The following is a 144179-nucleotide window of genomic DNA, read 5'->3' as shown; positions in this document are numbered from 1 at the left end:
CTTTCACAGGCTCATATCCAGCCCTCAAACACAGGAGTGTTTAGGAGACATTTCAGATTCAACCATGGCAGTGCATTAGCTGAATTTTTAAATCTTAAGTAAGAACTAGGTTTATGGATTTTCAACTTTAATAAATTTAGCGCTGAATTTTTAAGCACAATTAAATTTCTGAATACTCTTTTCTTATATGCTTTTAGGACAAAAATATTCATATTTAGTAATCACCACCTCCACTCCTTTAATATTTACTCAATAGCATTAAAAAATAAAATTTTTAAAGAGGCTTCTACATATAAAAAGGAAAACGCCATTGGAAAAAAAATGGCTTTATGAGAAAATTAAATACAAACCATCAAAAAAAACAACAAGACATACTTATCCTCATTCATGGCTAAAAAATGGGGAATTTCAAAAACATGATTCCAAGCCGTGTGAGTCAGTATGGGCTGAGAGATAAGCTCTGGCATTTCTACATGAGAATGTAAGCTAGAACTGCATTTTGGGGAGACAATTTGCCAAAACTATCATATTTTAAAATTTATATATCCTTGGACTTGGTATTTCTATTTCTAGGAATTTATCATGTACACATATTTGAACATTTTCACAAAGGCATTTCTCCAAAAATATCAAGGTGGCACTGCTTTTATTATAAACATTGAAAACAATCTAAAGTCTGTCAATAGAGGCAGATTTTTAAAAAATGAAAGAAAAGAAAACAATTAATCCATGCAATGACTTACCACACAGCCATTAGAAAGGGCAACATAGTTCTTTTTGTGTTGATACAAAAATCTTAAATTATGTTAGTTACTAAAAAACAAAAGTAGTGTTGGGTGGATAGCTTAGTGGAAGAGTGCTTGCCTAGCATGTGCAAGACACTGGCTTTGATCCCAGCAACACAGTAAATAAATAAATACATATATAAATAAATTATACTTTATGTTATCCTCCCAATGCACACTAGAAGGAAAAAGATATATGTTTGTATGTATGTGTATATGTGTGTGTCAACGCTTGGAAAAATTGTGGAAGAATATAAACATACAGATGACTTGATAACTATAAGGATGATAGATTCATTTTCCTGGGCTGCTATATTGCCCAATATTGTGACAGTGTCTCCAGAAAGAGATCCAGTCTCTACCTAAACATCTCTAGTACCACAAACTCATGGGCTTAAAGAAATAGAAATTTATTCTCACAGAGTGCTGGAGTCCAGAAATGAGAAATCAAGGTGTTGGCCAAGTTGATTCCCTCTGAGGACTTTGAGGAAGAATCTTCCATGTCTCTCTTCTAGCTTCTGATAGCAGCTGCCACTTGTGGTGTTCCTAGGCTGGTGGATGCTTCTCTCCCATCTCCACTTCCATCTCACAAGGCATTCTGTCTTCGCCTCTGTGTGTTCAGATGGCCACCTGCTTGTAAGTACAACAGCCATACTGAGTTAGAGGCCAACTTAGAGGCCAGTAGGACTTCATCTTAACTAATACAGTCACATTCTGAGGTACTTGGGATCACAACATATCTTTTTGGGGACATAAAATTCAATCCATACAAAAAGGGTATGGCCATCCTAAGCCTGCAGAAAAAAAAAAAAGAAAGAAAAGTAAAAGAAATCAAAACTAAAAATTAGTCAAGGAGAAAAGACTTCTAATTAAGTAATCCAAGCATGATTAAATGTTATTTACAGTCTTGCTCCCTTTGAATATAAACATTTGGAGAACAAATGCCATGTTATATAAACTGTGTGTCCAAATCTCAACTTTGGGCATTCAATTCATTTTTATGATATTTCTCTCCTCCACTTCAAGACTTCCTTTTAATTTACAATAGTATGAAGATAAAGCACAATTTCCTTGAAACAATATTTTTATTTTGTGGAGTCACATATTTGAAAGGATCTTTTGAGATGGTTGAGTATATTGCTCAATATTGTGACAGTGTCTCCAGAAAGATCCAGTCTCTACCTGAACATCTCTAGGAATGAAAAATCCACCACTCCCTGAAGCAGACTTTCTATTGGAGGATGGTACAGATGTTTGGAAAGGGACACTGAGTCAGGTCCTGCCTCCCCAAAATTATCACTAATAAATCTTTTTTTTTTTTGGGGGGGGGGTACCGGGATTGAACTCAGGGGCACTGAAACATTGAGACACATCCCCAGCCCTATTTTGTATTTTATTTAGAGACAAGGTCTCATTGACATGCTTAGTGCCTCGCTGTTGCTGAGGCTGGCTTTAGACTCCTGATCCCCCTCCCTTAGCCTCCCGAGCCGCTGTGATTATAAGCGTGTGCCATCATGCCTGGCTTCACTAATAAATCTTCGATTGGTCTTCTGGGCTTTGTAAAATTACATAGATGTGTTACATGTTATATTTATTCATGCACATATATAATGCATATATCTTTGTGTATTACATGAATATATTTTTTTAACATTATAAGTAGTCAAATATTTGGGGATAGATACCTTGAGGTTTCTGTTCTATGTCTTAGTGACAATTATAAGTCAGATTTTTTGTTAGAGATAATATCAAAAATCAATATTGCTGGAGGAATAAGCAAATAAAAGAAAGGTAGTGAGGCCAGCAGAAGTCAAAATGAAAGTATTGGTTGTGAAAATCATTAAGCAACAATGATGATTTATCTTTAAAAAAAATACATTCTCATTGACATTGATCCTTGCAAACATGTTTGTCATCAGTAATGCACATCATGTAATTTGACTGACATTTTTAGTAAGAAAATGCCAATATAAATTTAACTTTTCTTTTCCTTTTGGAGTTTCAAGACTCATTTCTAGAATGTTCTAAAAGTAGTATCTATATTGGGAAGAGTGCTACAAACAAGGCAGTGTATTTAAAATATATAAGGAAGAACTGAAAGCCTTGAAAACAAGAAAGGAATATTTTGTGGGAATTTTGCCCAAAATATTGTTTAGAAAACTTCTGCTCCAGGCAGCTCGAACAAAGACACGGATTCTGTGTCAAAAAGGGTTCCATAAAATGGTGACAAATTGTTCCATTCACAGTTACTCTGCCAGATTTTGCCACACAGTATGAGAGACATTAATAAATATATGTCAGCCTGTCATTCTTCACAAAACACTCCCTTTACCCAAACAAATAGGCTCCTTTGAGACTACAATGGACATCTTTGTCTAGGAAACACTCAATTTGTAGATACATGCTGTTTTCTTCAAGCACCAGTTTATACAAAATTCTTTATACCTGGTCAAAGAAAAAACAAGAGATCCCTCTTTGGAATATGAAACATTCTAGGATTCTCAGAAGAACTGCTAGACAGTGTAGTTATGAATCACTTGGACTTCAAGGGCTGTCAGATAATCAAACGGAATGTGTTATAAAGACGAAGTTGTAACAGGACAAACTGTACTTAGTGTCTAAGCAATTGGCCACCCAGTTGTGCAGTAAGTTGGTACAAAAAAGTAAAGGTCAAAGTTTACCTCATTTCCTCCTTTCAGGTTATAAAGGAGAATATATCTTGATTACCTCTATAGTTTAAAGAAGACTTCCCCCGATAATTCAGCATAGAAAAAATTCATAGCAGGAATAAAAATATATTGCTTAAAATTCCACTTTTACACTAATATCCATGACTGACTTATGATTAAGAACTAATCAATGGACAACTGGTGGGTCCATCAGTGTTTAATCACTGTGAAAAAGCAATACTGGGTCAAGGACTTCTTCTCCTGTGCTTAAATGGGATTTTCTTACCAGGAAACAACTGACTAGGTTCCTGGGAATGAGCAGTTTCATGTCAAAGATTCGTTTACTCAGCATTAGAAAAAGGTGTTATTATTTAGCCCTTTCTAGAAGTCATGTTTAAAAATGGCTTGTTGGCTACTTCTCTGTTTTCATGATGATTTTTGCGAAGTTACTCATAGGTGTCCATTTAGAACTTCATAATCCCAGAGAAAACACAAAATTAATAAAGATCCCAAATCTTAATGAACAAAGTGAAATTATGTATAATCAGGACATCAATTAAATTCAACTTTGAGTTGGGCCTCTGTTCATCAATGTGTCCCACTTAGTCCCCTGCAAAAGGTCACTAACAGAAGATTGCTTATCTGCAGATATCTACTCATATATTGCCAAAACCAGTATCTCCCACCACAATTAAGTGGAAAATATTATTACAACCTGCCCTCCCCAATGTTCACTAGTGATTGTATGGTAAAGTTTTGTTCCATCAAATTGAACACTCTGTTATTCTACTGAAAAACACTTTCTAAATATTGTCTCTCTTTGGATTGTACCCAGCCAGAATTGGTTTGGGACTGGGTTTTGCAAAATCAGGGGTTTTACCCAACAATGGCTAATTTGGGTTTTGGTTTGGGCGCCGTGGCCTATAAGAACATGGAGGCACTCCACTTTCCAAGTTTTCTTAACTGACTGGTGACGCATCCTGAAACAAGAATCCTTGTTTTTCTTTTCAATAATTTCCACCCCTTCTGGCAGGGTGGCCTGTGAAAGCCTAGTTAAAACATGTTATTTCAATGCTACCCAACAATGAGTCAAACTAACCTTTTGTCTTTACAACTTCAGATTGTCATAAACCCTGGTTAGTGCACTCGGGTGAGGGGCAGCCTCTGAATCTGCAAAAGAAATGGGACTTTCCTCCACTGTTCTCCTTCTTCTTCTCCCATGTTTCTGTTCCTTCCTTTCTTTCCCAACTGAGAAACATTGCCATCTCCCTTTTACACATCGTGGAAGTCCACCTTAGAAATGCTTTGCATCCTATTTATTCCCTCACATACTTAGGATTCACGCCAAATTTATACTGATGTGTACCATTATTCATTGACTCTAATACCATCTTGACTGCAAGGAGCATCATTTTGTTTACCACTAAGAAGATTAAAATCTATGTGTGCTGTCAAATGTATGACATATTCTAATTTAAGATGTTTAAATGTAAAGAATGACTGGAGGAATAACTTAGTGGTAGAGTATTTGCCTTACATGTGAAGCCCTAGGTTTGTTCCCCAGCTACATACACGGGCACACACACAAAATAGTAAAAAAAAAAAAAAAGATATAGAATTGATGAACATTGAAAATTGGAAGCAAAAATAAAAGATAACACAGAAGAATTAATAAAACCACTGGATTTTCCCCATTTTTATGTACAAATTGTCTATCTCTTCCTTTACTTGATTTATTCATTTCTAAAATATATTTGATGCCTATTATGGGAAGGTCCTATAATATACAGGAGACGCCTCTGTGCTGGAGGAACTTGAATTTGAGGAATGATTCCAAAACTAAAGAATTACAACAGCTTGACTGTCACTCTAACAGGCAGAAGTTCAGAATTCCATGGGAGCAGAGTGGAAGGTGACCTAACTCAGTCCCATAGGGGTTATGGAAAGCTGTCCAGAAGGGCACTGTCTACAGACCAAGATCTTGGAAGCAAATAAATAGAGTTAGCCCTTCATGGAGACAAGGCCAATGAGGAAAGGAGGGACAGATAGTCCAGGTAAAAGAAACAGCAGGCAGTAAGAGAAATTCTAATGCTGTGCTCTGACAAATGCAAAGATTTCCATAGTATGGGCATGGGAAAGGCAGTAGAATGAGTCAGCCATAACTTTCATATGTTCATATATGAAAACACAGCTATGTCATGTACAACCACAAGAATGGGAAGTTATACTCCACGTATGTATTATTATCAAAGCACTATTATTATACTCCATGTATATCATTAAAGCACTATTATTAGCTATGTAAATAGTGCTGTTTACTGTGTCTAAATGTGCCAGCAGATAAACCTTCCTGTTTTCCTCTCCTTAGACCATTAGTACATCAGAGATACTTGGCCCTGCTCCCCTCCCCTCTCCCCCTGGATGCCTCCCTCAGAGCCCCCTTCACCCTTGTTTCTGAGTATATGTTTCACTTGACCCAACCTAGGGCTGCCATACTTGGAATTCTCTTTGCCATTTCTAGGGATTTGTCTTGGATCCTGATTACTCCTGTGTTTGCTGGAGCACATCCTTCCAGAAACATCCTAAGGAATTGTGACAGACGTAAGTTTTCTGAATATTTCTATTTTACTCTCACTTTGATTAGGTTCCAGTATGGCTCAATTTAGCCAAACTAGAGTAGGTTTGGCTTGGTATAAAACTCTATATTAGAATAATCATTTCATAATTTTGAGAATTTTTTTAAATTTTCTAACATTTGGTATTAATGCTGAGAAGTGTGATTCCATTTATGTTTTTCATTTTAACATTATTTCTTGGTTTCCCTCTCTGAAAATGTTTTGGATCTTTTCAGTGTTCATGGCTTCTAAAGTTACACTCTGATGAGTTTTGTGTGAATCTTTTTCATTCATTGTACTAGGTACTCAATTTTATATTTTATTTCTAGTAGCCAACCATGTTTTGCTAAACATTTCTTAATACTTTGAAATTTTCTACCTCTAGCACCTCTTTTGGAAACTCCCACTAATCCAGTATTAGGCTCCTCAGACTGATCTTTTATGATTTGTATCTTATTCAAATTTTCTATCTTTTCCACTCTGGGTGCAGTTCTATAATTTATCATGTAACTACTCATTCTTTATCAGCAGAATAGCACTATCATATTTTTAATTTCTAGAAAGTCTATTTATTTTGCAGAGTAATTTGTTATTGCTTATAGATTTCAGTTTTTCAAATCTTCCCAGGAATATGAAATTTTAATATTTATAGAATCCCTGTATCATCTCCATTTTCTTCTAGTTCCTTATTTTTCACCTTGTCTATTTTGATATCTCTTCCCTATATTGAGAGTTTCTCTAAACTTTCTGGTGATCCTAGTTTGTCCAATCATATGTAAGAGTGGAACTCTGAGCCACAAGTGGTGGTCTGTGCCTCTAATCCCAGCTACTCAGGAGACTGAGGCAGGAGGATCTCAAGTTCAAGGCAAGCCTAAACAACTTTGTGAGACCCTGTCTCAAAATAAAATGTTAAAAAGTTATCTGGGGACATAGGATGTAGCTTAGAGGGAGAAAGCTTACCTAACACATGCAAGGCTCTGGATTCAATCTCTAGAACCTGGATGTGCATTTGGCTGGCTTACCTTCTGGTAGATTTTATAGTCTTTCTTTTTTAATATTTGTTTTACTTTCCAATGGATCTTTATTTTATTTATTTATATGTAATGCTGAGAATCAAACCCAGGGCCTCACACATGCTAGGCAAGTGCTCTACCACTGAGCTACAACTCCAACCCAATCTTGTAGTCTTATAGGTAGCTGGCCTTTCTGTCAAGAGTTCCCCAACTATTAGTATGTAGAGTTTTTTTCTTTTTCTTCTGGATGATTTTGGGGTTATTAGAGAAGAAATCTTATCTCTTGTCCTGGGGGCATCTTCCTAGATGTGATATTCTGTGCATGAGAAGGGAAAAGTGAACTGGGGATAGGGAGAGTAGCAACCTATTCTACAGTTTCTTTTTCTTTCTTTCTTACTTTTTCTTCTTCTTCTTCTTCTTCTTCTTCTTCTTCTTCTTCTTCTTCTTCTCTCTCTCTCTCTCTCTCTCTCTCTCTCTCTCTCTCTCTCTCTCTCTCTCTCTTTGTGTGTGTGTGTGTTGGGGAGAGGTTGGTACAAGGGTTAGGACCTGCTGCATGCTAGTCAAGTACCTAGACTTGTGATCCTCCAACCTCAGCCTCCAGATTAGCTAGGATTACTGGCATGTACTACCATGTCCAGCTGCTCTAAGAGTTTCCAATAAGTGTGGACTTCTATTAGTTCCCTTGTGTTAAGATCAGCCCTACTTCTCCTTCTACTATGCCTAGTATTTCTGAGTCACTAGCCACTCATTCAACTTCCCCACTTAATATAAGTTACATTCTCCTGTGATATTGATGGGGAAAATGGGAGGCACTGTGGACATTCATCTTCTACTTATGGTGGATATTGAAGGAGTAGTAGGACTGGGTATCAGTAGTCCATTCCTTAGGGAAAGGGTCTACATATGTAACCTTGCCATCTACCCCCTGGTTCAGTCTCAGGCCTCACCCCTTCAGCCCACCACCCCAGCTTCATCTGTGCTTTGTGGAGTAATGTGCTTCTACTATGATTACTGTTCTCCCTATACATGCACAATGTCTCGGGCCTCTGACCTAATGAAGCAATGTCTACACCTGTACCCATGTTCCATGGCTCAGTGATTCCTTTAAATAGCCTACTGGCTGAAGGCCCTCTTCTCTTCTCTTTGTCTTGCTGAGTATAGACTTTTATTCACTTAGTAACAATTTAGTGGGGGCTTAGGAAAGGCAGAGGGAAATATGTAAATTCAGTCTTCCCTCTTCACCTGAATACTCTATTTGCAGTTTTGACTTATAATGTCTTAGCTCAAATAATTCCTTTGGCTCATACATGGAACAAACATAATTTATGAACCTAAATTTAAAAACATGATGTGGCCAGTATGAGATGCACAAAGTCAAAACATTTGGAATACAAGCTACCCTGCAAATTCAGGAGTTATGGCCATTGTTCCCAGATAGCACTTGCTTTCTGCCTGTGTCTATTTTTATATTTGTGGTCTTAATCAAATTTTCTAAAGTAATGGGACAAAGTAGAAGTGATTTGTCAGAAAAACTTGACCACATGCAGCTCACACCCCATCCTAACTTACTCTCTCAGTTCTCCCAAAGTGTTTTCACCAATACTTCAAAGGATTTATTTTAGACAGATTTTTAATCTAGATGAGGGCCAATTTTCCTACTCCTAGCTCAAAATAACATGTTGTTTTCACTTTTTCATATTTGTAATGGCACAATCAACCCAATAACTAAGGTTTAAGACTCTTCACTTTCTGCTAAGCTTAGAAAGTTAGATTCAGAGCTCACTTTTTTTTTTCTCAACTGTTTGAATTTCTCCTTTTTCCTTGTGACTATCTTGATAAATGAATTCTAAATGGGCAAGTATTTGGAAAGCTTGTCAAGCAACATTGTTTTCAAATTTATTTATTTATTTATTTATTTTTTTGCAGTACTGAGGATTGAGCCCACAGCTTCACACATGAGCACTCTCTCTACCTTTAGCAACAACCCCAGAAGCCCTCTTTTAATTTGAGAGTCTTGATAAGTTTCTGAGGCTGGCCTCAAACTGGAGATTCTTCTGCCTCAGCCTCTGAAGTAGCTGGGATTACCGGTATGCACCATCAGATCTGGCTGAAAAATTTAAATAAATACATATGCATACTCCTTGAGGCAGGTTTTAATTAAAATATCTTGATAAAAATTTCCATGAATGATAAGAACTGAGGATATGAAAAGGCCTGAGGTATAAGTGATAAAGAGGTCAGCATGTTACTAGCAAGGATTTGGCTGCTATCAAAGACAAGAAGTGGCCAGGTGTGGTGGCACATACCTGAAGTCTCAGTGGCTTGGGAGGCTGAGACAGGAGGATCGGGAGTTCAGTGCCAGCCTCAGCAATGGCGAGGTGCTAAGCAACTTAGGAAAGGCAGGGGGTAAATACGTAGATTTTCTTCTTTCTCTAAATAAAAAATATAAAACAGAGCTGGACATGTGACTCAGTGGAATACTGCCCCTGAGTTCAATCCCAAGTACAAAAAGAAAAAGGAAAAAAAGACAAGAAGTATACTCCAGAGGCTGAGACAGGAGATGGCAAGGTTGAGGCAAGTGTGGGCAACTTAGCAAGACCTAGTCTCAAAAGGAGAAATAAAAAGCATAAGAGATGTAGATCAGTATGAGAGAATCATCCATACCACCCTTCCCCACAAAAAGGTGGGGGTATGGAGGGGCTGGGGAAGTAACTCAGAGATAAAGTACTTGCCTAGCATGTGTAAGCTCCTGAATCCATTCCCCAGTACTTAAAAAAAAAAAAAAAGACTTTTATAGCGTGTAGAGACATTGCTCCTGGGGCCATGATGAGCAAAACAACACAAGATTAAATCAAGCACAAGAGAAAATTTTGAGATGCGATGAATGCAAGATGTAGTAGGCTGCTACTGGCATAATACGGCACACTGTTTTACAGTAAGCTGTTTTTTTTTTAAATAAGTAGAAAGAGCACACTATAAAATAATAATGAAAAATATAGTATTGTAAAATCATAAACCATTGCCAAGTACTGCAGATGGCATATAATTGTAGGTGCTGTACTTTCATATTGGCAAGGCAGTAGGTTTGTTAGTCCAGCATTGCCACAGATACTAAGGCATTACCAGCTGACAGGAATTTTTCAGCTCCACATAATCTTATGGGAAACCATTGTATTTGTGGTCCATTGTTTACCAAAATGTTGTAATGTGACACATGGTTGTAATTAAAGGGATTTCTATTATTCAAATATATGTCAAAATGAATATATATGCATTTTAACATACGTTGAAATATATAATATAAATTTTAAAAACATAGGTCTATTAAATATATGCACCTATGTGTGTCACATTTGTAAAGTAAATACCATTCATTTTTTGTGCCATCAGAAAAGACTACTTCAGACGCAAAAATTTTGTTGACATGGGTTTCATGTGGGAATTAGAGTGAACCGATCAGGGAAGAATGTTGAGTTTGACGTGCAAAACAGAGATGGTAGGCAAGGAAGAGCAAACTGAACCATGAACTGAAAAAACAAAAAAATCATCATCAGAAAACAGAGCCCAAGCTAGTAGTGGCTGGGAGAACTGTAAATCATCTACCCTGGAGAATCATCAGAGAGACAGGAAGGCACTCAAGGTTCCACTACAAGTTCAGAGTGTATCACCTGACGTCTGGGTTAGTTTTATGCAGTGTCTCTGAGCCTTAAAGAATGCAAGCAAACCCTGTAGCTCACTAACAGAGGCTGAATTCTATAGCATTATACGCTCTCAATGAAGACCATACAGAAAGAATTTAGCCTAAGTAAGGACACAGTTAAATGCCTCAGGAATTCCCTTTGCTGAAAGTCTTATAGAGTAAGTTGAATCACCTCTTGCTGCAGGAAGAAGTATTCTATAAGCATTATAAGTGTTAGAAGGAACACTGGGTTAGAGGACCCTGCATTCTTAAGGATTCTGAGAGGTGGTGATTCTAGAAGATACACAGACCCTGCCCATTTAAATTTTTCCCAAATGTAACTACAGTTAAGCTGATCTAAAATATATTGCCTCAAAGCTCTCTTAGCAAAGCTCAGCAATACCACATGCTAGTCCTTATTCCTGTTCAAGCCAGTGATGGGGAAATGGATGTCTTGCAAAACCTATTCCAGTATTTCCTGTAGGATAAACTCTGTTGTTCTCTAAAAACACTGAAAAGAGAAGTGTACAGAATCAGAGGTACACAAGCTTTCAAACAGGTTGGAAGAGTAGGACCTGCCTCTCACACTGAGGACAGGACTGAGTTTCTTCTCTGTGAAGAGGGTCTGCATGATGAGTTGTAATTTGTGTTTATAATGCTTCCTCATAAGCAGCCCTTGGGGATTTGCATTTTAATTCAGGAAGCAGTCTTTATTTTAGGGATAAATCAGTAAAACAGGTCCACACCAACCTGTCATTTTCCTCTTCTATTTTGAAGCTCTCCGTAAGGGAGTTAACTTCTCCCAAAAAAGCATTTAGAAAATTCCTGGTTAGGCCACTTTGCTTGTTTTGTGAATGGCGTTTGTGGTCAGCTATAACATATATAGCATGCTTGCTTCTTACTGCTGCCTTTTTATGCATGTTTTTGTTATTTTGGAATTTTTATGGAAGTGATTAAGTATTATTTGGTTTCAAGCTGGTGTAGAAACTATGGAGATGGAGAAAATACTCTGCAACCAAACTCCAAACACACATACACGTGCAATCATAAACACACACACATGCATTCAACATTCCTCAAATGTGTCCAGATCTTTTCTTTTTGATCCAGCCTGCTTGTTTTCTTGCCACCCCCACCTTTCTCTCAAGAGAGAGTATACAGGGAGGGAAATGAAAGTAAATATGATTTCCATTTCATTTTAGGCTTGCTTTCTAATAGAGGCAGCATTGTTTGCATGTCCAAGCTTCCTGCATTGACTCAGACTTCAATGTTGTAGAAAAATTTTCCAGACTTATTCAGAATGGTAGAAAGACTTTTGTAGGGTAACACCTTCCCAGCCACCATTAATGGGTACAGTTTGAGATAGCAAGTTGTACTGCTTTGTAACTATGATAGGAATGTTCTTCCCTACCCCAGCCCATCTCCCAAAAACATAAAACAGGAGAGAAAGTAAGCCCTGGTGTTTAGACCAAAAATTTCTAATGCACTGATAGTATTTAGTAAGTTCCAAACTACATCCCAAAGAAAGGCAATGTTTTTTTTACTGTATTAAATCAGTTTAATATATAGTACAATATAAAAAAATAATATTTTTTTTGGGGGGGGGCGCTAAGGAAGAATAGAGTTACTTTAGGTAGAGGGGAGTGAAGGGAGGGGAGGTGATATGGGGATAGGAAGGATAGTAGAATGAAACAGACTTTATTACCTTATGCACATCTATGACTTCATGACCAATGTAATTCTATGACATGTACAATCATTCTATGACATGTACAAATGAGAAATTATACCCCATTTATGTATAGTATATGTATGCATTCTACTGTCATGTATAACTACTTAAAACAAAAAAAATAAAATAAAATGTTTTTGTTACTAGAAAATTCGACTTTTATTTACCATATGGGAGATGGAAATATGAAATATAAAATTTAGTATTTGTACCAGAATAAATTTTTATGAGGAATTCTAAAACTCTTAGAAGAGTAATGTGTCCACTCTATATTCCATACCAACTTATAGATTTTAGCAAGAAAAATAATCTATTTCATTTAAACATTTTCACCCTAGGGGTTATAGGTCAGTGGATGTGCCTGGGGCCCTGGGTTCAATCCCCCCCCACACACATACACACATGCATAAACATACACAAAGGCCCCCTTTATGTACTTTCTAAAAGGTTTAATTAAAATATCTGGCTTTGTTGTTATGTAATCCAGTAGTTGGGTTATGCATAGTATCTATAACTGAAAGGAGATTATACATGGATATATTTTAAAATATTCCATGTCTTTATGTTATTCTAATAATTAGTCTTTATTAAAGGCATATTCCAAAACTTTTCTTAGCTCTCCATATTACTTAGTTGCTAGGAGACAAACTCATTATGTACTATTATTATTCAACAAGTCATAATCTACTCCCAATTTCACAATGCCAGTTGATTTGGGGGCTGCATTCATTCTAATTGTAGACAAACTGCATAATCAGTGAAAATAACAACACCTTTTTCTACCTGATGTTCATTTGCAATTTGGAGTCAGATTAAAAAACATGAACTATACTAAGCACCCTAAAAATGTAAGATAATTTTTAACTCAGAGAATTGTCAAAATATTTGCAATTTAGAATTATTTACTGGGACCGGGGATGGAGCAGTGGTACAGCAATTGCCTAATATGTATGAGGCCCTGGATTCCATTTCCAACACTGAAAACAAAACAAAACCCACCTTATCTGTGATTTACAAAAATCAACTGAAAGCTACTATGTGATGTGTTTAATTCTCATTTTCAAAACAAAAATGTGTGACATCAGCTCTTTCAATATTTTATATGATATTTCCATCAGGGTTGGTTTTTATCTCTTTTATCGTGATATACAGGACAGGATATTTTTTTCCATATATTTTCAGGACAGGTATTTTTAGAAGAATGCCTGGCATTCTTCTAATGTGTCATGAAATTAGGCTTTTTGGATTAAAGATTAATTGTCTGCTACAGGCTGGGTGAGGTGGCTCCACCTGTACCAGACACTAGGCCAGCTGTACTCAAGTATAATGCACTCTTTTATAGACTAAAAACCTAAATTTTCTGTTGAGGAGTATGAAATGTTAGCCTCCCTTGCTATAAATAAATTATCCTATGATTTTGTGTTCTTACTTGTATTTGTGTGTTTTTTTCATTGTTGTTGCTGTTGCAGTGCTAGGAATGGAACCCAGGACCTGGTACATGCCAGGCAAGAGCTCTACCACTGAGCTACATCATCAGCTCTTTTATTTTTTTATTTTGAGACAAGGTCTTGCTAAGTTGCCAAGGCTGGCCTCAAACTTCCAGTTCTCACTCAGCCTCCCAAGTAGCTGGGGTTACACATGAGCACCTCTGGGCTACCCCTGGTGTTTGGTGTTTGTGTTTTTCAGAATGAGCATCTTCTGTTATATTTTAAGAAGATCCATTGAGTAAAGTAAGAAATGTCTCTACTCAGTTCTTTGGTGAACATTATATTTTTACTCTTAAAAATCCTTGAATTTTTGTTGAGTTCAGACTTATCTGGCAACTCAGTCTGGAGACTATTCAATAAAAATGAGTAAGATGAATTTTTCAAAATGATTATTTCAGCCTCAAATGTTTTACAATTCAAAGGGTAAGCTTTCTACTTGATTTATATCAGGGTTTACTTTTTCTGTAAACAGCACCTTCTTGCCTGCCCTACCTCTATTCCCTCACATTTTTCTCCTTGCCTGGATTGAAGGTTTTATCTCTTTCTACGAGTTTTGTTCAACGCTGCTGTGACCAGTGGGCATTCCTCAGCTAAGGAGAACCAGATGGCCATGAAGGAGCACTAATGTTTCCTTCACATCTCTTCTGGGCAATCCTTTCTCACAGAGCGTAAGTTTGCTAGCTTAATACCACTCTGAGATGGACAACAGTCCAAATAATGTGGCAGGCTTAATAATTATTTCTTTGTGTCACAAGAAATCAATTTGTTTAGGAAAAGAAAGCCCTAAAGATTAAGATGAGGTCTAAGTCACACCATATATTACAAATAGCAAAAAATAATTTTCCAAAACAATGAAAGTATTTAAAATATATATATGTATGTATGTATATATATATATATATATATTATAGAAATATAACATTATAGAATTATAATGCAAAGTGATTTGCATTATAATCCTTAGAGATAATCGGAGATGCACATTTACATATATACATTCACATTGTGTGTGTATATCTATATGCAATTACAGAAACAAAGAGTAAAAGCCAAGCATCTCTGATAATGGAGAAATTATGGATAATTTAAATGCATAATACCTATATCCTTCTTCCTTTTTAAAATATTTAAGAGGTCATGATTAACAAAGTAGTTGAAAGATCACAGGGTAGGGTAATAAGAAGTAGAAGATTTTATTTGATTCTTAGCAACTTTACTAGCAATCCGCATGTACTTGAAGGAGTTCCTCGACTTCTTTAAGATCCAATCTTATCATCTGTAAGACAGAGACAATTATAATGATCTGTTAACTTGCAAGGTAGATATGAGGGTCAAGTTAGAATATTTTTTAAGTTTATTTAACTATGAAGTTGCATGCAAATACTTCAAAATCAATATCATCTTCATCAAGATCCAAGTTGTTTCCAAGTTCTGTCTCATTCCTGTTTCTGTTCTCAATGGGAGGTCCTACTAATGGTTAAGCAAAGACAAAGAGAACCCACTCCCCCCAAAATCAGCAGAGCCAACCCAATATAGACTTGCCTTTGGAAACGTGTCCTGACTACCAAGGATGCCCCTGAAAGATCGCCTTAGAACTTTGTAGATTGATTTCCCAACATTCTAAAGCCTGGAAAAAGAAAGACTCTGGAACCTCTCATCAGACAAGCACATGACAGCATATAAGCCTCTATCTAAGTCTCAAAAGCCAAAGAGACTTTGGACCTATTTGTTCTTCTCATCCTACCCTCCATCCCCTTGAGAAACAGACAAGAATGAGATGAGGTTATTTCACAAACCATCTGACTTCAAAGTGAAGTTAGTAACCCAGGTAAATAAGCACTTGGGGAGCATGAGGAAACTAAGGGGGCCCTGGAATATGCATTCTGACAAGACTTAACACTGGAGAGAGTAACTAACATGACTCAATTGATCCTTTATCCCAGGACACTCTCCCCAGGCACACACAGATGTCTGGAAAGGGGAATTGGGAGCCAAACTCTCTCAGTCATGGGAGCATTACTGTGTGAAGTTCTCTGACACAAATCAGAAATCCCAGGGAATGGGTTTGCAAATTGTTATCTCCAGCACCCTCCTTGTGACCCAGCAGCAACTTGCACATGGAAAATGATGCAAAAAGGAAGAAAGGCAGGCAATCAGTTCATGCAAAACTTAATGAAAGTGTGATCTTCATCTTTTTTATTATGGAGATATTCAAATATAAAGAAAATAGAGAGAATTATATATTAAATACACATATACCAATTACTCTGCTTCATCAATCTTGTTTTGTTTATGTCCCTTTAATTTGGGGCATGGGTGGGTTATTTTAAGAAAAGTTCAATATTTCATATCATTTCACCCATAAATACTTCACTATACATCTCCAATTCATAAAAAAATGTATACTCACACATTTCAGATTTAACAATTCTTTCTTAATAACTTTCAAAATTGCAATTTCTGTCTCAAAATATCTTTTATCAATTGGTTAGAATCAGAATTTATGAGACTCACAAAGTCACAATTTTTTTGTCATTTAAATCTTCATAAATATTTTCTAATCTCTCCCAGTCCACCCTACTGCACTTTATTAATGCCATCTGTAGATGGGCCACATTTTGAACTTGGCTGAAAGCTGGTGGTGTCCTCTACCTGTGCATTTCTTATAAACTGGTAGATAAGGGATTTGATAAGACCCAATGTAATTAAAGTTAACTCCATTGTTGGCTAGGTAGTTCCCACTGTATCTCATAGAAATTGTCTTTTAAAAAGCACCAAATAGCAGAAATAAATTTAGCCTGTCTATACGGCTCAGTGGTGCAGAACTTGTTTAGCATGTGTAAAGCCCCCAGCAATGGAAAAAGAAAAGGAGAATACTGAAGGTCTATATTCTAAACCGACTAGAAATTAGACCTTGAAATTGAATGATATGAACAGCATATACCCTCTCATTCTGTCTGAAGATCTCCAGCTGTCCTATTGACAACAGACTATGGGAAGTATGAGAGCAAACACACTTAGAGGTGATTTAAGGAATCCACGTGAGACAGTGATGGCTTGGCCCAGGTGCAGAGTGAAGGTTCTGAGAAACATCAAACAAAAAACAGTAATACACAAAAGTGCTCTGAGGTGGGTTTTTGTTGTTGTTGTTGTTTTGTTGTTTGCTTTTTAGTTTGTTTTGTTTTGTTTTGTATTTTTGGTTGGTTGGTTGGTTGGTTTTACCATCAGTACTCACCTGTTCTATAGTCAGGTGTTTTGTGCCTGTTATACTCATTACTAGATAATGGATTCGAGTCCCAAAAGTTTAAGAATTCTTTTTACAAACCAGACAGGATGGCACACTCCTGTAACCCTGGTGACTCTCTGAGGCAATAGGATGGCAAGTTCAAGTCAAGCCTGGGCAAGTTAGTGAGCCCCTCTCTCAAAATCAAAAATAGAAAAGGCTGGGGATATGGTTTAGTGGTAGAGCACCCTGAGTCTATCCCCAGTACCACATACACACACACACACACACACACACAAAGAAATTATAAGAAAATCTTAAAATGAAAAGAATATGAATGTCTCTTTTTATTTCTGCAGTTAATAACAATGGTTACCATACAACCTAGTATATGCCAGAGATTTGTTATTTTATATCCATCAGTAATCCATTAGTAAATAACTTAATCTCAAAATGAACCAGGAGCACAAACATCATTTTCCATTTTCCAATAAGAAATTTAGGTTACAGAGAAGTTAAGTACTCTAAATAAAATTAAAATTATACAAATAATTAAGAACAGAGCCAGGATGCTAATTTAGATATTCCAATCTCAGTCCCAGGCTCCAACGTGAATTATGAAAAGCCATCATTCTATTTGGGTCTCTAGTCTTTTTGGTCCAAGTCTTTAAACAATATATTCCCACAGATTTCATTGTAGATTTTTCATTTGTAAGTATTTGACTAATTATTGACTTGACCTATTTTATTGTCCAGCAATGTTGTGGAAAAAGGATTTCCAATGGTGAACATACTAGGAAGGAAAGAGACTAGAGCAGATCTCATAGTCAGCATGGGGGACAGCCGGCACTGCTGCCCACAAGAGCCAATGTGTGCTCATCTTTTCCAAATACCACATTTTGCACTGCCCCATGGTAGCTCAAAAAAATGATCCACAGGGAGAGTTTTTATCACACAGAAACCAACACAGTAAATCAGGGCTTTTAAATTCAGAGATCTAATTGCTAGCCTACTGTTGCCTACACCTGAAAGAGAGAGAGAGAGAGAGAGAGAGAGAGAGAGAGACTGGAGACTACACTATCAATGTGCTAGGTGTGGTTAATATCTAACACTAGTTTTTAAAAACTGCCTAATGTTCACTATAAACCATAATAACAGAAAGTGTCTACTTGTCAGAAACATGTATCTTAAAGTTGATGATTACACATATCCTGATTGACCTCAGCAAAATGCCTCTAGTACTTACACATTTTCAGAGGCAATTTTAAGAGTTCTATGCTCTGATTTTCCCTCATCCCAAACTGACACCTAGCATTTTTTTTCAATGTTGGGCTGGAACCCAGGCCTCATGAATGCCAGGCAAGTACTCTACCACTGAGTCCCACCCCAGCTACACATCCCATTCTCAGGTGATATTTCTCCAATAAATGCAACAGTAGTAAGCTCAGTTCATCCACAGAAGATCAAGGCAACTGCAGTGTAGCAGCAGGCTGATGAGTTGGTCTCAGAAGCTTGGGCTCCTCTACCAACAGTGGCTAGTCTTGTAGTTTCCTCCCCTAGACCAGCCTAAGAGAAGGTCCTTTCATTAGTGGAGGCTGAGAGGATAATCAGTCTGAATATTAATTAGAGTGGCTGATTGCTTTGTCACTGGAGAAGAAAATCAGAATAGCTTCACTTAGATGGATTGGATATCTGAGAGCCGAATAGAAATCATTTAAGGGAATCTGGGTCCCATGATCCTGTAATCCCAGCTTCTCAGGAGGCTGAGACCGGAGGATTGCAAAACGGAGGCCTACCTCAGTAACTTAGTGAGATGCTCAACAACTTAGTGGGACTCAAAAAAAAAGGGGGGGGGGATGGTCATTGGTTATTATAATTTTTTTTCTTATCTTCCACAAGTATTCTACTAAAACCAGCAACATGTAGCTAGAAAACACATATGCACTTGCTCTCTGCTACTACCCACCTCTACTGCCACCTAAATTCTCTTAAATCCTTTCTCAGGGAAACTTCTCCCTCAGCCACATTTCATTGCTGTGCCAAGCTGCAACGTACAGCTTCCCATTTTCTCTTTTTTGTTACCAACCATTGCCCACTCAGGCCAGACTCAGGTCAGAGTCAAGACAGAACTTTTTCCCTTATGGTCAAAGTCTGCCATTAAGCTACATTCCCAGTCATTTTATTTTTATGTATGTATCTTGAGACAGAGTCACCGGAGACAGCCAGGAAAGGGTGCTGAGGTTGCAATCAAAATAAGAAAAGTGCCTCTAAATGAAGTCATTGGCACAAGGAGAAGATAACAGGAACCAAAGTGGGACAAAAAAAGACTGGATCCTGGAAAGCAGAAACTCATACTGTAGCAGCAACAGGAACAAGTAAGTGGAATGTGGTCAACACACAACCTACGCAGTATTGAGTCGATGCCTCCTGCAGCCTTTTCACCTCTTGGTATAGTTCTGAGGGTCAGTGTAGCCTGGAGCCAGACTACAGGGGTCTGGAGCGTAGCCCTACCATTTACTGGTTCTGTGACCCTCTTCCACTTCCTCTGTTCCCTCATCTGTAAAACTGAGATAATAGGATTTAGCTCACAAAATTTTTATGAGATAAAATAAATTAATATCTTTAAAGTTCTTAGAAAATTATCTATAAATAGACATAAAAGTAAAATAATACACACCCATGTACACTTGCCTAACATGCACAAGGCCCAAGGTTCTGTCCCAGCACTAACAAAGAAAAAAGAAAAAAAAGGAAAGAAAAAGGAACTTAATGATGTGATTGGAGTCACCTTTCACTTATCCTCTCCCTTCTTTCAGGAGTAATCACCATTTTTGAATTTGTGATTTATCACCACCATTTTTTTTAATTCAGTCAATTTTGTAGCACTGGTGATCAAACCCAAGGCTTCTGGCACACCAGACAAGCATTCTGTCATTAAGCTACATCCCCAGTCATTTTATTTTTATTTATGTATTTTGAGACAGGGTCAATAGGATGCCCAGGCTGGCTTCGAACTTGTGATCCCTCCACGTCAGTCTTCCTAATAGCTGGGATTCCAGGCGTGCACCACAGCACCTGGCTACATCATGCTGTATGTTTTATGCAATTTGTTTTGCTTACTCAATCCATCCAGGATGATACAAGCAACTCTCCGCCTCCCATGCACATCGTTCCTATTATTGTGAGAATATTCCCATAGATGCATGCACCATAATTTATTTGTCTGTTTTTCTGTTAATAAGTTGCTTTTTTTTTTCTCTCCTAAGCACTTGAACATATTTCTTAGCAAATGAGGGGGAGCTCTCATAAGATTGTTTTAGCAACAACAAGTGCTGGCGAGGATGTGGGGAAAAGGGTACACTTGTACATTGCTGGTGGGACTGCAAATTGGTGCAGCCAATTTGGAAAGCAGTATGGAGATTTCTTGGAAAGCTGGGAATGGAGCCACCATTTGACCCAGCTATTCCCCTTCTTGGTCTATTCCCTAAAGACCTAAAAAGAGCATGCTACAGGGACACTGCTACATCGATGTTCATAGCAGCACAATTCACAATAGCAAGACTGTGGAACCAACCTAGATGCCCTTCAATAGATGAATGGATAAAAAAAAATGTGGCATTTATACACAATGGAGTATTACTCTGCATTAAAAAATGACAAAATCATAGAATTTACAGGGAAATGGATGGCATTAGAGCAGATTATGCTAAGTGAAGCTAGCCAATCCCTAAAAAACAAATGCCAAATGTCTTCTTTGATACAAGGAGAGTAACTAAGAACAGAGTAGGGTCGAAGAGCATGAGAAGAAGATTAACATTAAACAGGGATGAGAGGTGGGAGGGAAAGGGAGAGAGAAGGGAAATTGCATGGAAATGGAAGGAGACCCTCAGAGTTATACAAAAGTACATACAAGAGGAAGTGAGGGGAAAGGGAAAAATAATACAAGGGGGACAAATGAATGTCAGTAGAGGGGGCAGAGAGAGAAGAGGGGAGGGGAGGGGAGGGGAGGGGAGGGGAGGGGGGAGGGGGGAGGATAGGAAAGGCAGCAGAACACAGCAGACACTAGTATGGCAATATGTAAATCAATGGATGTGTAACTGATGTGATTCTGCAATCTGTATATGGGGTAAAAATGGGAGCTCATAACCCACTTGAATCAAAGTGTGAAATATGATATATCAAGAACTATGTAATGTTTTTGAACAACCAACAATAAAAAATAAAAAATAAATAAATAAATAAATAAACTAAATAATTGAGAGATATCCCCCATTCAGGGATAGAAAAAACTCAATATTTTTAAAATGTAAGTTCTTTCTAAATTGACCTATAAAGTCGATGTAATTCCATCAAAAATGCTAGCACGTTTCCTAGCAGATAGTGACAAATTGATTCTCAAGTGTATCAGGAGAGGAGAAGACTCAGAGAAGTCAATATGATATTGAAGAAGAATAACAAAGTTGGGGGAATGACAGTACCAGACTTCACAACCTACTATCAAGGTTCAGTAATCAGGAGAATGTGGTGTTAGTGAAAGAACAGATAAATTATTCAAGACTCATGATTTTTAGTATTTTTAAGGCAGTGAAACTATTGTTTGTTGTTATAATGGTGGATGTATGTCATTGTACATGTGTCAAAATTTGTAAAGTATACAGTGCTAAAGTAAACCACATATTAAATATGGACATTGGTTGATAAAAAAAAAAAAGATTGTTTTAGAAGTGAAATTTCTGACTTTTAGGGTAAGCATATTTTCAAATCTACTTCTTACTTTCAAAATATTTTTAAGATGTTTGGACAAATTCACATTATCTTCAGGACTGTACTATGTCGTAACTACTCCATAAAGCCTACCAAGACACATTCATTTTGTACTTCTGATAACAACACTTTAGCAATATTCCTTGGGTCACAAAGCTAGTGAAGAGTGGAGCTGGGATTCATATATAGACGCACAGTATCCAGAGTTATACAACATAGAAAATATAATAAAACTTAGAGATATTCTGACCCAAAAGTATTACAATACACATAACAAAGATTTCATTGACACTGACAAGACTTAATATAAACTATAATAACCTTATCTCAACTACTGAGACCTGCAAAACTTTATTTCAAAATCAGGCACATTCTGAGGTTTCGGGAGGACAACAATTTGGGGGGAGACATCATTCAGACCACTCCATGATCTCTTTCTCCTCCAAAGACAGGAGTAGAATCCACTTTTTTTTCATGACAAGCCTTCAATTGTTAGATAAAATCTTTAATATTCACACATATCCCTTCTCCACCCCACCTTCCGGGCCTAAGACCACTCTTGTCCTGACTATATATGCTCTTTGCAGTGAGGCCCCATCATCAGAGCTCTTAGATGATCTTGTTGCCTAGAGTGTCCCATCCCTGTCCCAGTGACTTTGCTCTGGACACCTTTCCACTTGCCAGTATCTTTTTCCTGAAATAATATCCATAACAAAATTATTTTCCAGTCACAGGAAGAAGAACATTAGGTACAGTGAACTCTAAGAGTTGTCACTAACCACTAGAATTATGGCTCAGACATAGTTGCACAAACCACACAGTTCTACACCATCAACTTGTAATAGTTCTAGCTCCATCTCTAACTCTGTAAACAAAATAACTCTGGTTTTTGCACTTACATTTCTTAATCTTTAGAAATAGGATATCTGCTCTATTCTGTTTGAGGATCATATTATAAGGAAAAATATAGATTGGTTCAAAAGACTTACATAAAACCCTCAGATAAAAATGTACAGGAAGAATGTGAAATGACTGTCAGTTTACAATACAATAGGAATTAGCTTTGTTTCACATGACAGGGTTCTTAGACAATACAATAGAATCTACAAGCATCTTGCCAGAAAATATACTTGTGTACAAGTACACATATATGCATATGCTTCAAAATAATTGAGGACTTAAATCACCCTGAACCTCAGAAAATGGCTTCCCTCCATTCTCCATATAATAAATGGCTTTTAGCAGGGATCAGTGGGATACAATTGGGAGGCTGAGGGAGGAAAATCACTTGAGCCCAGGAGTAGTGTGAGGCTAGCCTGGCCAATGTGGCAATAACTCATCTCAAAAAAACAGAGTCAATTTTGAATCTGAGCATTAATGAATAAAGTGGATGATATTCTGATTCATAGTGGCTGCTCCACCATAGAACTGAGGCTGCTGAGCTCAGTGGTAGAGTGTTTGCCCAGCAAGTGCAAGGCTCTGGGTTCCATCCCCAGCTCTGCAACACAGAGCTGAGGCTACCAACACACCGTGTGTGCACAGTAAGGGTTGAGTGAAAGCCTTCTAGATTAAACTGAATGTCTGTGGATAATCAGCCCTCTTTCTCAGCAGGAACAACAGATTTCAGAAATAAGTTAGTCTTTAGTGCTAATTTTCTCATTTTCTACCTCCTCCCTCTTTTTAATATTCTCATTTCAGCAGAAATTCACTCATCTCTTTTTAATGGGATGAAATTGATCCATTAAAGTAATCCTCAATGAGATCTTAAAAAATGGGGTTTGGTACTATCCCATTTAAGGGGTCAGCTCTACTAAATTTCACTACAGCTAGAGTAGCAGAATTATTAAATGCATGATTTAGTGATAATGGAATTTCTGATATTGGTCCTAGAAATAATTTGGGACCAAAACCTTTTTGGCAACAATGTGGGGGAGGGTTACATGCTTTCTACATAATTTATTTCATTTTAACAGTTTAAAACTTTCCAAAGTCCTTTCATGAATGTTTTCATTTGTTTCCCATCAAAAGCCAAAATAGGAGGAGGCCATAGGGAAATTTAGTTCATGAGAAATAGGTGAAAGAGGTGACTTACTAACAGCCTTTCTTGCTATTAGTAAGATGTAGACAGAGCCAGGTGTGGTGGTGCACACAGGTGATCCCAGTGACTCTGGGGTCTAAGGCAGGAGGATCATAAGTTGGAGGCCAGGCTCAGCAATTTAGAGAGACCCTATCTCAAAATAAAAATAGAAAGGACTGGGGGATAGCTCAGTGGTAAAGTGTCCCCAAACCTAGTACCAAAAAGAAAGATAAAAGATATTCAGCCAGGACTGCACACCAGATGAAATTTTAAATCCTACCCTCCTTTAGTTATCATGAAGGCAATCATATCTATAAAATGCAATATCAGTGTTCAAGTGGTCACTCTGAGATACAGTATGACCTCACATATAGTAAAGGTTGTCCAAAAAGTTGGAAATATATTTCTTTTTTGAGGGGTAACTTAAGCTTGGTGCAGAATAGAGGCAACAGTTGTCTCCATCTTCTAAAGCATAGGAGGGAAAATCTCTCTTTGTTCTTACAAAGATGACTGAGAACCCTTTTACAATGCATAGTATCTTTCATTCCATGATAAGGGACAGGATCAAAGATGCCAATGTCTGGGTATGTATCAGTGCAAATGGCTGATACCAGATCTTTCTTTGAAAACAATCTTTGATAGGTGCTGAGGGCCACCACTGACAGAGTCAGAACCGAGTCTGAGACTTTGGAGAGCCAAAAAGAGAGACAACAGCTGGTGGCTGATGTCAGGTGGCACCCACCTCTCAATCTTGTGGCTCTGATTATGGTAAATCTCACCTGGCACACAGAATAACAAAATAGATTCCCTCTGGATCTCAATAGAAATTCAGCATTTCTCAAAGTGTGGTCCTCACAACTACGGCATCAGAATCACCCAGAAGTGTCACTAAACATTCACGTTTCCAAGTATTACACACACACACACACACACACACAGCTTTCCACAGGGGTCTCTGTGGCAGGGCCCAGAAATTATCCTTTGTAACCAGCTCCCAAGGTGACTATTTAAATGTTAAACTTTGAAAACTATTACTCTGGAGGCTGAATCAGACAATGGGATACTCATGGATACTCTTCTCTTTTGAAAGACCTGGAGGTGTAGCTTCATGAAGACTATTGTGTGGAATCTCTTTTATATTTCTTCCCTTACCTTACCTTAAAATCAAATAGTGTTTTTTTTTTTTGCATTACACAAAAGCGTGCATGTCATTTCGCTTTGATGTATAAATATACTTTTATCTATATTTTCATATGGGCTATTTTCTCCTTTTTGCATGATACTCATCCTTTCTGCTCTCTCATCTACCCTTATCTCCATCAAAACCTAGTAATCTGTATTATGTCTCTAGTTTCCTTTATAATCTTGCATCCACATGTACAAACATACACTCAAGCTTATATGAGTAGGGGTTGCTTTATGTCTTAATAAAGTATATACATAGTGCAAATTCTTTTCTATATTTTGCTTTTCCCACTCAACCAAAATCTATAGAGATGTTTCTATATTACAAGATTGAACTCCAATTTTAAATGACTGCCTATGATTTCACAGCCTGGATGAATTATCTTTTTCAACCATTCCCCCACTGATGGGCATACTTTGTTTCCCAGTCCTTACTGCTAGTAGTAATGCAGCAATTGACATCCTTTTACATTATATATGTTTTATTTCTAGGTCATAGATTCTTATTCCCAGAATAGTGAACTGTACAAGTGTTTTCTCAATAACAATTAATATTAGTATTCTTTTAGGATTATATATATTTTTATTATTTCATTTGCAGGGTCAGGTGTATTTTAATTTTGATAACTCTTCCCTGCTTGCTTTCCAAAAAATAATATTTTAATGATAATCTGTATAAAAACACTTTTGCCTGTTTACAACTTCTCATTATAAAAGTTTTGTATTGGTAGCAAAGTGTAATCATTTATATAAATTTATAACATTGAATTTTAAACTACTCTTTATTCACAATGTTCCCATTTTTCCAAGCACCATAATGTTTTCCCTTTGGAGTTTCACTAATATTGCACATCACAAATAAGGTGCTGTCAGAATGTAAACAAGAAGACAAGTCAATGCAGCCAATAAGACAATTTTTTTAAAAGGCAGTCTTCAATGATATTATCCTCTGAATACTTCAGATTTGACAGGTAAGTAGGTAGATAGGAAATAAAAACAAAACAAAACATCTCCTATTGTTTGTCCTACCCTGCCAGCAGCCAAATCTGATATGGTCAATTTCTTCTGCAATGTTAAATATGCAGTAGTAGTCAAGGTCAAAGAACATTTTCCAGGAGCAATTACCATTTTCTTCTTCTCCTTCTTCTTTAAAGATATAGATAAAGGGGAAAAAAACAATGTGACCTTTGCATTTCAACCAATCCTTTTTTGGGGGGATGGGAGATCTAGGGTCTTACTCTGTTGCTCAGGCTGGCCTCAAACTCTTGGATTCAGGTGGTTTTCCTGCCACAGCCTTCTGTATAGTTAGAACTTCAGACAGGCACCATGGGCTCAGCTTGATTAGCTTGATTTATTAGTTTTTATGGTACTAGGCATTGAACCCAGGGATTTATACATGCCAGTCAAGTGATTGCCACTAAGGTACATCCCCAGCAGTTGATTTGTTTGATTTGAACGTCTGTAAGTGTCCAGGAAGGCATCAAGGCTCACAGACAGTTTACCATATGGCCAATTTCTAAGTGCTATCTATAGTTCATAGGAAATGGCGAGTTTCAAAATCAGAAGATTAAAGAAAACAAGAGGAATAGAGAAGAGGACAGAAGAGAAAAAGATGAGAAAGTATTTGGTACGTGAGCTAAGAAAGAAACCAACTTAATTATGGAAGAAAAGACACATACATAGGATAGCTCACACAGGCAGAGTTGCTGTGGAGGCACATTCCAGGAAAATCTTAAGAGATTACTTTAATAATAAACCATGCATTCTTCAGCAAGCCATCACGGGATTAACTACCCCTTTCCTAGGCTGGGAGCACAGTCCATTTTCTTTTTTTTTTTTTTTTTCCCTTCTCCCTCACAGTCAGAGTTGGTGCAAGGGACAGTTGTCATGTGAGAACATAGTTTTTCTTTCTTTTTTTTTTCCATGTTTTTTTAATTGATGTTTTATAGTTATATATAATGGTGGGGGGGTCATAGTTTTTTGAACACTACATTGAATTTTCTTCACCCTAGTTTTCTAAACATGAATTTCAGTGGTGGTAATAAAAGACTGTGGTTCAGGCAGGTGAATGTCTGGGTGGGCTTTGGTGTTATTCTCCAGATGCAGGGATATTCATTTTAAAGCTCGTGAAAAGTGACAACTTAGATGTGACAGGAAACAGCATTTCCTGGGATAAAACGAGTTAAATTTACTTTCATCCCCCCCCACACACACACACCTTTTTTTTTCCTTAATGTGAGCAGGACATTGGATTACTTCCAGAAGCAATATCAGCACCCTAGAGATATAAAAATACTCTTCAAACCAGAATTCCTCATTGTCGACTCAGGATTTCTGTGTAAAACAAGGTGTCCATTTTAAGCTGTATGTGTGATCCCAGGGCTCACATATGAACTGTTTTCACCAAAATCTTCTCTTCAAACTAGAGTTCACAGCAAATGAAATAATTTTCTTTCTCTGGCTTCTAACACAAATCTGCCATTTGGTAGAGTATAGTAAACATAAGTTGATATTTCTTTTTTCTCTTTTTCTTTCTTTCTCTTATTTCTGTCTTCTGTGATGCTCATGTTAACACTTCTTAGTAAGAGTCGTAGAATTTTAAAAAATTAGATTTGGGTGTACACTTTTTTTCCTTTTCTTTTCAGTGTTGGGGATGGAATTCAGAGCCTTGAGCACACTAGGCAATTTTTCTACCACTGAGATATAACTCCAGCTGAGTTGAGAAAATATTACATATTGAAGGTCAAAGAGACCTATTTCTTCTGCATTGTCAAAACCCCTATTTGCCTGAAATCAGATGCTTTTCTCCCCCAGTTGCTTAGCTTTCAGAAGTGAAACCATTCCTCTGAACTTTTAGATTTTAGAAAGAATGAATCATGTTTTCAGTGGCATCAAAATTCAAGTTCTTTGCTTAAATGTTATAATTACTTTTATAGGGCTAAATTTTATATACCTCTTGTCATTCACACAAAGGCATTCAAAAAACAATAGCAAATTATGTCAGAGAAATATTGCAAATTTAGCACCAGTCCCCCTGCCTTTGCATGCCCAGGTAGAGGAGATAAGACCCATAACAGAAAGAGTAGAGGCTAAGAAAGGAAGTATTCTTGGCCAGCTGTGCTTCCTGGTGCCCCTCAATCTCTTCTGCACACTGTATGTTCCAAGCCTGACCTCTTGCAAGCAAGGACTGCCACTCACTTTAAGTTACCCCAAATTACACAGTGGCTTTGCAGTCCGGGATAGGCAAAGACCACAAAATACATCCTTGGTGTCCCATAAGCCCAAGTTGAACCTTCAGGTTCCAGCGGTAAAATGCAAATCCATTGTGTTACTTATACAATAAAATCAATAACCCCTCCCTTCCAAGTCACAATTTGGCATTTTCATGTTTAGTACACTCTACCTCCGACTTTGGGTGAGGGGGGGAGGAAGGAAGACATTCCTTTTATAAGAATAATTTCATAATTCTTAAAAAGCAATGAAACTTCTGTGGCGATTTTACAATTGTTCCTGATTTTAAAATACGGAGAAAATGAATTCCTAGCTTCTAAACCTACACTGAGATATGCCGTGCAGTGCCTTCTACTGACAGAGATGGAATTTTGAAACATTCTTTCTTACATCTCGCGCTTTTCATGGAGGGAAAGGAAATACTGAGAATCAGTGCTGATCAAGCCATGTTTCGTGTCTACGGATGTATATGCACGGTAAGGGAAGCCAATATACAATGTTTGTATTAGAAATATAGCTTATTTAAATAGGTTACGTCGTATCTCTATATGCAAGATTATATTTCATATATAAATACAGTGTTTTACATATGCATAGATTTCCCTCCAATTTTAAGCGCATCCACGTCTGCAATGAGAGACCCAGATTTCTTTAAAGGAGGCGATGGCACTTTCGACTTTAGAAATCGCAGTTCCTTGCCAGGGACCCACAGCCCCTTGTCAGGAAAGTCGGGAGTAAAGGCAGCTCTTTGTTCAAAGGGCCCCAAAGGTTAGGATGACTTCGCATGCCACATCGCTCGAAGGAGCGGATTTGTGAAATATATCTGCGTGGATCCCACCCCTTTCCTGTAGAGTTTCCCTTTCCTGTCCTTATTTGCACCCTCCCCCACCCCGCCCGCCGGGGTCTGGGAGTCCTGACTTCTCCCGAGCTCAGTTCTCCTGCGCTTGGCTCGGGTTCCTGCGATCGCCCCCAGCTGGCGGGGCTGGCAGCCGGGTGCTCGGCGTGGCTGCGGCGCTAGTTAATAAACAGTTAAGTTTGGAAGACTCGGCCGACACGTTGAGGGGGAGTTACCCAGCCCAGGCAGCAAAAACATCCCGGCACATTCCTGGGGAGTCCTCAGCTGCCAGCATCTGATTAGAACCATATCTCTCGCCGGGAGTGGCCGCGCGGCTCCAGGCTCCCGGCCGGCGGCTATTTAAGCGGAGCCCACCGGGTCGGCTGCGCTGCTGCCTGGAGGCTCCGGCGCGGCGCGGCGCGGGGAAGTCATGCTCGAAGCTTCGCAGGGGCGCTAGCTAGTCGGTGAGTAGCTTCGGGATCCTTTTTTCCTTTGGCTCCCTTATTATTATTATTATTACTCTTTTTCCGATCTCCTTCTCTCCTTTGCTCCCCCGCCTCTGGTGCAGACTTTGGGCTGTGGGGAATCTTAGAAATTAGTGTACTTGGGGGAGCGAGCGTTTGGGGGGCCTGACATCTGTGGAATGCTTTCACAGGATGCATTTACCTTTGGGGTCGGAGTCCAGATTGCCCATCGTCATGACATTTAACAAGCGCCTCCTTTTGTGTGTGTGTGTGTGTGTGTGTGTGTGTGTGTGTGTGTGTGGTGTGCTTGTTTAAAAGCTCTGCGGGCAGCCCTGGTAGGACGCTGGTGTGGCTGCTGACCGCCTAATTAACTCCTCCAAGGGTGTTTATTTTTGCCTTATGACAAAGGCTCAGGACCTGGTTTGTGCCTATAAGGAGCTTTTTTCCCCTGGTGACTGACAACATATGGCATTAAAATGTGAACTTTATCTTGCACCAGCATTCCTAAGAAAGTATGTGCCCAAGGGACTTAACAAACTTGTTTTAAATCCCGAAGCTTTTAAATGGTGCTTGCTCCACTGCTATACACTGGTTGGAAAGATTAAGGAAAGGGGGAGAAAAAGGGGAGAAAAAAAATGAATGGGTTAAAATCTTGGAGCCCCAGTCAACATAGCGGTTTTCATAGCATAGAGCTGACTCTGTTATTTGTTTCTGCCGTGTTTCCTTCTTGACTTAATTCTTAGGCTGGAATTGAGGTCCACAGTCAGTTTCAGCAGGGAGCTGTTTGAGTCCAAAGGGAAATTTAACTGGATTAAAAACACTTAAAGAATCTGGATGTTATCTCCACCCCACAGCAAACCCCCTCCCTGCCCCCCCCCAGCTTTTCCTCTTTCATTTTTAGCTTGTGTTTGGAAGGAAGAGAGCCACACTGTAAAACGAGAAGAGCAGAAACAAGCTTCCAGACACATGGAAAGACTTAAAAATTATGGAGGGGCGGCCCCATGAATAGTAAATGTTGCTATTGCTCTATAAAGTGACTTAATGAAAAAATTTCTGGCCCTAATCAGGCAAAGTAGGAGAATGGAGGAGAAGGAGGTAAGACGTAATTCAAACAGAAGTAATGGCAGGAAAGAAGGCAGCTACAAAAATGTCTTTGAGATGTCTGATAAGGCTCCTGGAATGGCTTTGATGGAATATATTATGGATCTCCCTTAAGATCTTGAGGTTGACTCCCCATACAGAAGCAACCACTGGCTTCTGGGGAAGGAGGAACTAGGTGGGGATGGTAAAGCCTCCAAGCTAACAAATGGCTTGTCACCAGGCTCTCTTCTTGCTGGTGCCCTTCTCTGGGCTAGGTGCCCCACCCACCCTAGCTTTTATCAATCTCTTTACTGAAAGAAGATAGGCAATGACACTGTAAGTTTATTGCCTTGAGAACTCGGGAGTATTTGAGATTTGAGCAATCCTTCATCTTTGAGGAAAGACCTCTTTTGGTGAACTGCTAGGTGTCTGGAAAAATCAATGACTGCAACATGGCCAGAGTCCCAGAGGAAGCCTGGTGGTTTCTCCCAATGTGTATTCAGGGAGCCACTTCTTCCACAAGCTTCATCAGTTTCCTGCTAACGCCAACCAGATTCTTTTTCCCATGGTTGGTGACCAACTTCCTAATCTTTCTACTCCCAGTTCTATTTCTTTGTATCAATGACTGCCCCAGGAGCTGAATGCCCCAAGCCTATATACCCTCTCACATTTTAATGTATGATTAGAGAAAGAAAATAGTAGAGAAATGTCTCCCAACTTTGAGGTCTAATGCTTATATCTGCCATTCTGATGGTCTTTGGCACAACAGGGTTGATCTTCACCTGATTTGTGAAGGACAAAATTCAGAGTTTGCATTTCTACTAAAGACTTTTTATAGTTTTAGATTAAACCAAAAATTGATTGATCTTGCCTGATTTGTGAAGGACAAAATTCAGAGTTTGCATTTCTACTAAAGACTTTTTATAGTTTTAGATTAAACCAAAAATCCAAATTCCTAACTTTAGACCTATTTTGTTGTCCAACTCCACAGTTTGGAATGGATTTCAGTCATTTTGTTTGGGTTAAAAGATATTTATTGCTTTTAAGGCACTTGTTGGCATGATGATGGTACAGGGGCCTCTGGAAGCTTCTGACCAGCGGCTCAGTGTGGTATTTGTTGGCCTGCTGAGCCATGCCTCAATTATCTGAAGATTGAGAAAACAGGAAAACATATGCTTTGCTGAATGGCCTGTGGCCAGCAGGAGGCTTTGTGGAGACATGGATTTATGGTGGAACATTTAAAACCTGTTGCTTCATTTCTTATCTGTCCTCCTATGTCCATAAACCTAAGATTACTACAACCAATACTTCAACCTATCAGTTTTGAAGGCATTGTGTATTTCCTTCCCTCATTCTCTCAACTTGGAGAATCTATTGTTACTTTTCATAAAGACACAGGCAAGATGCTGAAATACCTGGGATGGCTACTGAAGAGGGAGCTCTTCTGGGTTTAAGTTGCCTTACTGATCATCCAGAACTCATGCCTCCTTTGAAAGGTGACTGACCAGGGAGAGTTAGGTAACTGACTGAACATGTGAAGTTCTCTTCCCTTCAGACAGACCCAGAATGGGAGCCAGATTGGCAATATGAAACACCTGAGGAACAGGATGTGGTTTTTAAAAATTTTTTTCTGGAGCTGCTGTGTAATTCTAAAGTTGAAGCAGTGCCACTGAATTGCACAGAGGATGGCCAGGTCACATTTAGATGAAATAGCTTTGACATCAGATACATGTGTTTAAGGGAAACCTAAATCATGATAAGGTGTCCTGACTGGATTGATCACGTAAATCAGGGAAAGCAGGCTACCAAGTCTCATCTCAGAGACAAAAATGCATGCAAATTCCTGATGAGGGAATTGATACTGGATGGGGACACAGTGACCGAGCATTCACATGCTATCTATTGCCTTCTTCCTAGCACAATTGGCTAGTGGTTGAAAACGTGAGTTCTGGAGTATTTTTCCATAGGTTCAACTACTATCTGTACAGCTGCTAGTAAATGACCTTAGGCACATTGTGCATGACCTTTTTGTACTTATACTCCTTTATCTGAGGAAGAATAATATACTTACCTGGGCTTGTTGGAAGACAAGTTCATCTAATGTACTTAGAATACATTATTCAATCTGCTTTAGAAATGTTTCTTTCTGTCCCCCAAGCAATTGAAATTTGTGTCTTTGTGAAAATTGAAGGCAAATGGAGAATTTCTTTATTAAAATTGGATACCACCCACTTACCTGAAAATGTTAATCATTCAAGCACTTAATATTAACAAAGTCGGTGTGTTTGCTTGTGTTCACGCTAGAACAGACAGGGAGTTACTCTCTGTTCTCAGCCTGGAAGCCTGCAGTTTGGTTTGGTCAGAATGACCTCTGGTCTCATTGAAGTCTTCCCCACACTCTCTCCGACTCCCTGCAGAGAAGGAGTAAGGCTTCCCCCTGAAGTCAGCATTCTAGAAGGAAGTGGGCAGGGAGGGACCACCAGAATTAAACGGAGTGACTTGGCTAGAAACGAAAATTCTTCCCAGTGTATGCGGGGCCCCATACTCTACTTGCCCACATAGCTGGGCAGGTTGCCATGGTTACTCCCCTTCCCGCATCCTTCTTCTACCCTGGAAGGAAGCCTGCCTCTCCAGGGCAAGCAGAATATGAACAAATTACTTCCTGATCTAAAAATGGAAGTTACTAAGTGAAGTAGAATCTCTTCTCTACTTACATTGCTTTCCCCCCACCCCTCAAACTTATTTTAATCCCAGCACTTAACTTCCTAATCTTTACTAATTTGTATATCAACTAGAAATCAAAACATAAAGGCTTATAAATTTTCAGAAACATCAGTTATTGCCTCGGTATAAAAGTAGCCTGGTAATTGTTCTCTTGTCCTAACTTATAAGCTAGCTCAGGGCAAATGACCTTTCACTGACGCAAGCTGGTAAGAATTCTGAGTAACTGGGGTAGGGTGACTGAGTGTTAAATTGTAGGGAAGTTACCAGGAAGCAGAATGTATGATGACTGTCACTTATCTTTTCAGGTAACCACAGAGTAAAGGGAAAGAGTAAAATAGGAAGTAACAATTCTAGAAAGTTGGGTTAGAAATACTGTTCCAGGGCTCAAAGACAGAATATTTGCCTAACATAAGTAAGATCCTGGGTTTAATTCCCATTGCTGCAGAAAAATAAATGAATAAAAAGTACTGTTCAATCTGGAATAAATTTGGGTGAGGGATATCGTGTTTAACATTTTCTCTTGGTTAAAAAAAAAAAAAAAGCTACTTTTATTTTTCCCTAGCAACATGATGCAAAGTGTCCGAAACAGACTTAGATCCTTATATGACAGATGAACTGCCATACTTAAATTCACAAGTAACAAAATAATTCAAAATTGGATTCTCAGTAAGCCTATGTATATTTTACAACTAGAGAAAACACATTTGAGACAGTGGTTTTCAGAGTGTGGGCCCTATCCCAGCTCTCTTGAACCAAAAACTACCAGAAGGGCCCATCCAGCTGTATTATAAGTAAGTCCTAAGTGATAAAGCTCTATAAAAACGTGAGCCAGGTATGGTGGCACACGCCTGTCATCCCAGTGGCTGGGGAGACTGAGGCAGAAGGATTGTGAGTTCAAAGCCAACCTCAACAAAAGCTAGGCACTAAGCAACTCAGTGAGATCCTATCTCTAAATCAAATACAAATCAGGGCCGAGGATGTGGCTCAGTGGTTGAATGCCCCTGAGCTCAATCCCCAGTACCAAAAATAAAACAAAACAAAAAATGTGATCTAAGAGTAACTTTTATCATTCATTTGTTTTATGATTCAGTTGTTCAGTGAAAAGTGTAACAAAGTATTTGATTTCCTGCAGCCATGAAAATAAATAAGCAAAATTATTTAAACATAATTCAATTTAACTAAATCTTAGAATGTAGAAAGAGGAAAAAGCATAGACCTTGGACATTTTCCCCAGTATTCCAAAGACTACTTTCTTGATCCTAGGAAAATCAATGTACTCTTTAGCTTTATCTTATCACCTCACCTCTCAATTCTTTCTCCTCCACGGAGAATTTTTTAAAAGTATAATTAATCTCCATTTTATTAAGAGACTATCCCAATTACTTCTTTTTGAAAAAGAGTACAGTAAACAAAATCAGTTTCCTTGAACCAGATGGTTTTCTCTAGCCCATAAAGCCCTTTATTTTGTTTTCCCTGCCATGTCCAGAAGTAAGATAAAGGCTTCCCCATAAATGAATCAACTTCACTTAATTTTTATAGAGCTTTATGTCCTATGAAGCACAGTTCCATTCTCCAATTTGGCTTTGATTTTAAATAGCTTGTGAGAGAAAAGATGTCTCCATTTCTTGGCTCCAGTATGATCAGTAGCTGTCAGCTTGCCCGGGGTTGTAAATCATCAAGTGGTAGAGCCAGGATTCAGGCACAGGTCTTTTTGATTTGAACCTTGATGTTCATCAGAATGTTTAGGAAGATCCTATATATGAAGTATAATACTAGGTTGGCAATGAAAAAAAATTCTAATGAGTAGAAATTGAGAAGAAACTCTGTTGAAGACAATGCACACAGAATGTAGAGGTAAGCAGACCTACATTGGAATGAGAGCCCTGTGGTTTCTCAGGCATGCTTCCAAGTGTTTCTGACCCCTGGTTGCCACACCCACCTTGCAAAACAGTCCTAAGGATGACTGGTGTTACTCGGAGACTGATGCTTAGCAGAGATCACACCTCAGACTGAAAAACACAGGCTGTGATCCAGGAGTAGCAAATTGGACTCTGGCTTTGAGGAGAAGCATAGGTTAGTGGTTAAGAGTTTGGGCTCTGAGCTACAAATGACTGTATCCACAAGCCAGCTTGGCTATATAAGACAAGACATGGAACATCTGAGTTTCATTTTCCCCATCCTAAAATGAGTTGCCTCAAAATTAAAATTAAAGGGAAAACAAAGCAAAACTGCCTCAGAATGGCTGCTATTTCAGTCAAATACCTGTTCTGAGCTACAGTGCTCAGTGCAATAACTAAGCTGATATTTGGAAAGTCATTTTGTTCTTATTTTTGGTGAGTTTTAAACAAGCTAAATTCTAGAGATGAATATATTTAGGCTTTCCTTTATATCTTGAAATTATTAAATATGAGGGGGTCAAGCAAGAAAATGTAGCAGTGCTTGGTAAACCAATAGGGAATGCACAAATGTTAACACTGTGTGGGGGTGGGGGTGGGGGTGGGATTGACCCCAGGACCTCACAGATGCTAAGCCAGTGCTCCACTTCTGAGCTGCACCTCTAGTCCACAAATGCTGACTTTTAAGGTACCACTTTAATCTGAGCAGGACCATTGAGTCCTCTTAAGGTCTAGAGTTAATTCACACCTGAAAAACTGGAAAGTGAAAGAAGAATTCCTTTCTTGAGAATATGTTGGACACAGCTGCCCTCTATTCTAAGTAGTTCACCAGTTTTTTCATATTTCATGTGTCTTATGAGGGGGACGAAATCTGTTCTAATCTTCTCTAATATGTAATTCAGGTGCTCAAGTGCTTTTTTCTTATTCTTAAATGCAATAGAAATAAGCCAAATGTGTGTGAGCATATACAAGGGCTGAAATAGTCATCCGAAGAATGCTAAACTAGTTTGACTTTGAGATGCGGTGTTAATCCATCAGGGAAGCATATAATTGTCCTCTAGGTCAGAAGAGCAGTAAAGGCAATGATTTTACACAGGAGGTGTCCGAATATCTGTCTTTTAAAGGAAAGCCTAAATGTGCTTCAGTTACCTCAACACTGGATTTTGTTGCTAGTTATTTGTTTTTATGTTTGGTTGTATATAATGATAATGAAACAGGCTCTTAAATCAATAGTTGGTTGGTAATAAGGAGGTTCAATATTGATTTCTACCAAGGTTGAGTTCCTGGTGAAGCTCTTCAGGAAGCACACATATAACTTGAATTGAAATGATGACTACTTTTATTTAATGCCCAAGTTGCCTTCTGAAGGAAATCTTGATGCAGAACTGCTGGCTTACCTATCTAATAATTTATTTTGGGAGGTATTTCTGATTTATCTAGCTATCTAAAGTGCCCGATGATTAAAAAGTAGTTATAATTGAAAATTTGATATGCATATTTACCTCCTCTCTGCTAGCAAACATATGTCAGTTACTGCCTACTAGAAATTTAGAGAAAATGACAACTACTCAACTGACATGTGATTTTATCACAATTAAGTCACTGCTGTGATAATGGAGTTGACCTTAAAGGAACAGTGGAAGTCAGCTAAGCAAAGGTGGGGTGAGAAATGCATCATAGGAGGAAACATGTGATCAAATCCCACAGCTGGGCTAGTGTAGCTGTGCCCAGAGAGCTCTGACTGGCCGGTTTGGCCAAGGGAGAGTATAGGTGGTAGAGAGCTGAGAAGTGTTACCCTTTAGAAGGGAGAGATGAGTTACATTAAGCCATGGAAGTCAGGACAAGAACTTAGATCTTATTTGCCAAGCAGGTAGCTTCACTTAAGGAGGAAAACAACATGCTGACTCGGATAAGTTAACCCCGTTAGGCTGGCAGGATGAGTGAATGGAGATGGCTTAGTAGTGGAAGAAAAATCTGCTTTTCACTGAAAAATCAGGAAAGAAAATATTTGCTTAACCTCGTTTATCTTTTTTTGGTACTAGGGATTGAACCCAGGGCTACTCTACCACTGAACTAGAGTCCCCAGTCCTTTTTATTTATTTATTTTTGTTGTTGTTTTGATTTGGAGTCTTGCTAAGTTGCCCAGAATGGCCTTTAGCTTGAGAACCTCCTGCCTCAAACTCCCAAGTCACTGGAATAATCAGTGTGCGCCACTGCCAGGCTGCATGATTTAATTTAAGGAGCAGAAGGGAAATGTGTATTATTCTTAATGTCTTAAATTGCAGTACTCTTTACCAGGCAGTGTAGCATCTAGAGAAGTAGCACAAATATTTCTCTGACTTCAAAAGCTTTTCTGAGTTGAGGGAAGCCGTTCTACATGAATCAGAGGGCAATACTAGGTCATGGCTAATGTGGAAAAATGTACAGCTGGTGAGAGGCCAGTAGAGACCACTCATCTCGAGTGGACTTCAAATGACAGATTTAAGTAGGTGAAGGCAGTCAGTATTACAGGCTGAGGAGGCAACCTCAGAAGGCAAGGTGCATCCCGGTCTGTTCACTGGAAACAGAAGGGACAAGTGTGGCTAGTGAGCAGGTGCTAGTGTAGATGTACCCTCTGCAGTCTGAGTAGGAAGGACTTGAATCTCTGCTTGAGTATGAGTGGAGGAATCAAACCCTGGTATCTGATTAATAAAAAATCAGGAAAGCTGTGGCCAGTCTAAAAAACTAAGCTATAAAGGTGGATCAGGTACAACTAGAGTTTCCTACAATTAAGATTCTCAATTGGAACCTTTTTGGGAAGATGGAAGACAGATTCTTTGACTTCAAGTATTTTACATATAGTAAGGAACACCTATGCTGTATGTGTGGAAATGATCAAAATACACTGCAATGTGAGTCTGATAATCATGAAGAATAGTGTGTGTGATACAAAGTGTTACAGCTTTTTGGACAGGGGAACTTTGAGGCAATAAAGCAAGGTTGAGGAGAGATATTGGAACTCAGTAAAAAATAATATATAATGGGGAAGAAGAGAAGTATGAAAATAAATGGTAATTATGAAAACAGAGTTAGAGGTTTTCCAGATTCAGGAGACATGTGAACAATCTAAGATAAAATCTCAGCTTCATGCTGAGCTACAGACAATATTACTGTGTACAAAATAAGTTCTGCAAGTCTGTTCCCAGTTAGTGTAGAGCAAAGCAAATATTCAGCTTTCTATACAAGAATATTTTCATAAAAATAATGAATGCAGCCCTGGTTGCATTAAAACCTGGTCTTCAAAGCTTCATTCAGCAAAAATTTGTGGAAGTTACTATTTGGGGTGCTAACATAGACCATGTTTTTTTATGAAGCCTGACATAGCAAAGTGCTACCTAGTATTCCCTTGGTAGTGCTCTTATAACTAGGTTAGTGCTCTTTAACTAACTCCAGCTGTGGGGGCGCCTGGTTGCATTTCTATAATATTGTTTCACTTAAATCTGAGATTCAGTAGCTTGGCTTGATCTGACACACTTGTATTCTTAGATCTGGTGATTAAGAGTGCCACAACATATGTGCAGCTCTCGCATACAGAATTTTGCCTCACCTCTGAATTGCCTGCATTTCCACAGTGGCAAAACTAAACACCAAATGAGCATGCTGTTTCCTTCTGGAGATTAAGAAGATAGTTTTGATTCTGAATTTTGTATTTCAAAGCTACTTTGCAGGAAACATCATTGAAACTCTTTTTTTTTTCTTTTCCATTTATTTATTTATTTGAGGGGTACATGGGATTGAACCTAGGGATGCTCTGCCTCTGAGTTACAGCCTTGGCCCTTTTTATTTTATTTTATTTATTTATTTTTATTTTGAGACAGCCTCTAAGTTGCTGAGGCTGGCCTCAAACTTGTAATCCTCCTGCCTCAACCTCCGTGTCATTGGGATCGTACACCTGTACCTCCACACCTGGCTTCAGTAGTACTCTTTAACAACCATCTGTGTTTCACAGCTCTTCCCTCTCCCTGGCACTGTCATGAAAATGTTCCTCTATATTACAAGATGATTGTGGGAGGCTTACAAACATAAAACACAAATATCCCCCATCTAATTAATGTTTTAAGTATATATCATAATTTAAAAACTGTTGAAAAGGATAATTAGCCCTTTAGACAAATGTGGTATCTTTCTAAGGTTGATTTCAGTAAGAAAGCAATTTATATAGAATCCACTGAAGTAGTGCTAATTTGGCTTTCTCTTTCTGTACACGACTGATGTCAAGGAAGCTTTCTACTCTAATCAGAAACATTTCCTCCCAAACACTTAGCATCAGTTGTAACCACCACTTATTTTTTCTTTCTCTGCTGCCTATACTATAAGCCCCCTGAGAGGAGAAACCTTGCCTACTCTGTTACTGTATACATAGCATAATATGAGACTTTGCACATAGTAGGTGTTCAATAAGCAATAACAAGATAACCAGGTGAATGGTAACTCAAGCCACTCTCATTTATGATATTAACTCAAAGTTATCATTAAGTGAGCAAAATGGAAAACTTCAGCTTGGCTTGTCATCTGTTGGTATAAGTAAAACATTTCTGAGTCCCCCTCCTCTCCATTTTTAAGTCCATTTAGAAAAAGCAATATCTATATGTTGTTCTATTTTATATCTATTCAGGGCTGGGCAAAGGCAGAAATTCTGAATTCTCTGAAATTCTCCGGATGCTGTGGTCTTTCCATTTCATTTAACTTCTATCAATGGAGTATTCATTACTCATACCTTCCAACCTGGTGGATATAATCACCTGGCTAATAATTGCAGTGATATTTCATTCAAGGACTACTTTTTTTTTTTTTCAAGGGCTACTTTTTATTCTTTCTCTGTTTCTGTTTTTAAAAGTGTCTATCAATCTGTTTGTTAAATGACTAATAAAAATTCAGAAATAAATGAGGCATTTGGCTCAGTACTGGATAATTAATTGCTTTGACAATTTCAGCCCAAGTCAAAGAAACCTGATTTTGTAATTTGCCTGTAAAGCTGTGTGGTGGGTTAAGATGTGATATACGTTAGGCTATTTAAAATAGTGACATTAAATTGCCAACTCTTTATTGTCCACACAGTCCTCAGTGTGTCCAAGAATGCTGGGTGACAGCCAGTGTTAGACCATATCTTGGCCAACTTCAAAAATCCTAACGTCAAAGAGCTTTTTCAAAATCTAATTATCACTTGATTCAAAACTTACTGTTGAATTTTTAACTTATCAGGGTCTTTCACCAACAGTGTTGGATAGGTATGTATCAGTTAACAATGTCTGAGATGATATTATGGGGGCGGATGACAGGAGTGTTCTATATCCTTTCAATGTGCTTGTGTTCTCTTTGTAGTTTCTCTTAGCTTTTGAATTTCATGGAACTCGACTGAAGCTTAGAATATAGACTATAGATTTATCTCTTTTTTTAAAAAAATATATTTTTTAAATTTATATATATATATATAATTTAAAAATTATATATATATATAAAATTTAAAAATTATATATATATATAATTTAAAAATTATATATATATATAATTTAAAAATTATATATATATATATATATATATATATATATATATATATATATATATATATATATAAAATTGTGGATTGAGCTTGAGCCCAGGGCCTCAAACATACCAGGCTCTAGCACTGAGCTGCACCCCTGCCCTAATTACCTTTTAAATACTGCTATTTGACAAATGAACATGTCTATAAGGAATTTAATTTGAAAATTAAAGAAAGACATGTGTCACCCTAATGTCACCTATTCCAAATATAAGAAGCATGGATTTGTCACTCTTCCTAGTCAGCATTTCCTTGGTCATGATCTTTCTAGGCTCGTGTGTGTGTGTGTGTGTGTGTATGTGTGTGTGTCACATGAGATTGAACCCAGAGGCACTGTAGCCATGGAGCTTTATCCCCAGCCTTTTTTATTTTATTTTAAACTTTTTTTTTTTAGTTGTAGATGGACACAATACCTTTATTTATTTTTATGCGGTGCTGAGGAGCCAACCCAGTGCCTCACACGTGCAAGGCAAGTGCTCTACCACTGAACTGCAACTCTAGCCTAGATTTTTATCTTTTATTTTGAAACAGGATCATACTAAATTGCTGAGGCTGGCCTTGAAATTGTGGTCCTTCCTGTCTCAGCCACCCCAGGAGCTGGGATTGCAGGCATGTGCCACTGCACCCAGCTTCTTTCAGACTTTCAATAGTCATATAAGAGACATAAAATGTGAAATGCTGTATATTCTGCTTCAAACAAGGAGCTACAGTAATGTGGCTATTTTAGTCAATAGCTGCCTTCAACAAAAGATGCTTTTTGTTTTTGTTTTGAAGGTGGTGATGTGTGAAAATATCATTTTACTCATAAAAAATCTTTATAAAACTGAGATTAGGGGAGTCCTTTTGTTTTGAAATGGATCTCAGAATGAAGGAAAATATAATGTCCTTTGGCTTTTTTAAAAGGCATCTTTTAGGATACTTGCTTATTTGAAGTTTGAGGGTCACCAACCATCATAGCTTGATAACCTTGAATCTGACATTTCAGATTGTTAGACCTTAACCTTTCAATTAAAAGCCTTTGTTTCCACAGGCTTAGCCAAGTACTTAAATAAAAGAAGCCGGCAGTGTTGATCACTCAAAGTGACAAGTCCATGCAACTGTTATACTACAAAGCCATCTGACTCTTTGATGCCTCCTTGAACTCAGATTTGTCATCACCCTAACCTCCACACCATCACTCAAAACCTCAAAGTCTTCCCAGTAATGTCTAGACGAAATAGAGTGCTGTAAACCCACCCTAATCCAACCTGACCCACCTTTCAACCTTTCCCCAGCATAACCCCAGGGCCCTGTGTCTTAGCTGGCTTCCATGAATATCCTTTACCCATTGCTCTTAACTCCTCTTTCCCGCATGCATTTTCTGGCTAATGAAATTCAACCTATCTTTGAAGAACCAGCTTAGTTCTCTCTTTTGCTTATATTGTTCTGAAAAGGTTAAGGCATAGGAATTAGAGAATTTAGAGGGTTGCTTAACACCTGTGTTTTAGCTCCTCAAGTCAAACAGGAATGACAATACCTTCCCCAGAGAATCAAATGAGTCTTAGCATCAGGCCTGGTATATAATAAATATTCAATACATTTAAATTTTAAAAATACAATTTTCCTGTTTTCTAAGGAACTTGCTCAATCCATCCCCAACCCTACACTCCCAAATAACCTGACTCTGCTCTTCCCCATGCCCCCTGCCCATAGAATTGATGGTCTTCAGAAAGCCTGACATACATTTATGTTTTTTCTTTTTGCTGGGGTATAAACCTTGTAAGGGAATAGATCTGTATTTTGCTTACAGACATAGCCCAAGCTCTAAAGGAATGCCTGGCACATAGTAGAAATGAAGACTAATAACGTGAACAGTGATAAGGATCACTAGCATTTAGGGACAAACTTTATTTACAATTTCTAAATAGTAATGACTTTAAGCAGGAATCAAATCCCATGTACTCCAAGCAAAAAAAGGACATATTTAAAGGCCTTTTTACTTTTCTAATAGTCATGGCCTCAGAGCAAAATCTAGGGTAGGTAATTATTCACCAACTGTATAGACAGACAAGGCACAGTATGAAATCAGGGACAAACTCTTGAGTTAACAGGGGTGGCAATTATTTTTTTCCCCACAGATGGAGTTTCTTAGATGAGAGTATAAATTGGAATTTAGGTAGGGAATTTCAACACTGGAGAGACTGACTGAGAAAAAGACTGTCCTTATATCCATGTCTGTTCTTAGCCCTAAAAGCGAAATTTTGCTTGTTTTGGAGGGACAAAGAAACCTTTTTGGTGTTATTTCACATGCTGGTTTCCTTGGTGGAACTAATTGTTTACATGTTTCTACAGTTGGTTAGTTAAGGAAGACATCATAGTTAACACAGCATTGGAAGTACTTTCCTGACTTCAGATTTTGCTGCACTCTAAGGTTTCTTTGGGGTGTGGAAGAGTATGATTGGTACTTCTTGAGGATTTGTCTTAACCTCCTTGTCTACAATATTGAGTATTTTTAATAAAGATTGGATTAGGAACTTAATAGGGGCTTTCAAAGACTTGCCTTTGCATAGGGCTATAGAGTTCAGCTAAGGAAACAAATGATCTAATTGCATTCTTTGATGCTAAAATGCCTCCATAATAGGAGTAGCAAATAGCATATGCCACCACGGAGTGAATTTGCTTAATGCTTCCAGAACTGACTCAATTTACTCTTATTTAACAATCATAACAGGGGTCAAAAAGCTACAAATAGAGCCCCTAACTAATCATTTATGCCCATCCATGTTTTCCTTAAGTATTGAATTGTCATTTGCTTAGCAGGTAAAGGATCTTGCACAAGTCACGTAGTGATTCAGAGAATAGAGGAGACTGCTCTGAAAGAACACAAAAGCTAATGAAACATCTTGCTCAAATATTACATTTTTTATGAACCAAGGAAGCTTCCTTTATAGTGACTCACTGATGTTGACATTCCTGTGTAGTCTAAGCAGAAGACTTTTTGTGGTTCAGTACAAATAAGAATGTCTCATAAAGCTCCAACAGGTCCAGTTGAAGCCTGGAAAAGTGGCATTTATTAAAGAACAATTCCTACCCATTCATTTTGCACTAGAACTATATACCAGAGCGGTGCCCACATGATTAGTCATCTAAAATAGGAAATGAAATCTGGTAAGAATGGTGTGTATTCAACATGCCTCTCGAAGGAAGAACCCTCATCCCATGTGCTTGCTCTGGGAGTGTATTTCAGTGGTAAGTCAAATTTTTGACCAATCTCTTCCTCCAAAGTGAAGCCTTAAATGATTCATGTGTCCCTGAGTACAAGGCAGTTTTGTAAAAAATAACCTGATAAAAAGGGCAAATATTCAACCAATACTAGAAATTGCAGTGTAACTTGTAATGTTTTGAGTTAAACCCCTCTGTTAGACAATACAGTATCTATTATTAATGTAAATCAAACTCATATATTATGGCAGGAACAGAGGGTGACCCAGGGTTAGATTTACTTTAAAAAGTACCTGCAGCCAGGGATAATTTTGAAAAACTCATTTTAAAATACACAGATATAGTAGGTCCAATAAATAAATCTCTATAGTCTAGAAAACCAGAAAAACTTAACTTAATATATAAAATTATCCTTTCAAATAAATTAAGCCTTTTGGGAAGTAGAAACTCATGTGACACCACAAGATATGATGATTTGTTTAGTTTATGCATGACCTTTTAAAATACCCAAACTTGAGTTTTCAGGTTAACAATAAAATGTTTATAAGGAATAACGCATTGCATGGATATGAGTTCATATTAAAAGACACTAATTATTTCAATTTCATAGAATGACATCCATATAAAAATATGAGGTCTATTATGTTGGACAAGGAAGGATTAGTGTTTTTCTAGGGTCCCCAAAGTTATTGGTAAATGTCACGTTAGGAGCTTATCTTAAAAACAGAAAAAGCATTAAATGAAATTAACATTTAAGTCTTGGGCCTTTGAAAATGTTGTCTAATGGTATGACCAGGATAGTTTTCTTAAATAATTTTGTTTTTACATAGCTGGTACAAACTTTGTTTTCCTTCTTCAACCCTCAATAGTTATAATACTAGCAGAGGTGCCTCAAGAATCCAATGGAATAGACATATTAGAAAATCTTCAAAGTTGCTCTTTAAAACAAACTTTTTGAAACTCATAGAGATCAAGGTGATACTTGAGGTCTTTCCTTGTGTTCTTACAACCAATAAAGAAGGCCAGTGAGCTGTATATTCATTACCTAAGAAGTATCACTTCTCTGAAAGCCTGCATCTATGCAGTTTACTTTTATTTGCAGAGGTCAGTTAGGCAATTTGTCAAAGATGGTGTAGAAAATGAACTCTCCTCAGGTTTTTTGTTTATTTGTTTGTTTGTTGTTTTGTTTTAGTTATTTTATTAGCAGCATTGTTCAGGATCACAGGGTTGGCTCTGTCTTACAATTTCAGAGTTTCTTGAATTACCCTTCCAAATTTAGAGATTGTACATTTCTGCCAACTTGGCCCATCTTGTACTCTGCAACAGTTTCTTAGAGATTTTTTTTTCCAATAACTTTAAACATGATTTCAACAAAGTTAAGTTAGCCATTTCAGGAAAATATTTTTCACTGTTTGTTCTAAATTTTCAAGACTAAGGTAATAATAATATTTCACCTCATGAAGTTGTATAACACAACCTGACAAGATCTAGGGATTTCCAGTCTGTTCACCTGTCTCGTTTGAACAGGAATCAAGAAGTAAGCAAATGACTTTAATATTCTTATCTCTTCCTGAAGAGTTCTCCTGGCTTTTTAGAAGTATTCTAGAAACTCTTCCTGAGCTTCAGTGTGCTAGAATACAGGTATTAAGGGAAGAATGGGCTGGTTATTGAGTTTCTGATTCTTTGTCAACCTGAAATTCAATAAATAAATGGATAGTCCCTAATTGTTTTTATTTTTAATATATTTTATCTTATTTTATTTTGCTGGGCTGACATAATTCTCCTGTCTCAGCTTCCCAAGTATCTAGTATTATAGGCACACACCACTTTTCCCCATCACCTTTGATACTTTTAAATGTTTTTGTTTTCTTTCATCTTATTTGAAAGTAACCATGCCTGCTCCAAAACAAGTCAGTGAAATCATGAAGAACCATCCTTACAATGATAATTGAGATACTAAGTACACAAGACAGAAGTAAATGATTTAAAAATTGTCATTTAACATTGGAATTAGCAAAGCCACCAATATTCTTGGAGATGAAACTTAAATGTCCTATTGGCTGAAAAATCTTGTCTAACTAGAATAGATTGTATCAGACATGGAGATGTGAGCCAATGGTAAGTTGCTCATGGAAGGTTAAAGCCAACCCTAAGGGTAATTGAACACCAAAACAAAGGGCATATTCTATCAAAAATGCCACCTAAGATCTAGAGATGGCATATAAGAACCAGAAAACCTAAACTGATCTTATGTTTAGTCTATTTAAATCCAAGAATGTTTTTTTTCAGAGTTTTGATGTACATGCAGAAATGCAATAGAACCTAAGTCCTAAGTCCCACCTGTATGTACATGTTTACTATAGACATCCCAGTTTGACGGTTCTGTGCTGATGTTACAGGGCAGCTGGATTCTCCTTCCTTTAAACTCTTCAAAAGTCAGCACGTCTCTGAAATTTGAGTTGCATAAAGGTACAGCAACACTCAAGGAAAGCCTTTGAGGATTATATAAATGTGGGGCTCTGCCTGGAAAGGGAAACCACTTTGGAATTTTATATAATTCAGCCACACTATTAAAGAAGAAACCAAATATCAGGCAGTATTTCTTGCACTGGTTTTTGCAAGAGGAAAAGTTTAAGATTACCTGCCTGCTTTTTAACATGCCCTGGTGTGGTATATATCATAAAATAATGCTACTAGTGTACAGCTTAATGTTTAAAACACAGATGCTTTTAAGTAACAGGCTTTCTTAAACTCTTCTAATATCTTTCATATTGACTGCTGTAATGATACTTGAGAATAAAGTGGAACATGTTGAACTCTCAGGATTGGTTGCATACACATCATAGGTGAAGTCAAGAGGGACTCAGATGAATGAACAACTGTATTTTGAGATCCATATGCTAAATACACAGCACATCCATGTGGACTTAGATCAGGATTTCATATGGCAACAAAAAGCAGAACTTGGATATTCTAGGAATCAAATTACTACCATTTTTATATGCTTTCATTTAAAAACTACCTTGAAACTAGGAAAAGGACTTTGTTTTGGTAGATGTATCTAACCTAACTTAGGAAGGATAGCCTTAAAAACAAATACTTGCTGGTCAATTTGTATAACTGTATGAAGAGAAGGCATGAGGGATTGTTGGAAAAGGTATAAATAATGTCGGACTGTTGGCTTAGTAATCAAGTGGATCCATGACTAACAAAGTGTTTTTCCCCTGCAAGGATTAAACATAATATCCATTGTACATTTAGATAATAAATATAAAGTAAAGCTCATGAGTTTACTGGTTTTTGTATCTATTCCACAATGGTCATCCTTGAATCGCTGCCCCAACGACACTGTAATAAAAATATTCTGGAGGCTTCTCTGTCAGTAGTTTAATCTGTTTTAAATATTAAAAACTCTAAAATTTTTCATGTTAGTTGTTCATTTTTTAGGACATTTTCTTCCCTTGGATCTAGGGTGAAAGGGAAAGATCATGAAACATAACATTATACTTTATCATCTAATAATACAGAATATAGTTTTTAATTTTTAAAATTAATTTGTCCCATTCACCTATTCTAGTTATCTGTGAGTCTTTTTGCTTTTTAAATCTCCCTTCCCTTTTCTCTTCCCCTTTATTCCAGGTTACTCCATTTTAAACTTAGACATACAAACTCTGGAGGGAACCCTTCTGCCAGCGTCACGGTGGCATGGTGTCTCCAGCATTATCATAGCCACTTAGTAGGTAGCTGACTGAGCTTCTGCTAAAAACCTGGTGAATTTCATCCACTGAAGAAAGAATTAAGGTGACAAAGGCAGGTGTTGCTCATGGTTGGCCCTGTGGGTAATGTCTCAGGGTGTGATGGGAGGTGGGAGGAAGAGTTTGGCAGAGATCCATCATGTCCCCATAGGCCCTCGGGTCAAGCAGGACTTTTAGTGTGCTCACACATGCCACCCACTAGTCAGTGTACCAGGCTGAAAGTGCCCAGGTATCTTCTTGTCTGGATTAAGTGAGAGCCCTGACATTTGAGTTCAGTCTTCAGTAGTTTATAAACTGCTCATCTTGTACCCATAAGGGCTCTCCCCACCCACCACACCTCCTGTTAGATGACTTCAGTCCATTGGCCATTTCCCAGAAATGCTTTGCCTCACTATACAAACTTGTTCACCATGTTCCCAGCCACATATGAGGTCTAAAGCCCAAAGAATATGGGGCAGGGAAGCTTTTGCCAAGTCCATCTCACCCTTCAAAAGCCATATTATCATTTCTTTTAGAATAATGTGTTCCTAATAGTATTTCCTCAGAATTAATGGGAATCACTCATTGTCCTGTTCCATAAATGAGTTGGTATCTGTCTTAATAGAAAAAGAAGGAGCTAATGAGATGTTCGGCTCAAGATGGTACATAACATGACCTTGGGTTCAATGATAAATTCATTACCCTGACAATCTCTCTTCCTTCAAAAGAGACAATAGCATATAAAGGAACAAATACCAGATCATGAAGGAAGTCAATGCCTCATAATCTTGAAGTGCGAAGGTCTGGTAAAGCTGTGTTGGAGTATACTCTACACTAGAGCAGAAACCCCATTATCCTTTCCATCCCAATTGTCCTATCCAGCTCAGCTGAGATATGCAGAGAGAATGTACCATAGCCTAGTTGAGCCATGTCCAGATAGTGCCTAATGTGAGGGTAACCCTGACAGAGCATAGCCCCAGTGATCTATACCAGCAATATAAAGCAACGAAAGAAGAGTGATTGTTTGAACCTCTGCAGTTCCCATAAGCCAAAACTTCAATGTTGTCACTTCCTTCTCTTTGTAGAAGTGAGTTAAAGGAGAAAGTTGGATTCCAGTTTTCCTATTCTGTTACAGGATCTCATACTTGAGAACTTGGGTGGAATTTAATTTCTTCTCCCACAATGAGTGGTTGGGATATCCAAGAAAAGATGAGTGTACTTTCTACTGTCAATTCAACCATAAGCTCAGGTGTCCATGCCCACATATTGGAAGACCCCAGGGATATGCCAACACTTACCCTCCCCTCTTTCTTAGAACCTCAGAGAATATAAAAAGGGATTCTAGAATCAACCCCAGCTTTTATTCATTTAAGTGTATTAACTTATACTCAGCTCTGCTAGGAAGTGAGAGCCTATTCTGATTAGAAAAACTATACTACCTTTTTCCATTCAAGAGGAATTAAGCATGCAACAAGAGTCTTTTACTCAAAAAAAAAAATGAGTGAAATAAAATTGGAGAACTAATCATAAACTTAATTCTTCAGTTCAACTTGTGAACATTGGCCAGATATTCCCAGTGAGTGGGTGTACTGCCTAATCTAGAGATAGACCCTGATGTGGGTGCCTAAAGCCTCTAAAATTCAGCTCCTTCTGAACACTCATCATGATAATGACTATTCTTTAAGTTCTATTAAGAGATATTCTTAATTTTAAAAAGGTCATAATGAGTCAAAGATATTGAAAGTTGCCAATTCCAGAACTTAGACTTTCTATCATCCTGGGTGGGGGTCTAAATACTGAATAATAGAGAATGTACCGAAATAAATTTAAATTCTCTGATCTGAGATTTATATCTCAGACCTAACTAAAGCAGCTAAACCAATGGGCCACTTTAACCAACTATGCTACCCAGACAAAAAATAATCTAATCTAATGACATATGGTTAGACCATGTAAAATCCCTCTTCTGTTTTGGTTCAGTAAACACTTGTGAAATACCATGTTCAAAATACTTTGCTAAGCTGTCTTTTGTTTCAGCTACTAAATGGAGGGCATTTTTCTTTCTTTCTTTCTTCTTCTTCTGTGTGTGTGTGTGTGTGTGTGTGTGTGTGTGTGTGTGGTGTACTAGGGATTAAACCCAAGGCTTCATGCAAAAACTATGAATGAACTACATTATCAGACCTGAGGTATTCGGTCTCCATATATTGGGCTTTGTGCAGTCTGCTTAAACATAGTTTTAAAAACTAACATATATAATATCCAAGAATAGAACAGGAGAGTCTCATTCTAAGATGTAGATGTTTCCTGGTAACAAATATTTCCTGGTACTAAATCTACTATTTAATAATTAGACAAGTCATACACTTTTTCTAACCCTCAGTTTCTTAATCTTTTCTTTCCTAATATTAATTAATTTATTTATTTGCTATGCTAGGCATTGAACCAGGATCTTGTGCTTTCTAGGTAAGAGTTCTACCACTGAGCTACCCACCCCTCAACCCTCCTAATCTTTTGACTACATTATTCCCTAGATTTCTTTCAACTCAATAATTGTCTGACCCACTTGGTATTTCCTTAAGGGAGCAAAGAGTTGTTATAGATCATGAGAGTTTAAACTTGTCAGTATAAAGGAATCACATGGAAATATTTAAAATATATGATGTTTCTTTCCCCAGAAATTCTGATTTAATTAGTCTGGGTGTGCATGGACTTCAGTGTTTTAATAAATCCCAGTAAAAGTTTCTTGGGTGAGCTAAAGTCTCATTGACAATGATGTAGACATGGGTTTAACTTAAGATCCATTAGAAATCTCCTCTGAGAGGTAACTTAAGAGAAGATTGTGTTCCCAAAGTTCTGTTCCCATCAGGACCTACATTCTGTAGGCACTGAACACAGAATTGGGAAGAAGGTGATTCTCACTTTGGCAAACCCTCTCACTTTTTCAACTGGATAAATCAACGAAGTCCTACTCCTCCCTGTGTTTCTACTTAATAGCCATGTATTCATTGTTTCTTGTTCTGAAAGTGTTTAAACACCTGAAGTGGAAAAGCTATGTTGGATGCAGTGCAGCTTCCATGGAACACACGCCCAGCTTCCATGAAACCTACCTGTGGTTCAACCAGAGCAGCCATTTATCAAGCACTTCCTACATGAGGCATGGGAGTCCCTATTTAAGTTCCTGTTGGTTTTTCTTAACAGCTCAGCAAGCTATATTTCCACTTAGAAGATGAAAAAATAAACTTTGAGTGAGTCACCTCAAGCCACAGAGCTGGACAATAGTGAGTCCTGGGCAGATGGGACTCCCAAGCTTCTTAGCTGCTATTCTATCTCACAATTTCCCTAAATTAGCCATCTGAGGAACTCAACTCTGGTTTGACTTAGTTCTAAAAATAGGCAAAAACTTTGGTTCAGTGTTTTAAATGATAAATCTTGCAGGGTGTACTCCAAGAGTTAAAAACAATGATATGTACTTACTGTAAATTCATAACCATGTATAACTGATTGACACAAGCATGCCCTATTACTGAGGCCCCTGTTACTGAGCAGTGTCAGCACTTACAATAATATACTCCAATGGCTCCTTTTCAGCATTTCCCAGCTTAATAGCCTGCAGAAATCTTATTTCTGCTCAATTTTGCCTTTGCAGGATAGAATACCTACCTTCCTAAACATTTAGGAATCCAAATGGTTAAGGGAAGAAGGCTTTGCAGAAAGGGTCAGAAACAGCCAAACTTTGCTACCCCATTTTAAGCAATGTGTCTTGTTGTCAAAAGATTACTGCAAAGATAGTGGTGAAGGCTGTTTGCTGCCCTCTTGGACCTGAGGTCTGTCTTAGAGGTTAATATTTCACACATCCTATTCAGCATTCAACTAAGGCAGACATAATGTTCCAAAGAACAAGAAAACATGTCCTCTGTCCTGTACAAAGTACTGGGTGCCCTAAGTAAAGATATTTATGTGGCTTTGTTCTTGTGTCTCCTTAATTTCCTCCCCTCTGTCATTTTATGTGATTCCTTCTGAAAATTTAACTGGCATGTTAAAGTCAATGAGATTTTTGAGTTTTTGAAAATACAGGTTAAAACTAGTGGAATAAGGGGGGAAAAGGACAAGAAAAACATATAATAGAAAAGGGAGCACAGATTATACTCAGTTTTGAACTTGTCAGCTTATTAGGGATGTATGTTTTGTTGCTGCATCCATTTCATTGTTTATAAAATAGGGACACTGTTTGATAGCGCTTTCAGGATAAATGTTGTAAATGCTTGGTATACAGTTGTCCTTCTGTATTTATAGGAGATTGGTTCTAGGACCCTCCTTGTATAATAAAATCCTTGGATGCTTAAGTCAATTCTCTAAAAACAGGATAGTATTTGCATATAGCCCATGCAATCTTCCTTTATATATTAAATTGTCTCTGGAGTATTTATTATACCTAATACAATGTAAATGCTATATAAATATTTGTTAGAGTGCATTGTTGAGGGAATAATAATTTTAAAAAGTGTCTGTACATGTTCAGTACAGATGCCATGTTTTCCTAAATATTTTTACTCTGCAATTTTTGAACCCAAAGATGGAAACCAGAAGATATGGAGGCTGACAGTATTAGGTGTTTATTCCATTCCTCTAAACTTTAAAAACAGATGCAACCATCTGTGGAATGGCTTCTATTAAGTTGTTAACTTAAATTATCCTTTTATCAGCATTTTGAGACCAACTAAGCCAGTTCCTGCCTGCTCCATATAATTAAGATAGAAGGAATGCTTGGGGGTGGGGGACTGACAAACTTGTGTTATGATATTGTTTCGGAACCCTGGAATTATTCAAGTAGTACCATTGCTGATAGCAGTACAGTCGCACTGGTGAGAAGGATGAGCAGATAGAAAAAGATGTCAGCCAAATTTGTTCCTACAACGTCCAAGTTGACCATAGTCCACCATTCTAGCTTTTCTAGGGTGCAAATACTAAATATTTTCCATGAATCACTTTAAGAGCTAAACAAACCTTAGCTGGCTTTTTATTAGTGCAAAGGACATAGACATTCCAAGATGACTCACACAGTCTTCTGGTATACATCTCCCAGAGCCTTCTCAGAAACCAAGGAAGATGTTGCAAGCTCCAAAATCTCTTCTGGTCATCTGACTCTGTCATGGAAGGGGGAAATCCCCACATTTTTTTAGGGAAGTTTGAACTAAGTCCAAAATCTAACTTAGGTAGCGTCACTCAAATGGAAGCTAAGTTTATTGATTTAGTAAAGTTTCATTTAGAGCTTTCTATTTTATTTTGAAGACTTAAGAAGGAGTCAAGGATATAGAATAACTTTAGAGTCCCATTTGTTTCTAGATGTGTCATCCTTCTTCTCTTTTTCATCTTATAATGAAGGGAAACAGCCTGTCTTGGAGAGCTAGAATAACAAACCAGCTCTGTTTAGATGGAGGACTATTCATGTGACTCTGTATATGTTTTTGAGCTTTGCTTGGTAATCCCTGTCTCATGATGACTCCCTTCTGTGTGGTTCCTGACTGATTTTGTGCTCCTTGATCAGAAAGGCCTGGGCTTCAACCCAACAAATGAAAGATTGTATACTTCCTCCTTGTCCTACACTCACTCGTTCCCCTTTATGAGAAATTTCTTATCATACTCCAGCTTTAAAACAAAGTGTAATTTAACCTAATCTAGATACTTTCTGCAACACTTCCTTAGTTTGAGAAAGTAATCGAAGGAAATTATTAGGACATACTTTGGCCCTCAGATCCCTTTTGCAGGCCTGATCCCTTTCCAAAAATCAGTTCATTATAAATCTTCTAAAGGTTTTATAGGCACAAGTGATAACTCTATAATACTGTTGGAAGGATTTTGCATTCGAATTTTAAATTTAGGTTGATTGTTCTTCCCAAAGGGATCTAAGTCTATAAGCTAGACTTCTTCCACCTACGGCATGTCAGATGGTATTGGAGTTGGTATCTGGAATACCCCCCAAGGGCTCAGGTGTTGTAGGCTTGGTTCCCAGCTGGTGGCACTATTGAGAGGTGGTGGAAACTTCTGGAGATGGGGCCTAGTTGAAGGAAGTAGGTCAGTGGGGGTGTGTCCTTGAAGAGTACTTATTGTCCTCAGCCCCTTCTTCTCTTCTCTCTGCTTTCCTCCAGCCATGAGGTGAGCAGTTCTTCCTCTACCACATGCTCACCACCATGATGTTCTGTCTCACCACAGGAATCAGTGATGGAGCCAAATGGACTGAAACCACTGAAACTGTGAGCCAAACTAAACTTTTCCTCCTTTAAGTTGTTTTTCAAAGGTAGTTTGTCACGGTGATGGAAAGCTAACTAACAGATGATAAGGAAGGCCTCTTGGGAGAAGGTGAACATTTATCCCTCCAATATATGCATGACTAGATGCATACTTGTTGAAATCATTCAATATTTTGAACGTTTTTCTTTTAGAAAGGAGTTCATCTTTGAGTCTCAGAGCATGTGGGCAGTCTACCTTCTGATGATTGTAGGGAGAGATACACTTTCAACTGCATGGCTTACAATGAAGATTTACACTTGGTAATTGCAACTCGAAATACACATCCATTTTCTTCAGGGAATTTCTGCCAAAGAAAGTTTTTCTCTCTTTTTTTTCCCCCTTGTCCTTGGAATTGTTCATTGCCAAATAAGTAAAAGATACAGTCAAGGGAAAAAAATACTAAAACAATTTCAAAACTGTGAAAGCTATATGGAAGTATCTGAAAAGAGAAGTTCTTGCTGTATAAACCTATAGTAGGATGGCACCTCTTACTTTTTAAACCCTTTCTTTTGGACCAGTCTGCCAACACTATATTTGATACCTGTCTTGAGTTATGTGGCTGTTATGTCTTATATTACTTTTATGAATAAACCCATGTGATGCCATTCCCTCCCCATGTCTGTCAAAGTGCTTTGTGGCACTTCTCAAATTCCTTTAATTCCATATGCTTCCCCCCGTGATGTCTTTTCTTGTCAGAATTAATTTCCTACAAGGAAGTATGATATCAGGCTTCCAAGATGAAGCCTTAGGACCAGACTGAAGTATGATATCAGGCTTCCAGCCTTAGGACCAGATTACTTTTTCAGCCAATGATTCCACACAGTTCTTAGCCATCTTGCCTCTGCTGCCCACGAGTGCTTTGTTGAATTCTCCATAATGCTGACTTGAGCAAGATAGACTTGAAGGGATTGCTACACAAATGCTCCTAGTTTATCGCAAAAAGAAAGAACAGGATATAGCCCTGAAATCCCCCAAACAATGTAGTTTTTTAAAAGCATACAAGGAAGGGCTGCAGATGTAGCTCAGTTCAGACCCCATATATGTGTGAGTGTGTGTGTGTGTGTGTGTGTGTGAGAGAGAGAGAGAGAGAGAGAGAGAGAGAGAGGCAGGTGGGGGGAGAGGGAAGTATTCTTAAATTACACACTTGGATCCATAATATTTAGATTACCCTGAAGAATAGTTCTTCAACTATAAAATCAAAACAGATTAATTTTAGCATTGTATCAGAGTCCAGTCCACACCAGCTATTTTAAAGTATCTTAGTGTTAAGTATTAACCAGGTGTGAAATTGTCACCTGAATGACTGAGAAGGTAAAGGGGGAGCATAAAATCATCACTGGATAAGCAGAATACAAAAGATAACCACCACCCTAAGGGCTAGAGACCAAAAGGAAGATGCTGGAATCATCAAAGCTTATAAACTTGGAAGACAGGTTCTCCTTGGCCTGCTACTAAGAGAAGTGGTGCTACTCAGCTACAGCTGGAGTCCCTGTGTTCTGAAGACCTGGAATGCTGGTGCTGGAAAGAGAGCAACAGAGGACTGATGCTTGTGTGTCCAAGGAGACCACTGTGAGGCTAGTTCTGCAAGTCTAGGAAATGCTGAAAACTGTATTCAGCCACTGCTATAGGAAGAAACTTGCTGCTAGGGTGAAGAACCTCTGTGAGAATCAAGAATCACACTCACAGGAGCTTTGGGCCATGAGGAGAAATCCACCTGATGCAAATGGAAATGTGTGGGTCCCTTGTCCAGCTTGGCAGTCTCTTTCTAGCATCCCTTGTTGGCACAGCTCACATGCAGCCAAATGGCAAAGGAAAAATGTTTGCAGAGTCCCAGGTCCAGCCTCGCAAAGCAAGGTACAGGAGGGTGATTCTGAAGCTAAGCCAACTTAATAACTGGCATAGACCACCCCTTCGGCTATTCAGCATCCATGACAAGTCTCAGTCCTTAGAAGACATATACATTTGAAAACGTACACATTTGAACCACTCCTTCTGCACCAAAGCAAGTGTTTCCATCTAACAGTCTGAAACTATCCTTCATTCAAAGAAAGATATTCTCACCCTGTCCCCAAACCAGGAAGCTACATTAAAAAATTGTACCTTTGGGCTACATTAAACATTTTTAGAATTTAGTCATAGTCCTATCTGAATAATCTGCCACCTAAAGACAAAACCTTATATTAAAAAGGAAAGATAAGAAATAAGTAATGCATACATGTTTATATAAATATCAAGCAAGCAAGAAAATATGCATGCCTGCAACCATCCTTATTACCATTCACACAAATGGCTTCTGTATGCCAGACTTTGAGAAATGAGTCTCCTGCATTCAAGAAGATGACAGTTCAAGGGTAGACAAACTGGTAGACAGACTTGTATGAAAATAAGGTGATGGTCATGTGTGTGTAGAGGGAAGGGGGGAAACTTAAGGGCTAGGTCTTATCTATTGTCCTTAGGGACAAATAAATAACAGGGGAGGAGGGACAGATGTTGGGTAAGGGGCATCTCAGCAAATTCAAGTCAAAACCATAAACCATTCTAAAGAAATGAGAAACTTGAGGTAGGTATACAGGAGTGAAAAAAAATGAAGGTGAAGCAAAATATTTAAGAGCCTTAAATAAAAAATGAAAAAGTCAAATCTTTGTCCTAAATTCAAGGGAGAGCTACTACAGAATTGAGTGGAAAGCTTTCAAGTTTATTCTAATATTTAGAGAAACTTAATTCTAAAAAAAAAAAAAAAAAAAAAAAATCCATGTCATCTTAATTGACCAAACATAAAAGCGAAGAGTAGGGGGGAAATAGCCTCATTTATAGGTGTAGCCTCATTTCTAATGTATGCTAAAGTATACCCTCAAAAGTACTGAAAGCAAATTAGTTGGATTTGGTCAGGAGACACATCAGCAACTATAGTTGAACCCTAGAGGAAAGTTGAGATAAGGAATCCTTGAAGAGATGGGAATAGGAAAAGGCAGAGAGTGCAAGGTCATCAGTTATAGATTTTTAATTCCAAAACAGATTACGAGATGATAATCAGAGGTGCTACTAGGTCTCACTGAAGTATACCCCTTATTTCTAAGATGAGATCTGAGAAATGTGTTAAAGTGAGGACTCACTGGGGAGAAGAGAAGATGAAGACTGTTGTGTCTCATTAGATCAGAACTTAATCTCACTTTCTGACATGGTTAACATGGGCAAATATCCACGTTCTTGGGGGGGAAAATCTCTGAATTAAGAAAATGATTATTGGCCCGAAATTTGAAGGATATAGGTATGTCCAGGGGATTTATTTACCATGTCTCCAAGGAACCAATTTGGAAACCATTGAAACCAATCAAGGCATCCAAAATGGAAGTGTTCTATTTCTCCAGAGCTGCTATAACAAATTATCACAAGCTGGGTGGCTAAAAGCAAGATAATTTTTTTCTCAGTCCTGGAGGTAAGACGACCAGAATCAGGGCATCATGGCCTTGGTTCCTTCAGGAAGCTCTGAGGGAGAACCCATTCTATGTTCCTCTTCTGGCTTCTGGTGGGTGCTGGCAATACTTGGCTTTCCTTGTATGTAGATACATCACCCTGGTCTCTACCTTTATCTTCATATCACCTCCTCTGTGAGACACTGTGCCTCAAATCTCCTTCTGCCATTTTTATTTTTACTGTCTTAAGATGGGGTTCTCATTGTGTTTCTCAGGCTCATCTCAAACTCTTAAGCTCAAGGGATCCCAAGGAGCTGGGGCAACAGATGAACCTAGAGACTTGCATGTTTTAAAATCAAGCATTTGCTATTGTATTTAGGGAAATTCTTAAATGCAGGATGATCTCATTTCCAGAATCTTAACTATAATTGTGAAGATTCCTTTCCTAAATAAGGTCACATTCCGTATGTTCAGAGTTACAACTTATACATATCTACTATGATATATAACAGAGCATCTCTATAGTTATTATGTGGCTTTTTTTTTTTATGTCGCTGGAGATTGAATTCAGGGACTCCTGCATGTTGGGCAAGCACTCTTCCACTGAACACTGGGCTATACTTTCAGTCCTTTTTAAATTTTATTTTGAGACAAGATCTCACTAAATTGACTAGGTTAGCCCTAAACTTGTGATCATCCCACCTCAGCCTACTGAGTAGGTGGGATTATGGTTTTGCACCACCACACCCAGTTTACAGTATGGCGTGTAAGATGAGATTCATCGGTGCCTGTTAAAGAACTCTGACTTTGAGCCAGTTGATGGGCTAGAAACTTGGTTCTGTACTTTAGCAGGTGCTAACATTTCTGTGCCTTGGCTTTTCCTCTGGAAAATGAAATAATGCTTGATCATCACACTCATAAAGCTGCTGTGAAACTTTTGGAGTTAATATAATTTTTAAAAAACCTAATAGTGCCTAATCCCCCCAAATATCTTGAAACCAATCAAGGCATCCAAAAGTCCAGCCCAAGTAAGACCGAGTCTTCTACTATCTAAGACTTGCAACTATAAATAGACTGTCTCCCTGGCTACCTACCAGTCAGATGAATTTGAGCAAAATTAACTACTAAATTTCCAAATGAAACAATTCAGATAACATTGATCATACATGGATTATATACATATAATCCATATGTATATACTCCTAAAACTATAAAGGTCATTTAAAAACTCAAAGGGGGGAAGAAATAAATGCTGTCCAAGAAAACACATTGAAATTTATGAAGAGGGCTTTTTAGCCCTTGAATAAAACCTGAGGTGTACCTTTTGCCTTAAGATGTCTAACAAGTAGCATACATTCCCATGCAGTGGGTTTGACCTTTTAATTAAATGCTCAAATCAATTGGCAGTATAGAGACAGAATGATTTCATGGTAGTGGTGCTGGGGTGGTTCTAGCTCAGAGGTAGTCTTTGCAGGATTATAGAACAATGACTGACTTTTCTTTGCCTTTGGTTTGCAGTTGACCTTCATACTCTAGCTCTCTCTAGAGTTGTATAGACACTTTGGCTAGTGAGAAGTCAAAGAAATTTTTGAAACATTAGTTCATTTCTGTGGGCTTGCAATGACTTTTTTTCCCTCTTTTACCTAAACTATGATGCATGGGAAAACTTTATGAGAGCATATAATACAACTATTTGAGGATAGTAATGCTAAATAATAGCATGTAAGTATTTATAGTCAGTGAATTGCACAATTGGCACCCATTCGTTCTCTGGTACATGTGTCAGTGTCAAAAATGGACACCTTTTAAAGTGTGGTGTTTGGAGATCAGTGAGATCAAATGCAAAATCCTAGTATTTAAAAAAATACTTATCAATATGATTAAGATAAATTCATAACTCTGTGTGTGTGCACATGTGGGCAAGAGTGTGTGGTCTGGGGATTGAACCTAGAGACTTGCACATGCCTTCTGAGCACTCCACCATTGAGCAACATCCCCAGCCCATAACCCCACTCTTGTCACTGTCTATGTAGATAAAAAATATATGAATTAAATTCATAATTCTCAATTTTAAAACCAGTTACAATCTTAGCAGACTCTGCATTCAGTGTATTTCTGTTTTGCTATGAAACTCAGCAAGTTTGTTGATCCCTATCTTAAATACTAGATTTTTATGCTGAAGTTCTAATACAAGCTATTCAGCTAGATAATCATTAAATTTTAACAGATACCAAGTATTTGAGGAAAAGTTTGTTAAACATACTTACCTACTACCTACTTCCCTGCTCTCAGAGCTCATGCTAACAGAGAAGAAGGAATAACATGAGTACACAGAGCTGTGAAGGAGAATCACTAGCTATAGTGGTTCTGGGTTTTCTGTGTTCTGACCTCATCATGCCTCATATGTATTATATGCCCACAGGTGTGTGTTGTAGGTTATGTTCATTTGAGACCTCTCCATCGGGGATCGCCTGGTGTCATTAAGTGTCTGCTGGTGCTGGGTTTGCTGCTTTCCTTCTTTGCCATGTCTAACGAAGTAGAAACGAGCACAACCAATGGTCAGCCTGACCAACAGGCTGCACCAAAAGCACCGTCGAAGAAGGAGAAGAAGAAAGGTATGGAAAAGTCCTCCGGAGGCAGCTAAAGGGAGCTAGAGGTGGTTACCTCTGCCTTTAAAAAAATGTGAGATTTGGGGTACCATGAGTACTGCCTCTTGGCTGACTGCCTCATTAGCTTAGTCTCAGTTTTCCCTAAACAGCAAAGGTGTACTTTGGCAGAAGGGATAGGTTCACCTCATGTGTAATGAGACTGGTCTTCAGATGTGTGATTGCACCAACTTAGGTCCTGCTGGAAACTTTCATGGATCTTGTTCAGTTAGTAATACAACCATCAGTTACCTTTCAATGATCTACCAACCACTTGGTTTTATTGAAGTCGCTATTTCTAAAAATCAAAATGTGTATCTTGTTAGACCCTTTTCTTTTGATCTAAAGTACCACCAGAAAGTGATGAAATTGGAGAATATAATGCTAAGTGAAGCAAGCCAATCCCCAAAAACCAAAGGCTGAATGTTTTCTTTGATATGAGGATGCAGACACATTATGGTGATTGGGCGGGGGGGGGGGGCATGGGAGGAATGGAGGAACTTTAGATAGGGCAAAGGGGAGGAAGGGGAAAGGAGGAGGCATGGGGGTAGGAATGATGGTGGAATGAGTTAAACATCATTACCCTAAGTGCATGAATAAGACAGAAATGGTGTGAAAATACTTTGTGTACAACCAGTGTCTTGAAAAATTGTGCTCTATATGTGTAATATGAAATGAACTGCATTCTACCATCATGTATAACAAATCAGAATAAATTTTTTAAAAAGTGACAGTGTTCCTAATCATTCAGAGCCTGAGAATATGCCATGACTTGCTTGGTTTTTACTACTACCCTTTAGTTGTGGGAATGAGACTGCACAGTTCTTTTAAGAGGAGTAAAATAAGATATCTTTATGGGATAATTACCTTAATTATTGTCAAGGGAAATTACCTATATTTCCCTTTTTTATTGATAGCTCAAAATGTTAGTAAATTGTATATTAGTAAATTATTTTTCTCACTAAAAAATACAATGCTTATAATATAATTTTTAAAGACTCAGATGAAGAAGTCCAACTCTCACTTTACATATTCCCATGGTTTCCCCTCATGAATTTTCTATTTTTCAGAATTTATTTTATCTCCACCCCAACTCCATATTCAATACTACAGAGCATGATTTTGCTCAAAAGAAGAAAGAATAAGACAGAATAAAATATTCCACTTAAGATAAATTATAGTATAATCAAGATTAATGCTTCTTGAAATTTGGAGATTCCAGGGCACATTTGGTCTTACCTAGGACTGGTATTTAAATAAAATTTTATCTTATATTTTTTTCATTCCTCAGGCTCTGAAAAGACAGATGAGTATCTCTTGGCAAGGTTCAAAGGTGATGGTGTGAAATACAAGGCCAAGCTAATTGGAATTGATGATGTGCCAGATGCACGAGGGGATAAGATGAGCCAAGACTCCATGATGAAACTCAAGGTAAAAGGAGCAGAATGCTTTTATCTTTTTATGTTAAATGACCAGCAAAGAGGATTATTTTCAAAGCTCATGTTTACCTGTATCTCGGTGATTTGAAAATTTTTTAATCCCACCAGTAATCCGGTTGTGTCTAATTTTCTGAGAAACCCTGAGTTATGTCTAATTTTCTGAGAAACCCTGAGTTAGTTGGTCCATTTCAAGCACTGCTCTAGAGACCTGGTTTCATCAAGGATATCATGGATCTGGATGCCTTTCACTTTGGCTGACTCAGTGCTTGAATGAACCAAGCCCAACAGTCTTCTCTCATTCACTGATTATAGAACCTGTGTGCAAGGGTGTGCCTGGTCTGATGTTGTGCAGAGGGTATGGGATACCCTGTTTTTCACCTGGAAAGTGTCCAGAAAAGATTCAGGACCCTACCTAGAAATTGGTGTTCTTTAGTGTTATCCCTGCAGAGTTTTAAATTTTTAAATTCAGTACTATGTCACTATGTAGACCTGATTAAACAGGCAATACTCATTAGACAATATAAGACTTAGAAGAAGCATCTTTGAAGATCTTCGAGTCCAGTCCCCTTTTCTTTACCAGGAGAACTACAGTGACTTGTTTGAGTTGCCCAGCTAAGAGATGCCTGCTCAATGGTCTTTGACTCCATCCTCTTATCCCAGATGAAAGGCACCTCATCCTTTCATAGCTGGCAAACCAAGTTGGAAACAAAGCTATCTTTTAATTTTTTAATATTAATAGCACTTCAGGATATTTTAAATTTGTTTTTTCTTGTCTTTTCAATCTCATCAGGGCATGGCAGCAGCTGGACGGTCTCAGGGACAACACAAACAAAGGATCTGGGTCAACATTTCCCTTTCTGGGATAAAAATAATTGATGAGAAAACTGGGGTAAGAATTCACATTCGCTGACACCTACCTGAGCACCTGAGTGTGACAAATTATGTGCTGCTTGGATTTCAGCTTCCTTTTTTTTTCTTTCTCAAAGTTCTATTAAAAAAAAGTATTATTTCTCCAGAAATAATAAGCAGAAAACAGAATAGAAGGTGGAGTCAAGATACCCTGTATTGGAATTTGTTTCCTATAAGAGATGTGAATCTAAGTCTTTGAACACAGGTGTGCTATAAGTACCACATTATTTGGACCTCAAGCATACAGAACTAGATGAGCCCTAATTCCCGGTTTGTGATTTTTTTCATGGGTCTATGCAAAGCTCTCATTTGATTTTTAATATATTGATCACATGTGAACTTATCAACTAAACTAAAGCTGAAATATTATTTAAAACACATCTAGCTTTTTTTCCCCACCTGTCTTTTCCCTCACAGAAGTAACCTTCCTTAGTGTGTGTGTGAGTGTGTGCATGTATGTGTGTATGTGTGTGTGTGTGTGTGGTGTTGCTACTGTTTCCATGACACATGAACAATTGTGCTTGTTTTGTTTTAGTTTTGCTACTGAACAAAAAGCTATCCTATTTCAATTCTTCTGGGGCATTTTTTTTCCTATTCAACATAAGATTCATCCACTTAAAATATTGTTTATAGCCCATTTTCGTTGGTGTACAATACTGTATTTGTATTAACACACTGTGGGAAGACCTCTAGTTACTATTCACCCCTTCCTGGAGATGCCCATTGTCTAGTCTGTAAAATCCACCATCACACTCAGAGCTAGGCTTCCTGGTGCATGCTCACCCATCCTGCTGGGCTCAGATCCTCTGACATTACCATCTCCATCATTATTCTTCAACCCTTCCCCCCACTCCACTCCATGGTACTGGGGATTGAACCCATGACCTTACACTTACACAAGGAAGTGCTCTACCTCTGAAATAAATGTCCAATCTTTTCCTTCAACTCTTAACTCTTGTTTCCTCAAGCCCATCAGAGAATGGAGGCAGGTTTCACTCATGAGCATTCTCTCTCCATCTCTCCTTAAAATATGATCTTTGGGTGATCTTAGGCATTTGGAAACAAGACACATACTGCCATATATAAATATACATGATGAGCCAAATCCTGTTACATTTGCTGGAAAGGGTCAAGAGAAATGAACTCCCCACCTCATGTACTTCTGAATAATGACATAGACCATCTAGGACAAGTCCATGAACAATACTTGATGACAGCACTTGATAACTTCCAGAAAATACAGGGGATCCTTATTCTAATACTATACAGAATGATTCCTTGGCTATTCTGAGGTGTTGTCCAAGGAACCCTGGGGATATAAGTTTGACTTTGAATTGAGAAAGCAGACCTACTTGGGTTGGCTTAAGGGTTACACATTCCCTCTTTCCTTTAGAGGTTCTTGGTATCCTTATCCTCAATCTTTTTTTTTTTTTTTTTTTGCTGTGTGGCATCAAACCTTTGGGATTGAAAGATTCAATTTCATTATTTTAAGAAGGAAAATTCTTCCCACTTTTGTTCTCTGTTCCTACTTCCTTGTGGGCCTTTTCTAGCAAGGATTCATGTAGCTCTAACTTTCTACCTAGAGACTAAAAAGTCTTTATTCAGATGATTTAACCTGTTCATACATGCTGTGTCTGATGCCTAGCAGTGCTGGCCTAGAAATAGATTCTCACATCACTGGGTCACATCCCTAGCCCTAGTTTACTCAATAAATAATTGTTTATGTTTGTTTTCAGGTGATAGAGCATGAACATCCAGTAAATAAGATTTCTTTCATTGCCCGTGACGTGACAGACAACAGGGCGTTTGGTTATGTGTGTGGAGGAGAAGGCCAACATCAGTTTTTTGCCATAAAAACTGGGCAACAGGTAAGCTGTGAACCTTGAGACATCCTTGGGGACTGATCCTCTGTGGAGCAGAGAATTATCTGTCACAGAACTAGAAAACTTGCTGGGAATAATCAAATGAATGAGAGTAAAATAATGACCCAGAGTAAAATAATGACCCAGAGCATTAGTATCATTAAAGAGTCTTTGGATTAACAAATAGTCATTGATACCCATGTGGCATGAAGTTTGTGAGAACAGACTTTATTTTAAAGTCAATGCTGATTTTAGAACAATAGTGAGTTGTTCCCAGAAACCTTGAAGAGACTGTGAAAATAGTCATGGCACCTCTTCTTTTGTCTAAATACTCACTAGCCCTGCTTCCTTTATGTATCTAAGGGTAATGGTGATGTGTAATGGTGGGGTGGAGTGGGGATGACTCCCTATATATTAGGAGAAGGGAATAGGAGGGTTTTTGTTTGTTTGTTTGTTTGTGTTTTTAAGAAACCAGTACTAAACAGAATTGATGGAGATGACACAGAAAATATTAAGAATAAAATCCTGATAACAATGTTGTTGTTTTTCTTGCTTTAGGCTGAGCCATTAGTCATTGACCTTAAAGACCTTTTTCAAGTAATCTACAATGTAAAGAAAAAGGAAGAAGAGAAGAAAAAGGCAAGTCCTACTTAAGACAGGCTTCTTGGAATTTGTAACCACATTCAGGATCATGTTTAATGTACTATGTACATAGGACCTATCTGTAGATGGGCTTCTATAGGACTCTTCAAAGCATAGAACTTATGTTCTTCCCACTAAGGCAATGGGTGAATTTTATAGACAGGTATTTCTGATTTCCAATCCCTACAAGTTTCATATGGGTCACAGGAATCACACAGGACAACCTAGGTCAAATCTAGTTCTTCAATTTAAATCTAGTACCTCAGTAATTTCTATAAGAGGGGATATAGGTAAAATAGGCAAGACTTAATTGCCTTATGCTCATGAGCCTGAAAGTATATCTGTTCTTTTATTTAACTCTTCTTAACCACAAATACTAAGGTCACTGAATTTCTATCTTTTTTTCAGGCAGAAGAAGCCAACAAAGCCATAGAGGTAAAGAGAATTGCCACCTCTTGTGAATTGTGCATAAGCCCTTGTTTGCTCCTTGCCCCTAATCCTCTCCCTTTCTACCTTATTACTGTGCATTTGTGACTTCTTGGTCACGGAAAACATATAGTTAAATGATCAGTGCCAAAGTCATAACTGCATAATAAGCCAATAAAGTAAGAGGAAAACTCATCAATTAAACCCTTAACTATTTCCCATTTTTTCAGAATGGGAGTGAGACCTTAATGAATCTTGATGATCAAGGGACCAAACTGAAATTGGTATGTATGTGATAATTTATGATTCTTACTCACCTGAACATGGGTTCTCCTTCCTATAGATGTTGCTAATACCAGTTCTGAATTGGATCTATATGAAAATCCAATCACAACAACTCTTTTTGTAAACATTAGTGTAACATTTATGTCAATATACAATATAATCATTTTAGTAGACCACCTTAATCTAATCCAAATACTTTTTAAAGAGTGTGGACCAGATGTATTTGTTTGGGGACATGTCTACACTTCCTGACCTAAATAATATAATCTCAAATATGTGTGAGTTAAATGAAAATCAAATTGTAACAACTATTTTCCTAAATCTTAGTTTAGGAGACAGACTATTACAACACTATACAAAGTAATCTTTTTAGTAGACACATGTGAATCTAATCCAAATACTTTTTTAAGGGTGTGGACCAGATGGATTTGTTTGGGGACATGTCTACACCTCCTGACCTAAATAGTCCAACAGTAAGTGTTTGTTTTTAAATTTGCAATGTAATGGAAATGACATCTCTAATTCAAATTGGTAATTTACCAGAAATATTGAGCATCTTCATTGAAACTAAAAAGGTGATGACTGATTTTTTTTCCACACAAAGTGTAAGAGACTATTAAAATTTGAATTTTAAGTCACCATGGGAACCTATCAGCACTAATTCATATGTTAACATTGCTTAAAGGTTCAATTGAAGGAGCAGGAGGTCAGACAATAAAACCCTTCTTGGTACGACACAGGATCAGAAGGAGAAGCTGAATATAATCCTTGGCTTAACCCTACTTGAAGGAAGTCTGTCTATTAGATGATTAATCATGAAGCTTCCTGGCCTTTCATCCACTCTTTTCAGTTGCAATGTAGCAGCAAAAGCTTGTTGTGATGTAAGAATTCAAGTAAACAAGAGGCTCAGTGATGTTCAACCAAAAAATGTCCTTTTTAGAAAATTGCTCCCTTTTTTATAGAACATTATGGTATGTAAGTCTTCTCAACATTAATCAATATATATCAACCATTTAGATATGTACCAAATGTTATAGATAAGAAAATGATGATTCAACAAAAAACATTATGTACCCAATAAAGAGGTGCAGAACCAAGACTTAAGCCCAGGTCTTCAGAACTTCTAAAACAGATCTCAAATAAAATGACTGATGCAACTTCAAATGACTTCTAGCAACTTACATTGTTTATGTAACTTCTTGAGTGCTTGCTCTTTGTGAGGCACTGCAGTAAGTAAAATGCACAGTACCATAAAATGTGCTGTCTAACAGGGAGACCAACATTAAAAAATGAAGCACAAAGCATATTAACTGATGTTAATTACAGGGTATTTATCCAATTTAGAGGTTCAAGTACTGCTTCTGAGGAAGGGAGATTCTAGACTTGAATATGAAGAAAGAGAAGGCAATAACTGGACAAGCAGGATTAGTCTAGAATGATGAGAAAAATTATCTAGCTAGGATTTTCTCATGTGAAGAAATTATCAGAGAGGTCTACAAAATGAAGGCCACTTGTAATTAAGGGTGACAAGTTAAAATAATAAAATACCATCAAGCAGTTGGTGGGAGACTGGGTAAGATTCTAACGTCCCAAGTGTTGCAGAGAATTCCAGGCCTGAGAAACCTCACTCCATAAGCACCCAAGTGAGATGAGTATGGGAGCAGGGCCTTCGTGCACTCCTCTCTGCCCTCACCATGTAAGAATCTCACTGCACCATAGCATCTTAAGGACTCTCTGAAGCCTGCAATGAAGAAATCCACTTAATGTCTTTTTAAGTCATTTTCCTGACTCACTTGTCTATAGAGCCCTTCATTCTTTATAACATTTATTCCTGTTCTACAGATAAACTTTTTGAAATCCTAAGCTAGCTGACCCTGAAAGGTCTTTCATAGCTCTAAGATCCTTTGGATTCCTAAACAGCTTTGCTCTTTCCACTATTAGTAGTCCCCTCCCCAAAGGAAATTGATACTTGTGCAACCTACTTTTCAAGTGTAACTCTCAAACAAGATATTGAAAGAGAGTAGAACACTCAAGATATGATGTGGAATTGCAGAGGAAGAGGCAAGAAAGCACTTACTGTTGAATCTACTTTGGTAGACTTCTGGAACATTCTGCAAAGGGAAATGAAAAACAACATGGATGATCCTGCGTCTCATTAGACTTCTTACATTCTAAGAACTTTTCATTTGTAGAAATTCAAGTTTTAGTTAAACTAGCAACAAATTAAAATAATAAAATACCATCAAAATAGATGGTAGCTAATAAGTAAGAGAAAGCTAACCCCTGTTAGTTTTCTAACAGGGCTAACATTCTGGTTAAACTTTGACATGCTCTTACATATTGACTCTGTATTTATAGGTCACAGATTTATCTGTACTTGGTAAAACCAGCATATTCAAAAAATATTTAACTCTTAACAATTGCTCTGGATGATGTGTACTGAGAAAGAAATCTAAGTCACCTAGACTTTATTAGTGGTTAGAGGTGACTGGAGCTCTCTGCAGTTTGTTCATATTGCAAACTAAGCATCATCCCTTAGGAAATACTTCCTTTTTTTTTTTTTAAAGAAAAGCACTTGAGCATTATGCTTTCATACTATTTGAAAAAGAGAGAGCAGAGGAGGCAGGGGAGGAAGTTCATGTTTGTTAACTTTAAAATTTTTCCATGTGAAAGCCCAGGTGGGGGCTGGGGATATAGCTCAGCTGGTAGAGTGCTTGCCCTGCGTGCACGAGGCCTTGGGTTTGATCCCCAGCACTACAAACACACACACACACACACACACACACACACACACACACACACACACAGGTAGTATGAGATAAACCAGGCATGATGCACCATCAAGGAGATTAAATATGGGTACAAGGGATAGAATCGGGGTGCAACATTCTAGTATCACTTATACACTTGTGTACACTCCTAAGGTGCTCTGGGGAAGACACGGGTAAAACCGAAATATAAAGATCAATGGGAAAAGAATCTGAATTTAAGTTGGGTCGTTGAAGCATGTAAGGAAAATGTGTTGGGCCAGAATCAAATTGGGTCTTACTATGGATCATCTTGAAAATTGGTCTAAGAAAGTATGTTTTAATACAGATGAGGCAGGATACCACCAAAAGCTTATAGTAGGGAAACCCTCAATTTGGCAATCTGGTGTGATAGGTGAGATTAGCGACCTGGAGGAGAGCTATGGAACTCATTTTAAAAACTGGTCTTGGTGCAGACACCGGACTGTCTGCCCACCTGCTTATAGCTCCTTAAGAATAGGGACTGTAATTCACTTCAGAGATCCAGGCCTGTCTCAGATGCTCCCACTGTGGCCAGGTGGATGGAGGGCTGACAGTCCAACGTAGCATGAATGAAGCTCTGAGAAGGGATGGATCACAAATAGTCCACTCATAGGTTGTGGTCTGTTAACTGGACTAGACTCTCAGTCTTGGATTAACAGCAAACCCAACCCTGAGGTGAGCTTTATACATTTTACTTGTAGGGTGACTATTCAGAAGCCTAACATTGTGGCTCCCGATTGGTGTCCTAAGAACTTCTTCTGAAGTAATAATTGAAAATGAGAACTCTACCGGCTGTGAACACCAACTGTCCTCACCTAGAGGTGGCTCATAATGAATGAATATTGAAATCACAAGCTTCTGAAATACATTTTATCCTCCCTTTTGATTGTTTACAGATCCTTTCATTAAGAAGTCTTCCAATCCATTTCTTTGATTAAATTTTATATTAAATTACAAGCTCTTTCTTGTGACAAATTCTTCTAGTTACAAAGAGGAAAAATATGGCTTTTAGAAATAGTGTTTTTATACCTACAGTAAAGGGAACCAAAAGATAAATACCATCTAGCTCTAATTTTGCTGTCCTTTCTATGGCCACAAAGTAACATCTCAACTGGTAAAAATGTGTTCTTTTCTCTAAAAGCCAAGGAGACATTCTTGAGCCTTTTTTGCTCTTACTAGTTTGAGAAATTAATATTTCCTTAAAGTTGTTATTGTCCCAATGGTCAAAATATTTAGTACTCTCCCCAAGGTAATGCTAAATGTCAACTCTAACTTGCTCTTCAGCTGGGCAAGTTTATTGTTTATGATCTTCTATGGCTAGAATAGTTAAGAATTTAAAAGCTGAAATCAGTCAGAAAGAAGGGCTGTTAAACTCAGACCCCTATCCCAAGGTGAATCATAATTACTTATGTAATTAGCTGGAATAAAGAGATGTCAAATTCATCATATTTGCACTTTTACGTTGAGAAAACATTTATATAACAGCAGAGAAACCAAATAAAATCAACATACCAGAAAAAGAATTGAGCGAAAATAGAATTAGGCATTCTATTGTCTTCTAGATTAAGTCTTATATCTACATCTCTAACTCATGCAAAAGCAAAACATTAATTGTTCTTGCACTCAATAGATGAGATTACTGCCATCACACAGACAACTGGAAGCCATGTTCTGAAAAAAAAAATGTATAAATACTAGAGGTTAATATATGATACATGAGATGAAACCAGTATTTTGAGTGTAACTTTAACAGAAGGACATACATCAGTAAGAGTGTGTACAGGGAAGAGACTAGGGTGGTGTGAAAGAGGGGCCCTTGACTGGCATCTTCAATAAGGGCCTTCAGTATTTAAAGAGGCACAACAATTGGCTGTGATAGTAAAGGAACCACCTCTCTCCAATTATAGGGAAATGGACCAATTATAGGGAAATGCATTAGATTGCAAACTTGGTCATAACCAGGACTATAAAACATGAATGCATTAACCAGTGAATTCACTTATTTGGAGATGTGATGCTAATGACTCTGGAGGTACAATAGATAAGACCATGTATACATCAGGTAAGAATCTGGGCCAGGTTTATGAAGTTACTTCTGACACTTAGGCTCAGCATATTCAGGTAATCATTTAGAGTGACACAATCAATACTCTTTAAGACACCAAGTTAGGCATGAATTGAAACAATGATGGAAATGAACTCAGCCCAGCTGTGGGTATGAACTAAGTTGAGCAGACACATGAACTAAGCAACTGTAAGCTCTCACTTCATGAAGGGCCAAAAAAGTTGAGGCATAGAGAAAAGGGACTGGGGTGAGAGAGGGGCAGGGAAACACCCCCCCCCCCAGTGCACAGCTAATAAACACTTTCTAGGAGTTAATGGGAGGAGATCATAGTCAACCAGTTTATGGAGACCAAATTCGAATGGGAATTTTGATAGTCCTTGTCATTTTATGTAGTTTTCTCGTTTGAAGTATTAACATGGACTAACACATGTTCTTTTTTTTTTCTTTCCAAATGTGATAGGAAAGCAAAGATATCCTGTTAGTGGATCTAAACTCTGAAATCGACACCAATCAGAATTCTTTAAGAGAAAATCCGTTCTTAACAAATGGCATCACCTCCTGCTCTCTTCCTCGACCAAAGCCTCAGGCATCCTTCTTGCCTGAAAATGCCTTTTCTGCCAATCTCAACTTCTTTCCCACCCCCAATCCTGATCCTTTCCGTGATGATCCTTTTGCACAACCAGACCAATCGACACCCTCTTCGTTTGATTCTCTCAAATCTCCAGATCAGAAGAAAGAGAATTTGAGTAGCTTGTCTACTCCACTGAGTAATGGGCCCTTGAATGGTGATGTTGATTACTTTGGTCAGCAATTTGACCAAATCTCTAACCGGACTGGCAAACAGGAAGCTCAGGCAGGCCCGTGGCCCTTTTCAAGTACGCAAACCCAGCCAGCGGTGAGAACTCAAAATGGGGTATCTGAAAGAGAACAGAACAGCTTCCATATCAAATCTTCCCCAAACCCTTTCGTGGGAAGCCCTCCCAAAGGACTCTCTGTACCGAATGGCGTAAAACAGGACTTGGAAACCTCTGTCCAGTCCTCAGCACATGACTCCATAGCCATTATCCCACCTCCACAAAGTACCAAACCAGGAAGAGGCAGAAGGACTGCTAAGGTGAATTGTCTTCTCCACATAGCCATTAGCAGAATGCATGTTCGGTACCAAAGGGTGGTGTGATGCAAGTGCTTTCCTGCTGTCTTGTAGTTTCCTGTGTGGCTGTAAACTAGAAGGTGGGATAAGGCACATCGATCAGTTCTCCAGGAATGCTTTCCTCTAATCGCCAGTCTTTCTAAGCTTCTCAGCAGTGTTTGTCACACCCTGCCTTTCGTTTGCATGTCTTGTCTCTTAACACTAAAACTAAACACAAGTTTTTCCATTTTTTAATGCTGCTATGCTTCTATACCTCTGGTAAGTTTGATCGTCATGTTCTGGGATGGGAGGGCAAGAGTCCTCGTGACTCCCTTTGTTTCTTCCCCACACTAACACCTGCCCTGCACACCCAGCCTATTGCATTTATGTCCACGGTGGTGGGATAAAATTTTCAAGCTTGTCTCCTCTTTTAAACATTGGTTTCCTAACCCATTTTCTAGAAGAAACTTAAGTATGTATTATTCCCAGCACCATTAAGCAGTTTCATTCAGTAGCAATTGAAAATGTAGTTTCTATAGGTATCTTTTTGAAACTCTCATAGGAATATGTAGGTTTGCATAATAATTAAGACTTTCTCATCTCTATGTAGGCTGATTTAAATGCAAGAGAATGATCATGGTTTTTTAGGATGCTTAATTGGAGTTTGTCCTTTCTTTTCCCAGCTTTAAGCTTTTAGCCAAGGAGCACAAAGTGATACAAATGTATACATGAGTAAAATGTTTCATTTCACAAATCCTACATTGTATCAGTCACTAGACCTCAAGAGTCAGTCCACTGCAGCCATTTGTATCTTTTATCCCCCCACCCCCATTATTTTTTGTTTTGTTTTATTTGGTTTTTAATCAGTAATAGGAAAACATTTTTTTTCTGTGGATCTCAAATTTGGGGTGAAGAATAAAAGACATAGCAGAGATGTATTTCTCTGATGCTGAATAATTCTTCTTCCTCCTCCCTCCCTGTCAGTCTTCAGCAAATGACTTGCTTGCATCAGACATCTTTGATCCTCCGGTCTCAGAACCTCCAGGCCAGACGTCACCCACAGGACAATCTGCAGCCCCACAGACCAACCCTCTGGACCTCTTCAAAACAAGCTCTCCTGCCCCAGTGGGGCCCCTTGCCGGTCTAGGTAGGTGCCTAGAGATAGAGTTAGGTATGGCTCTGTCACTGTCACTCATAAAATAAATGCACAGAAGGAAGGACCTTCCTGTCCATACAGGGTTCCATGGATAAAAGATTAGACTGCCTAGGCAGCCCTTCTCCCACTTTTACTCCTGTGCCACCCACTCCCAGTTGATACTCTTGTCTTATAACGGAAATGTGGCTTCTGAAGTTGGCATGTGATAAGAAATCCATTTTCAGTATTGCATGTACCTGAATTAATTTGCAATGGCTCACGGAAGACAGTTGTGAGAGACTGTGATGCTCAGATCAGCTTCAGTGATACAGAGGAGAAGAGATGCAAGAGCCTTGCCTGTCTGCCATCTGTGTCGATTGTGTTGGAAAAATAGTAACGTGCATGTCTTCCATGTTACATCCCATAACAGATTGCAGACCTCTTAATGCCTGCATCCCCTTTTAAAACATTATGTGCCCCAGGAGAGATGTTAAGTCTGAAGTAGTCATATAATCAAAGACCAGGTTCTGGGCTAGGCTCTACTCCTAGGCATATATCCTGATCTGTCTTGGACTACTTCCACCTTGCTAATATTTTGCTAGCCAAGTGTCATAATAGTCAGAGGTAAATAGTGGATAGCTGAAGTTGGAAGGAGAACAGCTACAGAAGAGGTAGAATTTTATCAGATTCTTAGGCCATGCTGGTGCCATTGTTCATAAAAGTGTCCTTGGCTCTTATGAGCCACCAGGCCTCTCTGCTACAGGATGATGCAAAAACACTGGATGAGATCTGGTCCCGCTACTTTTTATCCATAGCCTCCAGCTCTTTCAGATTCCACGGTACAATTTTCAGAAACCTCAACAATAGTCTTTGCTTTCCTGCTGGGGTCTCTGTTTTTCTGTTTCTTGGCACCTCTACAAACAGCAAATAGTCTGGCTTGGGAGGTGGTGGGGGACCATAAATGAAGAAGAACTCTCCTTCTCCTTTGATAAATTTGACCAGGATCTTGGCTTTCTCTGCCTCCTGCAGAATCAGTCACCAAGATCTCCTCTATCCCCGCCCCCACTCTCTCTGTTTCTCTCTTCCCCCTATTTTCCTGACTGAAAAGATCTACCACAGTAAATCTGTTTAATCATATCTGGAGGGGGATTGCAAGAAAGAAGATAGTGAGTGGCTGAAATCCATGTGAGTATAAGAAGCCAATGTGTTCCAGGTCTATCTCTGCTTGGCATTTACACCATCAAGAGGCTCTCCCTAAACACTTTGTGTCTCTGGGGGTCTTCCCCTTTCTCTTTTGCTCTTTTTCCTACACCCTCAAGTGGAGAAGGTAGGTGTTTGTCTCTTGCAGGAAGGCAGAGAATTTGCATGCAGTGCTGTGACTAGATCACATTCCAGGACTTTGTAGTCTAATATCAATGCCCTGAAGATTTTTTACAGCCAATATTTAACAAGTCAGCCTGAAAATACAGCTGGACCCTATAACTGTTAATTTATTCAGACGAAGTGAAGCTTTTTGGCTAGGTGCCCCTGTTGAGGCCTTGGGGTATACAACTGCAGAATACTGATGATTCTTCCAAGTTTGGACATGGAACTCAAACTGAGCTCTACAGTATAGCCCCTGTCCACCAGCAGGGATACTCCGCCAAACCATGGAAGGTTGTAGGTCTGGCTTCCGCTAGACCCAGCTGGGGGACTGTCTCCCCTGGAGCTGGGGGTGGGGAGAGGGCATTATGCAAAGCTGAGCCCTCTGCTTTGACTTGCTGCCCTGTGTTTTGATCTAGCTTCAGAAGGTAATAAAATCAGTGCTTCATGCCCACACACCCTTTCTCTTTAGTTCTTGTCCCTACTTTCTCCAGCTGGGCCATAAATGTTTCGGAAACACAATTGTGTACAATCTGGTGGGTGGAAATGAAGGCTGGCATAAGCATATCCTGGGAGAGCCTTTAATTCCTGGCAAATATCATATTTCTCTCTTTTATAAACACCATTCCCACTGACATGATCTATGACCAAAGCCATGAGTTTTCCTAAGGAATGGGAAGTGGTTCAACATCAAAGATGATAAAATTTGACTTCCTTTTTCTTGCACATCTAATTGGTAGATACTATTAGTGAGGGACTCTGGCTTCCTTTAATGAAATTTCAATACATTTCTTCTAAAACAATGGCAATTATTGTTCAAACTAAATCTGCTTTTAGGGCCTATGTTATAGAATCTAAGAGAACCTGTCCATTGATTTGTTATAAAGTCTAACTTATGTGTCAATTAGATTAGAATTTGAATTAATATACCATTTAGGAAATAACAACAACAAAAAGTCCTGTACCTTCCTGTGAATGAGGCAGAGTGAGAGGATAGGGTATTGGGTTTGGAACCCATGTGCCTGAACTTGTCCCTATGGTCACAGACTGTGACCACCCCAATTTTAATTGTATTTTTTATCCTTGAAAATAAGAATATTGATTCTTTATCCAATTTTAATTGTATTCTTTATCCTTGAAAATAAGAACATTGATTAAGTGAAGGAACCTCTTCTGAAACCTGCCACTCTGTGAGAACAATGAATTTATTTCTGGCCAGATGGCCACATTCCTAGGCATAGAAGATGCAAATACTAAGAAGATTTAAGTGAGAATATCTGGCTACATCACCCCCAAAATAACATTCTTTTAAAGCATATATCACTCTGGAAGCAAAAGTATTCCTCGCCCAAGTTTAATGGCCTTTTCTTAGTTGGATTAGAAAATTCATAGGTAAAGAATGCTATTCTCCGAACCTCAAAGCAAATAGGTTTCAAAAGCAGAACATCAGCATCATTCATGAAAAAGTATGAGGCTGAATTGAGAGTGTTTTTCAGTGGTGACAGTTAGACTTATTCATTACTATACTTGGCCAGAGGCAGAAAAGAAAATGCCCTGTATATTAGAACAAGATGCAGGAATAAGTCTCTCAAGAGACAGTGAAATTTAAGAGATTTGGATTTTTGTGATTTAAGTAATTCCCAATGACCTCCGCAAGGATGCAAGTAAAGGAGCCATTGACCCCAGATCACGTGCCCTGACACAGGCCATTCCTTACCAGGGAAGCATTTTGTTTCCTGTTGTCTTCTCTCCTCCCTTTCTCACTTAAATAGTCTGTTCTAAAGTCTGGCAAGGTTTAGTGAGTGGCACATGGCAGGAAACACTTTTATTTGAAACAGCTTTCCTAGGGTAATAGCTTTTCCTCCATCTTTACATATAAAAGTCTAAAACTATCTTGGCATCAGCTAAATTTTATCTTCCCTTTATATAGCTGTGTCAACTTTGGCAGCAATAAAAAGCAAGGAAACTTTGAAATGGTTTCTTCAGGATGAACGCACGTTGGGGCCTTATGCACATACGTGATAGCTGGTTTCCATAAGTCTCCAGACAAAAACCAGCTGCTCAATGCAAAGGTCAAATTGATGACTCAGAGAGTCCAGTGGATTATCTTAAATAACTATTTCATAATCAATGTGGTTTGTGAACACAAATTATGTTCACTCAACAAATTAGTTCCTGCTATTGACAGGCTCTGATCTAGTTGTTTCAGATATATCAGTTTATTTATGATTAGTACTTGTGGATTGTATTATCCTTCTAATGAGGAAGGTAAAAAACATAGTGGAAAGACCATGTAAACCTAAAAATGCAACCAGCACTCAAATGCTAGTTATGCTGTATTAGCTAGTTAACCTTCAGAGTAATTTAATCTTTATTTCCATGCTAGCTTCAAGGCTTAATGAAGGTATTTGCCCTGGGGATGCTCTGTAAATGCTCCCTGGAGAGTCGTGCTTTTTAAATTCAGGAATCCTCTCCAGGCTTGACTCCTGAGGAGTATTTTTCCCCCTCTTCTCTCAGGTGGTGTGCCAGTCACACCTGCCCAGGCGGGACCATGGAACCCCTCGGTGGTCTTCAATCAGTCTACGTCAATGATCCCAGGAGCCATGATAGGTGGCCAACCTACAGGTTTCAGCCAGCCAATGGTTTTTGGTGCAAGCCCAGCGGTTCAAAGTTGGACCCAGCCTTCATCCTTTGGGGCCTCAAATACCCCTCCAGCCCCTGCCATCTGGGGCTCTTCTACAGCTGTGGCACCCAACAGTTGGTCCTCAACAAGCCCTTTGGGGAATCCTTTTCAGAGCAATATTTTTCCTCCTGCTATGTCTGCTCAGTCCTCCTCTATGCTGTCCTCTCCCCTGGTCACTCCTCCTCAGCCACCTCCTAGAACAGGCCCTCCAAAGGACATTCCTAGTGATGCCTTCACTGCCTTAGACCCACTTGGAGATAAAGAAGTCAAGGAAGTGAAAGAAATGTTTAAGGACTTCCAACTGCGGCAGCCACCTGCTGTGCCCGCTAGGAAGGGAGAGCAGCCTTCCTCTGGGACTTCAAGTGCCTTCTCTAGTTATTTCAACAATAAAGTTGGCATTCCTCAGGAGAATGCAGACCATGATGATTTTGATGCAAATCAACTATTGAACAAGATCAATGGTAAGCTACTCATCTCTCTGCCTTCTGTACCTATAAGGGTTCCCCAGGTCACTCAGAAGAGACCTCCCCCACCCATCAGTAGTCCTACTCTGGCTTCTTTTGATATTCAATGGTTATGGAGATTGATTGATTTTTGAGCCAATCATTTAGCTAGGAAGATTCTAAGGGATAGTATAATGCTGCCCTCTAGTGACAATTCTTAAAGACCTGCCAAGAGCTATCAAAATGCAATGGATTGTGGAATTTGGAGGACTGTATGTATAATAAAGCCTCATCAATATTCCAGGGCCTTCAACAAGGGAATTACAAAATCTCTTCCACCTCAGATAATACACATAGCTTTCTCTTATGATAAGGGTGAATTTCCTTTAGTAATCATTGAGAGGTGGTGATTTTTAATCCACTGATGTAAATTTCAGAAGTATGGAACTAAATTTCAGAGATAGTAACTGTGGAGGCTGTGTGTTATATTTGTCTACTGACTGCTTGGATTTTTCACCTTCTAGAACCACCAAAGCCATCTCCTAGACAGGGTACCCTGCCAGTTACCAAATCTGCTAACAATGCATTTGAGAACCCTTTCTCTAAGGATCCCTTCAGTTCATCACAACCCTCTGTAAGTATCAATTCCTAAAAGTCATTGCTCCAAAGTTTAAGTAACATTAAGCTACAGCCTCCAAAATTAATTATGTATAATAATACATAATAGCTTTTTGGTGATAAAACCTGTTTCACTAAGACTTAATTCTGAGAACTATTGCAGATAACCATCTATTCAGGCTGGGGTAAGACTACTTTTACAGGAACTACTTAGAAACTATTATATAGAGAACATCCTTCATGTTTCATTCAGTCTAGCTTCTGAAAGGATTTGGGGAGAAAATCAAAGTACTATTTTTAAAACTTTTTAAAAATTTAAAATCTTTATTTCCTACCCGTGGTTTTATAGCTCATAAAATAATACTTCCCATTGAGGGAAGCAAATGTAATTTACCTGAGTCTTAATTATGAATAGATAACATATATTAACCCTCTATAAGCAGAGGGGCACAAAATCATTGTAAACTGTGCAATGTCTGATTGGTATATGACCTAAGTGATTTCTAAAGGAATTTAAGAAATCTTATGATAAGTTTTGTTTATTTATTTATTTATTTTGTCTTATAACTATAATTGTATTTGTGGCCTGGATGGTTTTTCTCCTTAGGTGGCTTCTCAACCCAAATGTTCTGATGTACATAGGGATCCTTTTGGAAATCCTTTTGCTTAACTTATGTAAGTAGAAAATGGCTATTTAAGTTTATCATGGTGAGGATTGGGGAACAGTGAGAGAGGATGACATTGGAAACAAAGGGTGTGATTTTGATTTTAAAGTTAGGAAGAGTTTAATATTTGTAATTTAGAAATACTAGACATGGAAAGCTATAGGTTGCTAATTCAATAATGATAGACTTGGAAGTTGAGAGCAAAATTCTAAAAAATCATAATATAATTATGGGAAATGGATTTCTATTTCACCTCATAGTTTTGATATTTCAGTTCTGTATGTAAAACTTAATATAATATATATTTGGGGTTTTCTAGGGTTTTTTTTTTTTTACATTCATATTGAAGTGATCACAAAGTATCCTAGTAATAACTTTGTTTCCTCTAATCTTCAAGTTCTAATGACTTTCTGAAGTCAACAAACAAGTCTGCTAAACAGATACCATTTCTTTCTTTGTGACAATCTTGATCAGCCTGCAGTGTAGTCTGATGGGAGTAACTGTGAAAGCAGTGACAGCTGTTAATATCACCTTCAGATGCAGTGAAAGAGGAAATGAGTGAGAAAGTGGATTCGTCTTCTCCAGTGGATTTTATTGTAGACAAATGTTAGGAATAACTACCTGCAACCAAATCCCTGAGAGGACTCAATGTAACCTACTATTTTTTCAATAGTAAATGGCAGAAACTGGGTTCTGATCTTGAAAGATTGAAGGTAGGAGGGAAAAGGACATGTATCTCCATTTTAGAGAAGGTAGGGTAAAACTGGTAGGGATAAAACAATATAAAGAATGAAGGGGAAACAAACAGGGCCACTAAACTATGTCTTGATCCATCTATAATTAGATTATGTTCAATAGATAATATCTTAAATGTGATGTCAACAATAGGATTAAGTTAACAGTACTCTTCCCTCATCCCTGCTTACCCACAGGATATTCTCCAATACCTCCAGGTGGATGCCTGGAATCATGGAGAACACCAAATCCTATGTATATTATGTGCTTTCCTCTACATGCACACCTATGATGAAGTTTAATTGATTAAAGGCACAATTAGTGATTAACAGGGATAATAATAACAACCTGTTAAATTAGCAGAGTCCATGGGGAGAATGGTCATAGGAGAAAATATCAGATGTTGTTGAGCACTGATGTTAATCATGTCATCACATGTTCTGTATTTACTCTCTTATTCCATCCTCACATCAGCCCTAGGAGATGCAATGACTTTATATTTATTACATGATTTTCAATCCAAAATTTCTAATTGCAAGGTTTTTTTTTTCTTCTCCATATTTCTTTAGGAACTTGGAATGCTGACTATCCAGAGGAACATAAAGGTTGGCCTTCGTAGTCAAGGACAAAGCTAATAGCCAGATGCATCCTGACTTCTGTCCTTGTCCCAGCTTTGATGGATTATCTGTTGCCTTTATTTCTCATTGCCTCTTCCACTTGTAAAATGCCTTTCACTTTCTGTCTAGGCTAAAGCTAAACTGAATCTATGGCTTTAAGTAAATTAAGTTCCCAAACTCTATAGTTTAAATGTAAATGAAGTAGTTTCCCTACTGAGTCCTTGCCTATCGTGATCCTAGAACCTTCCAGGACATTCTACTTTCTTCACTCTGGTTGGGAGATGCAGCCACCACACTCCCTCATATCACACCCTGTTTTCAGTAAATTTCCAAGTCCTTGCTGCACAAAGTCATTAGGGGGTTCTATAACCTAAAGATTCTAGTAGGACAAGGCCCTTGTTTCAGACCATCTCTTACAGAGAATTTTTAAAATAAAATGAAAGCAAGTCCAACTCCTCCTTATATACCTAAGGATCTTTTTTTAAAGATAATAGTTTCTCTTCATTCTAAAGATCAGGTTCTCCAAGGCCAAGATTGTATTTTTCCTAATCTCCTGTTAGCTATTGCAGACGAGGGGAAAATATAATTAACCTCTCTTTGCCTTCTTTCTCTGATTGTCTTTCATGTCTATTTTTTTCCTGGCTTCATGTACCATTACTTCCCTTTTGCAAGCAAAGACTTTAATGGGCAAAAAAGAAAGAAAGAATGATTCACAGATCTGGGGCCTGTGTTTCTCCTCCGTAATTGCTAGTCCCAGAAAGTAGAATTGCAAATAGTTATAACCTGTATCCTTCCTGTGGATGGGGCAACCCTCCTCTTGAGCTGACATTCCAGAAGAGCAGTTAACGTGGAAGAGAAATTGATCTCAACTCAGCAGTGAAGGACAGTATTGTGAAGAGCAGTAACTGTGCCAGACACACTGGGTTCTTACTGGGGGCCATGCTAGGCCTTCATCACGTAACTGGAAAACTTTCTTGAAGCCACAATCTCTTTGTTAGTAGGAAGATAAATAGCAGGGGAAAAGGTGATGGACAAGTATTGGGGGTTATCATCAAAAATCTAATGTCTGCAATTTTTTTTCCTCCTCATAACCTTGGAAAATTTCCCAGTTCATTTTCAGTCCTATTGTTAGCACAGTTCTGAAGGGTCTGTTCTTGCCAAAACAAGATTTATGTTGGATTTTTTAAATGTTATCTCTTGGACCTTAATGCTCAGGTTTTTGTGGGTCCTACTCGAGCACATACAATGTTACCTTAGGTGGAAGAAGAGGACACCTGATCAGGATCTAAGCAACACGGTGGCCTTGTGAGCTTCTGTTGATTAGCCCCAAGTAGTCCAGCTGAAGTCCTGTGGTTTTATGTTTAATGGTAATAGCTGATTATATATGGCATAAATCTCTGTCCGGCTTCCTACTGAGTCATATAAACACAGACTTGAAATAGTACTTTAAAAGTCCAAATACCTAAACATGCTAAACTGGAGATAACTAGGTAGTTGAATTTTTTTGAAAATGATGATCAGCCACACAACTGTTCTGTACATACCTGTTTTCTTGTGCACTTTTCTGTATGCAAATAAAGCTATAAATGTACTCATTTCAATAAACTGGAATGGCAAAATCTCATGTGTTACCATCAGTTTATTCTGATATTGATAGTCTGTGCTGGTCAAGACTTAAAGTGTACCAATGAAAGTTGAGTCAATGTTAGTTACAGTACATTCTGGATTGTCACAAAGATGACTAAAATTATAAATTCATGAAATTGAGCCAGGAGTAAATTCTTATCCATTCTCTGTCAATGCCTCACTTTCTTCTCTCAGGCCTCCACACACTCCCTTCCTGGGAGCTTAATGGAGTTCAGTAGATTAGACCTGCACAGAACAACTTCCACTGATGTCCAGTAAAAAAAAAAAAATTATTGGTATAGTATTGGCCCAATTTAACCTTTGCCACTGCTCACAGTTTATTTAGTCCTATTTGACCCCACCAAAATACAACTGTGGGAACAAAGTGAGGCAGATTCAAGCTCCTCAGGAGACCTGCAGTGTGATGTGGGCAGGCTAATGATCAGGTGTTTTCTTGGGACACCCTAAGACACTGGTGCAAGATTCAAGGCTCTCATTTATTTCCAGAAGACCTGGAATAGGTTAGGGTGTTGCTCAGTGGTAGAGAACTTCCCTAGCATAGGTAAGACCCTGGGTTTAACTCCCAGCACTACAAAAACAAAACATAACCCCTGGTACTACAAGAAAGAGAAAGTGGGTACTGGGGTTGTGGCTCAGTGGTAGAGTGCTTGCCTAGCATGTGTGAGACATTGGGTTCTAAGCACCACATATAAATAAATAAAATAAAGGTCCATTGACAACTAAACAATATTAAAAAGAAATTTGCTTTTCAAAAAAATAAGTTAATTAATTAAAAAAGAAGAAGAAAGAGAAAGGAAATCCTAAGGTATACCTTGCTTGGACGTAGATGTCTTAGTGTCACACCTAATTTCTGTAAGGAATAAGACACGTGTGGGGAAGAGGCATCTTTTGGTGCATCCTATTATGGGATGTTTGGTAGTACTGCCTTTTTTTATCCTTATCTGAAGCACTTGGTCTCTTTCTGACAAGAGTGAGGTGGAATGTAGGGGAACAAAATCCACATAAAAACAGCATCCAGGAGATGAGGATGAACTGGAGAAGGATGTTGATAAGAATGTGTTGCACCTATTACTTTGCTTTTCCAGGGGCTCTCCATGTGTCTAACTAGTTGAGGCTGGGTGCTATTTCCATGGGGCTGAATTTGTGAGATCTTTCTGGAGGTTAATCCTTGCTTGTATATGCAAGAGGAGGACATTCTTCTCAGGATAGGTTTAGAAACCACTGTTGGCCAGGCAGAAGGGGCAGTTACTAAAGTGTCTCCCAAAGCAGGGATAGATCTGTTCTTCAGTCTCTTTAGTAGCAACGGTATTCATATCTGTGTGCAGGAAGTACTACATTTTGAGGGAACTCTGTTATCCTAGAAAGAGGTTTCATTTAGGCATCAAACACATCTAAGTTAAAAGCTGAACTTTTTTTGTGTGTGAAGCACTTCACCATTTTTACAAAGTGCCTTTATTCCACTGGTACCATAATCCTGTGAGGTCGACCTGTTCCTGTCACATCTCATGCTAGACTGGCATCGGTGCTTTAAAGTGACTGCCATCTGTTCCTTCTCCTAAGGAGAGCTTTCCATGGTTATTTTATAGTAAAAATGGGTTGCAAGGAGATCCTTTCAATTACTGATTTCTAATTCCTTCCACAAAATGTTACCTGTGGCGTCTACAGAGAGCCAAACAGGGTGACTCTGAGTCTTTCCTGTGCTGAAAGCAAGAAGGGGAAAAAACAGAGGATGTAGCTAACTCAGGAATTTTGTTGATCCTGGAATTACCTGCTGAGTGAGGACTCTGACCCATATGGAGAGGTTCAGTACAAAATTTTCCAATGAAAGATGGGAACTGCCCAAAAGCCCCTGGTAAATATTTAAGCTATTAACATTAGAGAAGATTGCAAAATAATAAAGTACCTAACTCTTGCTGGGAAATGGCATGCTTTTAACTAACTAATTGCTTTCCTCTAAAAATAACTAAAATTCATGTTCTAAGTTGATCTACCAAATGTGGTCATGAACAAGGTTGTGTACCAACAGCATCTCTGTTAACAAGTCCTAATTTCAGCAATGCTGATGGATGAGGGCCAGCCATTTATTATCCCACCTAATGAGTGACCCAGCCCCTTGTTTGCCCTTGCTTTGCTGGAAGTATGTGCTTAATTACTCAAACTCTAGCTTGTACTGAAATCATACACGGGCCAGTCTTCAGGGAGACCTCAATGAGAGCTGAGGACCAAAGGTTTATTATATTTTTAAAAGCCTGACTCTGAAAGTCTGCATGACTATCTTTTCCTCAAGATGTTGATTGTGGAGTTGTCTATCAATTCTCTCTTTATTTGGTTAACTTTAATTATTACTATTATCTTGGGGGGAAAAAGAGAAATTAATACTGTTCTAAAACTTAAAGGGTGACCCGACTGGACTGGATCTGAGTCACAGCTATTTCTGAGGTGGGTCCTAGACTGCCTTCTCTGTCTGCTTATGCTGGTTGATCATCAAAGTTTTTTGTTTTGTTTTGTTGTTTTTGTTTTGTTTTAAGGGTAATCTGAGATGAGAATACTGGACACAGGAGCTAACAGAGAAAGGAAAAAGAATGGTTAATGTGACACTTGCCTCTTGTTTCCTTCACTGTCTTGAGAGATTGGGTTAGGCCCTTGCTAGTAGGAAATGATAGGGCTAGAGGCTGGAAGAGCCATCTTTTTTTGTTTAAAAAAAAAAAAAAAAGCCCTGGACACATGTAGGCCATTCTCAGCCTGTCTTCATTAAGAATGAAATTGAAAGGCTCACAGGAACTGAGATTAGTAGGTGTCCTAGATCAAGCTCCTATAGTAAGAATCCCATAGACTGGGTGGCTTAAACAACAACATTTATTTCTCACCATTTTTGCTAATTAATGTTCTAAGTAAAGTAAAATCAAAATTTGGAACTATTGATATGAATTTTACCACTGATTTTTAACTCACATGTGGAATCATCAAAATTATACTATTTATATTTCATAACTAATATATGCAAGCTTTTGCATATGTATTCTATTAGTAACAAAATAGTAGAAACTACACATCAACTTTTTATTTCACTTCCTGATGTGTGTACATTCTAACAATAGTTTCTACCTTTAGGTCACTGTGAGAAACCAAGCACTGGAAAAATGAAAGGAAATTCTAGTTTGCCTTACCCTTTTCTGTCCTTCTGTGCCATAATTTCTAATGTAACTGGTTGATTCACAGTAGGGAAGCAACAGATCAGTGTTTCTTGATCATTTATTCGTGTTTCTTCTAGTATTGGAAGCAGGTCCTGGTTCAAACAGGAAGTGTGGCCCAACCGTGCCCCATGGCACCCCACGCAGTTACAGACATAACCCACCTACACTCACTCTCACTTGGAGTCTCGGAACTCCCACACATTGTCCTCCGCCCTGCTCTGTGCTCAGAGGCTAAACAAACCTGTGTGGGAATGGGGCAGCACAGAAGAGGAGGTATGTTGGACATATTTTCTCTACCCCTGGACAAGCTGTGTTTTCCTATTAGAATTTTCTTCCAAAACAAATGTTCAAAATAAATTTATCAAGGATGTCAAAAGGACAATAGCAGAGCACAAAACCAGCTATGGGGCTGGGTTAGTCAGCTTTCATCACTGTGATGCTATAACTGAAAAAAAAAAAAGAATTAGAGAAGGAAATATTTATTTTGGCTCATAGTTGCAGAGATTTCATTCCGTCCATGGTAGGCTGGCTCTAGCTTTCAGCTCTGTGGTGAGGTAGAAACCTCATGGTAGAAAGAAAGCTGCTCGCTTTGTGATATCCAGGAGACAGAGAGAGAGAGAGAGAGAGAGAGAGAGAGAGAGAGAGAGAGGAGGAGGAAGGGGCAGGATCACACCCTAGTGACCTACTTCCTCCATCTAGACCCCACCTGAAGTTTGAGTCACATCCCATAATGCCATTAGCTACAAACTCATCACAAGATTAACCCATTCTTGAGGTCACAGTTCTTGTGACCCAACCACATCCCAAGAGCCCTACTTCAGAACATTGCTGTACTGGGGACCAAGCCCTCAAAACGCAAACCCTTGGGAGATATTCCACATCCAAATCACAAGACAGACTCTCTAGACAGCTGAGACTTGAGGTATGATCCAGATTTCATGTGAAGTTTCCTCTGGTGAGAGGGCCTTGGAAGTTGGCAATGGATTGCATTCCCCACATGACCACATCAGCAAAGCCAATGGCAAAGCAGCAGCCTACAAGGTGGACGCTACAGAAAGCAGAAGACTGGTGGCTGCGCATTAGTATGAGGATTACTCATAATAAAGTTTGAAAGGGAACTGGGAACCAAAGTCACAGTCTACAAAGTTTTAATGTTCCCTCAATTTAAGCTCAAAAGAGTACTATTTCGGTTGTGGATTAGTCAGCTTTTTTGCTGCTTTGACTAAAAGACTTGACCAGAACAATTGTAGAAGAGGAAAGTTCATTTGGGGGCTCACAGTTTCAGAGGTCTCCATCCATAGACTGCTGGCCCTATTCCTCGGGGCTTGAGGTGAGGCAGAACAACATGGTGGAAAAGTATGGAAGCTCAGATGATGATCAGAAGCAGAGAGAGACTCCACCTGCCAGATACAAAATATATACCCCAAAGGCATGCCCTCAGGGACCCAACTCCTCCAGCCATACCCTGCTGGCCTTCAGTTATTACTTAGTTTATCCCATGGGAGATTAATGCATAATTCAGTTAAGACACTCTTAACCCAATCATTTCTCCTTTAAACTTTCTTGCATTGTCTCACATATGAGCTTTTGAGGGACACTTCACATCCAACCCATGACAAGTAGTGAGGATATTAGGAGGACTATAAAACTCCTGAGCCTCTTATTTGCTTCAGTTCTTTGCAATTCTTCACTTTACGTCATTGAAAGCATAGCACAGCCAGTTTTGAAAATTACAGTTCAGAGATGGTCCCCAGAATAACAAGAGTTTAAATAACTGCCCCAGATCACACAGCTGGTAAATGAATGGAATGAAATCCCAACCCAGGCTCCAACAACCTGGTACTTAACCTCAAGTGAAGCACTTCATCATCCACTGCCTCCCCAAACCAACACTCCTCCCTGATCCTGGGCTGCCTCCCATTCACCAAGATATTATTCCCTTCAGAGGTAGCTCCCTTATACTTCCTGCAACAAATATGCAAAGCAAAAAAAATGAATAAAAAAACATTTTCAACCATTCTTTTCTTTTTAAATGTTTTTAGCTGTAGATAGACACAAGACCTTTATTTTATTTATTTTATTTTTTTATGGTGCTGAGGATTGTACCCAGTGCCTCCCACATGTGAGGCAAGTGCTCCACCACTGAGCTACAACCATAGCCCTTTACCATTCTTAATTAGGCAGATCAATCACATTTTGGACTTTCCAAAGCTCATTTTCAGGATGTATTAAGTAGCACTTCAAAGTTTGATTTTTTTTCGGTTGTTATAAATGCAGCACATTAATTTAACTTTATACTCAGTCTAGTTCAGGTATTTCCCATCAACATGTTGAAGAGTTTTTAATGTAAGCCTTTGACTACTCACGATGGAAGATGAGTTGTGAATAGTGTTTTCTCAATTTTTTCTACATTATAAATAGGAAACCATGCTGCATATGCTCATAGTCTAGCTAGAGGTGTGTTGCCTGGTCATTGAAGAAGACTATTCACACAAACCCACTTCAAGACAGGAATACTGATGTATGATTTCATCAAAATCTAACATTTAACAATATCATGATTCTAATGAGCTGAATTCAGGCTGTGTATTAAGAAATGCATAGTTCATTTTTTTTTTACAGTGCTTTTAAAATTCTCTCTTCCTAAATTCTTCAGGGTTTAGAAAGTCTGCCCATGATGATGATTCTCTCCATCTTTCCATTGGACAAACACAAACTCCTGAAATGTAGAGATTAGAAAAGAACCAGGTGAACTCAGCAGGACAGATTATTGCAGCTCATCAGTGACAGGCACAAAGCCCCAAGACAGGGAGAAGCTCAAATGAGTCTGGTGAAAACAACAAAGGAGATGATGAAGGACCAGAAGCAGGATTAAGTTCTTGACTTAAATCACCTATAATTATTGACTGGTCCCATTTACAAAAAAGAAGGATTAGCTGAACATGTCTAAAGAAGACAGATGAACTTTTCTGAAACAGATGGAAATGTTCTTACATCACTTGGGCACAGAGAGAAAATGTATTCACATTCACTCTCTTTCTTTCTCCTTCCTTCCTTCCTTCCTTTCATCTGATTTTCAAAAGTCTCCACTCTGTGAGATACGAGCATCCACATTCACTCAGATCCTGCATCCTCAATCCAGTAGTTAGGACTCACAGAGTTTAAAACTTTCCCTTTCTTATTTCTCAAATCTGTGTGGCTTAGATTTAGGTGAACATGGAGAAGGATGTTGATGAATGTCCTCTGTAGGCCCCTTATATGGCCTTATATAATCTTCTTGTTCTCCTCTTTACAGCTTATACCTCATCACTACCTTGTTGGTTTCTGTGGCTCAAGCTTCTTGCTGTAAAGCTTAGGGTCCCCTCCATGCACAGGGGGGCCTGTGTGATCTGGTGACCCCCTGCTGCCTCAGGTCCCTCCTAAAGCTGTACATTCTGAGCTTTGGTTCTTGGACAGTGTTGTCCTTGCTATAAGTGAGCCCACAATCTTCCCTTCCTTCTCTCGCCAGGACAGAAGGGAACCTTTTGATATTTTCTGTGGCACATAGCAGAAAAAGAATCCTAAGCCAAATATACTATTTCTGACTCTGCCCAATCACATGGCACAGATCCTTCTAACTTGACTTCCTCCATATTGGAAAAGTCTGCAAGTTGTTCTCCCAGATGGCAAGGAGAAAAATGTGTGCTTATCCTCTATGTCTTTTAGTTTGTGTTGCTTTTCTTCTCGTGCTAGACAAGGGCTCCATCACAGCTATACCCATAGCCCACCCTCAACCTTCTTAATATGCTCGTCCCATTCTAGACAACTTTGGGTGCAAAGTGTTGCTCAAAACATGTTCACTCTTGTCCTTTCTTTCCAAAAATTTCTCTGAGCTAGAGGGGCAGTCTTTTTATATTCTATGCACATAACCTGAGCTTTCCCCACTGATTTAAGATTCATAGGGCAGGAAATAAGTGTTTGATTCTAAGTATGCAAGTTCAACTTAGTGTGAACAAATCAAAGTTCATCTGGAGATTTCCTAGAAGTGGACTGTTAAGCTGCAAAGTAATGCCATAAACTGTGTGTGTGTGTGTGTGTGTGTGTGTGCGCACGCGCAAGTGCTTTAAATTACTACTTCTGGGAAACTATATTTTCAAAACAAGAACCTAGGAGATTCTGGTAAAGGGACTTCAAGAGATCACTCTCTGAGACCTTTAGGTCTGAAGATTGACTTAAGCTTAAGGGTGGATAAGATAAGAAGGAACAGACTGAGAAGGGAAGAAAGCAGACACCAGCATTTGTATGATGGGTAAGAAAAAAGAGCTAGCAAAACAGAAGCAGAGTAAGGAGGTGCTGGGTCACCAAAGGCAGGTGAATGGGGAGTTAAAAAGCTTCTAAGAACCAAGAAGTGTGCATTGAATTAAAATAAATGTTGATAGAGTGGATAAATTGAAAAAAAAAATGGAGCAGGTCAAAGGCATGTCCCTGAGAATACTAAAGTGCCCAGAATGAAGGATGGAGTTTAAGTAGAGGGAGGCACATAGCAGTCAAGAGTATTGGTGAGCAGAGGGTAGGAGGTGGCATAGGCAGATATGGTGAATCAGAAAAGATTCTACTGAATCATCCCTTAAAATGAGATGCTGTAATGCAATCAGGTGGACCCCCCCAAGTAGTTCCATGTGATCATAAACAGAGCTGAGCCACAGGAATCCTATCACTACAAAGGGACAGCTGGACTTACTGAGCTTCACCAACAGTTTCAGAACCACAGAGAGAAATTTGTTCATTATGAAAGAGCTCAGCTGAAAGTACTGTCATGACAATGGCACCAAACCAGCAGCCAAGAGAGTGGGGCTCTGATGCTTCCTCTGCCCCAACTATGTGGCCTTGTGGGTGTCACTTCTGCTACACCCGGCCCATACTATATTATTTATATATTTTATACATACCATTAATATATGTAATCAATGTTTTTTATCATACATTAATATCTCAATTTTTCTTTGCTATATTACATTTAGCCTGGACCATGTTAATAAAATAAATAAAACCAAGAAATTTGGAATTGCCACTAATTCAAACCAGTCAGTCAAGAAATATCCATTTTTCCTCATGTTCAAGGAGAGAGATGATTTTTCAATCACTAGTCATACCTACTCATAAAGTCTAATTATCACAAAATCTAATCAATGAGCATGAAATCTGATTAGCATAAAGCATAATCGTATGTTGACTGCTTTCAAGTTCTTAGGTCCACGGGCATCCTGGTGAGGTCCACAAAGATCATGTGTGAGTTCTCGGCATTGCTACATGGTAGCTGACAGATGCAGACTGAACCCAGGTGCAGTTCACCCATCATTGGCTAAGACTCACAAAAAGTATTCCCTGGGCATAGACCCATCCATTGAAGAGTGCTGTTACACCTACTGGAACCACCTGATCACTTGGCAATTCTGCACAGCCTACACACCAACCAAATAAATTGTCTTTATGTCAAGCTTGGGAGTGGGTGAAATTAATCCTATTAGAGACCTCAAGCTCTATGCCTAAAACAGAAAGGGGCCAAGAAAGGGTGGTAAGAGTAAACACATGTACTCCAGGTAGGACTCTCAGTGTCAAAGTTCCTGCAGTCCTGGAAAAGCTAGCTGTATATTCTGTCATCCTCTCACCCCTAACCCTGTTCTGCCTTTACATGAACTCCTGTTTGAAATTTGACAGTTTGTAATTAAGAGACACTTAAGAAGTTCCCTTAAGAACTAAGTCAAGAGGTCTTTCTAAAAGTCAGTGATACATTACCTACAAAACTCCACTGATGTCTTTTTTTTCTCAAGTTGGTCATTCTCAATCTCAACCCTGGCCACACATTAGAAGCTTTTAAAAAATCCCAATCGACTTGGGCAGGGTGTAGGCAGACATCAATATGTTACCAAGCATTCCAGGTCATTCTCTTGTGCAACCAAGATTTTCAGAGGATTTGCATAGTTTTCAGAAAATTACCACCTATTCCAAGACTTCCAAAACATGTCACCCTTTCTGTAAGTCCTGGAGAACTTGATAACATGAGACAAACACTACTTTTCATGGCAGGGAGCCAAAATTTTCCATCTCAGATGCTTATCTGACTGATGTGTAATTCTGAGATAAGGAGGCCAAATCCTTCTAAATGATACGGTTAATACATTGGAGAGTTTACTTCTTTTTCTTCAAAATGATGCACTATACCTGGAAAGAAAGAAATTTGTCAATGTGTTTTACACTTTACCTTGCCCACATGGAAACAACCCACATATCTCATTTTTGGATTGTGAGTGGGAGTAGTTACAACATCATTTCTGTACCTTGCTTTCCATTAAATGTCATTCTTTTACTTACTTCAAGACTATGCCTCTATAAGAATCATCCACAGGCCTTTATTTTCAATAAAATACACATTCCCTCACCTTCCCTCCCTCCCAGAATCTACCAAGATTAGAACTGCTGTTTTTCCCCTGATCTCATTTTGTTTTTTACATAGCTCAAATGCTAATCTTAGACACTTTAGCATTTAGGTTCATTACCCTCAAATACGTGTCAATATGGAAAAACAAGCCAAACATTACAAAATGACTCTACTTTAGTTGGACTTCGGTGCCCAGGCAGTCAAAATTGACAAATCTCTGAACACATACAAACAATAATCCTTCCCTGTCCTCTGGCCTTCTGCAAATAAATGCTTTACAGAACCTGCTGTAAAGGATCATCTCCCGGGGAGCTGCCTAGCAGGAGCAGCATGTCCCCCAGCAAGCCCTTCATCTTTGCAATCAGCATTTTAGAAATAAGTCTCCTTGCTTCACTGCCCACTTCCAGGTGAGTCATGGCCTGTCTGTTTGTTTCTGGATTTCACTGTGGGATTTGGTGATTCAAGGTCTACTTTTAACAGCAAGGTAGACAGAAATGTTTAGCCAAATAGTGATATGTAGATCATCAGAATTTAACGAGAGGTTAAGAAAAGACATAGGGAACACCTTTGCAAGTTTGCTGTGGAAATCTGCTGCTGTGTCTGGGAATTTCTTCCCAAGAAGGCATTGAAATGTTAGAACTAAGATTATTTTTAAATACTTAGAATTGTGAAATGAAGTGGATTATCAATCATGTTTGGTAAACCTGAGCTTATCAGTGCCTAATGTCTGAAAAAAATTAATTAAGGAAATTAATCCATCCCACCTTTTATCTCAATGTCTAACATTTTAAAATTTTTGGTTATATCATTCTTTCACCCCCCCCACATTAGACAAAAGTGAATAATTTCACTTCTCTTCCTTGACATCTGTAATGTACTCCAAGCTGTGTCTGGTCATGTTTTCTCCTTTGAAGTACACTACAGATCCATTGACCCTGCTTCCAGCAAAGATGCGCCTTCTCCTTTTTCTATGATTTGTCTCATGATTACAAAAGCCACGTGTTAGGACTTGCATATGGGTTTGAGTGTTCCTAAAGGTTTATGTGCTGGAATCTTGGTCCTCAGTATGTCAAAGTGGTAGAACCCTTAAGAAATTGGGTATAGTACAAGGTGATTAGGTCTTAGGAGCACCACACACATGAGTGGATTAATGCTGTCTCTAAGGAGTGGGTCAAGTCAAGTAGGAGTGGATTCATACCTGAGAGAGGTGGTTGTAAGGAAAAGCCTGGACCCCCCTCAGCTTCTTACTTCCTTCTTTGCCTGCATGCCCCTTCTGTTCATGGCAAGTTTCCTCTTTGCGTTTTTGACTGTGTTATGACACAGTCAAGAAACTCTCCTCAGATGCTAGCATCATGCTTTTTAGACCTTGCCAGCCACCAGAATCAGGAGTCAAATTAAGTTTCTGTTTTTTATGCATTACCCAGCATCAGGCATTTTGCTATAGCAACACAAAGTAGAATAAAACACTATCACAAGCCCATCCAGGAAATAAATCAATTGGACAGTAAGTGGTTACTGAATATCTACAGAGCACCTAGGAACGCAGGAGGTTAGGGTCACATGAAGCATCCTTCTTTCTATCCATAAGTCCTAGGGGAGGACACAAATCTTTACAGAACCTGCTGTAAAGGATCATCTCCCGGGGAGCTGTGATCCAATACAGTATGATTCGATCTGAAGACAGTACGGAACTACTCCTGATATCAACAGTGCAGCTAAGGGGAAAGATCAGCCTGAACACTGTTCCTCTGTCCAGACCAACCACGACCTGCACCCAATTCTCCTTTGGTCTTTTGACTCTTGGTTTGACCAAATTCTGCTTTGGACTCTGATATCCATGTCAAGCCCATCTTGGCACACCTCCCAGCTACAAAGGAGGCCGCCGTTCCACTTGGGCTTCACTTGCTGAGGTAGGCTGTTCTCAGCACTACATCTTTCAGGAGCAGGCTCACAGAGGGGTACCCAGACCTGCACAGCCCTGGGTCAAGTGCTCAGCTGACTTTCTCTGTCCTTACACTTCTGCTTATATCTAAACAACATGGTTTCATTCAGAAAATATTTTCATTTTCTGGCCATCTGGATGCAGAAGGAATGTGTACTTGAAAAGGCAATTATTAAAAGTTGCTTTAGCTCTCTTGTACTGAAGCTGACCTTTTTCTTAAGTTACAAAAAAAAAATTTTTTTTAATAGCCGACATTCCTGGATTGTGGCTTCTACAGATCAAAAATGAGAGACTATGGGGAAGGCTTCAATTGCTTTGAAGTTCTCACCCCCTGGGTCCTGGTTGCACTCAGTGTCCCAAGCAGGACCAGGAAGCCCCATTGGCTGGTCCTAAGCTCCAGGGAACTGCTCTGCCGATTGGTTTGGCCCACAGTGCCCCCATCACCATACTTCCAGAACTTGTCAGGGTTGCCCTGCTCTGAACACTCTGTAAAAGTTGAGGTCAAGACAAAGTGTTCAGAGACTTCGGTCATGAAATGAGAAGAATAATTTGCATTACCAAAGTACAAATTTACAAAGTACAATATTCACAAATGATTTCTGAAACAATAAATTCAATCAGAATGAAGCATGCCTTTCAAGCTAGATTTCCCAAGTTCAGATCAAGGTGCCATTACTTACCAACTGTGCAGGTTTGAACAAGTGACTCGCCTTCTCTGTGCCTCCACACCCCAGTCTGTAAGCTGTTGATTGTGTGTTTCCTAGGGACAAGTACTACAAATGAAATGAGTTCAACAACACTGAAGTTTCACAGTCTTTAGTCTAGAAGTTGGAAATAAAGGTGTTGGCAGGGCCATGTTGCTTTTGAGTCTCTGGGGGATCCTCCCTATTTTCTAGTGGCATCTGGCCATCCCTGGCATTCCTTGGTTAGCAGCTCCATCACACCCGTCTCTGCCACTGTCACCACATGCCCATCTCGACATCATCTCCCCTCTGTGTAGGTCTTTATAAAATTTCCTTTTTCTTTGAATTACTGAGGAGCATAGGTTTTGCACATGCTAGGCAAGCATGAGCTATCACAGAATGACATCCCAACCCCTAAATCTTTTTGTATAAGGACCCCAGTCAGAGGGGATTAGGGGCCACTCTAGTATTTTCATTTTAACTTGATCACTTCTGTAAAGACCCTATTCCCAAATCAAGTTGCATCCTAAGGTACTGGGGCATAGGACTCCCACATGGCTCTTTTGGAGGGGATGCAATTCAACTCGTCACTGTGACCATCTACCTAGGAAGGATTTTTGTGAAATTGCCTGTTTATGCCCCAGCTCACTGCTACTAGTGAGCTATTGGAGTTTTCTAGCTCTGTTTTAAAGTATATATACACACACACACACACACACACACACACACAGATGAGGGTTCCCATGAAAACAGGTCCCCAGGGGGACATCATCTCTTACACTTCTTGGGGTAGAATGCAAATGTTTAAAACCACTATAAGAGCAGAATAATAGCTCTAAGCATGTAGCTATTGAGACCCTTTCTTTTAAATTTGCAAATACCAAAATATTCACATTGTTCAAAGATCAAAAAACAACAAGATATATATTGTGATGTCTTCTTTCCCTGTGCATAACTTTTCATGAAATCTCCATTATCATACATAAAATACTTATAAAGCCCCTTCCCACCTCACCTATCTTCTAGGTAAACATGTGCATTCGTTTTTTGGGTATCCTTCTACGACTTCTTTATATAGATTAAACCACAGAGTCTCATATTACCTTGTTTGCTCCCTCTCTTTGCTAGAAGTATATTATACACAGCGTCTTGTACTTTGCTCGTTTCTCGCATCACAATAAATATGAGAGACCTTTCTAAACCAGAGTGAAGGGCTTTCCTCATTCTCCCCATAGCTGGCTGATTTTCCATTGTCTGGACAGCTGTTGGAGTAACTCATCTCTTACCGACAGACATTCAGGTGGTTTCCAGTCTTTGTACCAGAAACAATGCTGCAATGAATATCCTCATTGATATATAATTTCATAAGTAGATAGTATTAATTCCCCCCAAATAATATTAACTGGATCAAAAGGTAACCACCTTCATGATCTGGCCAAAATTTTCCAATGACCCTGTGGAGTTAGTGTTATTTTCCACTTACCAGCAGCATATGAAAGTGTTTGTTTCCCCCATAGGCTTGCTGAAAGTAGCTGTGGGCCAACTCCTTGATGTTTCCCAGTCCCATAGGTGAAAAATAGCATCTTGGTAGAGTTTTTATTTGTCTCTTTGTTATTGAAATTTATTTTATACATTTAAAGGCCATGTGCTATGTGTGTGTACTCTCCTTATCCTTTTTTTTTTAATAGTCTCTTGTCTTTTACTCAGGAGTTTCCTTAATTACATTAAAATTAATGTTTTGTCTCTGATATAACCTAAAAATATTTTCCCAGTTTTTCATTCATCCTCTGATTTTCATGCATTTTGTTTTTCGTATAGTTGAATCTTCTGCACATAATTTTAGTTTATTCTCTACTTCTAAAATAAGCAGGAATATCAGATGAGAAGTTAGAATGCTTGAAGACAATGAGAAAAGTGGGCTCTCAGGAGAAAATGCTCAGCTTTGAACCCAACTCTGCCCCTGAAGAGCTGCTGCCTACCCTGAGAAAAATTCCTTCCCATCCCCATGGCTCAGTTCCTCGTCTTTTAAAGTGTAATAACAATAATAGATATTTCAAGGGGCAGAGGTAAGAATTAAATATATAACACATATAAATGCTTAAGGGAAGAGTTCTTGACACAAACTAGATATTCAAATGTTAGCAACTACTCTATTTTTGTTTACTTAATCTCAACAACCTAGAAAAATACTCAAGCATCCATTAACAGAAAAATTGGACCTAAAAAGCTGAAGATATACAAAATGTCCATTTTCCTCTTATTTTGCATTCTCCCAGGTGCTTTATTTCCATATTTAATAGAAGTTCACAGAGATTTATTTACCAGCTTCCATTGGCCAATAGGGCCCCTTGTTTATTAATCTGTCTACCACTGCGAATACTGAGTTTCTAACATGGGTCAGACATTGAGTCCATGGCTGCAGTATTGCTTTAGAACATTCCCAAGGGTCCCTGTGCTCACTGGGCTTATGATCTAGTGAAGAACAGGAACAAGTAAATGGCACCTGAAACCCAGCCAAGTTCTTGGAGTGAATTCCGTGATGCTGTGGGAGGTGAGCCCTGCGAAACGCAAGCAGCCCACTGTACCAGCTCCATCTGCTTTGGCCATTGGAGGACTTTGCTCTTTATTTGTGTTCCTTCACTCCTGTGCCCTCCACTTCTCAGTGTACATGGAATCATTTCTATCAGCACACAGACATGTTGTAATGACCCCGTTAAATGTTGGCCCAGTCCTAAGCTTTGCTCTAGCCACACTCTAACATCAGGTCTCAGGGTGTGAAATTCCACTCATATTCCAACAATTCCCACACCTGTGGTGAAGTACTGCTTATATTCCAACTCCTACAGGGCCAATCTTTTCCCCGAGTCCAATGTCCAATAACATAGTCAACATTCTTGAAAATATAATAGCCTCCCAGATTTAATATTGATTTCTCCATTCCTCCTCACCCACTACACCACAGTTCACCAAGTTGCTCAGATAAAATTCTGGGAGTTCTTCCTAACTCTGTCTGTGTCATTTTCACATGTGATCTAACAGCAAGTCCTGTTGGTACCACATTTAAAATGTATTCCAAATCTATTACCTTGTACCCTAGAAATGTGAAAATGTACAATTATTATGTGTCAGTTATAATGTATAGAATATATAATATCTATCTATCTATCTATATCCCAAATCTAACCACTTCAAATTATAGCCACTTTGACTACTATAGCCCAAATCACTATCATTTCTTTCCTGCATCCATTCTGGTCCACTCTCCAATAGTCAATTATCCATCCAGGAAGAGAAATCTCTGCAAAATAAATTTGAGCATTATTTCTGCTCTCTAAGGATTCTCAGAAAGCTTGGAATCAAAGCAAATTTCTTCTATGGCCTCTCAAGTAGAAATGCACCCTGCCTTCTTCTCCTGGTGCATCTGTACTGTCTGCTCCAATACCAACATGTTACCTCAGGTCCTTTGCACTTATTGTTTCCTCAGCTTGAAACACTTTGCCCAAACCCTCACATAGCTTTCTCTCTTTCTCTCGGAATTCATTCAGGTACCTAATCAAACTTCACCTCTTGTTCAATTTGTTTTTGTTTTGCTTTGTAATAAACCATTGAAAAATAGTAACTTAAAAGAATAATATTTTCTTTTTATTTCTTTATTTTTTTCCTTCTGATACTGACGATTAAACCCAGGGGCACACTGTCACTGAGCTTCACCTTTGGCCCAATTAATTAATTAATTAATTGGATACTGGGGACTGAATCCGTGGCCACTTACCACTGAGCCACAACTCCAGCTCTTATTTTTTATTTGGAGACAAGGTTTTGCTAAGGTGCTAGGGCTGGTCTTGAACTTCCAATCCTCTTTCTTCAGCTATGTGAGTTGCTGGGATTGCAGGTGTGTGCCACTGCCGCAGTCTGGCTGGGCACAATCAGGTTTTGGTTATGAAGTGGCCCCCAAAAGCTCATGAATGTTCAGAGGTGAAACCATTAGATTATGAGAATTGTAACCTAATCACTGGATTAATCCACTTGAATGGATTAACTGGGTGATAACTATAAGTAGGGTGTGAATGGAGGAGTAGGTCACTGGGTTTATATTTTGTCCATGGCCTGCCCCCTCCCTTTTCCTTCACCCTCCCCCTTTCTCTCTCTCTCTCTCTCTCTCTCTCTCTCTCTCTCTCTCTCTCTCTCTCTCTCTCTCTTCCCTGACTGTAAAGAACTGAACAGTTTTCTTCTAATCTACCCTTCCTCCATAATGTTCTGCCTCATGTCGGGCCCAGAGCACTGCAGTTGATCAACCATGGACTGAACCATGAAAACCACGAGCCAAAATAAACTTTCCCCCCTCTAAGTTGTTCCTATCAGCTGTTTTAGTCACAGTGACAAAAAGCTGACTGACACAGGCACATAGACCCTACTTTAAATGGGAATATTGTCACAGAGCTTGTGGACTATATCTAAAGCCCCACACCTCCTCTAAGAGTGTTCTTTGTCTGCTCTGTTTAAACACCCATGCCTGCCCCTTGGTACTCTCTTCCTTCTTGTCCTGCTTACATTCCTTCAGAATGCTTATGTCTTAACTGGTGGTGTAGATCATATTTTCTAGCACATTCACTTATTGTATCTCACCCACCAGAATGTAGGCTCTGTGGCAGCAGATCATGGGTTAAGAATGCAATCCTGGTTAGCTTATGTTTCTCCATTCCAGGAAGCCACGTTGTATTATATGTTGACACAAAGATTCCTTCGTGTGGTAGGTGTTTCCTGCCTGGCCTGACCACAGTGTCCTATTAGCTGCTCCTGAGATTTGCTTTTCAAAAGCTGAAGACTTCTTTCCTGGCAGAAGGATGGGGCTGGGCCCACATCAACAGCCTTCCTTTACTGCATTTCTGGCCCAGAGTTGGGCCTCCTGTGGTGGCGATATGAACTGCTTTGATCTAGGAAGTGTCTTTCAAGCTGAGTTTGAAACACTTGGAGATACATTGCACTTGATAAACACATTTTATCTAAGAATCCAGAAAGTGCTTGACCAACACTTCTCTCAGTCTAATAGCTCAGCTGCATGATAGGCAGGTGGTGAGTGCTAGATATACACAGTTCTTGAGCTACAAAAGATTATCTGCTGAGTGAGTTAAAGGGGCTGAGGAGGTGGTGCTGGGCTCACAGGGTGAAAGACAGAAGGAGCTATTCCAGATGACTGAGCTCCTCTCTTAATATTTATACAGCATATGTACTTAAATAAGTCATTTTTGCATGATCTATGATTCCTTCCTAATAATTCAATGAGTTCTGTCTTTCTTGTGCCCCCAGGTATCTAAGCACCTGGCACAGTGAAGGCTAAACAGCCGTGTGCTAACACAATTTTCGGTTTATTTTTGCCTCATTTGACATCATTTCATTCTATGCATAAAATAGATCCAGGCAAGAATCGGGTTATCCAGTTCATATGCTTTACCTGGAGCTACTATATTGGAAAAATAAATTGCATCCTTGTTAACTCACTGTATCTCAAAATGTTTAAAAATCCTGAGGGTCTTACATGCAGAAGTTATTGAACTCACTACGAATGTTTAGTTTATTTCAGAGAGAATTTGTGTTGGGGTAAAAGGTAATATAGGGACAAGACAAAACTATTCTAAGCAAGGAGTGGACAGATGCAGATTTTTTAAAAATTAATTTATTTGTTTATTTATTCTAATTAGTCATATATGAGAGCAGAATGCATTTTGATTCATTGTACACAAATGGAGCACAACTTTTTTTTTCTCTGATTGTACACAATATAGCATCACCCCATATGTGCAGTCATACGTATACCTAGGATAATGATTTCCATCTCATTCTACTATCTTTCCTCTGCAATGCACCCTCCACTCCTCTCCTTTCCATTTGCCCAATTAAAGATCCTCCATTCTTCCCATTCACACATCCCCCCATAAGGTTCATCATCCACTTATAAGAGATAATATTCAGCCTTTAGATTTTGGGGATTGTCTTATTTTGCTTAGCATGATATTCTCCAACTCCATCCATTTACATGCAAATGCCATAATTTTATTCTCTTTTAATGCTGAGTAATATTCCATTGTGTATATATACCACAGTTTCTTTATCCAGGGCATCTAGGTTGGTTCCACAGTTTAGCTGTTGTGAATTGAGCTGCTCTAAATATTGATGTGTCTGTGTCCCTGTAGCATGCTGATCTTAAGTCCTTTGGGTATAAATGAAGGAGTGGGATAGCTGGGTCAAATGGTGGTTCCATTCCATGTTTTCTAAGGAATCTCATACTGCTTTCCAAAGTGGTTGTACCAATTTTCAGTCCCATTAGCAATATACGAGTGTACCTTTTTCTCCACATCCTCGCCAACACTTATTATTGCTTATATTCTTGATAATTGCCATTCTGACTGGAGTGAGATGAAATCTTAGAGTAGTTTTGATTTGTATTTCTCTAATTACTAGAGAATTTGAGCATGTTTCATGTATTTGTTGATTGATTGTATCTCTTCTTCTGAGAATGTTCAGTTCCTTAGCCCATTTATTGATTGGGTTATTTATTTATTTATTTATTTATTTTCGGTGTTAAGTTTTTTGAATTCTTTATATATCCTGGAAATTAGTGCTCTATCTGATGTGCATGTAGTAAAGATTTTCTCTCACTCTGTGGGCTCTCTCTTCACATTATTGACTGTTTCTTTTGCTGAGAATAAGACTTTTAGTTTGAATCAATCCGATTTATTAATTCTTGATTTTATTTCTTGTGATTAAAAGTCTGATTAAGGAAGTCAGGACCTAATCCAACATGATGAAGAATTGGGCCTATGTTTTCTCCTATTAAGCATAGGGTCTCTGGTCTAATTCCTAGGTCCCTGATCCACTTTGAGTTGAGTTTTGTGCATGGTGAGAGATAGTGGTTTAACTTCATTTTGTTGCATATGGATTTCCAGTTTTCCTAGCACTGTCTGTTGCAGAAGCTATCTTCTCATCAATGTATGTTTTTGGCACGTTTGTCTAGTATAACATAACTGTATTTGTGTGGGTTTGTCTCTGTGTCTTCTGTCCTGTACCATTGGTCTACATGTCTATTTTGATGCCAATATCATGCTGTTTTTGTTAACTATAGCTCTGTAGTATTATTTAAGTTCTGGTATTGTGAAGCCTCCTGCTTCACTATTCTGGCTAAGGATTGCTTTAGCTATTCTGAGTCTCTTATTTTTCCAATTAAATTTCATGATAGCTTTTTCTATTTCCATGAGGAATGTTATTGGGATTTTGATTGGAATTGCATTAAATCTGTATAGAGCTTTTGGTGATATAGTTGCAGATTCTTCATCCAGTAACTGTCAAACTTGGGATAAGAAGTGCAGTTCTCCATTTTTAGCTCCTCTTCTATAAAATAGAATTAATGATACTTATTAAATTTACCAATCAAAAGTAAAGGTTTAATGAAAAAAAATGAGATTATTTGTTTAGTTAAACTAGCAGACAAATTAAGGTACTGTTAAATAATAAACCTTTGTAAGTTTTGTGGGATGAGTTGTGTTCCCATAAAATTGATATACTGATCCAATGATTGATAATATAACTGCATTTTAATTAGATATTTAAAGATGTAATGAAATTAAAGTGAGGTCATTAGGGTGAGCCCTAATCCAAATATGACTGTTGTCCTTAAAAGAAGAGGAAATTCAGATAGGAACATATACAAGGAAGACCATGATGAAGACTCATGGAGAAGATGATGATTTGTGGGCCAAGGGGAGGATCTCAGAAGCTACCTGTCTGGTCTCACTATACCTTGACCTCAAACTTCCTGTTTCTAGAATTGTGGGGAAAATGAATTTCTGTTTTTCAAGCTCCCCAGTCTGTGGTTTTCTGGTATTTGAACAACAACAACAAAAAAAATGTTGTAAAATAGTCCTAAAGCCTAGAGGGATGTAAGTACTGCTCCCAGGGCAAGGATCTGTGAGGATCTTCCTTTAGGGATAGGGCAGGTTATAGGGATAGGGTAGGTCAGAGAAGGAACTCAAATCACAGTCCAAGAGGGCACTAAAGATCAAAGGCAAATGTCAAGTGCTTTGTTCTAGCCCCAAAGTGTGAATCAAACTTTGAAAAGAGAAAAGGAGACCTTAGGGAAGCTGAGAAGGAAGCGGATCGGTATGCAAAAAGAGTTAGAGAACTGTCTACAGCCAATGCCAGCATCACTGGAGCAGGGTCTAGTCACTTATGGGTGAGCAGATGAACAGGCTCCTTTTAGGCTCCCATCACTGGCTTTACTCGATAAAGGACTGTAACTCACTCTGGGATGTTTGCAGTGGGTTTTACCTTCCATGCATTATCTACCAGTCTGCACCATATCCTCTCAACCAACACTCAGTGAAACTAGTAGTCTCTGTGGTAAGTAAGAAATAAAGATACCAGGACATTGGTTTCCAGGTGTGTTTTCTGGAACTAAGGAGGTAATTGCCCTTGGGTCTCAGATACTGAGACAAAATGCTAACATGACTAAGTAAGTGATGGACACGAAAAAGAAAGGAACCAATAATCCTATTAAAATAGGATGCTGTTGAAAAGATCCACAGTGATGTTAACAGCAAAGCCTGGTGTAATTCCCAAAATCAGAGATAGCCTGGCACAGTGACATGTCAGTCAATGGTGGCTTCAGGTTTGGGTAATGTTGACATGAGCACACCCTGATCTACTTAAGTCCCACCCCTTTAAGTACCATGGATTCAAAGATACAGCAGAAAAAAAGGGGGAGTTTTGTATTTTGGATTGAACTCAGGGGTGCTTAACCACGGTCCCACATCTCCAGTTGTTTTTTGGCTTCCACTAAGCCGCTTAGGGCCTCACTAAATTGCTAAAGTTGGTTTTGAACTCCTGATCCTCCTGACTTAGCCTCCTGAGCTGCTGGATTATAAGCATGTGCCACCATGCCCTGCAGATATTGCAGTATTTTTCAACATTGTCTGAGCCCGAGAATCACCTGGGTAGCTTTTTTGAAAACACTGCTGTCCAGACTCCTTCCACAGAGATCCTAATTGAATTGGCATGGAATTGCTATCCCAGTTTTACAATTTCTTTATTTTTAATGTCTGAGGACTAGGCTATGCAACCAGTATTGAGAACATTGCTATGGGGCACAAAGGTGTATCTGCCATTGTTTCTTCATGAGGCCTATCAGCTCCTCACAATTTTTATTTTCTGGAAAATTTCTAACACACAATTTCTCATCTGTGTATATTCAGACAATAAGTAATACACAGACTTCCAGGAAAGCTGGTTCTTCTAGAGGTTTGGTAGCCTGCATAATATATTTGGAACCTGTACTTTAGAAGATAAAAGCTGATTGCGTCTCCTGATATTCTGGATGGTGTATGCATGGGTCAAGTTTACAAAAATGGTATCTCTAGTCATAAAGCATAAAGATAAGCAAGTTTTTCACACAAACCATGTGGGTGGTTCACCAGGAGATCACACCCTAGAGAAACACAAACCTAGTTCTGTTTAAGACCACTTGCCAAGAGAGCTTCTTTCTTCTTCTTTCATTTATTTACTTGTTTAAAAAAGGAAACCCACTGCCAAAGAACTATCTATGCTCCAGGTACTTCATATGAAGCTGAAGAAGACATAAAAGTCCCAAAGTACTAATATTTCTACCTAGGATGTAAATTTCACTTAGTTCAGAGAACCTGCTTTTTGTTTGTTTGTTTGTTGTTTTGAATAACATTATATTTACCATGTCTACCCAATAATGGCCAATTAATAAGTATTTAATAACTTAACGAGTGAACAAATTAATTACATGAAATATATCATTGCAAAGGTGTTTAAGATATAGGGAGAAACAAGATGCCATAAAAGTATGTACTTAGAAAACTAGACTATGCTAGAAGTTTAGGAAAGGTCCTCAGGGAAAAAAAAAATGTGTCTAAGATGACATCAGTATGGTGAATAGGGAATACCACAAAGACTGGAAAACATGAGGAAAAGTAGTTTATCTTTAAAATTTAAGTTCAGTGTTGCCTGGAAACTAAGGGGGAAAAGAAAGGTTGGAATTAGGAAGAGGTTGGGCTGCATAGAGCTCTCCAGGTCGTGTGTACTAGTTCTCATTGTAATTGCAATAAATGAACACAAACCTGGTGGCTTAAAACACAAATGTATTTTACAGTTTTGAAGCTCTCAAATCTGAAAGGGGTCTCACTGGGCTAAAATCCATGTTCCAGCAGAACTGGATCCATTAAGGAAGACTCTGGGAAGAATCAAGTTCCTTGCTATTCCCAGATTCTAGAGCGAGCTGCACTTCTTGACTTGACTTGCTGCCCACTTCTTCCATCGTCAGGGCCAGCAACAGCAGATGGAATCCATTTTCATATCTTTAATTCCTCTTGCCTCTTCTGTCTTCATAACTCTCTTACCTACTCTTCTTTAGGAGTTTGTGTGATTAGGCCAGGTGTGGTGCCACACACCTGTAACCCCAGAGGTTCTGGAGGGTGAGGCAAGAGGATCTCAAGTTCAAAGCCATCCTCAGCAACTTAGTGAAGCTCTAAGCTACTTCGTGAGACCCTGTCTTAAAATAAAGCATCAAAAAGGGGGCTTGGTATGTGGTTGAGTGGTTTGGTGCCCCTGGGTTCAATCCCTAGTACCCCCTCAAAAAACAAAACAAAAAAAAAGAGTTCATATGATTAGAGTCGGCCCACACGACCCAAAGCAAAATAGTCCCCCCTTAATTACCTCTTCAAAATCTCTTTTGCCATCTAAAGTAACATATTCGCAGAATCCATTGATTAGGATTGGCAGTCATTATTTACACCATATTAAAATTTGTAGGCTTCATCATAAAAGCAATGAAAAGCTACTGAGGGGTTTTCAGTAGGGAAATGGCAAGATCAAATTTGTACTTCAAAAAGATCCCTCTGGATGTCTTATGTAAACTAAGCCAGAAATTATTGTAGCCACCTAGGAGAGATGTAATGTTAGTGTAAATAAGAAAGAAATAAAAAAATGTCTAGAAGGAATGAAGAAGAAAGAATGAGTTTGAGTCATTTATATGACTGTCAACAACAAGTTTGAGTGTTTGATTAGATGTCAGAGATGAGGATGGAGTATGAGACAAGGAACACCCAGGTCTCTGACTAGGATAACTGCATAAATGAAGGAAAAGCTTTGAAAGAAGAGGAAAAACATTAAATACATTTGGGAATACCTTGAGTCCAATGGGCCAGTGCAGATGTCCAGTTACGAGTTGGATTCATGTAAAATTCAGGAGAGATGTCTGGACTGTGGTCTTCCCTACAGGTGTCATTAGCACACACATGGAAGCCAAACTCTGGGGAAAGAATGGAGAAAAAAGAGAGAGAGGTCCATGCCAGGACCTTAAGGAAAAATAGCTTTGAAAACTGTCAGAAGAGGAGGCATAGCAAAATACAGCACTCAGCACAGAAGAAAGAGGATGAGTACAAAGGAGTCTAGTGTCATTCAGCCTAAGGGAAGAGGGAGAGTGTGTGCTTTAAAAGCAACAGTGGTCAATTGCATTAAATGCTGTGAGCAAATCCATAAAATAAGGACTGAAATAAGGACTTGGCTCCCTCATTTGGAAAGTAAGGAGTAAGAGATTGGGGATGAAACTACTTTTTCTTTGTCAAGAAACTTGTTTTAAAAACTCAGAGAATTTAGAAGTAGCTACAGGAGTATGGAGGGATGAAGGGGAGGCGACATGATAGGGAATGAGAGAGAAACGTGTTTGTGGCAATTCCTTTAAAAAGCATCATGGTGAATGGCAGGAGGGAGATGAAGGTAGCTGGAAGAAAATGTAGAGTTCAGGAGAAATGTTCTGCTTGTTCATTTGTTGGTTTGTTTCCATTTAATCTCACTGATTTGAACACATTGCATTAAAGATGAAAGGTTTTGAGGAAGAGTCTAAAGTGGAGGTGATGTCCACTGATTAAAGTCATAAAGAAGAGCTGAACTCAAGAGCTTTTGTGGAAACATGGGCCTTACTTGGAAGGGAGGTAGAGGCAGGAAATCTGTAGCATTCTTGTTTGTTGCCTTCTGGTTTTATTTGGTCTGGTCTCCTTTCTGTCATTTATTGGAATAATCATCCAAGGTGGTGTGGTGACTAGAAGAGATCCAGATGGTGAACCAAGGGAGAGAGGGAAGTTCAAAGCCAGAAAAGTGTTGCTGAGCCCTGCATCTGGGGAGGCTATAAATGCCAAAATGTATGATGGCAAAACTCCACAAGATCAGGAATAAGTCCAGAAGTGGAGTGTGAAGTGGTGGAGCATCCAGCTTGGGACATTCGTACAGAACACTGGAGAGGGAAAGCCTGATTTACGAGGCGCTTGCTGCAGCAACAGCCAGGCTGGCTGGCTCAAATTTATGCAAGAACCAGGCAACTTTAGGCTTTGCTAGATGCTTGGGGGGAGGGGCAGTGTACAAAGAAAGGGCCACAAGATCTCTAACTTCTATGAATTCATCATCTAGTGGGAAATACAAGAATAATCAGTGTGAACCACCTGTCAGGTTACTGAGCCAGTTTTCCTCCTCTATTGTCATTATTATTGTTAGGTTGAAAGTCAAGCCATGATACCATCCAAAAAGTAAACAAAAAGATAAATCAAAAATACAAAATACCATGTGGTCAAGTGTCAAATGGGAGATATGGCATATATATATATATATATATATATATATATATAGTGTGTGTGTGTGTGTGTGTGTGTGTGTGTGATTTGGAAGGGGGTTCCAGAGTAAATAGATTAAATTGGTTTGTGAAGACTTCTTAGAAACAGGCACACATTAATGGTCATTATTAATTTGGAGTGTTTTATTACCTTAGTTTTAGCCAAGAGCCAATACAAGGAAATGGCTCTCCATTGCCCATAGACTGCAGAATGAGCCCTTGGAGTGGATGGTCACAGTGTGATCCTTGCCTCAGACAAATGGTAAGTGTTCATCTACATTTCCCCCAACTTCCCCTCATGGATACTATATTGCTTGCATCTCCAGGGAAATGGCTGTGAGGCAGCAGACCACCCACCAAAAGAGAGATATTCATGTGTAGATAAGTGGTTAACTGTATGTTGTGCAGTCTACTTAATGAACATGGTGAGACCTCATCTTTGGCATGAGAGACTGCAATAGCTAGACTGCAAAGTTTTACTTTAAGTTACTTAATAACTGCCTCTACTTCTCTCTTACAACCATTGAGTCATTTGGGCTCCAGAGGCAGCAGCACTGGGGCTTTACAAAGTCTAACCTTTCCAGCTGATCTTGCGCAGTTTCGCTCAAGGACCATCGAAGCCTTTGGACAATTTAATGGGAAAAGTTGCCTGGATGCTCTGGGAGATAGACAGCAGTGTGTGCCCACCCAGCCTTGTGAGGAGGTCAGGGACAACTGCGGAAACGACTTTGAGTGCAATACAGGTAATCCTTGCGCTCCAGGTTCCTCACTGTGGGTTTCTATGCATGCTCACTAGCGAAGAGAAGTAAACATGCTTTTTTTTTTTTTAGAAATTTATTGGTTGCTCAAAACATTACATTGATCTTGACACATCATATATCATACATTTAAACGTGCTTTTTATTCCAAATGTGATAGTGTCCCTAACAACATCGATATATCCTGTGCAAAGAAATTCAACACATTTGCAAGAGTGTCTTTCCTGATTTTGACTGCAGGCAGATGCATAAAGAGGCGACTTTTGTGCAATGGTGACAATGACTGCGGAGACTTTTCAGATGAGGATGATTGTGACAGTGATCCCCGTCCACCCTGCCGTGACCGAGTGGTGGAAGAGTCTGAGCTGGCACGAACAGCTGGCTATGGGTCAGTATTTATGCTTTTTCCAGATGACTAGGAGTGAAGGCAATCTCCAACACTCTCGCTGGGATACAGTGCAAGAATGATTTGTATGAAGGACACAGTTACTGCAACTTTTGGCTCTGTACCTTTAAAAAATATATTTAGCCTGGAAATGTGTTGAAAGTAGAAGGTACTTTGGCTAAACTGCCTGCTTCAGGAGGGCTCTGTAGAGTGGATTCAACTATCAGAATATTACTTCTCAATCCAGAGGGAGATGAAATGTCGGAAAATCAACTTGACTTGACACGTTAACATTTAGAACTGAGTGGCCAGTAGTAGGTCTGGTAACTCCGTGAAAGCATTTGAATTCTCAACAAGGCTGTCTTTCATTAGAACTACTCTTGGAACAATACCTGATAATAAGTTCTCAAGAGATTCTAGCATTCTGAGAGTGCCACTCATTTTCCCTACAGAATATTGAGACTGAACAGGTGACTGTAAGCTCTAAGGGAAGTCTTGGAGTTTAGAGCTCAGGAATATACACAATAAGAACTATTCTGTGCTCCAAGAATTGGAATAATGACATAGATCTGAGGCTCTGTTCTGTTCCAGAGTCAGAGGGCATTCCAGAATGTCCCTGACATAGTCTCCCTTAGTTGTCCTAAGCTGGGTGAATCTGTCCCTAACAAGACACAGTAATTCTCCCACCCAGCAGTGCATAGACAGAGGTTTCCTGGCTGTGTTTCACCATCTGTAATGCAGTGTGTCTCTTTATCCTCATGAATTCAGTGCCTGGTTCATAGTAAATGAATTAATGAAATTAAATTCCATTATAAATCCTTGGTAAGTAGATAAGTAAGTGAATTAATTAAAAAATAAAAATCTGTACATAAGCATTTCCTGAAACACTGGCAGTTGATAACAGTTAAGACTGAAACAGGGTTCCTTGTAAGACATTCAGGATCAGACCTCCAGAACTTCAATGAGGATGCTAGAGAAAAGAAAATGGAGGAAATGGTAAGAGTGAGGCTGACAGAGGGTTTAAGACAGGGGTTATCAATGAGGGGTGATTTTCCCACACACACACCCCAGGAGACATCCAACAGTATCTAGAGACTGTTTTAGTTGTCAGAACTTGGAGGAGATTGGGGTGAGTGCTGCTTACTGGTAGGTGACTACTGTTGGGTAGTGACCAGAGTATTGCGGAACATCCTACCGTGTACAGGACAGCTCAACCCCAAATGTCAATCAGAAATCCTACACCAAAGTGCTTGGTAGTTCCTAAGATAAAGTCTCTATATCAGGTTTGGCTAAAGTGAAAAAGAAGAAACTTCTTTTTTAACAAAATTAAGAACAAAACTCCAGAATATCAAGAGTTAGGCACTAGAGAAGATATGTCACACACCCTCTATTCACTTCATAAAACTTGTCCAAGCAGCCTCAAATATTACCCACAGTGCCACTGGCCCTTAGTCTACAGGTGGGGACCTTGAATCACATGGATTTTCTCAGAGCCTCTTAGCAAATGGCAGTCAGTTGTATGAATGTTGTCCAAAACCTCACAGCCCAATCACTGTGCATTTAAATGAGCCTCAACTCTTTCTACTGCTCCCCTTGGGGAGACATTGTGAGTCCATGCTGAAAACACACTACTATTTTATTTTGCTTTATTTGGGATCCAAGAAACAGTTTTCTTTCTAATCTAAAGAGTTTGAAACAGGGAATTACATGTGCTATTTATTTTCACTCAATGCAAATTTATTTTTGTCTTATAGGAAAAAAATACAGAATTTTTGGTCCACTTAGCTAAAAAACAATCATTTATAATCTATTGGTTTCCTTTGTTCAGGGAATAAAAAAATGTGTTACACAGCTTTTGCCAGGGAGTTTCATAATGATGAATCCCGGAGAGCAGGGAATCCTTAAATACCTTGTGCTTTACCAGGGTCTTGGCTGGTGTTGGGGACTGTCACAGGGCTGAGACTTCAAGGCTTAGGGGGTGGGGCCCCAGCTCTGGAAAAGGACAGCAGCAGATGTGAAAAATGAGGTAGCTGGATACTCCATCAGCATTTTTTATTAAATTCCCCATTACCACGAGTAAAAACCTATAACAAATTTAGTCTTCATAAGACCTATTTTTCAGTACAATTTTCATTTGCTTAATACTTTGACCTTTTCAAATCTTTGTATATTGTATCTCTGTGGGTTTTCATGATAATCTTGTGAGATTGTTAGAGGAGATATTATATTCATTTTATAAATAAGAACTAAATGAAATAATTGAGGCCATTTAGCTAGGTTTTAGTGAACTAAAACCAAACTTTCTCTGACTCATATAAAACTATTGTTTTCCATCAAGCCACCCACCCTTTCCTTCTCTCCATGATCCCCCCACATTTCTTCCATATCATTACAAAGTCTACAAGTCAATAAGTTTTCTGCAAAGCAAAACTAACCTTTAAAAATTAAACTCTTTAAGTAGTTATCTATTATCCAAATATTTGTATTAAGAATATAGGAGATTAGTATAAACTACTAATTAATATTTAAGAAGAGGTCAAAGCAGCATGCTGTGTTATACTCATAATAATCTTCAAGGGCTGGGGCTATATCTCAGTGGCAGAGTGCTTGCCTAGCATGTGTGAAGCACTGGGTTTGATTCTTAACAGTACATTAAAAAACTAAACAAATAAAATGAAGGTATTCTGTCCATCTACAGCTACAGAAAATTTAAATAATGATACTCTTCAATATGATTAATATTCCATATTTATTTACTATAAATCTTTGTTTTTTCTCATACAGAGGTCTAGACTGTATGAGAAATAGAAGCCATGGGAGTAAACACCCTGATCATAGCAACATGCTTATAAACTGCTTCTACATATTTTAGTCTAGAAATCCTCAACAAAACCTATCAACGGGCACATACAGTCAGATTTGTTTATGCCAGGAAGTCACAGCATTTGAGCTAATTAGTTAATTTCTACTTTTTCATTTGCAGGACTCTCATTTGAATAACCATGCTAGGAGAGTTCAGTTGTATCAGGAAGGATAGAGGCGCTTAGGGAAATCCTCCAACCCATCTTGCATTCATCAAAAGATATAAATCCAAACCAGCTGCCAATGATGTACAATATGCAAGGAATTACTTTTTTTGTGATCTAAGCACTGCACCACTTCTGTAAAGGGAGCTTTCTCATTAATTCACCTGGCAACTTGGAACTGCCTGTGGTTCTCCACGCAGGTGTGAAAACAGGCATTGCTAAATGCTGCCAAAGAACACATGGGTTTTTTTTTATTTTTATTATTTCCCAGGTGATGACTTCCTTTTCATGAGACGTTTTCATGTTTCTTGGCAGAAAAAAAAAAAATGGCTCATTCTAGAGTAGACTTGCCATCTCTGTAGTAGTGGAATCCAGTCAAAAGTTTGTGAAACATCTCCTTAGTTGTGCTTCAGATTGTGTCTCATGTTTATTGTAACTTTCCAAATGGATCCAGCTGACTGGTCAGCTTGCTGTTCTGTAAAATAATCCTCAGACTAGCGTGTGCCTATCGTGAGTGCACCAAACTTTCCAAGGGGGAGACAGGTACATTTTAGGGTAATAGTTCAAGTATTAATTATTAAACCAATCTGCTATAGTAAATCCTCAACTTCCACATGAACATTTCTTCATGAGATTAATAAGTCAGACGACTGAGCTATATTCAAATTGTTAAGCTCATTCTCCTTCTTGACTCTTTTTACATTTATCTCCTACTTTCCAAAAGCAGAATATATACAATTTTACTACAAGGTGGAAAACCTAAGATATGACTCCAGATATAGGTACTCAGTTGGAATTTAATACCTTGGGAATTGAATGGTTTCCATTTTTTTGTTTGTTTGTTCATTTTAGCATCAGTGTTGAAAGATGTCCTAAATGATTGTCAGCTCATGGACTATAAAAATTATTTTGGTAAAAGACCATTCTGTATATAATTTTTTTGTATATAACTCAGAAAATCAAAGAATTGAGTGAGTTTTCTCTAACAAAATTCCTTCTATTCTTTTAGAGGTGTATCAGCTATTACACCTGTAAAAATGGAAAGGAAGAATAAAATTGTTGCTGAACTCTGTCTCTTCCAGGAACTTAAGTAATCTTCACTTATGGGTGCAGAAACTAATTTATTGGTTTGAAAAGAAGCCATGTTTATTTCACTGAGATAACTTTCCAATAAAATTTCACTGTGTTTAGTAATTTAGAAAATTTTAGTATACTTATATATACTATTAAGGATGAAGAAATTTGTAAATATTTAGACTCTAGGGTCAAAGGATGTTTAATACTTTAAAATTCCAACTAATATATCTTTTGGTAGAGAAAGTATGACAGGGTGACCAATAAAAATGTTTTAAGCATAAACTATATTACATTCTGTGGGGAATGAAAAAAAATAAAAAATTTAAAAATCAAGAATAAAAGAGGGACACAGAGGATATAAGAAATATCTGTACTCTCTGTTCATTTTTTCTGAAAAATTTTAACTGCTCTAAAAATAACCTACTTTTTTAAAGAAACAGAATACAACAAAACACTATGAAATTCTTTTGAAGTAGAAAATATTGTAAATACTTGCCAAATGCTGGAAATTTTATCCTTTGCAACTATTTTAAGCTAAAGATGAAAAATCTCAGATGTCATGCTAAGAAGGTGCAGGAAAACATAGCTTATCATATGAATATCAGAAAATATTCTTTTCTACAGTATGCAAACAGAAAATCTAAAGAACACAATCCCAAGCACCCCATGCATTCCCACTGCTCATACTATTCCTCCTGTCCTCTTAGCCCCATTCCAGTTCACCCACCTTTCAGAGCCCAAACCAAATCCTCTTTATGTAAAATCTTTTTATGACTTTCCCATGATGATCTCTTCCTCTTGGAAAACTGGATTTATGCAGCACTTACCTTTGCCACTCCTTTGGACCAAGTATATCCTTCCTGATATTATTTTTTTTTTCAAATATGTGATTCTATGTCCAAATTCCCAACTTCAAATTCCCAACTTCATGACAGTGGAGACTATGCATTAGTTGTCTTAATATCACCCTGTGTATTACAAACACAATACAGCACACAGGTTAATTTCATTATTTGCTGAAAGTGAAGAGATGCAGTGTTTGGGGGTTTTTATGTTTGTTTATTTGTTTTGTTTTGTTTATTTGTTTGTTTTTTAAAGCAGGTACATGGGAGGGTAGAGTTCTCTATCAAACAAAGATTTAGTTGACGTCCTGGGAAGAAAATACATAGTATTTCTTTCCATAGTTTTATATCTTTGAGTTGGAGAAATTGTATCAAAACCTCAGTAAAACAAAAATAAGAATTAATTGCTCACAAGATGTGGCTTGATGGGCAGCTCTGCCTCAAGCCACAGTGGCTAGGGTGGCTTTGCGTCTCCCTGAGGTTTTGACAGACTGAAGCTGCTGAGTAGCTAGGCTGAAACTGCAGCAACTGTCCATCAGAACTCCTTTTCCAGTTAATGGCACAAATACAACAAAGTAAAAAGAAACAAAGGAAGCATCTTTATGCCAGGCTTCCAAATGGTCCTCTATTACTTTCAACTACATGCTATTGGCCAAAGCATGTCACATGGCTAAGCACAAAGCCAGGGAAGAGGGACCTGCTCTTGGCCCATCATAATGCCTTGACAAGGATATAGATGGAGGGATGGATCAAAACTTAGGACTAAATGTTGACCTGTCATAAGGGATAAAGTGTCAAAGCAAACCAGGTTTATAATTTTTTTCTGTTATTCAAGATAATAGTACTAGTTTGGGGCACTATATTAGAACTTTAAGGACATAATTTTTGCCAGGAAAGGTAATTTTGGTGCAACAGGTAGTAAAAGATGGTTAACTTAATCTATACCTCAGTCTTGAAAAAGATATTCACCTATCAATTCCTTAGCTTGCTTTCCACTAAAGTTGAGCCACAATGCTTGTTTCCTTGTCGATTCAAATTGGCTAATAATGTTCTATTAATGTGAAAATGTTTTTAACTAATCCACTGGCAATAAGATGTTCTTTCAACTGTTCTTGCATTAGCAATGGGTTTATAGTCAGTTATTCACACTTCAACAAATTGCTCTTGAAACCAATGTTCAGATTTATAATCCAGCTCAAGGGAGCTGGGAATGTGGTCCAGAGCAGTGGACAAGTTTATGCTTTTATGCTAAGGTGGGTTATGGTATGAGGACCAAACCTCATTGAGCCTCCCTGACTCGAGGCCATTTATTCCAAACAAAGCCTAGACAGCAACACTGTGCCCCTGCAACTAACAAAGCAGAACTTCAGAAAGAACCATTTCTTGTACATATATTGTTTTTAAGCCTCCAAATCAAACAACTTTTTTAAAAAAGCTAAACAAGATTCCTATTTATCAATTAAAGCTTTCCAAATAAAAATATTCTGCTGGGAAGAAAAGTAGAACTTTTAAGAAGGCCTTGCTGGACGCTGAGATTTCTATGTTCGTCTTGGAAAGGATAATGGGAATAATATATGCCTGAGGGAAATGAGGCTCTTCACAAGCAATGAGACAGCTGGAGGAAAAGGCTTAAATTTAAAGAGAATGAGGAGAGCGAAAGAGCCCCAATGTTGATTCATAGACAAAAAAATTACATGCATATGTTTTACTGTCCCCCTGAGATGCTCTGTTCTCAAATAATTTAAATAGTTGGTATTACAGCGTCAGTTCCTGGTTCACTGAGGGAGGTTAGGTAAGAGTTACAGCAGTGGAGCTCAGATTCCAGGAGCCAGATGGTCCCATGTGCCCTGCTTATTGCATTTCCTTCTTTGTGCTCTAAATAGTGCCCTAGTTGCCAAAGAGTTTAAAAGGCCCTCCTATGGTATGCTTTCTTTCTGCCAGAAACACAGAGCTGAGGTGAACAGGCTCTTTCTGCTATTTTGGATTCTACTGCACACATCTTGGGTGACAGTGAGACAACCCAAAGCTGTCTCACAAACACCCATGGGGGGCTACCTTGCATTAGATGTGGTGTTCGCACACCTGACTGACACTACTCTATTTATTCTCAGAATCAACATTTTAGGGATGGATCCCTTAACCACACCTTTCGACAACGAGTTCTACAATGGACTCTGCGACAGGGTTCGGGATGGAAACACTTTGACATACTACCGAAGACCCTGGAATGTGGCTTCTTTGGCCTATGAAGTGAGTCTCTCCTCAGGAGAAAACATGGTTCAGCTGAAATTTACTTTAATAAATTTAGTACTAGACAGGGTGAGAAATCCAATAGATACCTAAGATCCGCTTAAAGAAAAGGAGATGTAACTTGCATCTCACTAGAAACACACGGTAGTCTATAATCAATCTTCAGTGACATTCACTTAGTGATAAAGATTTGGCAAATACTCAGACTCCCCAACAAGAATGAGCTAAGATTCTGAAAGGACTCAAAATTAAATTAGTGCTGATTTAAGTAGTGATCACACTCCTTCCATGCTACTTAAATTTTTCTCTTTTTTTGCTAGTTCCCATGCCCATAGAAACTGATTTTTACATGTGTTTTCCTTTAATATTGCTCTATGTGAAGAATGCTTAACTAATATGAGTGGCTATTTTCATTAACTTCAAACTTCTCTATGTCTTGTGAAAATATTACTTAAAATGTTTTTTGCCTTATGTAATGGCATTTCAAATGTATTACCTACTTTAAAGTCACCTAATTTTATAGAACCTTCCATAAACTGCCCCCTTTCCTCATTCAAAGTAATCATATTTATCACCTTTAGAGATGTCTTCGATTCCAGTAAGATATAATAAATAATAATAGTTAACTTATTATAAAGTTAACAGGCTAAAAGAATCTGTCACTTTAAATGATCTCATAAGTCAAGAAGACCTGTAATATCCACTTTGTTTTCATAAAGCTCTTGTTATTGATGTCAGTCACACAAGTTTGTAAAATACATACATATATATATACACTTTTAAAAAAATGTGGTCAATATTCATTTTTCAAAAACAATATTATAAATTAATTACTACCCAGTGCAGCCTGATGTTATCCTCTTCTCCTAGGGACACTGAAGACTTCAATGTCTGGACCTTTTGATTGGCACTTTGTTTATAAGTGAGCACATTCTCACATTTCCCATACCTGTAAACCCAGAATAAAATCAGTTTCCCTCAAATCTAAGGGAAACTTTGGGGTTGTTGATCTTTCCAAAGAGTGATATGTTTACTTCCTTTAAGAATGAAATTTTGGGCTGGGGATGTGGCTCAAGCAGTAGCGCACTCACCTGGCATGCTATGGCCCGGGTTCGATCCTCAGCACCACATACAAAGATGTTGTGTCAGCCGAAAACTAAAAAATATTAAAAAATTCTCTCTCTCTCTCTCTCTCTCTCTCTCTCTCTCTCTCTCTCTCTCTCTCTCTCTCTCTCTTTAAAAAAAAGAATGAAATTTTGCGAGGGGGAGATGATAATGTATCTAAAAGTCACACTCGTGTTTTTTACTTTCTTAATGATAACCTTACCAAACATGGTAACCTTGGCCATGGCTGATGGGAGAAAGGTTATTCATGCATTTTTTTATTTTGTTTTGAGTTCTCAGTTCTACATTTTACAGTTTCCCTGTCTTTACCTCTGTGGCCAGCCTCTTAGTTTCTCTGTAAAAGTGATAACTTTCTAGTGGCACACAATGGTGAAGGTTGGGGCAATCCTAGAGGCAGGGCTCCTGGGATCACAATGGTTGGTGTGGAACTGAGGATGGCCTGGGGTTTAGCTGTGAGGAGTCTGTTTAGTGTCTGGAGTTCTGGTTTTTGCCCTAGGACTGGAGTTGGCTGGAATCTCAGTCCACAGTCTGGAACTATGGGGCTTTGCCTGGTTCTGGACCTTCCTGGGGTTCAAGGCAAAGTCCAGCCTCACTCTCAACATGGAGGGCTTCTCTCTCTAAAGTGCACTCTCTGAGGTTGAGGGACAGGTAAGAGAAGAATGTGAAACTGTCCTTCCTATCCCATCCATGCATCTTTTCCTATTTTTTTGCTATACCAGGTGCAATCTCTCAGCTCTTTTGAATGTATTTGTGTTAGGGGATAGTTTTCAAGCTGATGTTTCTTCCAGGGGATGAGCTCTGAAAGGTCTTATTCTGCCATCATTCTTAAGTCACTGGCCCAAAGTAAGCACTCAACAAATATTAGTTGGCATTATTAGCTATTATTAGCTCTACATACTAAATTTGATACATCTTTATCAAATACTTCCTGTGTGTCACGCAAGATTACCATCTGAAAGTCTATTCAATAAGCAGCTATAAGAAAAGTGGTTTTCAAAGAGTGTTTTAGAGGGCCCATGAGTGCTTATAGCAAAAAAAAAAAATTATAAACCTGTGATATTAAGAGAAGTTTCCCTAAAAATGTGATGTTTGAGCTAGGACTTCATACAGAGGTAGGAAAAAGTTAAGTTTTCCTTATGTGTTTGAGTTTGTGCAATATGTGTGTTCTGGGAAGAGTGGGGGAAGAGAATAAAAGAACATTCCAGAAAATAAAAGAATAAAAATGCCCTGTGGTGAAAAGAAGCATGGGTTGTGAGAAGACACATTTGGCTTGATGACTAAACATAGTCAGGGAGACATTAACTTGGAATGAGTATAGTGTGAATTTTATCTTGAAGTCACTGGGAAGACCCTGGAATGTTCTAATTAGAAAATGGTAATAGTGGGATGTTTTTCATTGTTATATTGGGCATTTAACCAGAAAGCCTTGCTTTAAAGGTAGTTATATATGAGTTAGTCTTTCTATTAGATAGTAATAACTTTATGTTCCCCATGCACAATAGCCCTATAAGACATGCTACCAGAAACAATCCATGACCCTGCCTGAAACACAGGTGTCCTGTTCTTCTTCCTGAACGAGAGCTCTAGTTATCTCAGAAGTTCTCTGAAAAGGAAGCTGAACCACTGATATGAACAACTGTGTGATAGAATGTTTTTGTTACCAATAACATAATAGCACAAGATGGGAGTTTTTGTCAGCTTTTTTGTTTCTGTGACCAAAAGAACTAACAAGGAAAATTAGAGGAGGAAAAGTTTACTTAGAGGCTTATGGTTTCAGAGGTCTCAGTCCATAGACAGCTGGCTCCATTCTTCAGGGCCCAAGGTGGAGCACAACATCATGACATAGGAGTGTGGTGGAGGGAAGCAGCTGGGGAACATGGCACCAGGAAGCAGAGACAGCTCCGCTTATCAAGGACAAAATACATATGCCAAAAGCATGCCCCCAGGGACCCAAGTCCCCTAGCCACTGCCTACCTGCTTACAGTTACCATCCAGTAGATCCCCACCAAGGGATTAATGCACTACTTAGGTTAAGATCCTCATAATCTGATCATTTCACCTCCAAACTTTCTTTCATTGTTCCACACAGGAGCTTTTGGGGACAAATCACATCTAAACCATAACAATGGGTGAGTTATTAAAAAAAGAGAGAGAGATATGTCTTGCCTCACAGTTCTGGAGGCACAAGGTCAAGGCCCACATCCTAGGCACTCCATTGTAATGATCTTACTCATCACCAAAGGCCCTTTCTCTAAACACCATACTCTGATTATGCTTCTGCCACTTAATTCTCACAATGGGGACTGAATTTCAACATATGAAAATTTGGGAAGCACATTTGAACAATATCCAATCCATAGTACCTCCATACCTGATTGTAGACAAGTTGGCAAAGAATATCTTAATTCAAACTTTTATTTATAAGTAGGTTTTTTTAATTTAGGTTTTTCTTTTATATGTGTGTGTGTATTCTTTTTGTTGTTGTTGATAGACCTTTATTTTATTTATGTATTTATATGCGGTGCTGAGAATCAAACCCAGTGCCCCACACATGCCAGCCAAGTGCACTACCGCTGAACCACAACCTTAGCCCCTAGTTTAGGTTTTTTTTTTATGCAAAATACATGAGGTTTTTTTAAAAAATCAAAACATCCAAATGATAAAAAGATGATGCTAGGACAAGTAAGCCTGCTGCCTCCCTAGATGCCCACTTCAGGTTTTCTCCTGTACAGGCAGGTACTGTGGTTTTTACCTACTTTTTTTCTTGTTTTTTGATGTTGTTTTTGTTTTATTTTTGGTACCAGAGATGGAACCCAAAGGTGCTTAACCACAGAGCCACATCCCCAACCTTTTTAAAAAATACATTTTGAGACAGGGTCTCTCTAAGTTGCTTAAAGTCTCACTATGTTGCTGAGGCTGACTTTAAACTTGGGATCCTCCTGCCTCAGCCTCCAGAGCCACAGGGATTATAGATGTGTGCCACCACATCCAGCTCTTGTTATTTTAAATGCAAAAAAAAAAAAAACCAAAAAACCACATTTTTTTTTCTGACAGGGATTAGTGAATAAAGTTCAGAAGAACAATTTTCAAAGCCAGGAAGTGCCGCAGTCTGGCTGGGCACAAATCACAAGCCACTGAAACAGGAACAAACTTTATTTCTGAACTCTACCAGCACACTTCACACATGCTCCTGGGAAATCTGCCGACCGCCACGCGGCTCCTCCAGGAACCAGCAACCGGAAATATCCCCTCCTGTACTTCCCCAACCAATGGGAACTCTCCGGGAATTCCCAGGAGAACTCCAAAGTAGCGTGAGAACTCCAAAGTAGCAGCCAGGCGGATGGTAATGCCTCACCTGTCAACCAATACTATTGGCAAAATGCCAGGGGCCATTCCGACTCCACTGTGGTTCTCAGCAAGGAAGCTCAGGGCTCATGTCCTAGCCTTTCTTAAATTCATTAATGTGTAAAATACTTTAAGCTGTGCTTGGCCCATAAGCTTTGAGTGTTATCTTAATTCTTTCATTTATTTTTACCCACAAATGGGAGTATAAAAGTATCTCTTCTGCTACTTGCTTTTTTATTTAATATTATTTTTAGTTGTAGTTGGACACAATACCCTTATTTATTTATTTATTTATTTATTTACTTACTTACTTATTTATTGTTATGTGGGGCTGAGGATGGAACCCATTTCCTTGCTCATGCTAGGCGAGCTCTGTACTGGTGAGCCACAACCCCAGCCCTGCTACTTGCTTTTTAATTATTAATATGTTAGCTTTTGATGCTGGACACAGTGGCAATCACCTGTAATTCTAGTGGCATGGGAAGCTGAGGCAGGAGGATAGCAAGTTCAAAGCTGGCCTCAGCCATTTAGCAAGACCCTAAGATATTTAGTGGGACCCTGTCTCAAAATAATTTTTTCTTTAAAAGCTGGGGATATGGCTCAATGGTTAAGTTAAAAAAAATAAGATACTAGCTTTTGACAACTTGTTATATTCTATATCTTCATGTGGATTATCTCACTGAATCCTCATGACAACCTTTGGGCTAGGAATGAGTATCCCTGTTTCCAGACTAGAAATCTGACTAAGCACAGAGGGGATTACTGTGAAATGTCCTCAAAGACACAAAGCCTGTGTTTGCACTCCAGAAACCTAGCTCCAGCACCTTCCCTCTCAGCTCCTTTCCTCTACTACATTTCTAATAATTGCTTGAATTTTTTTCTCTCGCTTTTGTTTTGCATCTTGTTTCTAATAACACATGGTTATGCTCTCACAGACCAAAGTTGATAAAAATTTGAGAACCGAAAATTTTGAAGAAGAGATTCAAGTATTCAAAAGCATTCTCCAACAGAAGACATCAAGTTTCAATACAGATATCTCGCTGAAATTTACACTCACTGAAGCAATTAAAAATGCTGCAGTTGAGGAAACCTCTCAGGAAACAAACTCCTCAAATCGCAAAAATACCAGGAATAGTTTTCAACTTTCATATTTGAAAACTGAAGCTTATCAGAAATTGTTGTCATACTCTTCAAAGAAGGTAAGACCCTACATGTAATATAGAGAATATAATGCGGTATATTTCTAACTAACCAAGCCCCCTCTTCTAATTGTAAGTTTTTAGAGCAGATAAAGATGGTAAGAGAGGAAAAACAAAACAACAAAAAAACAAATTACATCAAGTGTTCAAATAGGTAGTCAGATCTCCGGAAGAATGATACCAACTGGAGAAAACTGATGGGATCTTGGACAGTAGTTAGTGGAGCAGATGTCTGGACATGAGCAGAGGTGTGTACGAGAACTCAGAGCAGACGTTTTGACTGACAACTGTGGTAACAGACCTTTCAATTTATACATCTGTCGCAATTACAAGGAAAGATTGTGCTTAGGAATTCTGGCTACATTTCAATGCCTTAAAACAATGACTGAGTACTTACTACAAAGTGTGTCTCTAAAGTAATGATGCCCGGAAATTTTCATGTTGCACGTGAAATTGGTCTACTGACATTGTAATCACACCTTTAATATGAGACTTTGAGAATGTGTTTGTTTTTATACTTAAGCCAGATTTCAAAGTCAGTTTCAATACCTTTATGATGAAATGTAAAATGTTCTTTTTTGTAATCAGTATGATGCTGATAAAATGCTCATTCTTCCTTTCATGATATCACAGTCATCTCTTTAGATATCCTTTCCCCACATTAAAGTAATCACAGTAATGATGATAATTCACTATTGGGGTCTACATTATGCCTAATTGTGTACTTGTTGTGCATGGGCCTGTACATAGCCTCTATTTTCACATGGATACCCATCCAAAGTGTATAGTTGGAAATCTTTTAAATTATCAGTAAATACTTAATTGTAGATTTATATGGCCAGGCCCTGTCCCAGGTACTGAGAATACTTCTATAAATCACAGTGACAGAGATTCTTGTCCTCGTGCAGCTGAAAGTTTAGCAGAGGGAGACGGCCAAAACTGATAAATATGACAGCAAACAAAGAAAGCTGTTTTAGTCAGATCTTACAATTCTATGATGAAAATACCTGACAGGAGCAATGTTAAGGAGGAAAAGTTTATTTGGGGGCTCGTGGTTTCATAGGAATCAGTCTATAGGCAGCTGACTCCATTCCTGGGGGCTGAAGGCGAGGTGGAAGTGGGGTGTGCAGGAAAGCAGCTCAAGACATCACGTCAGGAAGCAGAGAGAGACTAAGCTCAGCTCCACCACATATGTACCCCAAAGCCATGCTCCCAATGACCCACCTCCTGCCACATCCTACCCACCGGCAGTTACCACTCAGTTAATCCCATCAGATCAATCATCTCACTCTAAACTTTCTTGTATTGTCACACATGTGTGTTTTGAGGGACACCTCACATCCGCACCATATCAGAAGCTATATAGTATTTTGAAAGTGATAAGTGCTATGAAAAAAAAGGAAAATTAGAGTCACATAGGGGAAATCAGGAGCACCTAGCAAGTGATAGTATTAAAAAGAAAGCTCAAGGCAAGTCTCACAGAGGAGATGAAATCTGAGCAAAGATTTGAAGGAGAGGAAATAGCCAAGCAGTTAGATGCGGGATATGTATTTGGAAGAAGAAATTGTTGGAGATAAGTGGCTAAGGTAGAAAAAATACAATGTGATAACTTGGTCAGATTGCACTGGGAAGAGGAAAGATTGGAGAGGTCCCCTTGAATCAGATCATGATGGGTCCCAAAGTCCATTTTAAAGGATTTTTTTTTCTCCATGTGACATGAGACAGGTCACTGAAAAGTTTTAAATTGATCATTGAGATCATTTGTGACCTTGACAAGAGAAGTTTTGCCTTAGAGCACAGCATGATTGAATTAGACTTAAGAGAAACTGGGAAGAGGGGAATTGGAAATAGTATAGAAAACTTTTTCAAGGAATTTTGCATTGAACAAGGACCAAGAAATGGGTTACAGTCACTCAGGCAAATGAAGTCAAGAGAATTTTTGTTGTTTTTTAAGCCAGAAGGAGAAACAGCATATTTGGAATGAAATGACTGAAACCTATCTTTGAAATATATTGAACCCAAGAACATCATATGTCTGACTCCAAATCCTAAAATAGACTTCCTAGTTTTAGCAACTGCATAAAAGAATCCAAGTTCACTTTGTGCATCTTTGTGCACTCCATTAAGAATTATTATGCAAGTCAGAAGATGAAGAGATTCTATGACTTCAAACATATGGAGTAAGTTCCTGTAATTTTTTTTTGTTAGAGGCTGACCCACCCACCCTCTGACTCCAAAAGTTAAGTTACGTGGGCAATGCCCTTTGGAACACAGAGTTTGTTGCAATGTCCATATACATCAAGATACATATTTTAAAAGAAATAAAATGTTTTCAACACCCACAATGACAGCAAAACCTCAAAAGATCCATCTGTAAAATAATGAATGTCAATTATAGTTTAGTTTTGCCTGGGCCAGGCTAAGACATTGATTCACACAGTTTAGTGTCTTAGTTTTGTCTTAGAAATTTAAGCCATAATTCCTGGTCCTGGGAACACTCAACTTTCAAATTGTTTAGGCCAGCTTAAGATTTGTGGTTTAAAACATTGTCTTCCCTATCTGTCATTAATGATTGGGAGAACATAGTAGATGGAACATAGAGACCATAGACCTACGTTTTTAGTAAAGATGCTGTCACAGACTATTTGTGTGATTTGCAGCAAATAACTTGATGTTATTCAGTCAATGTCTTCTTGTCTGCAAAATACAAAGATTGTGTTTTATATATAGTGTATACATTTCCTTCCATTTTAAACATTTTAAAATCAACTTAGGTATAATTTACATGCAATAAATATAAAGATTTAAATGTGTAGTTACAGAAGTTTTGATTATTGTATACTTATTCAAAGTCATGAAGAAGATAAAGAACATATATCTCCAAACAAGATACAGAATATTTCCATCACCACAAAAAAATTCCACGATGCCCTTCATAGCCAATTTCCTACTGATCAAGTGACAACTACTGACCAGACTTCTCTGACTATAGCTTAGTTTTTCCTGTTCTAGAACTTTATAGAAATGTTGTCATACAGTCTAAATTCCATTGGGTATGACTTCTTTCACTCAAAATGATATTTTCAGACTTACATAGTATACGTGTCAATAGTTGGTTCCTTGTTATTGCTGACTAGTATTCCATTGTGTGAACATGCTACAATTTGATCATCAACTCCTTGGTCCATTGGCACTTGAGCTGTTTCCAATTTTAAGCTATTCTGGACTAATGTTGCTATGAAATTCATATACATGTCTTTTTGTAAAAAATGTATTTACTGATCATAGGTATGTTTGAAAAAATAGACTTGCTAGTTGTAGGGTCGATGTGAATTTAACTTTATGAAAAATGCTAAACAGATTGTCAAAGTGGTGCTATCATTTTACACTTGGACCAACAAGGTAGGAGAGTTCCAGTTGCTGTACATTCTCATCGGCAGTTGGTATTGATGGCATTTTAAGTTCAGCTATTCTCATGGACACTGTTAAAAACTGAGTTCTGGTGAAAGTTCTAGATTTTGTGATTTACTTGAAGTAATTGTGATAAAGCTCATATTTCTCTTCCTCGACTGACCTATATAACAAAGGAAAAAATGTTTCTGCGAGTGAAAGGAGTGATTGATCTGGGTCGATTTCTGATGAGAAATCGGAATGTCATGCTGACAACGACTTTCCTAGATGACATAAAAGCTCTGCCAACTACTTATGAGAAGGGAGAATATTTTGGATTTTTGGAAACCTATGGAACCCACTACAGCAGCTCCGGGTCTCTAGGAGGACTCTATGAGGTCATATATGTTTTGAATAAAGCTTCCATGAAGGAGAAAGGTATGCCTAGATATATAATTCTGACTACAGATGCCATACTGAGTAAATATTATTATTCTGATAACCTCTTTCAATAGATAAAGTCTTTAAAATATCTTCTCCTTTGAGAGAATTCTCTTCTGTCTTTTGGCACCTAAAGTCCTATAAAACAGCAAATTGACTTCTACCTCGAATAATTTGATTTCTCTTGCACTAGGCAGCAACACTACTCACAGAGATACCAAATTGTAATTCAATTTAATACCTATTATATGGAATGCTACTTTTAGTGAAATGTTTTTCAAAAGGTGAAAGAAGGTAGAAGCATGATTTATTTCCTCTTTAGTAGGCTGGTTCAGTTTATGCACGATGATTATCTTCCAAAGTATTCTTCAGTGTTGGAAGGAAAATATTGTTCTAAATTTAATCCAGAGGGAAAGAAAGAAACAATGTTATCATATAACTCAAATATCTTAAAGCAAGAATGGAAATTTGAATTACCTCATATAATGATAATTTAACCATATTGTGGTATTTGCATGAGGTCCATGTTGAGTAGATTTCTGGCCACACATGAAACCGTGGAAAAGGGGCCATAATTGATCATCAGTGTGTGTCACAGGTACAGGAGAGCTCTGTGCATAGTTCCCACCCTGGCCTCTATGTTCATCTAAGCCTTTTAAGAATAAAGTTGATGAACTCCATGTAGCAATATGAGCCTCTAGTCCCAGATACTCAGGAAGCACAGGCAGTGAGATCCTATCTCATAAAAAAATAAAATAAAATTTAAAAATAAAGTAAATGCATAGTGATCATGTTAATGAATTTAATTTTATTTTGTGAATGATAATGACTAGGTATGAATATTTCTTAAGGAGGTGATAGATGCCAGCATATCTCTCTCCAGCTTCACCATTATTGGGTGTCTCTTAGGAGGCAAGTGCCACTCAGAACCCTACAGGGCCAACGAGTCAAGGTGTTAAGTATCAAGCAAGGAGTAGGATGCAACTGTGATCTACAGCCTGACACTCACCCACAGCCAGTGAACACTGTATGGATGGAAAACACTTGGCAAGGCCAGAGTCGATGAGTCTGAGGATGGTCTTGGGCAGATAGAAGGCTCCCCAGGGGTAGTGGACTATGAGGCTGTTTGATTTACACTATTGATTGAATCCACAGTACTGTGAGGTCTCTAGGAGCTCCACCTGGTGAGATATATTAACAGAGATATCACCTGGAAAAGTGCATGGGAGGACTGCCTCTTGAGCGATTTGAAGAGAACAGCTCTGCAGGGATGATCCAAACATAAAGAACCTTCAGAGCCTTTCACCCCTCCCCCTACTTTTTTGGTGAAAAATCTTCATAAGCTGAAATCTTTAATTCTGGACTACTCAGAGCACTCCACGGACTTCTAATTCCCTCCTGGCCTTAGTAGATAGGATCTTCAGGTCAATCCTAGTCCCCTAGATTAGGAAGTCATCTTCCTCAATGCTCCAGGGCCAGCGTCTGGGGAAGAGCCACATCCCCACCTCAATCCAGGGCATCTGGGCATGACAGAGTCCACTGCTGAGGCAGAGAATCTAAGTCCTTTGGAGTCCTAGCTGTTTTCACCCTTCAGAATCAGTGTTCTCAAGCCTTGTTAGGGCAAGGATGCAAGTCTAGAATTCCATACTTCTGGCATTGTTTTCCATTTTTATTCTCCGTCTTCCCTGACCACAGGGAATGCTACCTGATAATTCTTAAGTTCTTTGCTAATTGGGGGTACAGCAGAAATATTTGTGAGGATTAAATTAGTTAATGCATAGAAGTGCTTGGAATGAGTCCAGGCATGTACCTTATATACAAACAGAGATATGAAAACTCATGGTATATATGTGTATTAAAAATCGTAATGCAAAAAAGTACATATATAATGACATAAATTGACATGAACATACTTTATATAAAGAAATATGAAAAATTGTGCTCTACATGTGTAATAAGGATTGTAATGCATTCCACTGTTGTCATGCATTTAAAAAAATAATAAAATCAATTTTAAAAAAAGAATTCAATACATTTTAGACATCATTGTCCCCCTTCCATGGTCTTAGAAAGAATTTTAATATAACTGCCTGTCTGACCCATGTCCTTTTAAGAAAGTGGTAAACTTAGTATGTCCTTCTCTGCTAAGTTGACGAGTAAAGTCAAAAGGGAGGCTACAAGATTCTAATACAAGAACAAAGCACATCAGATGTGAAGGAATGACTGCATTTGAGTGAAGTAATGATGTCCAGGAACCTAAGTTAGTACATTTCTTACAGAACAGCATAGCAAAATTAGGATTTATTTGTGATGTTGATAGACATTATGTAATAATTTTCAAATAAATACATAAAACAGATGTTGAACTAGAAGACATAAAGAGATGCCTTGGGTATAATCTGGATTTCTCTCTACATACCCCTGGAACTTCCGAAGGACTCGAAGTCTCGGCACAAATTAATAAAACTGATTGTTTAAAGAACCATCATGGTAAAACTGGTAAGTATGGCCAAACTTACTAGGTTTAAGAAAGCCAGAGAAAAGAACACTGCTCTTTCACAATGAGCCTTTTTTATTGTTTACCTTCTTTATTTAGAAAACTAAAAGTACTCAAGTACCATTTTACCTTTACAGTGGTTTCTGAACCACTATAAACATAATGACCCATGGATATGCATTTGTCACTGTCCCTTTGTGCAGTGCACAGGTCTAGAGGGTGTCATTCACACTGAACATAATGTATATTTCTGTATTTGTAGGGGCAATGCTAGAGAACCAGTGGTAGAAAATTTCTTTAAGCACTCCCCCAACAATTTAATAAAAGGTTTTAACATCAGTAAAGAAGGCTAGAACCATCTCCCCAAATGCACTTTCTACTGGACTTGAAATCCATAATCCATTCAACATCAAAATAGTGCACAACTTTTTGAAGTTGCAAATACCTTTAGTGTAAATATTACTCTCTGTTATTTATTGTTAGCAGATTTACAGATATGAGAGGTGATGGAATTCTCAACTCTCACTCGATTCAGAAGTGACTGAGGACATTTTTAGAGTATAAATGCTTGAGATTTATCTTTAGAGGAACAACTGGTAGTAAGAAGATTTAAGGGGGCAAGCCTGATATTTTCAAAGCACATGCGGTCATTTCTATATTTGGCCCTGGAACTAACTGTGTAATCTTGGGCAGGTCATTCTACCTCTCCAAGTGTCAGATGTTTTTAATCCATAAAAATGAGGGAGGATAAACAAGAACATCTTACAATTTCTTTTTAGTTCTAAACTTTGCAACTCTATAAGACTCACACAGCTTTGTTAAAAGTGCTCCCATCTATAGGGAGATTGAGGGAGAGACAGGTAGGATTCTGGGGTTGAAAGAAAGTTTGCTTTCTGCATTACTCTGTTTTAGACTCTTCAGTTTCATTTTAATATTAACATTGTTTAAAGCAAGACTATACAAAATGCAGTTATGAAGGTGTGTTTGAAACAAAAATACATAATGCACCCAAAATCATGTAAAGTTCTCATGTGTATATATGTAATGTGATGAGCTGTGAATTAATGGATCTAGATCATCAGTACCATTTTTATTTTTTTTTAAAGAAAGATGATTGAAGTCAATCATCATTCAAAGATGATTAAAGTCTATATACTAATTAGCTAATGCATAGAAATGCTTGGAAGGAGTCCAGGCATGTACTCGTTCACAGGATTCCAAATGCTCCTCCTCAAGCTCTCCTTCTCTCCTCAGTAAACATCACCAGCGACAACCTTATAGATGATGTTATTTCTTTCATAAGAGGAGGAACAAGGAAATCTGCATTTGAACTGAAACAAAAGCTTCTCAAAGGAGCCAAAACCATCGATGTGACTGACTTTGAAAATTGGGCCTCTTCCCTGAGTGATGCTCCGGTGCTCATTAGTCAAAAAGTAAGGGATATTTGCTTTCAAATAGATTATGTCATTTTTTAAATTAAATGTTACAGTTGGCTCAGGTGAACAGGTGATTCCAGGAGAAAGAGATGTGGGTCTTCAAACACACGCATGTCATCCTGGAGAGAGGCATGACAGACAGTCTGAATTCCTGTCTGTCCCTTGTTAGATGTATGCTGCTTCTAACTTCTACAACACTGAATTCTTCAGACTTCCATGTTTTAAATAAGATTTTTAAATAAGATTTTCTGTATTCAGTTTATAGCACAGACAAACTAGGCACCAAAAAAATAGTTTATTATTTTGCTGTCTGTCCGTGATTGACACTTGCCTTCTCTTGGCATCACATGACCACGGAACAGCTCATTTATGGAGAGTTGTCATGAGAGAAATGTTCAGAAGTTCTCCAAGAAAATGAGAGCAAGGGAAAGCAATTTTTGTAGTCAGGGAACCCTTACCTTTCTCCCTCTTTCTTTCTTTCTCCCTTCCCCTTCTCCCTCCTCCCCTCCCTCCCCCTCCCCCTCCTTCTCCCTCTCCCTCTCTCATTTTTGAATCAAAGTCCTATGATGTTGCCCACACTGATCTCAAATTCCTGAGCTCGAGATCTTCTTGCCTCAACCTCCTGAGTAGCCAGGACTAGAGGCTCACTCTGCCTCAACCTTGACTGTAACAGTGTTCAACTTATAAACCTTTAGGAGTTCAGTCTTGTGTTTATTCCTAAGAACAATAAATCCTGTTCTGTTGTAAAGATATAAATGCTAATGTTAGTTAACCTCATCTCTCTCTTCCCAAACTAATCAAAATGGGTGTGGTGGGTGGGAGTGTGTGTGTGTGTGTGTGTGTGCCCGCGCGCGCACATGCATGTGCATTTACTTCTTCTTTTGTTCCTGATATGATTAGAAAGTGGTTTTTCTACTTCCTTTCAATAGCTTCAAATTTTCTGTCTTTATAAATTTCAACCCTCAGATCAAATTTATCTTTGCCCTCTACTTCATTTGATTAACCTGATTTACAGAAATGTTGACATTTTTTCTAGCACTAATTATTGGAGAATTTTATTTCCTCAATCCATTTTGTTGTCTATAAAGTGTGAGTGGAATCACCAAATTTATTTCATTTATGTAAAAAAAAAACTCAGAAACCGAAAATTTTCAATTAATTTTCCCCTTAGGTTATAAAAATACAGCTGTTCATAGATGTACAAATGTATCTATTAGTTTTCAAATGTTTATTTCAAACTAGAACAAAGAGGAAGAAACAGTCAGCTGAATTAGCATCTCTCCATATAAAAATAAAATCAGAAGCCCCTTTTATTCTATTATATTTAAATTTTATTTAAATTCATTACCTTGAACTTAGGAAAATAAATTTATGTTGGAAGATTTTAAATGAGTAAAGAATTGGCGACCCAGATGGATATTTACATCAAGATGGTCATCCAAAGGGGCTTATTTTCTCATCTCTTCAGACCAAGTTCAACTCTTCTTGAACAGATGACCCAAGATTGTTCTTCAGGGAGGTCTTAATAATAGTCCACTACATTCTAGAGCAAATTCTTAAAATCTCAAGTAAATAAAGCATCTGCTGAAATTTTACTACTGAATTTCTGAGAGCTATTCCCAGACTTTGATCAACTCACTTGACACTGTCACTGGCTGGGGGCAGAATGCAGGGTTCCCATTTTTAGGAGTGGCTGCTTACTCAGATTTTAGATGAGCAGGCCTACTATCTTCACTGTTTGTTCATTTCCTTCCTCATAAATTGAAAGCCTGGCCTTTTTATATCCATGTTCTACCCAAGGTCAGGGCAGCTCTAGTTAGTGCCCTGTAGACCACTTTTTTTAAGTTCATCTTCTTGTAGAGAAATTTCAGAAAACACTATACTATTTTGGTTTTTATTGACTTGGTGTGACTTTTAAATTCCTGAGAAAGTGTGAGATATAATTAAGTTTGTTCGTGAAACAGATTCCAGGTCATTTTGTTCTCATAAATGTAGAAGTGACTCTATGATTAATTGGTTACTATATCCAGTAGGTAGTAACACAGTTATAATTGCTAATTCATTCTTTGGTACCTTTAAATGTACCTATTATTTGCAGATGATGTGTTATGGGAATGGTCCTAATATTAAAATAATTATTCCTCCTATTTAATTATTTAAAGAATTGAAGAATTGATAGAATCTCTCCCTACCCACTCCAAACTATTAATTGGCTTATGTTTAATCCTCTGAAACAAATTAAATCATCTACCTAAGTATTTATGAAGCAGTTATCTTAGAGAAAAGACCAGGAAGTTATATTACTCTTAGTAAAATGCTGTGTGCATATATTACTGAGATTTTCCAAATAAAATACTCAATAATGATAATGATGATGATGATATATCGATATCTATAATTCTTTCTGCACTAAAGTAACTATGGCAATACTCTATAAGTAGAACCTGTGGTTTTCAATCTCCCAATGTCTTAGTCCAACCCAGGAATTTTTCCCTGGCCTCTCTCCATGCAGAGGACATAGGCTGGACCATTTTTTCAGAATTTCCTTTTCTCATAGACTTTGATTTTCACAATAGTTTATTAATCCCATTGCTACTTACCTGAATGTTAACACAAATGTGGTACATTTTATTTCAACTGAATAGCCAAATTTTGGTTTCCTCTTAAACCTATGGCTACAAACTAGTTACAAAAAATGTCAGCGGAGAGAAATATTTGTTACAGATTGCCTGGGAGATATAAAGTTTATGATTTCCTCTAGAACAATAACAGCAAGCTTGGTAAAGCTACAATGCAGTCTGCAGGCTTCCTATAAAGTTTTGTTTCCGCATTATTAGAAACAAAATTATGTAGCCCAGAAATTTATTTTCTGAAAGGATGTTACATAATACAGTGTTCCCTTTATGAGAACTCACAGGAAAGATTACTCTTTAATTTCATTTTGTTTCTCTTGTAAGTCAGATGGGTTTTCTTCTGTTCATGGGATCATTAAATTCAGTTGTGTCTTCCTCAATGCACTAAAAAATATAGACAAATTTGTGCCTCATCTGTTTCAAAAGGAAGGATCCTCCTGACACAGAATTTGTTCATTTGTGTTGCTTTGCCTCCATCCTGCCTTTGTTGTTTCCAGTCCTTCTCCAGTTTCTTTTGCCCAATTTTACCTGTGTATATGGTAAGAGACATGAGCTCTTTCTGGAGTAATATGAGGCAATAATGAACAAATGAACCAACCATTGTTGCTCAGTGGTGTGAATGTACACTGGGTGTTAAAGAGCATCCATATTAAAAGGCTGTCTTCCCAGTGTTCTGTGATAGTTTTTACAACTATAATCATAGAGTGAAAATCATTTCTGTCTTCCACAGGGATAAAAAATGAAGAAACTACATTTTGGTATATACAGATTAATTGTTTTGGATGCCTAAAAGAAATTCGAATGTACTTACACTTAAACCATGTTGTTCATTTATTTGTATTTTAACAAGTTTCATGATAAATTGTGTCCACTTAAAATATATCTACAAATGGTAGAAAGGAAAGAAAGTTAGCTGGCATGGGAGAAAAATTAAAACTTTTTCTACTTGATAGAAGGCCAAAGTTTAACAGAAAAGAAACATGTAGCTTTGCAGAGAAATTTCAAGAAGTACATTTTAATTATTTTTTTTGTCTACTGGTGTAATATTTGGCCTCAGGGTTTGAGGGTTTTCTGAAACCACTGCTATTGGATGTCCTTCATCTTTATCTCTCTGAACACTGTTTATATGTTTTATCCAAGTTGTATTTCCTCCATGACCCTCTCTTCCTGTATCTTAGATTATCTGGCCTTGACTTTTCTTTGAAGAGTAAAACAAGATAATCTCTTTTTTTCTCAAAAAAAATCAAAAATAACTTGACCACATTGTTTGTGCCAATGTAGCAGTATGGCAAGAGGTAACTTTCTTCTGAATAAATATAACATAGTTGAATTCTAAATTCTGTCTACTACTTCATGAAAGACTACACTGGTGGACAGTAGTGTTGACTTTGTCAAAATTCTTGGTATTTTCTGTATATGAGCCTATTCTCACTTAGAATTGTTGCAAATATCTTGTCCAACTTAAGATTTTTTCACCCTTTTAGTGACTTTTTTAATGACAGAGACCCTCTTTTGTCTTTCTTGAAGTAATTTTAGACTTACTACATAAAAATGCACAAATAGTATCAGCAGTAATGTTGTAAAATAGTAGAGAATTGACAGATGTCATCCTTCCAAAAACCCCTAATGTTAACAATCTACATAAGCATAGTAAAATTATCAAAATCAGAAAATTAATACTAACTATATAAACCATACACTTCACTCACATAGTACAAAATTTCCGCTTAATCTCTACTTTTTCTGTTCCAATTCCAATCCAGGGTCTCACATTGTACTTAGTTGTCTTGTCTCCTCCAATATGTGCAAGTCCCTCAGACTTTTCTTAGACTTAGATAATTTTGATCTAGACTGGTAAGTTTTAGTGTCAAATGTCTCTTCATTTAGACTTCAAGTAGGTTAAGGTTAGGAGGAGTTGGCTTTTTTTCTTTTTTGAGGAACTGGAAATTTAACCCAGGGCACTTGGCCACTGAGCTCCATCCCCAGTCCTTTATTTATTATTTTTTCTTTTGTTGGTACTTGGGATTAAAATCAGGGGCATTAACCACTAACCTACATCTGCAACTCTTCTTATTTTTTATTTTGATTAAGTGTCTCGTTAAGTTGCTTAGGGTATCTTTAAATTGCTGAGGCTGGCTTTGAACTTGTGATTTTCCAGTCTCAGTTTCCTGAGCCACTGTGACCACAGACTTAACTTTTATTTTGAGATAGAATCATCTCATTAAGTTCCACACATATACAAATATACATATACATATGCATTAAACACATATATATTATCAGACTATCACATATGTTTATAGTACTCTGGTTTTATATATATATATATATATATATATATATATATATATATATACACATATATATATATACACACAATATATCATACTGATAATATGTGTCTATGTATATATATGTATATATGTGTCTATGTATATATACATAGACACATACATACACACACATATATATACACACATATAGTGTGTGTGTGTGTGTGTAATGACTTTCCATAGGTATATTGCATTTATATTTACATTTAGATCTATAATCAACCTGGAGTTTATGATTTAATTTTAAAAGTCATTTAAATTTTTTTCTCTATAAATATTTCATTGTCCAAGAACAATCTATTTAAAAGATTGTTATTTGTTTTAAGACTATACAGGACAGTTTTCATCTTTAGTCGGGTTTCCAAGTGTCTAGTTTTAGAATCTGTACAGTTAATATCACACTGTCCTAAGTAATATAACTTTTTGTCTGGAGGTACAGAGGAGCAAAGCCTTCCACCTTTATCTTCGTCAGAAGGTCTTGACAATTTGGGAATTATCTAAGTTTTATAAATTGGCTTGGCAATTTCAACCAAAAATACGATATCCAGATTTTGATTGGAATTTCGAATAATCCATAAATCAGGTTCATGAGAGCCTACATCTTAAAATGTTGAATCTTCTAGTCTATGAATATTAAATATCTCTCTATTTGTTTAGGCTTCTCAATTTTTTTCTAATTTCTCCCCAACACGTAATATTGTCACTATTATTTTAGCCATTCTAGTGGTCTTTTTTTTAGTATTTATTTCATTTCTAATGGTCAATTTGGAGGGTTTTGTGGGCATTTGAACAAGTAAATACCATCTATGAAATATAACAGCTAACATCATACTTAGTAAAATATTGCATCTGTTCTAAGATAAAAAATAAACAATAGATAACCACTCTCTTCCTTTCCAGTTAACAATGACATTGAGGTTTTGTAGTCAGCACATTGAAGTAAGAAAAATAATAAAATGCAAAAAGACTACAAAGGAAGAAGTAAAACTGTCTGTCTCAGAGAATGATTGTTTACATAGAAAATACTAAGATATCTATATCTCTATACAACATTATTACTTCCTGATCAATCACCTGTGCTTCTTTATTGTTGATAATATTTTCTGCCTTAATTTCTATCTTGATAGTTACCTAGCTTTGCTAGCTACCTCTTTGTTGGTATATACACAGAATAATTTCTCCAGTCTTTCTATTTTTAATCTTCCTACATCCTCAGATTTTAGCTAGACTATTAAAAATCAAATATGATGACCTTTGTTACTTTATTTTCAACAAGTACTTATTAGGCATTTGTTATGTACTAGCTTTTTATTTTTTGGTAATAGGCTAAAACAGTGAATATAGAGAATAGGTCTCTGTTCTAGCACACTTTTTCTAATACAATTAAAAAATACAAATGAAATAAATATTATATTGTTAGTGATATCTTAGTATACATTCTTATGGTTGTCAGTTTTCATCAGAATTACAGTAGCAAATATGAACTCATACAATGTGATTTTATATCCCATTTATGAGTCAATGGTATATTGAAACCTGTTTAATGTGATTTGATATTTAAAGGTAGATATTACTTATGTGTACATCCTTTTTATGTATATTGCAATGCATATATTCCATGGTATGCATGGAACATAGTTTGTTTTTCTAGTTACCTACTGGAGAACACTGGGGTTGATTCCAGTTGTGTTTGTGTATGCATTCATGAGATTATGAATAAAACCATAACAAACATTTGAATATGGGTTTTTATGAATATTTTTCCATAACTTTAGGAAAAGATTCTTGATCATATGGTATGTATATTTATATAAGGTTATATCAGAAACATCCAAATTCTTTTCTAGAATACTTGCATTTTCACCAGAAATATATGCAAATATATGTTTAGTTAAACATGTCCTCTGAAATAACGGTGGTTTATGTATTCCTTTCCAATCTTTTTGGGTTTTATTTCTTTTTCTTGCCTTATTGGATTGCATAGGACCTCCAGTGTTATGCTGAGTAGAAGTTGAAAGAAGAGACATCACCAGGTTCTCATTTCGAGGAAGAAAGAAATCTGGGATTTTTTTTTGTTTGTCTGTTTGTTTATGGGGTGTTGGAGATTGAACCTAGGGCCCAGGGCCCCATATGTAGGCAAGTGCTCTGCCACTGACTCATAGCCCCAGCCCTCGTAAAATTTTTGCATGAGTAGTGTGCACTAATGCTTTCCTTTAATCTTCTATATTAGCATTTCCTCTTATTTTGGTTACCTTTAAGATTTCATCTTAATCTTGAGTGTATAGTAGCTTGGATGTGATATGCATATACTCCAATGATGATGATGATGATGATGATTCTTGAAGTTCCCACAGTTTCTGAACTCTAGAATTTAATGTATTTAATTAGCTTTGAAATATAGTTGACCATTTATCTCTTTAAATAGTTCTTCTGACATACTTATACTCCCCATCCTTCCTTTTCTATAGTTCTCCAATAATAACCTGTGTTAGGTCCTTCAATATGGCCCCAAAGCTCTTGGACCCTCTTTTGTGGGCTAGTTTTGTCCCTCCAACATTTACCTCTGTGTTATAGTTTGGAAATTTTCTTTCAACCTTTTATCAGGCTTGCTAATTATTTCTTTGGCTATGTCAAGTCTGTTAGCCCATCATAGGGGTTTATTTTCTTCATGGGATTTTCTATTTGATTTTTATCGTGTTACTAATTATACAAAGTTAAATGTCAGTCTACCTTCAAAATACTTAGGCATTTTGTTAAACTGCTTTTAAGATTTCCTTAATTATCTTTACTTTTTAGCAGTTTTGCTGTGATGTAATTAAGTTTGAAGAAAATTTGAACCTGGGTTTTCATTTGCAACCTTTTCACCAGGTTTGGAATATTCACAGTTGTTAGCCCTTCGAACATTGCTTCTTTAATATTCTGTACTTTTCTGTCTTTGGGGGACTCAAATTATATGACTCTCTGACCTTCTCACTCTATCACTTATCTCACACTCTTCCTGCATTTCCCATCCCTTTGTCTCTCTGTGCTTTATTTTCAATATTTTCTTCTGATTTGTATTCCATTTCATTACGTTTGCTTCAGTTGTGTCACGTCTGGTATTTAAACAATCCATGAATTTGTGTACTATAAAATCAAGTTCTAACATTTCTAGTCGTTTCCTTATTTCAGGTGTGCTAGTTTAAAAACAATTTCTGTTCTCTGATAAAATTTCGTCTTGTCTCTTATCCCTCGCTTATGTGGATATCATTATTTGAAAGACTGTTTATATTTGGTAGCTGTTCGAAGTCTGATAACACAGAGATTGGCAACCCCAATAGCTGTTTCAAGGGACACACAATCATCCAGCTGCTTTTCTCAGAATGTGACCCCATAACTAAGTGATGCATAACTATATCCAAGTTTCACTACATATGCTATAATTTCTCCACTATGAGAACTTTATTTTTTAATTATTTTTTAAATTTACATATGACAGCAGAATGCATTACAATTCTTATTACACATATAGGGCACAATTTTTCATGTCTCTGGTTGTATGCAAAGTATATTCACACCAATTTGTGTCTTCATACATGTACTTTGAATAATAATGTCCATCCTATCCCACCATCATTTCTAACCCTATGCCTCCTCCCTTCATCTCTCAACCTTATGCCCTATCTAGAGTTTGTCTATTCCTCCCATGCTCCCCCTCCCTATCCCACTATGAATCAGGCTCCTTATATCAGAGAAAATATTCAGCATTTGGTTTTTGGGGATTGGCTAACTTCACTTAATATTATCTTCTATAACTCCATCCATTTACCTGCAAATGCCATGATTTTATTCTCTTTTATTGCTGAGTAATATTCCATTGTGTATATATGCCATATTTTTTAAAATCCATTAATCTATTGAAGGGCATCTAGGTTGGTTCCACAGTTTAGCTATTGTGAATTGTGCTGCTATAAACATGGATGTGGCTGTGTCCCTGTAATATGCTATTTTTAAGTCAATAAATGGGTCAAGGACCTGAACAGACCCTTCTCAGAAGATGATATACAATAAATCAACAAATATATGAACAAATGTTCATCATCACTAGCAATTAGAGAAATGCAAATCAAAACTATTTTAAGATTTCATCTCACTCCAGTTAGAATGGCAGCTATTATGAAGACAAACAACAATAAGTGTTGGTGAGGATGTGGGGAAAAAGGTACACTCATACATTGCTGGTGGGACTGCAAATTGGTGCAGTCAATATGGAAAGCAGTATGGAAATTTCTTGGAAAATTGGGAATGGAACCACCATTTGACCTAGCTATCCTTCTCCTCAGTCTATACCCAAAGGACTTAAAACCAGCATACTACAGAGAACTTTATTTTATATAGTGACCATGTGGTTCAATAGATCTCATAGACTTATTTCTCCTATTTAACTTTGTACCCTTTGACCAACATCATCTCAACCCTCCTCTGCATAAAGACTTAAATTCTGTATCATGTGCTTGAAATACTTTGATAACTTCCAACTTCAGCTCAATAGTCATTTTCTGGAAAATATGGAAAGACTTTCCTGATTCTGCTGTAGCAACTATATATCCTACTCCAGGAATTAAAGTGTGCAAGATAAGTCATTCTACTTCATTGTCTTAACATCTAGTTAAAACCGACATTAAACTTCTGTCCATCCAGGTTGCTGGAAAATTCATCCCTTCATTTATTGGATGAGGTTCAGGAAAGTCTTTCCTTGTCACCTAAATTAGTACAAGGATCCTGAAACACCTGCACAGAAAAGGGGAGTGTGACCTTCCTATGCATTGTTCACCTTGATAACCTCCTTCTTCAAGAAGGAGTTATAAGTCAAGAGTTTCTAAGCCCTCTTTGCTAGGCTTCTTCTTGGAATCATTGTCAAGCCTGAATCTCCCTTCTTCATACACACCTTCCTTAGGGACACTCCACAGGTCCTTTTACCTCCCCAAATAGCCATGAGAGATCTAGTTACAGTCTCCCACTGCTTGAGACCCTCCAAGTCTGGAGGAATTTTTTCCTTCATGGCATTCTTGCCCCACTCCTTCCCTCAGTGAAAATTTCTCAATGATTTCAGGCCTTTAGACAAAACAGTCAAGAAAGGATATCTGGACTTTCGAGGGCACACAAACCTTTTCTTAGCCAAGAAGTAGCAAGCACTTGACTACTTTCTGGGAGGGGGAAGAGGGAAAAACAACAACAAAAACAATTATCAAACTCCAAATTTAAATCCCATAGTAGTTCATTTTTAAAACACATATCACTGTTCTTGGTAACACCTATCACAGTTTCCATTTCAAATTTATCTGTATGATTAGTAATTAGTCTCCTTACCTCTATAATGTGACCTCTCTGATAGCAGACCTCAGGACTAGTTTTGATCATTAGTATAGTCTTAAAAGTTAAACTCCATATCTGGCAAAAATAAGCATTCAAAATAGTCTTAATGAATCAGAAAATAAACAATTGAATATTTTACAATCTTCTGTGTAAAAAACAAAACAACAACAACAAAAATAAAAACCTAAAAGTAAATGTGTTGCTTTCTTGCAGTTGTCACCTATATACAATCTGATTCCTGTGCAAATAAAAGACGCACATGTAAAGAAACAAAATTTGGAGAGAGCCATTGAAGACTACATCAATGAATTCAGTGTAAAAAAATGCCGCCCATGCCAAAATGGAGGAACCGAGATTCTGCTGGACGGACAGTGCCTGTGTTCCTGTCCCCTCACATTTAAGGGACTTGCCTGTGAAATCAACAAACAAAGACCATTTTAGGGTGAGAACAACGTAAGTTATTAAGGGCAAAATATTTACTTTGGGGTTATTTTAATTTGAATTAATCTGCATTAAACCTCTGTGTTAGCATTCTCCATATAAATAGAGGATCAAAATTAGTGAATTAAAAATTGAGTAATAAATAGTGAAAATAGACAAACCAGGCTTTTTATGTCATTTTCCCATGTTTTACCTCATGTATTTTAACAGAAACACAAACAAAAAGTAAATGATAGTTATCGCATTGCTTTGCATTGCTTTCAATTATAAAAATACTTATATGAGAAGTTTACATAGACATAGCAAACATTCAGATACTTACCATCTAGAATTAAGAGATGTTAAATATATATTACATATAGTTTTATGTGTAAGTTGTACACTGTGCATAGATGTATGTACTTGTCTGCAGCAGTGGACATAAACATATGCTTCAGAATTACTTTTAATGAGACACTCAGTAGAATTCTTAGTATCCAATCTCCCCCCACCCTACGAGTCCTGCTGCTATTCTTCTTTCCTACTGCTCAGATGGAGGCACTTTAATTAAAATTGGTATGTGTCCTTCTAGTCCATATTTTTGAACTGGTACTAAATATATATGTGTCAACAAAAAATGATATTGTTTTATATTTTAAAAGCTTTAAATAAATGGAATTTGCTAGATTTTTATTTCTAACTTTAGTAAAGATATTGTTAAAGAAAGCTAAGATTCTACATTGCATTTTAAAGCTAATTATGTAGAATTGTTGATTTTTTTTAACAAAGAGGAATAACATTAGCTATATTTCACATACTAAGAGGGTCTTCTTTGTCTTTCATTAGGGTAATAGATAAGTGAAATTATCTATTGTTATTATTAGTACAAGAGTTAGTCATCATAGGATTTGCTAGTAAGATTAACTTCCCATAGCAATCGTAGCTCACATGGTTTGATTGAACGAACAGTTTCCTGCAACAAAATTTCTAAAACAATTATGCAGTTTTCTAAAACAAAGATTCACAGCCTCAAATTTGTCATTTAACCACACATTCATCTCTTACAATAAAACTTGTAATAATTTTTGCAGTCCTAGCACACATGCTTAGAAACTCATTGGTAGGGTGACAAAATGCATATTAGGATTAAAGTTATATTTTAAGATTATTGATTTATAAATATAGGTTAACTCTGTCTCTCATTTATCTACAGTGTCAATTCAGTGTTTTTCATTCCTGTAAGCATTTATACTCCCCCCCAAATCTCTGTTGTTTGGTACTCTTATATTGTCAATCTGTTTCTCTTTATGTGGAATATTCTGATACTTTCTCTATGATTTATTTCATCCTAGCTTCTAATTTTCCAACTATTTAACTGACCTATTGAGAATTTTTTTATATCATTTTTCTAAAATTTCAATTTGGTTCTTTTTTTCAAATCTGTTTCCCCTTTCCAAGCCACTGTGTTATTTCCCTACCTGTATCTCTTGATCTCTTGAACATGGTAAGCATGTTCACATGGAAGTCTCTCTACGATTCCTCCTGTGTGTGTGATTCTGCAGTGTAATTCTCTGCTAAGTCTACCACAGCATTACTCACTCTGGAGGCATTTTTTTTCCCTTAAGTACTTGGTGATTTTATATTATATGGTTAATCGTTGGTGGAAATTATTTCCTGTGGGAATCCACTCTACCCTGGCAAATGGAGATGTTCCAAAGGTTAATTTGCTTTTAGGAGGTCCTGTTGTTTTCATCAGTTTTATACCATTTTTTTATGTAAATTGCTTGATTTAGATTCTATATATTGTGTTCTTGGATAAAGAAAATCAAGTTCCCGCCTCCAATATATAATATTTTCTGGTTGACATTTCACACCTGACCCAGGATGGTCCCCCAGGTCCTGCTGAGACATTAGACCAGGGTGAAATATCTCACATAGATTTTTTCCCATGAGGTGGCTCTCTTCCAGGTAGTCATTTTCCTGTAGAATTTTAAGTTCCAGTTTCCAAGTTAAACCGGACCTACTCTTATGGTGAAATTGAAACACCTAACACATCATCTTTCATTTTGCATACCACTTACTAACCCTGGACTGATCCAACTTTCTCTTCTCTGTACTAATTCAACTTTCCCTTCTTTCATTCACCTTTTGTGTTTCTATTCATTAGAGACCAATGTTCTCAAATTCATTATATTTTCCTGGTTAGTTTCTTTTAAAAGGAAAAAAAAATGAAAACAAAAAAACCAAACAGATGTCCATCAAGCCAATTAAATCAGAACCTCCCTAGTGGATCCTGCCTGAGAATTGTTCTTTTTTTCTGTTTTATACCCCACTGGTTATTCTGACCTCTGGCCAGGTAAGAACACCTCTATTCTGAACCCAGGCCAATTAGCATCTCTGATGAAGCTTTCTCCAGTTTCTACAGGAATCTGTAGAATCTGTTTATGCACCCTGAAAAATCTTTCCCCTTGCTGCTCCAACACTTATTGTATTGACTCTCCCTCACAAGGTGAATAGCCCCCTCTACACATCATCTAGAGGCTGTGGCACATCATGGCGTAACAAGAAAAGGGGATGGAATCGGTGGGCGAACCTAAACTTGAAGTCTTATTGATCATTAAGATGTGATAAATCTTTTGTTGTTTCTTCTAGGATTGACAGCCCCTCTCCCATCTAAACAATAGAGCTGTTGGCTTCCCTGGGCTCACATGGAAGAAAAAACACCAGGACTTTCCAATTTAAGATCGTACCCATGGAGATAATCCTTGCTGCTAAGTAAAAAGCCACATGCTTCATGAAAATCCTATCAACCTCTGAAGTCTCTTCTGTCTTACGTCTATGATGCCTTTGCCTCCCTCTTAAACCCCTCTAATGTTTCCATTTTGTATTCCCTAATGAAAAATCAGCAGTGAAATATGCCAACACTGCTTTTTCCCACAGGCAATGCCAATCTCTTGCTAATAAAACAAAATTAAATTAAAAACAGAATCTTTGTTTAAAAGACTTTAAAGTAATTGCCAAACTGCTTTGTATGATTAATATATTCCACCAGTTCAATTACCGCAAGTCTGTACCATGCAATTTAGCTCTTATTTATGTAGTTGTTTTGTTTGGTTATTCTTTTATATGTACATGCACTCATTTGGTAAATATTAAACACCTACGACACTATAGTACTCTGTTCTTATTAGTCTTAGCTCTCCAACTTAACTCTACGTGTCCAAGGGAAAAAAGTGTGTTGTACTTGTAACCAAAAATTGTTTGAGTAAATCATGTAAAACCATGATTTTACAGCAAAACAAAAAAAAATCTAGAAAACAATATGGTACAATTTAATACCTACCCTTATTAGCTGTGTAAAGTAAGGTTACCTCCCTAAGAAGCTAATTTTTAAATTGACTGTACAGTTTTATCCATTAAATGATGTGATATTTAGGACCTGAGAACTTTTGAAAAGGTCTGAGAACTCTTCAGAGAAAGAAGAAAGAAAGGATGGGTGGAAGCAGGAATGGGGTGGGGAAGAGAGGTAAGAGAGAAGACCAGCAAAAAGTAAAATGCAAAATCAAAATTAACAAGTGTTTAATTAAATGTTGACAAAACGTATCATGTCAACTTCATTAATTGCTATTCTGAATATTTCATGCATTTAAAATAATGTTTTTCATTTTTTTCTCACTTTTTAGAAATTCTCAAGAATGTGTGTGATTTCTTAGGCCTCACAGTAAATAAATTATTCATTGGCAAGTAATTTTAAAAGCAAAATTTAGAAATGATTTTAAGTTTTTAACAGGAAATGAAAAGATTAGTAAATATGAGATTCATTTTTATGTATACATATTAAGTATGAAATGGAGATAATATTCTGAAAACAAAAGTGTCCAAACCCTTCAAAGTCTTAAATTTGAGAGCTCAAAGAAGTGCTATCCCCTGCCCCCAAAACATTGGGTGAATCAAAAAGATTTAATATTTTCTAGGTGTATGTAATGCTGAACTCTGCAAACACTCTACCACTGCCATTTTTTTTTTTTTTTTAATATGGAGCCTCTGTACCAAAGGGGAATTACTAGAGCAACTACTGAGAATTCCTTCTATCTTCATGAATTACAAACTTCAAAAAAGAAAAAAGCTGAGAATTTACTAGATCCATAGGATCAGCTTAGTGATTTATCAGAGTTCTTTCTGCTGGTGCTGATGACGGTAGTCCAGGTTCACTTTATACACACACACACACACACACACACACACTCATATATATATTTGGAGGGGCTACTGTGGATTGAACCCAGGGCCTCACATGTGCTAGGCAAATGCTCTACCACTGAGTTACATCCCCAGACTGACATATTTGTTACTGATGGCTCAATCCTCCACTCTTACCAAAGGTGGTGCACCTGGTAGGGTGTTTTTCCAGCAGGGTGCGCCATTGAGATGCCAGAAATTACCCAAAACAGCACAATGCCGAAAGACTATAGGCTTTACTAAAGGGAGAATCATTAGAAACTGGAAGAGATGAAGACTATTTTGGTTCCATGACTCCATCATGTTTGGAGACGGCTGGTGTAGCTTAATCTGGGCATATGGAGTACCCCCATCCCACATGTTCTCCGAGAGGGGTGCATTACCAATTCAAGTAAAGGGATACGTAGGGACACTTTGTTTTCTGAAACTCAGGACATACATTCAAAATCATTTCACCGAATGATAAAAAGGGGTTATTATCAATAGTACCCAGAGGAGCTACTTAAGTATTGACATTCTTTAGGACTTGATGGGCTGAGGAAGCTTCAGAGCCTTGCTATGTTGTTACACTTTTCTTTTTTTATAGTCAAAATTCATGTTGCTTATTCCTTCTTTTTAATATAGACACATACCTATAGACTAATCAATGTTCAAGGGGTGGGTCAACCTCTTGCCCATTCCCTATTAACATGCTAAGAGCAGCAAAATGCTCCCACAGAGGGGACTGGTGTGGCTATTAAA

At 38.0% G+C, this 144179-nt stretch overlaps 2 protein-coding genes across 10 annotated transcripts; both read left to right on the top strand.

Annotated features, from left to right (window-relative positions):
• Positions 1 to 29474: 29474 nt before the first annotated feature.
• Positions 29475 to 81743, top strand: Dab2 (DAB adaptor protein 2). Of its 8 annotated transcripts, none has more exons than XM_058570727.1 (16): positions 29475 to 29759; positions 47880 to 48041; positions 60098 to 60290; positions 61612 to 61751; positions 62550 to 62648; positions 64405 to 64536; positions 65089 to 65173; positions 65585 to 65607; positions 65829 to 65882; positions 66294 to 66356; positions 71198 to 71851; positions 72851 to 73013; positions 76881 to 77507; positions 78014 to 78123; positions 78715 to 78782; positions 80077 to 81743. In XM_058570727.1, exons 3-15 carry the CDS (start codon positions 60200 to 60202, stop codon positions 78775 to 78777), a joined length of 2304 nt encoding a protein of 767 aa, XP_058426710.1. In that variant the 5' UTR covers positions 29475 to 29759; positions 47880 to 48041; positions 60098 to 60199; the 3' UTR covers positions 78778 to 78782; positions 80077 to 81743. The 8 variants fall into 8 exon arrangements, with proteins under 8 accessions (XP_058426710.1, XP_058426708.1, XP_058426707.1 ...); XM_058570725.1 differs by having other exon boundaries at positions 47880 to 48050; XM_058570726.1 differs by lacking the exon at positions 29475 to 29759 and adding an exon at positions 44249 to 44267 and having other exon boundaries at positions 47880 to 48050.
• A 9854-nt stretch (positions 81744 to 91597) lies between these two features.
• On the top strand, positions 91598 to 142372 carry C9 (complement C9). Of its 2 annotated transcripts, none has more exons than XM_046468296.2 (11): positions 91598 to 91790; positions 106844 to 106949; positions 107286 to 107430; positions 107686 to 107833; positions 114887 to 115025; positions 120431 to 120694; positions 124282 to 124522; positions 126884 to 127024; positions 128277 to 128455; positions 138993 to 139221; positions 141852 to 142372. In XM_046468296.2, exons 1-10 carry the CDS (start codon positions 91654 to 91656, stop codon positions 139218 to 139220), a joined length of 1728 nt encoding a protein of 575 aa, XP_046324252.1. In that variant the 5' UTR covers positions 91598 to 91653; the 3' UTR covers position 139221; positions 141852 to 142372. The 2 variants fall into 2 exon arrangements, with proteins under 2 accessions (XP_046324252.1, XP_046324251.1); XM_046468295.2 differs by having other exon boundaries at positions 91599 to 91790; positions 138993 to 139232.
• Positions 142373 to 144179: the final 1807 nt, after the last annotated feature.

Source organism: Marmota monax, unplaced genomic scaffold (genome assembly GCF_021218885.2).
Source record: "Marmota monax isolate L192 unplaced genomic scaffold, Marmota_monax_Labrador192_F-V1.1 WCK01_AAM20220418_F8-fsc00120, whole genome shotgun sequence".
In the NCBI taxonomy this organism is placed as follows: Eukaryota; Metazoa; Chordata; class Mammalia; order Rodentia; family Sciuridae; genus Marmota; species Marmota monax.
This window is presented reverse-complemented; position numbering and strand designations above follow the sequence as displayed.

Bases quoted from the DNA above. Each gene is read 5' to 3' on its own strand.
- Dab2 (XM_058570722.1), top strand. From the start codon at position 54,151: ATGCTCACCACCATGATGTTCTGTCTCACCACAGGAATCAGTGATGGA. The intron at 64,537-65,088 runs GTAAGCTGTGAA...TTCTTGCTTTAG, and splicing joins CCATAAAAACTGGGCAACAG to GCTGAGCCATTAGTCATTGA. The intron at 71,852-72,850 runs GTGAATTGTCTT...CCTCCCTGTCAG, and splicing joins GAGGCAGAAGGACTGCTAAG to TCTTCAGCAAATGACTTGCT.
- C9 (XM_046468296.2), top strand. From the start codon at position 91,654: ATGCTTTACAGAACCTGCTGTAAAGGATCATCTCCCGGGGAGCTGCCT. The intron at 107,431-107,685 runs GTAATCCTTGCG...TTTTGACTGCAG, and splicing joins CGACTTTGAGTGCAATACAG to GCAGATGCATAAAGAGGCGA. The intron at 128,456-138,992 runs GTAAGGGATATT...GCTTTCTTGCAG, and splicing joins CGGTGCTCATTAGTCAAAAA to TTGTCACCTATATACAATCT.